Source organism: Pan troglodytes, chromosome 12 (genome assembly GCF_028858775.2).
Source record: "Pan troglodytes isolate AG18354 chromosome 12, NHGRI_mPanTro3-v2.0_pri, whole genome shotgun sequence".
In the NCBI taxonomy this organism is placed as follows: Eukaryota; Metazoa; Chordata; class Mammalia; order Primates; family Hominidae; genus Pan; species Pan troglodytes.
Genome location: NC_072410.2, coordinates 51,738,866 through 51,850,981, shown reverse-complemented (window position 1 = coordinate 51,850,981; position 112,116 = coordinate 51,738,866). Strand labels below are relative to the sequence as shown.

The window sequence follows — 112,116 nt, the reverse complement described above, 5'->3', positions numbered from 1 at the left end:
TCCCACTTCACACCTCTATATTTCTGTGTGTGTGTGTGTCTTTAATTCCTCTAGAGCCACTGGGTTAGGGTCTCCCCAGACAAGCTGGTCTCGGCACCTGGGTAGCCCAAACTTCTCTTGCTGTGTGAAAGGAAGGGCTGTTCCCTCCCCAAGCCCACAGTGGTCCTCACCCACCTTGGGGGTTTGGGCCACCTGAGAGTGCCTGCCCAGGGCCTGGGTCTCCATGAACTTCTGTGTCTCTGTCTCTGTAGGTGCTTGTTTCTGTGACTGAGGTTGGGGATTCCTAAAAAAGAAATAAGACCCCCCATCTCTTTCTGGCTTCTTTTTTATTTCTTAGAGACAAGGTCTCTCTCTCTGCCACCTAGGGTGGAGTGCAGTGGCACAATCATAGCTCACTGGAGCCTCAAACTCCTAGGCTCAAGTGATCCTCCCACCTAAGCCTCCCAAGTAGCTGGGACTACAGATGCACATCACCACACCTGCTAATTTTTTTAAATTTTTTGTGCAGATGGGGTTTCACTGTGTTGCCCAGGCTGTTCTCAAACTCCTGGCCTCAAGCCACCCTCCTGCCTTGGTAGTTCAAAGCACTGGGATTATAGGCATGAGCCACCTCATATGGCCTTCTGTCTCCTTCTTTAACAGCCAGCAGTTGGTGCATATAATTAGTCCTCAATTCTTCCTCAAAGAAAACAAGTTTGAAGCTCAGCCCAGTTGCCCCAGCCTGCACCCAAAGAAAATGTTGCTTTTCTGCTCACTGCACAGCCCCACATAGGCTCGGCCCAAAGGGGAACAGGATGGAGTCTCCCCAGGGAGTGTGGGCTGCCTCCCTGAGGGAGTGCTGGAAAGAGAGACACGTCCTCTTCGGTAGGAGATAGCTGGTGAGAGAGCGATCCTGGGAACCGTCCCCTGGATAGTTCTGTGCAGCTGACCTGAGGCCAGGGAGCCCTAGCACTGTCTTCTCCCTCATGGCCCAGAGACAGGGAAAAAAATCTGTAAGAATTAGCTCAGGGTAATTTTTTCAGTCCCCATTTACCTTCTGGGCCAGGTAACCTTATGCAATGCACAACGTGCCCAACTGTATATGGCAGAAACTTACATCCTTGCGCTTCCATAGGAAGTAAGATCTCAGACTGTAAAGAAGACTGCGACCAGGCAGGTGTCCACTTGTCCACCCTTGCTCTCTGGGGCCATCAGGGGAAGGTGGTGGTCAATGTTCCTGTGAAAAAATACTGCTTACTCCTGTCAGTGGACCCACAATTCCCTTGTTGCTCCTTCCAGAGCAGCTGCCTCTGGGCCTGATGGTGTCTACAGAGCAGTTTCAGGAAACCTGTGTCCTCCCTTTCCACTGCCTGGCACATCCCAGCCAACATGGCTGACTACCCACCTGTGCTCAGCATTGTCTCCTGGCAACTGTCCTTATTACCTAACTCCAGCTTCAATGCCTCTTCTTATTTCTCAAATCAGGAACACTTCTCAGTGATACCTATTTTCCTCCCAAACTGTGGTCTCTGACTGAGTCCCTGGTCTCCACCACAGACTTGATGACACTCTTATATATGGCTAAATATGGCGTCCTCAAACATGCATGCTAAACTAAAAACACCACTTCTAAAAATTTATCAGAAGAAATTCTGGCACAAGTGCAAAGATGTATGTTTAAGGAGGGTTATGGGAGCATTCGTTTATGGTAGTGAAAAACCTCTGAAGACTCCAGATGCCTATTAATAGGGAAATGGCTTAATACTTTATGGGTCACTCAAGCTATGCACTTCCATGCAGCTGATAAAAAGCTTTCCAAGACCTTTAAAGGGCTGGAGGTTGGGAGGGTTGGAAAACAATACGAACAGTCAGAGCCCATATAGGTTTTAAGAAAATAGAGGACTACATGCAGCTAAATGCATAGACCTGGAAAAGCCAAAGGCCAATAAGCATTTGGGTGGATGCTCAAGACCATTGGTAATTTCCAGAGACATGGAAATTAGAGCAACAAAATATCCCTTGATGCCTAGCTGACTGGCAAAAACTCGACAGTGGGAAAATACAAAGTTGACAGTGGAGGGGATGTGTGGATACACAAAACTACGTGCACATTGGTGACTGTAGACTGGAGCAGCCATTCTGGACAGCAAGCTCACAATGTTTAGGCAAGTTAGATGTTTCTAGTGACCCAGAAACTCTACTCCTGGTATAGATCCCAAAGATGTTTTCCCACAGATACTTAGGGAAACCTGTACAAAGATGTTTGTTGTGGCTTTTTTTTTTTTTTTTTTTTTGAACAGGGTTTTGCTCTGTCACCCAGGCTGGAGTGCAATGGCACCATCTTGGCTCACTGCAAGCTCCACCTCCTGGGCTCAAGTGATTCTCCTGCCTCTGCCTCCTGAGTAGCCAGGACTACAGGCACATACCACCACACCTGGCTAATTTTTGTATTTTTTGTAGAGATGGGGTTTCACCATGTTGCCTAGGCTGGTCTCAAACTCCTGAACTCAGGTGATTCACCTACTTTGGCCTCCCAAAGTACTGGGATTACAGGCATGGGCCACCATGCCCAGCCTGTTATGGCATTATTTGAGGAGGCAGGGGAGTTGTTGGAACCACCTAGATATCTAATCTTGGGAGAGCAGAGAAGTAAAATGAAGTGGTCGCACACCATGGAGAGTTATACAGCCATCTGAAGCAACAGAGATGGATCTTTAAAAATATAACATGGGGCCAGGCGCGGTGGCTCATGCCTGTAATCCTAGCACTTTGGGAGGCCAAGGCAGGCAGATCACTTGAGGTCAGGAGTTCAAGATCAGCCTGACCAACATGGTGAAACCCCGTCACTACTGAAACAAATTAGCTGGGTGTGGTGGTGCACACCTGTAGTCCCAGCTACTTGGGAGGCTGAGGTGAGAGAATTGCTTGAACCCAAGTGGCAGAGGTTGCAGTGAGCTGAGATTGCACCACTGCACTCCAGTCTGGACGACAGAGCAAGACTCCGTCAAAAAAAAAAAAAAAAAAAAAAAGGCCAAATAGGAAGAGCTGCAGTCTGTAGCTCCCAGTGTGATCAACACAGAAGATGGGTGATTTCTGCATTTCCAAGTGAGGTACTTGGTACATCTCATTGGGACTGGTTGGACAGTGGGTACAGCACTCGGAGGGCGAGCTGAAGCAGGGCGGCTCACCCAGGAAGTGCAAGGGGTCGGGGGATTTCCCTTTCCTAGCCAAGGGAAGCCATGACAAACTACCTGGAAAAAGGGGGCACTCCCAACCAAATACTGTGCTTTTCCCAAGGTCTTAGCAACTGGCAGATGAGGTGATTCTCTCCCATGCCTGGCTTGGCAGGTCCCATGCCCACGGAGTCTTGCTCACTGCTAGCATGCAGTCTGAGATCCATCTGCGAGGTGGCAGCCTGGCTGGGGGATGGGCATGCACCATTGCTGAGGCTTGAGTAGGTGAACAAAGCGGTCAGGAAGCTCAAACTTGGCGAAGACCACCGCAGCTCGACAAGGCCTACTGCTTCTAGACCCCACCTGCGTGGACAGGGCATAGCTGAACAAAAGGCAGCAGACAACTTCTGCAGACTTAAATGTCCTTGTCTGACAGCTCTGAAGAGAGCAGTGGTTCTCCCAGCATGGCGCTTGAACTCTGAGAATGGACAGACTGCCTCCTCAAGTGGGTCCCTGACCCCTGTGTAGCCTAACTGGGAGACACCTCGCAGTAGGGACCAACACGCACCTCATATAGGCAGCTGCCTCTCTAGGACAAAGCTTCCAGAGGAAGGATCAGGCAGCAATATTTGCTGTTCTGCAATATTCGCTGTTCTGGAGCCTCTGCTGGTGATACCCAGGCAAACAGCGTCTGCAGTGGAACTCCAGCAAACTCCAACAGACCTGCAGCTGAGGGACCTGACTGCTAGAAGGAAAACTAACAAACAGAAAGGAATAGCATCAACATCAACAAAAAGGTCATATACACCAAAACCCCATCTGTAGGTCACCAACATCAAAGACCAAAGATAGATAAAACAACAAAGATGGGGAGAAACCAGAGCAGAAAACCTGAAAATTCTAAAAATCAGAGTGCCTCTTCTCTAAAGAATTGCAGTTCCTTGCCAGCAACAGAGCAAAGCTGGATGGAGAATGACTTTGACAAGTTGACAGAAGGAGGCTTCAGAAGGTCTGTAATAACAAACTTTTCCGAGATAAAGGAGGATGTTCGAACCCGTCGCAAGGAAGCTAAAAACCTTGAAAAAAGATTAGACGAATGGCTAACTAGAATAAACAGTGTAGAGAAGACCTTAATAGCCTGATGGAGCTGAAAACCATGGCACAAGAACTTTGTGATGCATGCACAAGGTTCAATAGCTGATTCAATCAAGTGGAAGAAAGGATATCAGTGATTGAAGATCAAATTAATTAAATAAAGCAAGAAGTTTAGAGTAAAAAGGTAAAAAGAAACAAACAAAGCCTCCAAGAAATATGGGTCTATGTGAAAAGACCAAATCTACGTTTGATTGGTGTACCTGAAAGTGATGAGGAGAATGGAACCAAGTTGGAAAACACTCTTCAGGATATTATCCAGGAGAACATCCCCAACTTAGCAAGGCAGACCAACATTCAAATTCAGGAAATACACAGAACACCACAAAGATACTCCTCAAGAAGAGCAACCCCAAGACACATAATTGTCAGATTCACCAAGGTTGAAATGAAGGAAAAAATATTAAGGGCAGCCAGAGAGGAAGGTCGAGTTACCCAGAAAGGGAAGCCCATCAGACTAACAGCAGATCTCTCAGCAAAAACCTTACAAGCCAGAAGAGAGTGGGGGCCAATATTCAACATTATTAAAGAAAAGAATTTTTAACCCAGAATTTCATATCTAGCCAAACTAAAATTCATAAGTGAAGGAGAAATAAAATCCTTTACAGACAAGCAAATGCTGAGAGATTTTGTCACCACCAGACCTGCCTTATGAGAGCTCCTGAAGGAAGCACTAAACATGGAAAAAACAAACGGTACCAGCCACTGCAAAAACATGCCAAATTGTAAAGACCATCAATGCTAGGAAGAAACTGCGTCAACTAACAGGCAAAATAACCAGCTAACATCATAAAGACAGGATCAAATTCACACATAACAATATTGACCTTAAAAGTAAATGGGCTAAATGCCCCAGTTAAAGGACACAGACTGGCAAATTGGACAAAGAGTCAAGACCTATCAGTGTGCTGTATTCAAGAGACCCAGCTCACATGCAGAGACGTACATAGGCTCAAAATAAAGGGATGGGGGAAAATCCACCAAGCAAATGTAAAGCAAAAGCAAAAAAAAAAAAAAAAAAAAAAAAAAAAAGCAGGGGTTGCAATCCTAGTCTCTGATAAAACAGATTTTAAACCAACAGAGATCAAAAGAGACAAAGAAGGTCATTACATAATGGTAAAGGGATCAATTCAACTGGAAGAGTTAACTATCCTAAATATATATGCAGCCAATTCAGGAGCACACAGATTCATAAAGCAAGTCCTTAGAGACCTACAAAGAGACTTAGACTCCCACAAAATAATAATGGGAGACTTTAACACCCAACTGTCAATATTAGACAGATCAATGACACAGAAGGTTAACAAGGATATCCAGGACCTGAACTCAGCTCTGCACCAAGCAGACCTAATAGACATCTACAGAGCTCTCCACCCCAAATCAACAGAATATACATTTTTCTCAGCACCACATCACACTTATTATAAAATTGACCACATAATTGGCAGTAAAACACTCCTCAGCAAACGTAAAAGAACAGAAATCACAACAAACTGTTTCTCAGACCACAGTGCAATCAAATTAGAACTCAGGATTCAGAAACTCACTCAAAACTGCACAACTACTTGGAAACTGAACAACTTGTTGCAGAATGACTAATGCGTAAATAACGAAATGAAAGCAGAAATAAAGGTGTTCTTTGAAACCAATGAGAACAATGACACAACGTACCAGAATCTCTGGGACACATTTAAAGCAGTGTGTAGAGGGAAATTTATAGCACTAAATGCCCAAAAGAGAAAGCAGGAAAGTTCAAAAATCAACACCCTAGCAACACAACTAAAAGAACTAGAGAAGCAAGAGCAAACAAATTCAAAAGCTAGCAGAAGGCAAGAAATAACTAAGATCAGAGCAGAACTGAAAGAGATAGAGAGACAAAAAACCCTTAAGAAAATCAATAAATCCAGGAGCTGGTTTCTTGAAAAGATCAACAAAATTGATAGACCACTAGCAAGACTAACAAGAAAAGAGAGAAGAATCAAATAGATGCAGTAAAAAATGATAAAGGGGATATCACCACCAATCCCACAGAAATACAAACTACCATCAGAGAATACTATAAACACCTCTGTGCAAATAAACTAGGAAATCTAGAAGAAATGGATAAATTCCTGGACACATACACCCTCCCAAGACTAAACCAGGAAGAAGTTGAATCTCTGAACAGACCAATAACAGGCTCTGAAATTGAGGCAATAATTAATAGCCCACCACCCCAAAATAGTCCAGGACCAGACGGATTCACAGCCGAATTCTAACAGTGGTACAAAGAGGAGCTGGTACTATTCCTTCTGAAATTATTCCAATCAATAGAGAAAGAGGGAATCCTCCCTAACTCATTTTATGAGGCCAACATCATCCTGATACCAAAGCCTGGCAGAGACACAACAAAAAAAGAGAATTTTAGACCAATATCCCTGATGAACATCAGTGCGAAAATCCCCAAGAAAATACTGGCAAACCAAATCCAGCAGCACATCAAAAAGCTTATCCACCATGATCAAGTCAGCTTCGTCCCTGGGATGCAAGGCTGGTTCAACATATGCAAATCAATAAATGTAGCAAGGCTGGTTCAACGTATGCAAATTAATAAACATAATCCATCACATAAACAGAACCAACGACAAAAACCACTTGATTCTCTCAATAGATGCAGAAAGGCCTTTGACAAAATTCAACAGCGCTTCATGCTAAAAACTCTCAATAAACTAGATGTTGATGGAACATATCTCAAAATAATAAGAGCTATTTATGACAAACTCACAGCCAATATCATACTGAATGGGCAAAAACTGGAAGCATTCCCTTTGAAAACAGGCACAAGACAAGGATGCCCTCTCTCACCACTCCTATTCAACATAGTGTTGGAAGTTCTGGCCAGGGCAATTAGGCAAGAGAAAGAAATAAAGGGTATTCAATTAGGAGAAGAGGAAGTCAAATTGTCCCTGTTTGCAGATGACATGATTGTATATTTAGAAAACTCCATCATCTCAGCCCAAAATCTCGTTAAGCTGATAAACAACTTCACCAAAGTCTCAGGATACAAAATCAATGTGCAAAAATCACAGGCATTCCTCTACACCATTAACAGACAAACAGAGAGCCAAATCATGAGTGAACTCCCATTCACAATTGCTGCAAAGAGAATAAAATTCCTAGGAATCCAACTTACAAGGGATGTGAAGGACCTCTTCAAGGAGAACTACAAACCACAGCTCAATGAAATAAAAGAGGACACAAACAAATGAAAGAATATTCCATGCTAATGGATAGGAAGAATCAATATCATGAAAATGGCCATACTACCCAAAGTAATTCATAGATTCAATGCCATCCCCATGAAGCTACAAATGACTTTCTTCAGAGAATTGGAAAAAACTACTTTAAAGTTCTTATGGAACCAAAAAAGAGCCTGCATTGACAAGACAATCCTAAGCAAAAAGAACAAAGCTGGAGGCATCATGCTACCTGACTTTAAACTGCACTACAAGCCTACAGTAACCAAAACAGCACGGTACTGGTACCAAAACAGACATATAGACCAATGGAACAGAACAGAGCCCTTAGAAATAACACCATACATCTACAACTATTTGATCTTTGACAAAAACAAGAAATGGGGAAAGGATTCCCTATTTAATAAATGGTGCTGGGAAAACAGGTTAGCCATATGTAGAAAGCTGAAACTGGATCCCTTCCTTACACCTTACACAAAAATTAACTCAAGATGGAGTAAAGACTTAAATGTTAGACTTAAAATCATAAACACCCTAGAAGAAAACCTAGGCAATACCATTCAGGACATAGGCATGGGCAAGGACTTCATGACTAAAACACCAAAAGCAATGGCAATAAAAGCCAAAATAGACAAATGGGATCTGATTAAACTAAAGAGCTTCTGCACAGCAAAAGAAACTACCATCAGAGTGAACAGGCAACCTACAGAATGGGAGAAAATTTTTGCAATCTACCCATCTGACAAAGGGCTAATATCCAGAATCTACAAAGAACTCAAACAAATTTACAAGAAAAAAACAAACAACCCCATCAAAAAGTGGGCAAAGGACATGAACAGACACTTCTCAAAAGAAGACATCTATGCAACCAACAGACACATGAAAAAATGCTCGTCATCACTGGTCATTAGAGAAATGCAAATCAAAACCACAATGAGATACCATCTCATGCCAGTTAGAATGGCAATCATTAAAAAGTCAGGAAACAACAGATGCTGGAGAGGATGTGGAGAAATAGGAATGCTTTTATACTGTTGGTGGGAGTGTAAATTAGTTCAACCATTGTGGAAGACAGTGTGGCAATTCCTCAAGGATCTAGAACTAGAGTTACCATTTGACCCAGCGATCCCATTACTGAGTATATACCCAAAGGATTATAAATCATGCTGCTATAAAGACACATGCACACGTATGTTTATTGCAGCACTATTCAATAGCAAAGACTTGGAACCAACCCAAATGTCCATCAATGATAGACTGGATTAAGAAAATGTGGCACATATACACCACGGAATACTATGCAGCCATAAAAAAGGATGAGTTCATGTCCTTTGCAGGGACATGGATGAAGCTGGAAACCATCATTCTCAGCAAACTATCACAAGGACAGAAAACCAAACACTGCATTTTCTCACTCATAGGTGGGAATTGAACAACAAGATCACTTGGACACAGGGCGGGGAACATCACACACCAGGGCCTCTCAGGGGGTGGGGGGCTGGGGAAGGGATAGCATTAGAAGAAATACCTAATGTAAATGATGAGTTGATGGGTGCAGCAAACCAACATGGTACATGTATACCTATGTATCAAACCTGCATGTTATGCATATGTACCTAGAACTTAAAGTATAAAAAAGAAAAAAGAAGTGAAGCCTGAAGATGTGACCGAATTGCTGCAATCTCATGATAAAACTTGAATGAATGAGGAGTTGCTTCTTATGGTTGAGCAAAGAAAGTGGTTTCTTGAGATGGAATCTACTTCCAGTGAAGATGTTGTGAACATTATTTGCAATGGCAACAAAGGGTTTAGAATATTACATACACTTAGTTGATAAAGCAGCAGCAGAGTTTGAGAAAACTGATTCCAATTTTGAAAGAAGTTCTATTGTGGGTAAAATGCTGTCAAACAGCATCTCATGCTACAGAGAAATCTCTCATAAAAAAAAAGAGTCAATTGATGTGGCAAAAAAATACAATTTTATATATATATATATAGTTGCTCTTCCCTTCCTGAAAATGTCATCCAAAAGCCATTAGGTAGGGCCAAGCAAGGTAAGCATCCCCATAAGGGAGAGTGTCTGCCACGGTGAATCCGCATGGGTGTGTTGGGATCCAAGCAGGGAGACATCCAGTGTCAGCATCAGATACCTCGGCCACAGTGGGGTGAGCAGAGTCTCCTCAGTAGGGGTGGGGCACAGAGAGGCAATGCAGCCACAGGAAACTCGTTACACACCAGGAAACTGATCAAATATACATACTGAGGAAAATAGGAGACAGATTTCTCACTGTTCGAGAAGGTAGCATAAATACAGAAAAGAAGAAAACTAGAAAAAGCTCTTCCAGCCTGGGCAATATAGGAGGACTCTGTCTCTATAAAAAATGAGAAATTAACTGGGCATGGTGGTGCACACCAGTAGTCCTGGCTCCTCAGGAGGCTGAGGTGAGAGGATCACTTGAGCCCAGGATTTTGAGGCTGCAGAGAGCTATGATTGCACCACTGCACTCCAACCTGTGCAACTAGAGGACTCTACCTTAAAAATATAAATAATAAATAATAAAACTCAATAATATAAAAACAAATAACCCAATGTGAAAAAGAGCAAAGGACATGAATAGATATTTCTTTACAGAAGATATACAAATGGCCAAGAAACACATGAAAAGATAGACAACATCATTAGTCATCAGGGAAATGCAAATAAGAACCACATTGAAATACAAAGTCACATCCACTAGGATGGCTATAATTGAAAAAACAGACAAAAACAAGTGTTGCCAAGGATGTGGAACAATTGGAATTCTTATTCGTTGCTAGGGGAAAATGTAAAATGGGACAGCCACTTTGGAAGACAGTGTGGTAGGTCCTCAAAAATTTAAAGATAGAATTAGTTGTTTGACCTAGCAATTCCACTCCTAGGTATGTACCCAAGAGATATGAAAATATATGGCCACCGAAAACTTCTCCAAGAACATTCACAGCAGGATATATTCATAATAGCTAAACAGTGGAAACAACCCAAATGTCCATCAACTGACGAATAGATAAACTGTGGTATGTCCATACAATGGAATTATTCATCCATTAAAAATGAAGTACTGATTTATGCTACAATATGGATGAACCTTGAAAACATTATGGTAAGGGAAAGAAGTCAGTCACAAAAGACCATATATTCAACAATTCCATTTATATGATATGTTCAGAATAGGCAAATCTATAGAGACACAATGTAGATAGTTACCTAGGGCTGGCAGGGATGGGAGAATTGGGAGGTGAAAGCTAACAGGAATGGGATTTCTTTTGGGGATGATGAAAATGTTCTAAAATTGATTATAGGAGTGGTTGTACAACTCTGTGAATATACATATTAAAAAACATTACACAGTGTATTTTAAATAGGTGAAGTGTATGATACATGAATGATATCTCAATAAAGCTATTACCCCCAAAAAAGGACATTTGGGACAATTCACAAATTAAATAAATAATATAGTAACAAAATATAGCCCATTGAATACATTAGGAATCCATTTGTTGATATTGATCTAAACAATGCACAAAGAGCTTGATGAGGGGCAGGATATATAGATAGTCTAAAAGTTCCTCCCTGCAAAATACTTATTAAATGCAAAGGGAAAAATAACCTTACAGGGAGAAACTTAATTCTTACTCAAATGATCAAAGTTAACATCACCAGTACAGGATATATCAAAATCATGTACCATCTGATAGGACACAATGAGAAGAATTCAATATCACTTCTGTGATATTCCTGCCAAAGATGCATAGTCTGAATTGAATTGTGAGGAAACATGAGATAAATCCACACCGAGGGGCTTTCTACATAATAACTGGCCGTGAAAGTCAAAGACTGGAACTAACTGTCACAGATTGAAGGAGACTAAAGAGACGTGACAACTGACTGCAATACATCTTTACTGCATCCTTTTAATAATAAAGGACATTTGCAGAACCATTGACAAGGGGGTCTGAGGAGTCAATTGTGATAGCATTAATTTTCTAATTTTGATGATTGCATTGCGATTTCAAGGGAGAATGTCCTTGTTTGTTAGAAATACAAAATAAAGCATTATGTCAGCAACTTGAGTTCAAACAGGTAAGTGGAGGAGGGCGTTTCTTTGTAATGCTCTTGACAATTTCTCTGTAAGTTTCAGACTGTTCAAAATAAAACAAGGAACTCCAATATATACAATCTAACTAACTGGTCCATATTCTTCAAAAATATCTGTTACAAACATACACAAAAAAAGTTGATAAACTGTTTCCAGGTAAAGGAGGCTAACAAGAACTTAAAAACTAAATGCAATGGGTAATATTGAATTAAATCTGGGACCAGAAAAAAATAATAATATTATAAAGGATATTATTGGGACAATTGATGAAATTTGAATAAGATCTGAAGATTATATATCAATGTTAAGATTCCTAATTTTAATCACTGCAATGTGGCATGTAGGTGATGGCCCTCAGGAAATGCACGCGAAAGTATTTAATAGTAAAACGGCATGGTGTCTGCAACTTATCCTCAAATGCTTCCATAAAAATAATTTTATAAGAGAATGATAATGCAATTGCAGCTTAAAGACAATACTAGAGTTTTGTAATATTCTTGCAACTTTCCCATAAATTTGAAGTTGTTTTTAAAAATTTTAAATAATATTTAAAATGGAATATAAAACTCAATACCATGTACATACAATAAAAACGCACACCAAAAAAGAGAGCTTATTTTGTGAGAATATATGACAACAAAGACTAACAGTAAATACAACCCAGTGGTTTGGAGGAGGGGATTGTGAAATTCAGGGAGAAGGAGAATGTGAGTGCGTGAGTGCTCAGTCTAAAGAGATTAAACACACAATTTTTTTTTTAAACGGAGCTTCACTCTTTTCGCCCAAGCTGGAGCGCAATGGTGCGATCTCGGCTCACTGCAACCTCCGCCTCCCGGGTTCAAGCGATTCTCCAGCCTCAGCCTCCGGAGTAGCTGGGATTACAGGCGCTAGCCACCACGCCCAGCTAATTTTTGTATTTTTAGTAGAAACGGGGTTTCACCATGCTGGCCAGGCTGGTGATCTCCTGACCTCAGGTGATCGGCCCACCTCGGCCCACCTCGGCCTCCCAAAGTGCTGGGATTACAGGCATGAGCCACCGTGCCCGGCCTAAATACACTATTTTAAAAACAGACTAGGGAGGGGAGCTGCCGAAACAATCCCCAAACTTCTCACTTCACACTTCTGAGGAATGAGATGGGGTAGAAGTAGGGACAAGCATAAAGGGAGGTGTCATGTTTTATCTTTATCTTTTGGCACTGTTTGAACTTTTATTATATAAAATACAACCACATAAACAAATATGTAATTTTTTAATACAGACAAAAAAATGATGGAACATCTATATAATGTTACCAAGACAGCTGCTAGGAATGAGATAGAGCTACTTCCATTAACATGTAAGAAAACTATGACCTATTTTTTTAAGGCAATTTGCAGAGTGGCAGGGAATATAAATCATTGTTGCAAAAAACATCTAAATAGTTCACATATGCAACGTAGTAACTATAAGCCATGCTACTTCTGCAGAGAGGATTAAGGAAGGACTTGTATACACTTGTCTGATTATTTTATGAGTTTGTGTTCACTTATAATCTTTAAATTAATCTTATGTGAATATATTCTTATTAAAAAATCAAATAATATACGTATTGCTTTTATGATTTAAAATACATATTACTGTGGTTTAGAGAAGAAATTGTTTCTTAAAGGACAATTCCTATTTCTTTCTTCAGCCTCAAGAGTCAGAAGGCAAGAAATTAGTATTTTTAAATAAGGAAATGTAAACTAGTTTTCAGTAAAACATAATTTACAACAATAATGATTATGTAATCATGCCTCTATTAATACAGCAACCGTTTAAAATAATGCAAATGCGCAATAACCAGGCTGTCTGTTTCCAATTTCCTTGGACTGGATGGCGAGAATCCCACTTTCCTGGACTTTTCCACCCACATTTATGATCCCGCGCAGCGTATAACCACTACGTACCTCTCCAAACCCAACAAACTTTGCAGCCTGTGCAGACAAAGGTTTCTATGTTTCTCTCTCTATTTCTACTTGACAAACCCCTGCCTGGGGCTGTACTCGGGAGTCACCTTCACTTCCTTGCTAAGTCAGGTGAAGCCTTACCTGACTTTCTCCAGGCTGGGGAAAGAACCCCCACACCCCTCACCCACTCCCCGGCTCCCATTGCCTCTTCTTTCCTCTCCCTACGGTGCTGCCCACTTTGCGCGGTAAATTTTGCTCCAAGGGCCTGCCTCCCAGAGGCTTGGGGTGCAGGGAAAGTGCTCTAAGGGTGGGACTGATTTAGTCTGGACATTCCTGACCGGTAGCACCACGCCCATAATGACCCGAAAATAAATGCCTGCGTAAATTGCTTTGGGAAGCGCTTGGGCAATTTATTGAGAGTAGTGAAAATGTCCCCTTCCTGCTGAAACAGTAAGAATCTTGAAGAAATAATCCTCCCCAAAGGAGAAAACTATATACACGAAGATTTTAGGTTGTGTATTATTTTTATACAGAAAAACTGGACACGGAAGAATATCAAGTAATTGAACGGTTAAGTAAATTACACAGTAACATAATAGAGCATTACTCGGCCATTGAAAAGTATACTTATGAGGATCATAGCACATAGCAAATACTGAAGTGTGGCCTCAAGTAGAAAAGACTGAATACAAAACTACATGTTCACCAGGACTAACATTATGCAAAATAAAGATGCACATTAAAAAAAAAAAAAAGACTGAGTCTTTTAGGGGTAGCACGGGGATATTTTTCCTGCTTTCAATTCTATTATTGCTGTTCTAGCCATGCGAACAGTGCACAGAGGTTGGAAGTGGCGTCAAGAGGAGTCTTACCATTGTGTATATGACTGTAAAACTGAGAAAAAGAAGGTAATATCAGCCAGGGTAATATCAGCCAGCATTTCTAATGGAGGGACTTCCTGCACCTTGACCTGCCAGTCGGGGTTGTGGCCCGACAGTGGCATTCCCAGGGGGGTCTCAGAACACAACGACGGCCACAGAGTCCACCTGCACAAAAGGGCAGGGAAGGGGCCCCTCGCCCTTGACCCTTGGGCTCTGCTCCGGCCACCCTGAGCCAAAGGCTGTTTGGGTGAATGCGTGGGGTTTCTCCAGCGATCGATCCCTTTGGACTGGCTTCCCCACTAGCAACCTGCGCGTCCCCACCAGAACCAGCCGGCTGGCCGAGCGAAAGCCCGGATTCGGGAGACCTTGCGGGGAGAGCAGCTGGCCCTCGCCCACCGGGCCGCGCTTTGTCTAGGGCGCGAGTCCGCCCGTTTCCGGCCCCGCCCCTCGCCCTGGTCCCAGTCCGCCCCTCCCCCTACCCGGCTTCCGCGTCTCCGCTCCCGCGCTGCCGGCTTCCGCGGCTTCCCCCACTTCTCAGCCTGCTTCTCTCTCCCCTCTCCTTCCTTTCCTGTCCTTTCACACTCGCGCCCCAGCCCCCGTCCCATCTTCCCCAAGGACTTGCAAACTTCGCCCCTGAGGAGCGGACTCTTCGGTTCTCCGTGGAAAATCAACCAGACCCAAAACAGAGGTCCCGGGTTTGGGGATACCACGCCGCGCGCCTGAGCATCCGGGCTCCATTTCTCCAGGCGACATCTGCGGGAAGGGAGACCTAAAGGCCAAGGCTGGGGAAGAGAGGCAGGTGCCTGGAGTAGTGGACGGTGGAAATGGCGACGGCGGCCTGCACCCAGCGATCCCGAAAGTGCCCATGTATCCGTCCATCTGGGTTTTTTTTTTTTCTTAGATCATCCACTAAGGCCGGGGTTTCCGAGTGAGGCGCCCACTTCGCATCCCACAGTACCGCCAGGTGTGTTTCCCATGAGCTCTTTAAGAGAGAACCCAGGAGCTCTTTAAGAGAGAACCCAAATAATGTGTGAATACCTTCTGCAATAACTTCAAGTCAGAGGCTCAGACACACACACACACACACACACACACACACACACCCCTAAAACATATTTATTTCGTGGAAGAGCGTGTATCCCTCGGCTGTCCTTCCAGCTCTCCCTTGGTGCGTGTGCAGGACGCACAGAAGGGTGGAGTGTGGGTTGCGATTATTTTTACACAGAAGGTGTCACACTCTGGGATCTGTTCCGCAGGGAGGCCACAGGTGCCAGGAGACGCGGGAGAGACTGGCTCCTGCCAAGAACATTTCTTTGCATTGTTCAGTGCGGTTTTTTATTTTTATTTTTGACTGTTTGTTTGCCTAAGAGATGACCTCCCTTGCCAGAAAAAAAAAGTGTTGTAAAAATAAAAGGAAACGGGATTACGATGTAAAAGACGAATAGATAAACCCGGTTCCGCAGATCTGCGGCGCGCGCGCCTGGCGGCCTCGGATACATTCATTGAAGTTGCCGCGCACTCGTACCCGGGTTCACCTCGCCCCTCGCTCATTCCTCCCGACCAAGGCCCATGGTCAGAGGTGTCCTCGCCCCGCGGCCGTCAGAGGGCGCGGCCTACACTCGAATGCCGGCCGAGCCCTCCACGCGCTCGGAACTTGGGCTTCCCGGTGCAGCCTCCCCGCGATCGCAATGCCCGCTGCCTTTCCCGAGCCCAGTCCGGAACCCGCCTCTCTCGGGGACCTTGACCTCGCGCGGACCTCGTCGCCTTGCTTAGCTCTCCCTGACCTGCTTTTGAACCCGCTAATCCCGTCCCGAACTCTCGCCCCGCGGCAATCCCTCGCCCCGGCCCTGGCGCGCTAATTCCCGCTGACCCCGCCGCCCCGCCGCCTCTCTCCGCTCGCGCGGCTGTGACCAGGATAAGGGCTTCCCGCCTCTGAGTGCAGGTGTGATCTGGAGATCAGGCAACTACTGACCCCGCATTGTCCCCAGCCCGCGCTCGCACCCCCAGGACCCAAGCAAAGCGTCTCTTGCCTCAAACATTCTGCCCTTCTCTTGCTTCCTCTTGTTTCCCTAGCATAATTCATGTCTTTCTTTAAGAAACCCATCGGACCCACAAAGATCAAAATCTTCGGTAACACACCAAGCTGGCGACGCTGTGGGGAAGCAAGCACTCTCCCACGTGGCTGGCGCGCAGTGAGGGCGCAGGAAAGGTAAGCAGGAGACCCGCCGCTAGGAGCCAGCGCCAGGCGGGCGAGGCGGGCAGGCAGGAGGAACCGCGGACAGGGCGACTTGATCTCATTTTTAAAACCGGAGAGTGAGATGGGACGAGAGCTTGAGCTTCTAGGGATGGGGCTGAGATTCTGGAGAGACACCTGGTAGTCATTTCTTAATCTTTTGTGCTGCTTAGAATTTTTTCTTAGATGCATGTTTTCCTTTTAAAAGAAAAAGAAAAAAAAAGAAAAGGCAGAGCGGGGTGGCTCACACCTGTAATCTCAACAGTTTAGGAGACCAAGGAGGGAGAAGCCCTAGCGGCCAGGAGTTCCAGATCAGCCTGGGCAACATAACGAGACCCTCCTCTCTGCAAAAAAATAAAAATAAAAAATTAGGCGAGTGTGGTGGTGCCTGCCTGTTGTCCTAGCTACTCAGGAGGTTGAGGCAGGAGGATAGCTTGTGCTTAGGAGTAGAAGGTTGTAGTGAGCCGTGATCGTGTCACTGCAACCAGCATGGGCGACAGAGTGAGACCTTGTCTCTTAAAAAAAAAAAGTAAAAGTCATTATTTTAAAAGTTGATGAAATTAGTTCACACTACACACATTTACAAACACAGGTCACACACACACACAAACACCTCCAAGGCAAGGGTCTGCATGTTTGTTTGGGGTTGTTTTGTTTTGTTTTGTTTTGTAAGCAAACTGAACCCAACACAAGGCACTGTACTCCCCTTCTTGGTGTTTATTACAGGACCATGGAGGCTTAGTAAAAAGCATTTATTTAAGGGGAGTTATTTTCAGAGGCTGTTTTCTAGCCAGGAAAAAAAAAAATCGGATACTTAGACTTATCCCCTGGTATGCGCAACATGTAAACAACCAGGTAGAATGCTCCTCCCACCCCCAAAGATCAAACTCCAGGGTTCCAGCCTTGGCCCTGTATCAGTCTGACTGCCCCTGGAAGGTTGGCCATCTCCAGTGATATAGGCTACATGACCGACTATTCGAGTCTGTTTGGCTCACAGCTGTCCCCTAGTGCCTGGCATATTTTAGGAACTCAATAAACATTTGTTAGATGACAAATATTTCAAAGAATGTGCAACAGCTCCTTGAGAACTGTTTCCAGTAGATATAAATTCCTAGCAGCATCTTGGGGTAAGAGGACGGGCCCCCGAGGCTGCCACCTCTAGAGGGCCTTGGATAGTGGCCAGTGCCTTCCCACACAGGCCCAACAGTCACCCAAAACAGGCTGTCATTCAGCTCCTCACCCTTGCATTTTGAAAGTCCTCTCCCAGGGTCAAGAGATAGAGAATTCCTCTAGCCTGGTCCCACCCAGGCCAGTGGCTCCTAGAGACCCAGTCCCTAGGTAACCCCTCCTATTCACCATGGACAATAGGCCACTCAGCAGACAGGCCTTGGATGCTTGTGTTGGGACCCACCTGAGCCCAAGAGCAGAGCTTCTGGCTCACATGGTGAAGGGGAAACCAGAGAGAGGGTGACCTAGGAAGAGGTGCCAGAGATGCCTGGCTCCTGATTGCCAAGGTCAGTCTGGAACCCGCTTGCAGGTGACACAGATCACTGATCGCAAATGATTATTGCTTGAGGCAACAGGGCCCTAAACCTGAGGGTTTCCTAGCACTGGGGACATGGGAGACAGGTGGTTAGTGACCTTGAATGTACAGTGTTCTGGCTTGCACAGAAGGCATGGCAAAGACAAAAAGGACAAAAAGATGAAAAGGAGACCTACCTACTTTGTAGTGACTAGTGGCAAAGACGAAAAGAAGACCTGCCTAAGTGGTAAGTCACTGTAGGCAACCTCTCTGAGGCACAGTCAGGAAGGAAAGGTGAGCCACTGCCCTTGATGGAAACACAGAAACGAAATGCTTCAAATCCATTCTAACAATGACATTTAAATTTGTGTTTTACTGGATTTGTTTGACTTTTAACGCACCACAAATTCAAAAGGTATCAAAGGATATAAAGGCCACCCATGCTGACCTCCAGGCCCCTCCCCAAAGACAGTCCAGAGGGCAGTCCCAGTGATCCAAGCTGCACCCTGAGCTTTCCGGGAGCACCACGTGGGAAATGCCTGGGAAATGATGCCTGCCCCCTCCCGTGTCTCCCCCGTGACACACACACACACACACACACACACACACACACACAGCCTTTGCAATCTCCGTTTGCCTCTTTGCCAGAGGACTCAGATCTTTCTTGGGCTCGAGTTGCTGTTCCTTCCCTGAATTGTTCTTCCCTGGGCCTCAGGAAAGGCTGATGAATAGGCTGGGGTTCTCAGGTTGGGAAAAATGCAGGATCTGGCTTTGGGTATGAGACTGGAATGATAAACTCAGAATGCTCCCCAGGGTCTGTGCCAGGGCCGAGTTGGATGAAGACAGGGCTCCAGCCTGGGCCTCACAGCACAGTGTCCTCTGAGCCCAATGGCCACTTTTGGGAAAAAGAGGGTTGAGCCAACCTGGGAGGAGAATTGCTGTCCTCAGCCTTGGCAGCCAGTTGCATTTCTCCTGCACCCACGACCTGGGACAGGCACTAAGGTAGTCAGTGTGGAGGGCCCTGGAATCTGGGTTCACAACCCGCATGCTGGACAGTCTCCCGCTGCTCCCCTTGGGCATGGCTAACCTCCTCATTTCTTCATTCACCCTGGCAGGAGGAGGAGAGGGAGCAATTAGGGCTACAGTGTGTTCTTGGCTCTAAGCCTTAAATGATACAAGCTTAAATCTTTCCTTCAGCACCCACAGAGTGCCAGGTAAAGTGCACTGGGTTAAGTGCTCTGAATATATTAATTTACTCCTCTTAACATTTCCAGAGGTTGATACTAATATTAATCTCACTTAATGGATGAGAACACTGAAGCCTAGAGAGGTTCAGCAGCCTGTTAGCAACTAGTTAAGTGGTAGAACCAGGATCTGAACCCAACCTAGCCAAGAGCCATGACTCTGAATCATTGCTCCAGAGACTGTATTCCTATAAGGCTGCAGTCCAGGTGGCTCCTCCCCATTGGACAAAACCAGAAAGAATGCTTCCAGAAGGTGACTGATTAGCTGGGGACCCATAGCCATCCAGTGGCATTTCCCAAGCCTTGCCGGGCTCATCTAGCTGTTCCCAAGAAACCTCCCCCACTCTTCTGGTCAAGCGCTGACCTGAAGGCTGAAAACCAGTTTGGGAGTCACAGACGTGCTCACACAAAAGGTAGAAATAATCCAAATTTCCATCAATAATGAATGGATAGACAAAAAGTGAGCTAATCATACAATGAAATATTCTTCAGTCAGAAAAAGAAATGAAGTACTGATACACGCTACAACATGGATGAAATTTGAAACATTATGCTAATAAAAGAAGCTAGGCACGAAAACCACAGATGATATGATTCCATTTATATGAAGTATCCAGGATAGGAAAATCCATAGAGACAGAGAGTAGATTAGTGGTTGCTTAGGGCTGGGGGTTTGAGGAGATAGAAGGCTGGGGGATCGAGATTTCTTTTTGAGGTGATGAAAATGTTCTAAAATTGACAGTAGTGATGGTTGCACATATCTGTAAATACACGAAAAACCATTGAATTATACACTTTAAATGGGTGAATTTTATGATATGTGAATTACATCTCAATAAAGCTATTACCAAAACACAAAATCAACACAACATACACACATAGTTCTAGAACTTAAGGCCACCACCCAGTCAAGGTAGATCCAGGCTCTGCCCTGCAAGTGTCCATGTCCTTGCAGTCCAAGTTTCCTTCAGTCTCTGTAGAGGCCGCAGCTCCCCTGCAGTGAATGATACTGCCCCTCAATTCAAAAGGCCCCTCCTGGGCTGTGCCAGGAGCCTGAATCCAGCCTACCGAGAACCTCTCAGACTGGGAGAGAGCCCCCTTCACAGAGTGAAATTGGAGGGAGGGGAAAAGATTTTTGCCTTGGCAGGGCCCTTGGGGTCCCACACAAACCAGCTATATGACCTTGGTCTCAGTATCCTCTTCTGCAAATTGAGACAACTGAGCCCCCGTCCTAAATAGTCTTGTGAGTATTTCATTAAATTATGAGTCTAGCATAGCTTCCGGCACTAGCCAGTGTATTCCATGTTAGAAAACAGATGAAGGATTGAGTGAATTTGGGGGATGACATAGATAAAATCAGAGTGGTAGGAGTAAAGGGATTTAATTTGTTAAGAAAGAAGAAAAAGTTTTAGAAGATTGTCTCAAGTCTCTTGCATCTCTTTTGTTCATTCCAACTCTGCACCCAGTGGGATTGTAATTGTCCGAAATGGACAAGTGAAAGAGGGCACTCCTGGAGAAGGCAGAAAAGAAGAGGGGAAATTAAGAAGCAAGAAAAGGGAGATGGAGGAAGGAGAGAGTGTTGGTGGGGAGGTTACCAGGGAAACTGCCTCAAAGACTCAAGGGACAGGAAGGACAGAACTGCCCAGGGAAGGGGTGGCTGAGGGGAGGGAGAAAGGCTAAAGAAAAGAAGGAGAAACGGAGGCAAAGGGAGGGGGAGGTGGCCAAATCATCAGGTGAGAGGGGAGGAGGAGGAAGAGTCACAGAGAACTACTGGGGAGAAGAAGGAAGAAGCCAGCTAGTCTGGGACCAATCTGGAGACGAGAAGATTACCAAGTCAGGAGTCCAAAAGCCCCACTTCCAGAACCTGGGGACACTGGTCTCCATTGGCTGCCGACTGGGACCTCTCTCCCTATTCTGGCCCAGCCATCCTCTCCCTGCCCTTGGGCAGCCCTGGAGAATCCTGAGTCCTGTGGATGGAGAGGGCTTTTCAGATTAAGCTGGACACCTGGAGGTTGGGTCCAGTCGTGTCCTGCCTGGGTCTGTTCAACCATCCCCGAATGAACCTCCTCCCCGCAAAACTTCTCCCACCTCCCAGACTCCACCACCCCTGGCTTGCCTCCTCCCTGACCCCACCTAAAGTCCTGACCATTTCTCATTTCCTGAACCAGAGCATGCTGATCACCACTGGCCTTTGCTCCAGCAAAGTGCCAGCTTCCCCAGCCCTCAGGTGGTTCCTAACCAGGCTTCACCTGGAAGGCTTTTAAATATATGGATGGCCACTAGGAACCACTAAGGAGCCATTTGGTCTTCAGCTGAGCACCAGTCATTTTAAGTTGTCTGGGTGATTTAATATGTGGCAAGTGTTGAGAACTCCAGTTTGCCTCCTTCCTTAAGCTTCCTGACCCTGGGCCAAGGCCACAGCCAAGGCAGTACTGCCTGATATATATTTGCCTGGTTAGGTACCTAAAGGATCTCCTCAGGTCTGGCATGTTAGCAGTGGTCACTCCGGTGTGGCCTTCTTTACAGCCCAGCCTAGGCCCACAGCCTCCCTGGTGGAAGCCCTCCTGGGTAGGCCCTGGGGCTCAGCAGATCAGCAAAGTTGCCAGCACCTTGCATCGGGCCTGGCACACAGGCAGCAAATCTTGACGGGCTCTAGAGCTCCCACCACTTGGCTGGAATCCCTGCTGGGGCAGAGAAGATGGAGCAAAGGGGTGCAAAGCAGGTAAGTGCTGCCTTAGGGGGCTCCCTGCTGTGCCCTAGAGGTGTCTTAGGGGAAACTAGGTCCAGAAACCCACACTGAGGTGGCAGAGGGAAGGATTCAGCAGCAGCGGAAGCTATTGTCCTGCAGCCCAGAGCACACAAGGCCAACTGAAGACCCTGTGGGCCTAGGCCAGAGAAGGTAAACGCCAGGTTGGATAGGTGGTGGGTCCAGAGGTGGTGCAGTGGCTGGAGTCTTTGGCTTCTCACCCTGAACCAGGCAGATTCAGCACAGCAAACTTGGGTTCCCTGTTCCCCACTAAGGGGTAACCTCTCACCCATGCTCATAGAGTGCCCCTACAGCCCACGGGTCCTTCTCCTGCATAAACCCCAGAGTGCAACACTGGCATCCAGTACAGACATGCCACGGGTCATTTTGTGTTGTCTGAAATGAGCAGTGACTGAGCCTGCAGGGGCCAGTGATCCAGGAGGGGCCTACACAGTGGAATTTGAGGAGCTCTCCCACCTCTCTGGACACCCCAAGGAACTGCCTATGGTCTCACTGTTGGAGCTAACTCCTTCACTTTCAGTGCTGCTACTTTTCTCAGAAATAAATATATTTTTATTGTTTTATGAAAATAACAATACTTACTGTAAAAATACCAAAATCCAATACCATCTCATCTTAAAATGTCAATCCTTCCCTAGCAGCGGGTGGGATAGCGGGTCACTCCCAAACAGGCTGGTGCAGAGGTCAGGATCCCAGGCACTAGAGGTGGGGCACAGACAGGGGGCTGGAGAAGGAAGCAGGGTGCAGAGGCTTTCTGCCAACTCACTTATGCTCCCTGAGTGGTTTCTTTGAGGATTGTTCCTCTCTGCTCATCCCAAGCTCCCAGCTCTCTTTAGCTGCAGAAGAACTCCCATTCCTGCATGATGGCTGAGCAGAATGGCAGGCAAAGACTGGATTTTTGGGGAGGACGGCAAGTGCCGCTGAGGATTTCCCAAGGGCCTTAAGGTGGGCCCCAAAACCAGCGAGGAGAGAGGAGGGCAGGAGACCCAAAAAGAAAGTTAGTGGAGCAGAGCTGAGGAACCCAGGCTGCCTGAGCCTCTGGGGCTCTGGGTCTGAAATGGCTGGGGAGATGCGCTAGCTGAGAGAGGCAACAGGGTCGTAGAGGCAGAGGGGTCAAAGGGGAGGAAGGAAAGAAGCAGGAGGAGCCCGGGAAGGCACCCGACGCCTGCGCACCGCCGGAGAGAGGCCAGGCCCCAGGCTCAGCTAGAGGCAAGCCCACCCGAAGGAGCCAAGCTGAGCAGGACAGAGTCCAGGCCTGGAAAGCCGGCCTGGAGAGCCGGCCTGGTGCACCGGCCAGAGCACCCCGAGGGATACGAAAGAAGAAAGAATGCTGGACACAGGTTCTGAGCACCTGAACCGGATACTGAAGGCTCTGCCAGTGCTCCAGAGCGCTGGCAGTGAAGGACGGAACGGCTCTGCAGAAAGGTACTGGGTAGTGTCTGGGGGAGCCTGGCCTACGAATTCCACCCACTCACATACATCCCTTAGCTCCCCTAGCACCCAGCACAGGCCTCACATTGCCGACCCTAGAGAGGGCTGCTGCGGGTCGTGGTGTTGGGGGTAGGGGGCAGGGGAGTGTATTTATCCACAGGCACCAGGGATCCAGTTCCTAGCACCACGAAGGCTCGGGAGGTCAGTCCCTCCCGCTGAGCGGCCAAAAGGCAAGAAGGCGGGTGGTGCGGGTCTGGAGGGTGCCGGGGGAATGACCAGAACGGGCCCACGCCCCGAAAAGGCGGCAGGAATTGGAGGGTGGCGGAGGATGCTGAGCAAGGTTGAATCCAGAGAGGATGGCCTCTTTACCCGACTCCAGCGGGCTTTGGAGAAACCCCAGGGGATTCCAGTTCTAAGGGGATGTGGGAGCAGGAGTGCCCCTCCCTGCCGAAGGTCTTGCCATTCCTCCCACTGAGAATGAAGGACCTGAACCACCATTGCCCTCCCCCCACCGTCTGGCATCTCCCTTCCAACTCCCCTAGGTTCAGTTTCTCAATCATCTTACCAAAAAAGAGAGGAAGTAAAGAGTCGAAAGAAACTATCTGGGCTCCTGGGGTATTGGCGGGTTGAGATCACAGTGAGGCCGCAGGTGGAGACTGAAGGTGAAGAGGAGAGCAGCAGGCCCGGGACAGGTCCCAGCTTCGAATGAGGAATCCCTGATCCCAGTGAATTCGTGCCAGGCGGACTCACCACTCCTCCAGCTCTGCGTCCGTCTTGCACTGGGCAGGAAGTTTCCTCTAGACCCAGGCAGGGACCCAACTTACGCACGCTTTGTTCCCCAACCCACGCACATACTCTGAAGGCGCGGTACCTCACCCCTACATCCCCCAGTACACCCTCACCATGTGTCTGTACCCGGGCACATGTGGCCCAGCCTTCCTCACCAAGGACCCGGGGGACTTAGCGAGGCAAGATGTCCTCTGTCTCTAGGAAGGGGAGGACGCCGGTGGGAGCCTAGTGGCTCCTGCACAAAGCGCCTTCTTGGGGGGGAACTAGACCGCCCAGGCAGCGAGCTCAGGGAGGCTCGGGGGCCGAAGCGGCCTGGGGTTCAAGAACCTGTGTTCCAGAGGCTGGCCAGGCTCCCAGCTCGGCCTGAAAGGGGTCTGACTAGTCAGGGAAGGGCTCGGTGAGGAGACCCAGTCCTCCTCTCCACTCCTCCTCCATACACACCCCGGCGCCTCCGTACACAGAAACCCTGGTTTCCTTACTCCATCCCCGCATGCACGTGCACCGGGGCTGGCGCCCCACTACCCAGACCTGCCCAGAAGAGAAAGCCAGGATTCCTGAGGGAGGCCGAATCTCATACCTCCAAGAGAGAACGTGAGAAAGGAAGAATAAAGGGTGCAGGAGAAAGGAGAAGACTGGAACACCCAAGAGTCAACACCTAGCTGGCTTGGAGCTGGGCAGTGCTCCCTGCAAGGCTCCCCGGGGCAGACAGGGAAGAGAAAGCTGCCAGAACCTCCGGGGTCCTGGCTCCGAAGGACTCTATGGGAGGCTTCTGACCTTTCCCAGGAGTGTGCTGACACCTAGGACCTCATCCATGGGCCCTGGAAGAGGACTCCGGGACTAAGACCCGAGTTACTGGTGTGGAAAGATGCCATTTGTGAAATGAAAAATTAAAACGATGACAACAAACAAAGCCTGGCACGGTCCAGCAAGTGCTGTTTTTCCGTTTTTGTCTGCACAGAAACTGGGGGCTCATCTGCAGCAAGCAGAACCGCTAGAGCTAGGGGTAGGGGTGCAGTGTCCAGGCAAGCCGAGTGTTTGCTTATATTTCTGTTTATAATTTTTGTATACTAGATGCATCTTACTCAAGTAATAAAAATAAACTTGAGAGAGCCAGAGAGGCAAAAAACTGAAGTGCAGAGTAGAAGTGGTGGTTGGGTGAGAGACAAGACTTTTGGGGAGCTTGGCGGATGGAGAGGGAGAGGGTCTGACCTGCATGGCAGTCATTAAGGAGTTCACTGCCACTCCCAGGGCCTGGCCGGGAGGAACAGAGTGCAGAGCTCACCGCACATCATGCAACATGGATTCCTTCAGCCGAGCTCGAGCTCGGTTCCACTGGGTCACACTTTCCCCAGGACCCTCCTGAAACCTCTTTCTCACTCCTCCCTCCTACATACATATACATTCCTACAGCCCCGTGCCCCAGGCCCACAAACTCTCAGCACCTACAGGTAGTCCACGCTGCTCTCCCTCTGAACCGTGACTTAAGCCTTGGGCTCAATCCCACCTTTCCTGCCCCCCAACCCAAATCACTTTGTGGCTGCATTTCCCTTCCTTCCTTCCTTTTTTTCTTTCCTTCCTTCCTTCCTTCCCTCCTTCTTTTCTTCCTTTCTTCCCCTCTTCTTTCCTCCCTTCCCTTCTTTCCGTTAGTATTACCAGCAAGACCTCCCGACCTGCCCTTTTTACCCTCCCCTTTTCCTAGGTTCTATACCCTAAGTGGAGTAGTTGTTAATCACTCAATTAAATAATTGGTGTGTGTCCCCCGCAACCTCACCTTCTGCCGGGAACATCTGGCATCGGAAACACACAACCATTCACATGCACATTGGACACACACTATGCCACTGAAACACGCACACACTCATACACCTGCTTTCCCACTCACAGGGATAATGGAGACTGCACCAGGGACACACTCAGCCATGCTACAGCCACTTTCACGGGCATATCCACGCCAGCTCTCACAGACACCCTTAACCAGATTATTGGACAGACCAAAGCACCCTGCTCACGCCAGCAGGTCAGAAAAACGAAGGAAAGTCTGAGATTGTAGTGCTTTAGGGGAAGGGTCACAGGCCTTGTTGCTCGTGCACACATTTGCACACACACCTTCGTTCTCAATCTTTCGTCCAGGCCCCCTTCTGAGTCAAAGAAGGCCCCTTCTGGTGCGTTGAGAGAGACACTAGGCTCGGGAGAGCGCTGGCCTCTCCAGTAAATGGTGGGGATCCGCACGCCTCAAAGGGCTGCGCCCCGGGACCCCAGCTGCTCAGCTCCTCACAGCCTGACCCTGCTTCACTTCCAGCCGTGCTCACCTCCGCCCTTTACCTCTCCTCAGCCTCGGAGAAGGCGGGACCCGGGACAGCGACAGAGCACGGGGAAAGCTCCGCGGGGGAAGCAAGGAAATCCCCACCTTCTATCCCTGTCTCGTGGTGCGGTCCCCTGTGACGGCCTCAGACCTGCGGGGAACCCAGGACTTTGCCGCCTACCACGGTCTCAGCCTTATTCTCGAGCCTCTGGGCGCCTGCAACCGGCTGTCTGTCTGTGTGCGTGTTCACTCTCCCCCGGGGATGCGGGTGAGTCGGTCTGCTTGCCTCACTTTACTAGCCTCATTCGCCCACTCTTGCCTTCCTCTTCCAGGAGGGCCGGGGGAGGGGGTCCTCCGGTCTGGGTTCATGAGTGTGGGTGTGGGTATAAATCTAGGGGTTGGCGCACTGAGCCTAGGCCTGCGCCCCCGCCTCCAGCACCCCCACCGACCCCACCCCGCCAAGCGCCCGAGCAAGGCCAACCTCCTGTTCTCTGCTAGGTCTCTCCGAGGTCGCCTTCTTTGCGCACTTTGGTTATTGATCCTGCTGAACCGGCCGGAGCGCAGCGGCTGCGCTTCTCTGGGAAAGAAGGGAGTGGGGAGGTGAGTAGGCTAGGGGAACGGTGGAGGGGAGGAGAGGTTTATCAACTTTAGGAGGGGGTGTACGGCGTTCCTCAGGGCCGCCCCAGTCTCCCTCTGCCGGGCTTGGAGCAGGGCTAGACTAGGGGTGGAGTGGGACCACCGCTCCCCTCCCCCTCTCCCCCTGGCGCGGAGCCCCGGCGCAGCTGGGAGTCTTGGAAACCTGACTCCCGCCCAATCAGCAGGGAGGGGAGGAGCAGCGGCCGGGAGCGGGGCCTGAGGAGGAGGAGTCGAGCGGGGGCGCGAGGGGCGGGGAGCGGCGCTCCGGGCCAGCCTAGGCTGGCTCCGCCGTAGAGGGGTTGGCAGTGGCGGTCGGCATGGGCGATGGGGGCGCCGAGCGCGACCGGGGCCCCGCGCGCCGGGCGGAGTCTGGTGGCGGCGGTGGGCGCTGCGGAGACCGCGGCGGAGCGGAGGACTTGCGAGCTGATGGCGGTGGCCACAGCCCAACGGAGGTGGCTGGGACCTCAGCCTCCAGTCCCGCAGGCTCCAGGGAGAGTGGAGCCGACAGCGACGGGCAGCCCGGGCCCGGCGAGGCAGACCACTGCCGCCGCATACTGGTGCGAGGTAAGGGGACAGCCCGCGGCCCTGCTCCACTGGACCCTCACCCTACCCATACTGGGGCCCCCGACCTAGCTGCAGCTGATACCTCTCAATTCATATATTCATTCATTCGTCATCCAGTCATTCATTCAGCAAATATTATTTTGAGCGTCTATTGTGTGCTGGACATTAAGCTGAGTGCAAGGGACAAAGCAGCGAATGGGACCGAAGCGGTCCCCGTTTCTCCGCCTCTCGGGCCAGTCCCCTAGTTCTAGGCCCACTCGGAACGGCTACTGTGGCGGGGGCAGAAATGGAGTGCGGGATGCTGAGAGCCTGGTCTCCGTCCCGTGACCCTCAAGGCAAGTGCGGAGAAAAGCGTCACGCGCGCTCCGCGGGGACAGGACGTGGAGGGAGCAGCGTCGGCAACCGCGGGAGGAAAAGGCCCCGGCTCTGCAGGGCGGCCGGGGTGCTTCCTCGCCTCCTGCCTAGCCGCGTTTCCCGTCCCCGGCAATCGGGACCCGCACGGATTGCCCAGGGGAGACGGCGCGGGACGCGGAGGGTGGCGTGCGCGGCGCTAGCCCGCTGTGCTTCACTCTCTCGGTTCCCACTTCCTCGCGGCGCCTGGGCCCAGCCGGCTCTCGGCGCCGCCTTCCCGCGGCCTGGCCTTTCACGTCCTTCCCTTTCTCCCTTGGCCCTCGTCCTCCTCTCGTCTTTCCCGGCCATTCCTCTCAGCCGAACGCGCCTTCCCAGCACCTTCTTCCTGCAAGCTCCTCCATCTGGACTGCGACCGATTACCCAGCTCTTCCCGTCCTCCTCTCCGCGAGGCCGAGGCTCCCCAGGTCCCCAGCGCCAGCCTTTCGCAATGCCAAGGGCTCCGCTTTCCCTCGATCTGGGCCTCGCCCGGCGAGATGAGAGGAGAAAGGGGACTCCGGGGTCTTGCCCTCAGCCCGACCCCAGGCCGCGGCCAGAGCCTGAAGTCCGCTGCCTCCTCCATCCCTAAGCCCCGGGACCGGGAGACCCAGCGCCAGAAGAGGCCACTGGCGGTAATGGCTCCCCCAGGCTCCTTCCTGGGCTCCCTCCTCCCGGCTTCCTCCTGCTGCCTCTTTCCAGCCTCTTCACACGCGCCGCTCCGGAGAGCCACTGGGCCTCTGGAGGCTACCGGCCCGAGCGGATTTCTCTGGCCTCCGCCTGGGGAAGGCGAACAGGCTGGAAGCTGGCCCTGGGTCGTTCCAGCGAGGGGATTATGTTTGATCTGAGCTCGGCTACCCTCAAGCTGACTGGGACACCCTGGGCCAGTTGGGCACTACCTCTCTGCGGCTGCTGGGTGTGGGTGGCTCTGGGGACTGGAGGGTAGAGCATGCATGCAGCCCAGTGTGAGGGTGACTGATGACTGCCTTGAATACAGAGACAGGGGCCTTAGCTCTGGGAAACATTCCTGGTGCCAGATGTCACTGGGACAGTGGGTGCTCACTGCTACTCATAGTTGACTGCTTGAGTCAAGGCAGTTATACCATCAGGAATTCCAGCAGGTGTGTGGACCTGTTGGGCACCAGGGATTAAATCCGATTTTATTCTTTAGACTGTGGGATGTCTTGAGTGAAGGCATAAGCAGACCTTTTGGTTCCATTAAAAATATCTGTAGGACTGCCAGAGAAATCAGTCCTCCAATCCCACACATTCCCAGGGGAGGATCTAAAGTCACTGCCTGTGACACTCATCACCTTGAACCCCACCTATGGGTGGACATTTTCTTCCCCCCAGGACAATTGTGAGTTCTGTGCCCACCTAACATCCTCTCACTCTACTAACCCTGTATGTAGAGCAAATAAGTTTTGTGTACAGATGTCAATTAAATAGCCTTCAGAGGTAAACTCATAGGAAGTGGAATTCAAAAGTGACCCTCCACCCTGTGAGGTGGGGCCACCCAAGCTGGGAGCAATCCACAGCCAGGCAGAGATGGGCTTGCACTGGATGTGAGATAGCCTGTGTGCATCTTCAGGGGGTGTACTTTTATAAATGTATGTGCACACACAGAGGTGCCAATGCATTTGTAAAATATAATCGAAATATTAGACATAAGGCATAGAGGATATATTTACACACTTGACAGAAATGAAAAGCAAATGGGGCTTTTATAAATCCCTCTGCCCTTCCCCATTTAACGATAGGGAGGTTATTATGGGCCTGAAACGCTCAGGATGTGATTTGCCACTAATCTCTCCTAGCCAGGGTCACCTGTGTTACTGGCAGTCCCACCATGGCTCAGGGCTCTGATCAATGAAACAGGCCTGGCACTGGTGAAGGAAAGTCTGAACTAACTGCCTTGGCCCCTGAATGAACATTCCTTCCATAGGCCTTCAATACACTTTGCCCTTGACCTCAGAGAACACATCCTCCCAAAGAGCCTTTGGAAGGAAACCACTAAAAGGTAAAAGGGAGGCATTTGCCCTTGCTGTCCTATGTCAATGTTGGGTTGGGGCCTCCCCAGGACCTGTCCTTTCTTGGGGAGGCCTCACCCCTTCTGGGTCCTTTCTGCCTCCCTTTCATTCTGCACTCCTCCACCTAAGGGCATACCACAGGGGGGTGGGGGGGCAGGTTTGTTGAGGGAGTCCTTTGGCACAGGGAGTAGGAGGAGAGCTTGGGCACCAGAGTTAAGCAAAGTTGGTTTAGATTACTGACCTTACAGCCCTTTAAACCTGAACCAGTTTCTTTGTTTCTCTTTGCTTGTTTCCTTATCTTACAAAGGGACCCATAGCCCTTACCTTAAAGGACTTGCCAAGAATCAGAGGTGATGTCTATAAAATTGCAAACACCCAGTAGGATCTTCATAAACATTTGTTGACAGAAGGAAGGGTGTAGCTCTGAGGTGACCCACGAACCACTTTTGATGGGTGGGGCAGTGGACATTCGTTGTCCGAGGCCTCTCCCAAGTCACCCCTTTCCCCCTCCTTCTGGCTCTGGGCCCAGGGCCTGGGCTGTACTGGAGGTGAGCACCTAGGGGTTAAGAAGCCACTAATGGTAAAGGAAAATTAGCACCATCTTGCAGACCACACAGTGCAGCCCTCCCCAATCTCCTTGGTGGGACCCTTTTTGGGCCAGTGACTCAAGCCTCTGCGAATACAGGGTGGAGAGCCAAGGAGGCCAAACGTGGTGCGTCTCCTGCCTCAAAATGAAGACTCCTTCATGTCACACATGGGCACGGACCAGAGCTGCTGAGATGATAGGCCGGGCGCATAACAGGCACCCCGCACATCGCACCGCGGACGCAGCGATCCTCCCATTTGGACCCTAAGGCCTGAGAAGGCCGCTCCACACCTCCGCGTGCACAGTCCCTAGACCAGTGAGGGCGGGGACGGGGAAATCCTTTTGTTTTATATTGGAAACCTTACGCCAAAGGCAGGCAGGAAGCAACCAAAGAACAACAGGCCGCCTGAGCCGTGGCTCAAACAGCACAGGGCAGTGGCCGAGCACCAGGCTTTTCGGTGGAGCTGGGATCCCAGCAGGCAGAAGAGGTGGACAACTCTGACCCCAGACTCCCTACAACCCCGCGATCGATGCTCCACCTGCACGCTCAAACGCACCTGTTTCCCAAATTAATCCAGACGCGAATTTAACGACCGATTTTGATAGATCCGGGAAATTCTGTCCACCAGCGTCACCCAACACAGCAACTTTTACAGACAATGCGTGGCGTCCGTTCCTGCTCACCCAAAGCGGCCTCTCTGGGCTGACAGCCACCCCAGCGGGTCCTCAAACCCCACTCGAAACCCTCCGAACCCCTGTGTCTGGGAGCAGTAGGGTGGGATGACTGCAGGATCCCTTGAAGAAGTGACTCGCTGCAACCCCACCACCAGCAGCAAAAACGCTTTCACCCGGGAGCTGCATGGATGCGCGGATGGCTGGGGGCTGAGGGGACGCGTGAAGCCCAGGCCTCTTGCTTGGGCTGGGCGATTCCCGCCGTGAGACGGGTGGGATTGACCTTAGTGGAGTCCAGTCCTTCGGAGAATCCGCGGGCAGTCGGGACCCACGCTCCGGAAACACCCAAGTCCGAACTCGTACACACAGCACAATGGCGTGCAGCCGCCGGGGCCCTAACTCCCAGAGACGCGTCTGAAGAAGCCATACAAGGGGGCGCAGCTTCGGGGCTCTGGCTGGGAGGTTACTGCAGGGACAGACGCCTCGCCTCCAGCAGCCGGGTCCAGGCTCAGGGCCGGCCGGCCTCTGCTCGCTTTCTGCTTGGATTACCAACAGTCACTGGGCTTGGGGAGATCGGCCGGGCCGCAGGCCTAGCCCTGCTGAGCAGGCGTTTAGTAAGGACCACAGGACTTTAGTCTCAATATCTGAGTCTGTTAATAGACCTGATAACCGAGGACCAGCCCCCCAGGCAGACGTGGAAAGGTGTAAATGGTTCATGCAAGGAACTGCACTTTGAGATTTTTGTATTTGTTTTTATTTTTTGGTTTTAGCATTTGTAGAGGGTTTCTTTTTTGTTTGTTTGTTTTCTTGGAGTTGCTTTACGTTATTTTTTCCTTTTACTTGTTTTCGGCAGGAGGCCCACATTCCCATAGCGTGTCTATTCCTATGCCGGGCCCTCTCATTTGGGTCTTCTTTTGTTTCCCCCCCTTCCATAACCCTTACCCCCACAAACACACACTGAAGCAGACCGGCAACCCGAAAAATCATCTTGTAGGTGTGTCTTGTGTGCCCAGTTTTCATTTTCAGGGAACGGTTCAGGAAGATTAGACAGCTCCTTCCCTCCTCAGGCGATTTCTGTTCCCCGCCTGGTCTGGTAGACCCAGGAACCCATGGAACTGCCACCGCATCCCCTTGCCCCACACACCTGCATCTTCAGGGATGGTCCCCCAGGTAGCTTCTGGGGAGTCCGAGGGGCAAGGAGGCCAAATCCTTTGGAAGCCCGGACAAGGAGTGGGTACCTGGGGCTACAGGAAAGGGAGGAGATGGCAGTGGCATGCACCCGCAGTCAGTCAAAGCCACCGGGCTCAAGTCTTCCTCTTTTGCGCAGCACCTGTAAGGAGAGAGGGTGTCTATGCATCACGTTGGCCTGGGTGCCATTTCCCCAATTACCCCTTGGCTGCAGGCTCCCTTCTTGTTGGCTACATTTCTTTGATTTCTATTTTAATGGTGGGAGGTGGAGCATATGAATTTTGCCTATTTGCTCCTTGCTTAATATAAAATCACAAATAATGCTAGACCTGACTACCCTTGGAGAGCCAGTAGCCGGTTACCTGGCTGTGCATCTGCAGATTCTGTACCCCAGTTCAAGATACTCTGATAGAAGACACCAACGCTGCATGGGCCTGCCCACCAATCCCTGCGGCGAGACAGGTCTAGGAGGCTAGTTCATTCCTCATACCCCCAACCCAGCTCATCCGGGAAGGCAGTTGGGGGTTTCAGTGTCCTGGGTTCTCCCACTGTTGGTGGATGCTGACTGGGGACATTCAGCACTGCAGAAAGAGGTAGCAGCCCCAGGCTTGGATGTGGCCTGCAGAGCCAGGGTGAATGCACCCGGAAAGTCAGGGTGAGTGCCAGACTGGAGGAGTGTGCTATAAGGTCCTGGTGGAGGCTTGGGCTTGTAAAGGCTCAGGGCCCTCCTTGAACCATCTCCCCTGTGGCCTTAACATCTTTTATGCTTTCTTTTTTTTCTTTTCTTTTCCTTTTTTTTTTTTTTTTTAAGATAGAGTGGTTGCTCTGTTGCCCAGACTAGAGTGCAAGGGTGTAATCATAGTTCACTGTAACCTTGAACCTCTGGGCTCAAGCGATCCTCCCTCATCGACCTCCCAAAGTGCTGGATTACAGGACTGAGCTACCGCACGTTTCTTGTTCTTTAACTTATTCTACAAACATTAATGCATACTCACTGTGTGCCAGACCGATCCTGGCTGAAGCTGCTGGCACGCAGCTTCCCATAAATGTAAGCTGTTTCTGCCCAGCTCCCACAGTCAGGCCAGAAACAGCTGGGTAGAGACTTCCCCGCTAAAGTCGAGGGGGCGGGCTCCCCGAGCCCGCTTCCCTTGAAGCCAGGCAAAGACCACGTAGGAGGTGGTCACTGTGCCCACCAAATCCAGGCGATCTTCCCGGATGCTTTTAGTGCACTGTAGGCACTCAATAAATACTTCTCGAATAACTTAAACGGGACAAAATTCATCAACATGGCATAATTCTATAGGTATTAGGCGGCCAACGCCTTCTCACGGAAGAACGTGTGTTCTAATATTATCTTATTTTTTGACGTTGCAATGTCCTTCTTATATGAAACAGTGATCATGGCAGAACATAGAATAATAGTTAAAACATGAAGTTGACAACCCCATAGTTTCGGAATTTTGTTTCTGCAATCCGCAGCTTTGGGAAGCACTGAATTACAAAACCTGAAAACCCGCATATATGTGGCGGCTTAGAGGCCGGCCTAGGCTGGAGCGGAGGTCTTGGGAAGCGCTGGGCCGCTCGTAAAGTCAATGGTGAGTCTCCCGGCTTTCGGCTTTCGGCTTTCGGCTTTCGGCGGCAGCCGGGTGTGAGGTTCCACGGGCAAAGCCAGCCAGAGGGTTGACAGAAATAACTGGATAAATCTGTGCCCCTGCCCCTTCCGGCTCACACGGCTGCAGCCCACGGCTGGAGCCAAAAATAACCGCGCAGTTGACGCCACGGTTTCTTTAGCGTCTTGCTGGAGACATTGACTTTCAGAGCTCCTGTCCCGCCTTCCATTCCCCACTACTTGGCAGCCCACCGCGTCCACCCGCGGAGCTGCGGAAGCCAGGGCCGGGCAAAGGACACTCTACGAGGCACAGCCTCCGGCAGGGCCACACCTACAATGTAGACAGGTAAATAGACGATTTAAATTCAAAAAGTAATACGAGCTCGATTTTTTTAAAAACCGGAAGCAAAGAAGGATCCCAGGAACAGCCACTGTTTTCAATTCTGGGCGAGTCCTTCCAGGAGATTTTTCCACGCTCTTATAGACGAACAAATAAATAAAAGCAGAACTATATTTCATAGGCTGTTTTGCAATTTACCATTTCAAAAAAATTTAATCTGCAGTGATCATCTTCTCTGCTGAACCAGTTCTTGCTGTCCCTTGACTGTAGAATTAAGTATTCCTTTAGTTGGGGAAAGCCTAATTCCCCTAAAGACTGGAGGGACCTTGGGGTTGTTTTTCCTTAATATAAACACTGTGAAGTAAGCTCCTAAGGCAGGGGTCTTCTAGACCTTTGACTGTTTCTGTGGGATAAGTTTCTAGCAGTGTAATTACTGCTTCAAAAGATTTACACACACAATTTAAATATATTTCATTTACTGTAATAGGTAATTGTAAAATAGATAATTAATTCATCAAAACATCTTTTTTTCAGACATCAGGAGATGGGGGTCTCACTATTTTGGGTTTAAGCTGGACTCTAGTGCTCACATAGCTGGGATTACAGGTGGGAGCCACTGCACTTTTTAAAAAGTATCCGGTGAAAAACCTCTCCCATCCCTGTCCCCATCACCCACTTCCCACCTGGTTCAAGGACTTTCTAATATGTCCTTCCAGATAATGTTTATGCCTATGGAAATCAGTGCAGTTATATAACTTTTTTCTTCCAATATATCTTGGGGTGTAAATAACTTTTTGTTTGTTTTTTTTTATAGATGCATAATATTCCATTTAAGTGGACTAGGTGGATCATAATGTATATCATATAACCAGTACCCTATTTGTGGACATTTGGTTATTTTCTTATCTGTTGCTATTATATGTAATCCTGAAATAAATAAACTTGTTTCTTGGTCATTTCCACATGTGTGAGTATATCTGTCAGAGAAGTTCCTAAAAGTGAATTACTGGGTCAAATGGTATCTGTGTTTGAAATTTGCAAGATAATGCCAAATTGTTTGTCCTCCATAAGATGGAAGCAATTTACACTGCCACCAGCGATGTCTGAAAGTGGTTGTTTCTCCAAAATTTGCCAGCACAGTTCACATTTTACATCCTGATAAATATAGTCAAGTTATTCTGCAGGAGAAGTTTAGTTACTTATGCCCACCCCTTTGCCCTGTCCCCACATTGGACATTTTGTATCATTTCATCTTTGTCAATCTTCATATTCATTAGCCAGTTGTATTTCTTCTATCTATTGATTCATTTCCTTTGACCAGTTTAATTTGCAAATATACTGTTTCCTTATTGATCTGTAGAAACTCTATGTATTGCTTTCAATATGTGTTGCAACATTTTAATTTACAATTTATCCTTTGATTTTGTTTAGGATGGTCTTTTGTTTTCAGAAGTATAAAATATCTTTTTATTTTTATTATGTCATTATATTTATTTTTTAGAGACAAGGGCTCACTCTGTCACCCAGGCTGGAGTGCAGTGGCCCAACAATAGCACACTATAACCTTGAACTCCTGGCCTCAAGCAGTCCTCCCACCTCAGCCTCTGGAGTAACTGAGACTACGGGCACTCCCCACAATGCTGGCCTAGCTTTAATTTTTTATTTATTTTCTTTAATTTTTTATTTTTAATTTTTTTTAGCAGGGACAGGGTTTCACCATATTGAGGAGGCCAGTCTCAAACTCTTGGCCTCAAGCAATCCTCCCACCTGTGCCTCTCATAAAATATCTTTTAAATTACAAAAGCAATCCATACTATTTTGCTATGTCATGTAAAATTTAAAAGTTTCTAATTTCCCTTACATGATATACTTCCACTCCTAAGATTTACCTTCCAAACTTTACCTAGTAATTGAAAAATATAAATATGTAAGTTATATATTACAAAAATTGGATTTTTTTGCAATGGCTTTTTTCTTAATTAAACAAAATGTCTTAGCTTGCAAGTAGAGTAAAAGAATATTTGTGGAAATCTTTCTTTCTAGAACTCCCTCATTCTTTTTAACCACTGTATAGGATTCTGTTATGTAGATATCATATAACTTATTTAACTGGTCCTCTATTAATGGATATTTAGGTTGGTTGTACTTTTTCATTATTACAAACAATGCTGTAGTGAACATCTTTGTATCCTAATTTGAACAAATGGTTTGTTTTATTTTTAATTATTCTTATCTTTTTATCCCAGGCAACACCTCATTTATAGCATAGAATGAGTGCTCCCTTGAACAAATGGTTTTTTTAAAATCTTATTTATGAGACAATTTGGAACATGTAAAACCAGGTGGGATATTTTATTATATTAAGGAATAATTGTCAATTTTTATTGTGATAATAGTATTGTAGGTGACTTTTTTAAGAGTCCCCCCTTTTTAAGAGATACATGTTGAAATACTCATAAGTGAAATGTTATGACTTCTAGAATTTGCTAATAATTACAGCAGAATAGAAGAAATAAGATTATTCCTGAGTTTCTAATAGTTGAAATTGGGGGATAGGTATATCGGAGCTCATTGTACTGCTCTCCCTAATTTTGTAAATATTTGAAATTTGTCATAATAAACTATTTAAAGTAACTAGAATCATTTTACATATACATGGTATGAATATAATTACAGGATAAATTCCTAGAAGCAAACTTTTAAAATCCAAGGATATACATTTAAAGTTATGATAGTATTTCCAAATTTTATACCAAAACTCTTACATTGATTTATACTCTTAGCCATCTTGTATAAAAGTGTCATTTCTCTACGTCCTCCCAACTCAGGATATACTTAATTTTTTAGAGTGAAATCTTTTCAAGTGACAGAACAATCTCATTTTCTGAGCAATTTAAAATTAGTAGTTTAAATTGCTAGTGAGGTTAAGCATGTTTTTATGTAGTTATTCTTCATTTTAATATTCTCTTCTGTGAATTATTCATATATTTAGCCATTTCTCTATCGGATCACTAATTTTTTCTCATCTTTGTAAGTGCCACTTATATAGTAAGGAAACGAGCCCTTTTTCTGTGACATGTATTGCAAACAACTCCCAGGTCACTTTCTAAAAAAAAAAAAAAACAGCAACAAAAAACTTTCTTTGTGGGATTTCTTTTTTTCTAAACTGAAATTTAAACTCTAACCACATTTAATGGTTGTTCCTTTTTGGGCTTCTAGATTCTAGCTCCTAGTTAGAAAAATCTTCATCCAGCATTTAAAACATTACATATGCATACACAAACATATTAAAATGTTTGCTACCAAAAAAATTTTATTCCCTAGTCTTTTCACCAAAAGAAATAATAAAGAAAGACAAAAAATGAGTTGAATCTTTCCTCCCTGATCGGTTTCCACTCCTCAGAGGCAAGAGAAGAGTGAGATGCTTCTTTTGCCAGACTTGTTCCTATGTGGTACAAAAACACAAACACACACACAGAAAGAGTTTACTTTTACTGTTTTTTTAATATAAAAATGGGTTTATGCACACTTGCCATTTCACTTAGTACTATACAATAAACATCCATCCAGGTTATGTGTCTCATTCTTGTTAATGTCTACATATAGCCAAAGTTATTACTAGACTGTGATTTTATCGACAATTTTCCTATTGATAAACATTCAGCTTTTCCCCCTTTTCTCCCTCTTGCAAACTATGCTACAAACAGTGGGTCTGTATTTATCAACTACGCCAACGTTTCTGTGTGATAGAAAGCTCTATAAAAATGCTGGGACAAAGGAACAGTGCATTTTAAGTTTAGCTAGGCATTATTTCTCTTCAAAAACCATATATTATATCAATTTATGTTCTTATTGAGAGAGCTTGAGAGAACCTAATTCTACTCAGCCTTGCCAGTACAATTTTCCAAATCTGATAGATAAAATATGGCATCTCAAAAAACAAGGATATCTCATTGCTGTTATAACTTTCATTTTTCTGATTCCTCTAGCCCGAGTATTTTTTCATATTTATTAACCACATGCATTTCTTCTTCTCTGAATAATTTGTTCGGTTTCCCACTGGACTGCTTGACTTTACTCACTGGTTTACAGAGGCTGTGTGTATACCAGACATTAGGACTCTGTTAAGAATTCATTATGAATATTTTCTCCCCATCTGTCTCTTACCCTGCAGATGCGTTTATTTTTAGGTACTCAAATATGTCATTTATTTTCCTTTCTAGAAAGTTATTTTATATTTGTTCTTCAATTTTTAGAGCTTTTATTTACATTTAAATTTGTGTTTATTTTTGCACACAGTGTGAGATAAATAGCTTTATTCCAAATAATGAACGAATTGTTCAAAAGCTATGTCTCTAATAACCCTGTCTTTCCTCCAACTAATTCAAAATACTGTCTTCCCAACATACCAGATCCACATAGACACATGAATTTGCTTCATAACTCTTGTGCAGCATTATACCATTTTAGTTGCTGTAGATTTGTAACATATTTGCTGTGTGGTAATGCAAGTATTCACTACTACTGTTTAACTTTTTTTGTTGGCTATCCTTGCATTTTCAATGTTCCCAATAAACTTGAGAATGAATTTTCCATAAGGAATTTTTATAGCAACCACATTATATTTGTAGGTGGGGGCAGGAAGGGCCTTGCACACTTAAAAGTCAGCATATTATCGGCCAGGCATGGTGGATCATGCCTGTAATCCCAGCACTTTGGAGGCCGAGGGGTGCAGATCACTTGAGGTCAGGAGCTCGAAACCAGCCTGGCCAACATGGCGAAACCCCGTGCCTACTAAAAATACAAAAATTAGCCAGGCGCGGTGGTGGGCGCCTGTAATCCCAGCTACTCAGGAGGCTGAGGGAGGAGAATCGCTTGAACCCTGGAGGCGGAGGTTGCAGTGAGCCGAGATCACGCCGTTGCACTCCAGCCTGGGTGACAGAGTGAGACTCCGTTTCAAAAAAAAGTCAGCACATTATCAGCTTATCGTGCAAAGAGACTACCTAGTGCTAGGTAGGAAAAGAAGTGAGATAGGGCTTTGGAGGTGGGGGGGATGTCTATTGGGAGAGGTGCCAGAGGGGCACCAGAGGTCAGAAGCATAAGCTAACTACTATCAGGCCGGGGGTCACCACCTCTCCCAAGCAAAGGCTCTTGGGCAGAATTCACCCTCCCACATACCCCCAGAGCTCACTGCTCTTTGAGGAGACTTGAGGGGTAGCAAAATGCAGGACTCATTCCATTTCACCCTAATAAGTGCCTACCTGCAAGGAAGCCCTGGAATGAAAGCTGTTCCTCTTTCCTGATGCTCCTCCCAAACTCCTCCCAGAAAAGGAGCAACTCAAAAAAAGAGGACTACTTTAATAAGATAGGCTATATTTTGCTGCAGAGACAACCCCAAATTTTAGAGGCTTAACAAAACACAAATGCATTTATCACTCACAGAAGTCCAGCACAAGTGGACAGGGGCTCATCCTGATACTCAGAAACCCAGGCTGGTAAAGCTTCTTCACTCCTGCTTCCAAGACCATCACAGTAGAAAGGGTGTGGCAACACACACACACTCTCTGGTTATTGGGTTTTGTTATTTAGGGCAGGGATGGTAATATCCCCTTATCTTATTTTATTGCCTTCCCAGCACTCGTCTTTGCCTTACATATTTTTAAAATTTATTTTTTATTAGAAATAAATTGCTTGAAGGCCGGGTGCAGTGGCTCACGCCTGTAATCCCAGCACTTTGGGAGACTGAGGCGGGGGGATCACTTGAGCCTTTTGAGACCAGTCTGGCCAACATGGTGAAACCCTGCCTCTACTAAAAATACAAAAATTAGCGGGCATGGTGGTGGGTGCATGTAATCTCAACTACTCAGGAGGCGGAGGCAGGAGAATCGTTCGAACCCAGGAGGCAGAGGTTGCCGTAAACCAAGATCACGCCACTGCACTCTAGCCTGGGTGACAGAGCGAGACTCCGACTCTAAATAAATAAATAAATAAATAAATAAATAAATAACTTTACATTTATTATCTGTCTCCCTCCCCAGTACAAGGTTTACAGGAACAAATGCTTTTCTCTTTTGCTCATTTCTGTATCCCCAGGTCCTAGAATGATATTTGACACATAAGGGCTTATTAAATACTGAATGGTTGAATATATTCAGTTGTTTTAATCTACATAAATGAGATTAAACTACACATGTTATTCTGTAACTTACTTTCATACACTAATGTCTGTTCACATAGCTTATTGCCTCATTCTTTTCAATTATTACATGGTATTTTATAATACAAATGTACCACTATTTGTTCAGCCATTTCTCTTGTGGAAAATACTGAGGATGCTTTCAAATTTTTGGTGTTTTGAGCAGTGCAGCAACACGCACCATTGTTGTATATACTTTGGAGCACCTGAGCCTGTGTTTCTCTAGGACAAATACCAACGAAAATAAAATCAGGCCAGGTGCAGTGGCTCATGTCTGTAATCCCAGCATTTTGGGAGGCCGAGGTGGGTGGATCACTTGAGGTCAAGAGTTTGAGACCAGCCTGGCCAACATGGTGAAACCCTGTCTCTACTAAAAAATTACAAAAATTAGGGGGCGTGGTGATGGGCACCTGTAATCCCAGCTACTTGGGAGGCTGAGGCAGGAGAATCACTTGAACCCGGGAGGCGTAGGCTGCAGTGAGCATTGATATTGCACCACTGCACTCCAGCCTGGGCAACAGAGTGAGACTCTATCTCAAAAAAATAAATAAAATAATTGGAGCAAAAGTTATGTGCATCTTTAATCTTGATAAATGCAGCCTTAAAAGATGGACTCAATTATGGTTCTATTAATAGCGTATAGGAGTGTAGATTTCCCTACAGTGCACCATTGTTATTAATTGTCATCATTGTTTTTAATCACCTGTTAATGTGCTTTCAACCTTATGGGATATAAAGGGCTTTCCATTGTTGCTGGAACTTGTATTATATTGATTACTATAAAGCTATGCTTATCCTTTCATACGTTTATTGGCCATTTAGCTGTCTTTTTTTGTGAATGACCTAGATAAATTACTTGACCATTTATTTTATCAGGCTATTTACTTAAATTTTTTTTTTTTTTTTTTTTTTTGAGACAGAGTCTCACAGTATCGCCAGGCTGGAGTGCAATGGTGCGATCTTGGCTCACTGCAACCTCTCCCTCCCAGGTTCAAGTGATTCTCATGCCTCGGCCCCTGAGTAGCTGGGATTAGAGGCGCACACCACCACACCCAGCTAATTTTTTTATTTTTAGTAAAGAAGAGGTTTCACCATGTTGCCCAGGCTGGTCTCCAATGCCTGGCCTCAAGTGATCTGCCCACCTCGGCCTCCCAAAGTGCTGGGATTACAGGCATGAGTTACCACAACCAGCCTCTTTGACTCTTAAATGTATTTTTTTTTTCAAATCTGTTTCTTGTACTTTACCTTGATTTTGGTGCTTTTGTCATCCAAGTTTTTAGCTTTAATATAGTCAAATACATCCTTTGTGTTTCCTTTACAGCCTCCAGTTTTTTTGCTGTTTGTTTTTTGTTTTTTTTGAGACCGAGTCTTGCTCTGTCTCCCAGGCTGGAGAGCAATGGCGCAATCTCAGCTCACTGCAACTTCCCCTTCCCTGCCTCAGCCTCCCAAGTAGCTGGATTACAGGTGCCTGCCACCGCATCCAGCTAATTTTTGTATTTTTTAGTAGAGACGGAGTTTCACCACGTTGGCCAGGCTGGTCTCGAACTCCTGACCTCAGGTGATCCACCTGCCTCAGCCTCCCAAAGTGCTGGGATTACAGGCGTGAGCCACCACGCCTAGCCTACAGCCTCCAGTTTTGCAGCTTGCTTAGAAATTTCATCCCAAGCCTAGCATTCTAAAAACATCCTCCTATATTTTTTTGTAATGCCCTTATAATTTTATCATCTATGATTTGGTCTTTAATCCAGTTGAAATGTGTTGTTATTTATGGAGCGAGATAGGAATTTAACTTAATTTTATTCCAAACATACAATTTATGGTCACCAATCTGCTTAACGTGACTTATTGACTAAATCACTCTTTTCCCATCTTGAATGCCCTTTTATGATAAACTCTATGACTATGGATACATGTGTCTAATATCCCCTTATCTTGTACTTCCCATGCTATTGTTTCCCCATATGCAGTCATTTGAGTCCCATCTTCATTTGTTATATTCATATTACATTTATTTTCTTAATATTTTAGCATAATGCATTTTAAGATTAAATTTCCACTTTAGCCTCACCCTAAGCCTATAAAATTATAGGTTTAAATTTTTTTCTAGTAAACATTAAAATAAATGCCTAACTTTTTAAATGACATGCTTACTTATGTACAATTTTAAATCATCTTACAAACCATAAGTGGAATACAGAGACACTATCGTGTTTTTTCTCCTAATGGATTTGTCAATTTCTGTGACAACACATCACTCTAGCTTTGTGGCATGCTTTGGTGTCAACTTTTTATTTTGAAATAATTATAGACTCGCAAGGAGTTATAAAAATAGTACAGAGAAGTCCCATGTATCCATCACCTAGCTTCTCTGTAGATGGCATTTTACAAACCTATAGTACCTTATCAAAACCAGAAAATTGACATTAATACAACATAATTAACTAGACTACAGACCTTCCTCAGATTTCACCTGTTTTTCCTTGCACTGTTTTTTTGTTTTTTGTATATAGTTCTATGACATTTTATTACATTTATAGATCCATGTCACCACCACCACGGCCATGATACAGTACTGTGGTGTCACCACAAAGGAACTTCCTCTTACTACTCATTGATGGCCAGGTCCTTCCTCCATCCCCAAATCCTGGCAACCACTGATCTGGTCTCCACCTGTATAATTTTGTTACCTTTATATTAAATAAATGGAATCATACAGTGTATAACTTTTGGGAACCATTTTTTCCCCTCAGTATAATTTCCTGTGTAAATTGTTGTGTGTTTCAATCATTCTTCCTTTTTTTCCTGAGTAGTATCCCAGAGTACAGTTACACCACAGTTTGTTTAACCATTCACCCACTGAAGGACGTCTGATTTATTTCCATTAGGGGGCTATTACAAATAAAGCTGCTATAATCATTTGTATACAGGTTTTTGTGTGAACATAAGATTTCAGCTGGGCTGAAATGGGATTACAGCTCACGCCTGTAATCCCAACACTTTGGGAGGCCCAGGCAGGTGGATCACCTGAGGTCAGGAGTTCGAGACCAGCCTGGCCAACATGGTGAAACCCCATCTCTACTAAAAATACAATAATTAGCTGGTTGTGGTGGCAGGCGCCTGTAATCCCAGCTACTTAGGAGGCTGAGGCAGGAAAATCGCTTGAAACCAGAAGACGGAGGTTGCAGTGAGCCGAGATCGCGCCACTGCACTCCAGCCTGGGCAACAAGAGTGAAACTCTGTCTCAAAAAAAAAAAAAAAAAAAAAAAAAATCAGCCACGCATGGTGGCAGGTGCCTGTAACCCCAGCTACTCAGGAGGCTGAGACATGAGAATCGTTTAAACCTGGGAGGTGGAGGTTGCAGTGAGCTAAGATTGCACCACTGCACTCCAGCCTGGGGGATAGAGCGAGACTCTATCTCCAAATAAATAAATAAATAAATAAAACAAAAACAAATATTTCATTTCCCTAGAATAAATACCCATTTATTCTGGGCATTTATTCTGGGTTGTAGGGTAAGTATATTTTTAACTCTTTAAGAAACTGCCTGGCTAGTAGTACCATTTTCCATTCCCACCAGCAGTGTAAGAGAGATCCAGCTTCCCTGCATCCTCACCAGCTTTTCCACTCTCAGTATTTTTTCTTTTCGCTGTTCTGATAGGTGTTTCTTATTGCGGCTTTAATTTGCCTTTCCCTGATGGCCAGCAATGTTGAACATTTTTCATGTGCTTATTTGTATGGCATGTTTTAATATTTGGTGGCAAGTCTGAGGTTGCCTTTCTCATCTGGGTCATGCCTCCCTGACCCTGAGGGAGACAGCTGCACTTGGCTGCTCCCTGAGGTGGCAATCCCCCTTTTAGGTCTTGTATAAAGAGGGAGGGATGGTTTGATCTCATGTTTAGGGACTCAGGCTCAGATGCTACAGGGTGGGCTTGAGGAGGCTTATTAAGGGGAGGGTAAGACACCAGCTGTAACAGCACCCTTCCTCCTATTCATACCCCACAAAACATGTTTGATAAAATCAGTGCCTTTGAGATGGATTCACTTGGGAGTGTTGCCACAAAGTTCTGAGTCTGCTCTCACAATTGGAAATTATGGAACCTGAGCAAAGGAGGCTGATCCAGTCACAGTGGGGTCACACATATTACCCTATCTTTTTGAAATGTGAACAGAATTAGAGCTGGGGAGCTTGAGTTGTCCTAAGAGGCCTGTAGTTTCTAGAACACATCTTTTTGATAGGCTCTGCCCAGCAGCTTGGCAGGACCTGGCCTGGGATGGGGAGGGAAGCCACCTCTGAGCAGTGACACATCCTCCACCCTGGCTCACCTTTTCCCTGAGGCTGACTATGAACAGGACGGTGCTTGAGAACCTGTGAGATCTGAGCCAGGACTCTTGAGCCAGGAGCCAGAGCATACCCTGGAAGGGGAGTGTCAATTTGCACTGGCAGGACCCAGAAAGAGTCAGTCTCCTGGGGTGGGACACTTGGAGGGAGGGGCTCAGGGTAACCCTCTAGAGCCGGGATTCTCAAGGTAGGTCCCACAGTCCCTGTGGATCACAAGGAGCCTCCTGCCAGACAGCACATCCCGAATACAGCTCTTTCCATTATGTTCTCCAGGGGAGTGATGAACCCATCCAGAAGATTCCATCTTTTACTCATGACCAGGTCCTCTTCATTTCAACCTATTAATTGAATTATTAAGAATTATCAACCGAGGGCTGGGCACGGTGGCTCACGCCTGTAATCCCAGCACTTTGGGTGTCCGAGGTGGGCAGATCACGAGGTCAGGAGATTGAGACTATCCTGGCTAACATGGTGAAACCCCGTCTTTACTAAAAATACAAAAAATTAGCCAGGCGTGGTGGTGGGCGCCTGTAGTTCCAGCTACTTGGGAGGCTGAGGCAGGAGAATGGTGTGAACCCAGGAGGCAGAGCTTGCAGTGAGCTGAAATTGCGCCACGGCACTCCAGCCTGGGCAACAGAGCAAGACTCGTCTCAAAAAAAAAAAAAAAAAATAGAATTACCAACTGAGGGTAGACATAAAGTAAAATGATGGAGCCGGGCGCAGTGGTTCATGCCTGTAATCCCAGCACTTTGGGAGGTCGAGGTGGGCAGATCATGAAGTCAGGAGTTCAAGGCCAGCCTGGCCAACATAGTGAAACCCTGTCTCTACTAAAAATACAAAAATTAGCCAGGCATGGTGGCACACACCTGTAGTCCCAGTTACTCGGGAGGCTGAGGCAGGAGAATCACTTGAACCTGGGAGGCGGAGGTTGTGGTGAGCCGAGATGGTGCCACTGCACTTCAGCCTAAGTAACAGAGTGTGTCTCCACAAAAAAAAAAAAAAAAGAAAAAGAAAGACGGTGTTTCAAGAGTTTCTTGGACACTGCCAGTAGGACCTTGAGTAAATTACTTAAATTTTGTTACTCCATTTCCTCATCTGTAAAATGGGGATCATAATAGTTCCAAATTCATGGAGACATTGAGAAGGTTAAAGTGCTTAAAACAGCAGGGTGTGGTGGCTCACACCTATAATCCCAGCACTTTGGGAGGCTGAGACAAGAGGATCACTTGAGCCCAGGAGTTCAAAACCAGACTAAGTGAGACCCCATCTCATTTTTAAAAAACAAAGAAAAAAATAATTAAAAAATAAAATAAGGCCAGGCACAATGGCTCACACCTGTAATCCCAGCACTTTGGGAGGCTGAGGCGGGCAGATCACTTGAACCCAGAAGTTACAGACCAGCCTGGGCAACACGGTGAAATCCCCTATGACCCCCGTCTCTACAAAAAATACAAAAATTAGCTGGGCGTGGTGGTGTGCTCCTGTAGTCCCAGCAACTTGGGAGGCTGAAGTTGGAGGATTGATTGAACCCTAGAGGTAGAGACTGCAGTAAGCTGAGACGCACCACTGCATTACAGCCTGGGCGTGAGAGTGAGACCCTGTCTCAAAAAATAAATAAACAAAACAAAATTAAATTTAATTAAGTGCTTAGAACAGTGACTGGCCCAAAGCAAGTACTGCAGACATTTGTCAGCCTTTGTTACGGCTGGAATGTCAACAGCCACTGCCCATTCTGGCCGCGTTTCAAACTCCGACTGCGTGCGCCGCCTGGAGGGTATTGTAATTCCTGCACCTGTGGAGGGTTGCTTTCTTCCTTGGGCTTCCTCAAGGCGGCCTTGAGTTGGTAAGCTTCCCATTGCCAATGCTAAGTAATGGAAATTCCTGTTAGTTTAGCTTCGTTATCATGGACATCATTTGTAGGGAGTGATTTTGTAAATCCTACAGGATGTGATGCTGCATATTTCCACAATCTAATTTGTAATATAAAATGTTCTAATAACTAGATTTCAAGTCATCAGTATGTGTGGGTCACACATGGATCATCTCCACCCCTGTAGTTAAATGTTACTAAGTTCTTTATCAGGCATGTGTGGGGAACATGGGCTCCAAATCACTCTTCAGTGGGCTCCAAAATATTGGAGGCCCTCTGTGTGGAGGGCATTGGTCAGAGCCCAGGAGTGGCCCTGCTGTTCAGGACTAGGCACATGGGGAGTGGCAGCAGCCCCCCTCTGGAAGGCATCCAGCGGCCTGATATGGTAGCAGTTGTCCTTGGGCTCCTCCTAGGGACGTCAGCTCCCCAGACTGTCCTCTACCGCTCATCAGCTAGCCTCCTCCTCATGGACCCCAGGTCCCAGGTCTGTGGATGCATGACACTCCTTCATGCATGCATGCATGCACAGACACACACACACACACACACACACACACACACACACACACAGCTTAGGACCTGGCTCTGACCTCTCCAGTAAGCCTTACCTGATTGATCACATTCAATTCTAACCCATCATCCCCTATGTACTTGAGGACCCAGCATATTTTTCCCATCTGTTCCTTACTCTGCAAAGGCCCAGAATCCTGGCTGGGACAGAGTGAGTCCTTTCTTCCCAGACCACAATGGTAGACCTGGCAGTTGTACTGAGGCCTATTCACATACATTTAGCCACCCATTAGATACAATATCCTGCATTGGGTGGTTAAGGAATCTGGGCCCAGAGAGGGTGAGCAACTTGTCACAGGTCATGCAACCAGATCCAGGCCAGAGGAGCTCCGCGATAGATCACACCACCTTTTATTAAGATGCTTTCTGGTGATCTAACTCCCTAGCTAATGAACTAACCTGGCTCCTTTCATGGCCTCTGCAGATGCCAAGGGGACAATTCGGGAAATTGTCCTGCCTAAGGGCCTGGACCTGGACCGGCCCAAGCGGACACGTACATCCTTCACTGCCGAGCAGCTGTACCGCCTGGAGATGGAGTTCCAGCGCTGCCAGTATGTGGTGGGCCGCGAGCGCACTGAGCTGGCCCGCCAGCTGAACCTCTCCGAGACCCAGGTAAGAGACCAGGGCCAGGCCACTCCACTCTTGTCCTGGCAGCCTGGGAACTCCTGGGGATATGAGGCCCTGTGAGCTGCTACAGGGAGACCCAACTTTGGAGGCGTTCAGACAAGCATGAGGGAAAGACTTTAAGCTACAGGTAAACCAGAGTGAAAGAGCAAATAAATATAGCGCCGACCACAGACAGTCAGGAAATGCCAATGGGGGCCTTCTGGATACATCAGGCACTTTTGGATGGAATATGGAAAAAGTTCAGAGAAACTGGGGGAGAGCAGCCCTCAGGGCACAGGGAGTGGCTTGGGGGGGTGTTGGCATGTAAGAGGAGTGACAAGAAGGGATGGTGAGGGCTTGGCTGGTTGGAAATAAAGATTCTGGGGAAGATGAAACATTATAAAATTGGGCTGGGGACCTCTCACTTCTCCATTTCTGGCCCTTTCCCACCCTCCATCACCTTCCCTTCACCTCAGGGTGCCTCAGTCTCTTGTTGGAAAGGAGGGGTCTGCACACCCCCTTCACCTGGGTAGGACTGGCATTTTAACAGCAGTATGCTTAACTCAAAAGAAAAAAACTTTTGTAAATTAAGCACCTACCCTGTATGAATGGAGACCCTTCAAGCTGGTACTAGAGCTACAAAATACTACCACCACTACTACTACTAATACTTAGTACTTACATGTGCCAGGCACTAAGTGCTTTGCCTATGTTAAGTAACTAATCCCTCCCAAGAAGCAGATGATGTCATTCCCATGTTACACGTGAAAGGAAGTTATGCCCAAGGTCAGACAACTAATTAGTTCCAGAGCTGGGCTTTGGACAAGCAGTCTCTCATCTTTATGCTGCCTATAAACTGGGCAACCTTCCTTGAGATTGTCAAAGAATAACTCAGAGACCCTTCTTTCAGCCAGAGCTCTAGTAGTTTGCTCTCATATATGAGGGAGATCAATCAATACATGCATTGTAAACAACGGCCAAAACAGGATTGATAAAGTGGAGAGGAAGGGAGGAGGGGAATGCGGAAGCACTGGTCTGGAGCAGTGTGTGGTTTCCTTCCTGGGAGCGAGGCGGGAGGCTGTGCTGGAGTGAGGGCTTCCCGTCTGTGCTGTGTGGCTGCTGTCCTCCCCTGTATCCCTGCCTCAGTGAGGTCAGCTCTCCCTGTTTCCCTCAGCATAATTCCTCCAGCCCCTCAAATCCCACCAACAGAGTGCTGTGCAGCCCACCCCTGGGGAGGGGGTAGTCAGATGCGCCTGGAAGTCCTGGTCCCCTTGAGAGGTGAGCAGGTTCCTCCTGGGGTACACTGAGAGTAGGGCAGAGGAAGAGGCAAGAAGGGATGAGAGGCAGAGGAGGGGCAGGCCGGGAGGAGGGGCAGGCCGGGAGGAGGGGCAGGCCGGGGAAGGACAGCAGCTGCTGTCCTGCAGGGCCGGGTCATCTCCACCTGCACTTGTTTTTCCCCAGCTGCCACTGCAGAGCTCCCAAACAACCCTGCGGGGCCTCCCTCCAGCTGGGCTCAACAGGGGGCTGGGAAGCCGGGCCTGTGCTCAGAGAGGAGGCTGCAGTGACAGGGCCAGGCCAGAACTCCTGGGGAAGTCACCGAGGCCCGTATTCCCTACACTGAGCTGCCCTTGGAGGTCAAGCCCAAGCCCCCCTCTTCCAGGAAGCCTTCTGCAGGCACCTTGCCCTCTTCCCAAGAGACCTTTCCACATGGCGTGACCTGGAGAGAGAGAGTGTGTGTGTGTGTGTGCACATGTGTGCATGTGTACATGTGTGTGGTGTTGGATGTCCACCAGTATTTGCTTCCCTAGGACAAGAATGTATTTATAGGCCATGGCTCCTCGTCGTGCTTCTCAAGGAGCCCAGAACACAGCTGGACACATAGTAGGCCCTCAGCGAGTCCTCCGCACCGTTCTCACTCACGACCCTCCTTTCTCTGTCCCCAGTCCTAGGGTTGCCAGATAGTAAAAGTAATGGACAGCTAATGCTTATTGAGTGCTTCCCATGCACCAGGTCCTGTTCCAAGGGTGTGACATAGTCTAACTAGTTTAGTCCTCACCACAACCTTATGGGATACGTGTGAGATTTTTCTTCCAACACCAGGTGTATGGTATGTTCCAACCACCAGCAGGCAGTGCTCCAATTCTCCAGCATCACTGAGTATATTCAACAGTTCAATACTGACACTAATTCCCAGAGCTAGCACAGACCCTACAAGTTAAGGGCTCTGTCCCACAAGACAGTGCCACAGCAGACACAAGTTCCAGGAGCCACCTGTGCTTCTGAATGGACTGGCCTAAAACCGGGGGCTCCCACATCGCCCTCTGCAGGTTTGACAATTCACTAGAATGACGCACAGAACTCAGGAAACACCTCCCCTACACTTGCTGGTTTATTATAAATGACACGAGTGAGGAAGAGCCAGATGGAAGAGACACAAAGGGCAAGGTAAGGGGGAGGTGCGTGGAGCTCCCATGCCGTTTCCAGTGCCCCCATTCCCAGCGCTTCCACGTGTTCGCCAACCAGAAGTTCTCCTGGTCTCCTTGTTCAAGACTAAATCCAGGCCGGCCTGGCACAGTGGCTCACGCCTGCAATCCCAGCACTTTGGGAGGCCAAGGAGGGAGGATCGCTCAGGAGTCCAGGAGTTCAAGACCAGCCTGGGCAGCACAGGGAGACCTTATCTCTAAAAAAAGTTTTTAAAAACATTTTTTACAGTTTACACTGTAAACTGCAGGGTGTGGTGGCACACACCTGTAGTCCCAGCTACCTGGGAGGCTGAGGTGGGAGGATTGTTTGAGCCCAGGAAGTCAAGGCTACAGTGAGCCATGTTAGCTTCACTGCACTCCAGCCTGGATGACAGAGCAAGACTCTATCTCAAAAACAAACGAAAAAAGACTATAATCCAATCTCCATTCCCCTCCCCTCCCTAGAAGGAAAGAATGGGGGCGGCTGAAAGTTTCTACCCTCTAATCACAAGTATGGTCTTTCTAGAACCAGCCCCAGTCCTGAAACTACCTAGAGATCCACCCTGAATCACCTCATTAGCATACAACAGTAAGTCTTATTTATTTATTTATTTATGTTTACTGTAGAGACGGGGTCTCGCTTTGTTTCCTAGGCTGGCCTGGAAATCCTGGTCTCAAGTAATTCTCCCTCCTCGGCCTTCCAAAGTGCTGGGATTATAGGTGTGAGCCACCATGCCCAGCCAATAAGAGTATATTGTTTCCACTTTAAAAAGAAGGAAACTGAGGCATAGAAAAGTTAAATAGATAACTTGCTCAAGACTTGCAGCAGGTGCATTCATGGGTAATAGTACCCATGAAGATGGCTTTATGGGTACTATTATCCCCATTTAAGCAAACTGAGCCTCAGAGAGGTTAACCAACTTGTAGCTAGAATTCTGTGGCATTCTCAGTATGTTCACCCATACTTTTGTTCAAAAATATTATCGAATACCTACTATATAGCAGGTACTCTTCTAGGCACTTGGGCTTTGGCTTAGAACAAAACAGACCAGGCATCTGCCCTCGTGCAGCTAAGATCCACAGAGACAAAGACAAACCGCATTTCCAGGAGTGATGAGTGTTGTGAGGGAGCTCAAATGGGGTCATAGGAGAGAGACTAGAAGGAAGTGTTTTACTGGGGTGTTCAGGGAAGGCCTCTTTGAGAAGATGACATTGAGCTTAGGCCTGAGTGGCAAGGGAGAAACAGCCAGATGAGGAGCCAGAAGGAGACGTCAAGGCAGACGGTAACTATGAAGACGTGAGGGGCAGGAACTAGCATAGAATGTTCTAGAAGTATCAGAAGGCCAGAGTGGCTGGAGCTACAGGGTAATTGGGTAAGTAGGTAGGAGAGGATCATGGGATGCTTAGAGACTATGGTAATACATTGAAGAGAAAGTGACAGGAGATGATTGGCATTTTACAGAGGTTCTCTGGCTGCCACCTGGGGAAGGGACCACAGGGGAAAGGAGTGGACAGGTGTGGACAGGTAGGAACTATTGACATGGGTCCTGAACAGAGCAGTGGTGGAGGAGAGAAGCGTACTGATGTGAGAGGCACTCTAATTTAGTGCTGGAACCTGTTAGGACTTGCTCATGGATTATACGCACAGGGCAAGGGAAAGGAAGTTGTTTGGGTAGAACAACTGGGAGAATGGTGACACCATATAATGAGTTGAGAAACTGGGGGAGAAGCAAGATGGTGGGAGCATAATCAAGAATTTTGTTTTGGATCAGTTAAGTTTGAGATCCCAGCGGAGATGTCAAGAAAGCATGTCAGATTTTGGGGGGAGGGCTGGTTTTTCTCTGGTTTAAGTTATCTGAGAGTCTCTGTCAGAGCTCTTTTGGGGGAAAAGATAAGAAATTCCTTCAGGTGCCCTCAGATAATGGATGGACTCCCCAGGGATTAAAAACAGAAGCCATAGCCTTGTTGAAATTCAATAACAGGAACCATGGTGTAGCCAGGAATTGGAAGAGACTGGAAGCCAAAGGTTCTTTTGGGCCCGAGGGATTCAGCACCAGCTACTCACAGAACTTCCTCCCAGTGCTCTGCTGAGTATGTGCTCCAACTGCTCTCCAAAATATCTGCTTCTCTCTCTGTTTCTTCCTCTCCTCTCCTCTCTTTTTATCTCTTCTCTTCTCTCTTTTTTCTCTTCTCTTCCTTCTGCCAAATAGCATCTCTACCTTCTTCCCTGGATACTCAGAGGACCCAGGCATGGTCCCAATTCAGGCAGAGAAAACACAGAGCTTGCTCAGGGCCCATTTCCATGGCTAGTCTCTTCTTTAATCTAGCATGCCCAATTCAGCTGAGTTGTCTGCAGATTTAAATCTGAAACCCACTTACAGGATTGGGCAGGCAGAATGGCGAAGCCCTTTCCTTGGCTCTCCACCACTCACAGGGCTCTACAGGACAAAGGGTCCACCAGAGTAGGAACAGTGAACAAGACACAGTGCAGCTGACCTCTGTCCCGGCCTTGCCCAGACTCCATGGCTGTGCAACAGAGGCTAAGCATGGCTGCCCTGGAAAGCAGGGGCAGCCTCAGAGGAATCTCTCTCTCAAGACTATCAAAAGAATCCTCTGCCCACCTTTGTCAGCCCAAGGGTAGCATACACTGAAAGTTCTTCTCATGTCAGAGAACATGGACAGCCCCACTTAGTCCAGTTCTCCTTGGTTTTAGAAACCTTCTGATACACCTTGTCACCATGCTTTGTTTGAAAAAGAAAGTTTGGTGTTTGATTAAAGCAGCATTTCTCAAGGTATGCTCTGGAGACCAGCTGTACGTACAGCTCCCCTGGGGTAAAATACAGATGCCTGTGCCACCCTCAGCCCAGAGGTTCCCAGTCAGATTTCTAGGGAAGACCCCACAACCTATATATTTTTTGTTCCAGGTGATTTAATGCACAGTGATGTCTGAGAATCACTGGCTTATGGAAAAGTGAGCAAATCTGACCAGATGATGTGATCACCATGTTGCTTAAAAGACTTCATCAACTGCCAGCACTTTAATAAGTCTGTGATTATTAGCCCACCGAGTCATCACAACAAAACTATGAGGAAGAGTTAAGAACCCCATTTTACTGGTGGGGAAACTGAGGCTCCAAGAAGTTAAGTAACTTGACTTAAGTCATCTAGCTAGTTAAGGGAACCAGAATTGAATCAGTGGCTGTCTGACCTCTGATTCTCCACGATAGTTTGCTACTATATATTGTCTCCTCCACTATATTGTTTGCTACTTCAACCAGAACACTTACCATGTTGTAACACTTACTGCTTGCCCATGACCCACCCTGCTAGTGTCTGAGAGCCAAGAGGGTCAAAATGGAGTTTTATTTATTTTTGTTTTTTCAGCACCTGGCAATGCCTGGCTTGCATCAAATGCTTGATATTTCTGTGTTGCCTGAATGAATGACCAGAGTACCAGGGTCCAAGTAGGACATAAGAGGATGTGGCTGCAGAGGAAAGGAAGATGAGAAGCTGGCTCAGGACTCCCCTCCTGCAGCTGGGCTGGAGGACGTTCTCAGGGCCAGGAGCCCAGGAGCCAGGTGGAGAACAAACCGCCAAGTCCCAATATCCCCCCGGGATGCCCACCTAGCTTGGGTAAGAGCTGCTCCAGCCCTTCAGCATTGTCCTCAGCCTCATGCTTGATGCCTCTGCCTCAGATGGCTTCTTCCAGAACAGCACGATAGATGGTACCTTCCTAGTGCAGATTACAAAATCCAAGCCATCCTAGATACACAGATACCACTCACCTCAGATTAAATATGGGCCCATGGTCACAGAAAACAGTCTTCAAAAGATGAATGCCATTTCCAGATCAACAATGAATCTTGGAATTTGATATTGACCATGAGCCCAAAGAAGCTGGTGGATAATCTCCTGGAAAATTCCTCTGTAGTCCTGGCAGCCAAGTGGAAACCGTGCCCATCCCCTGGTGTGCAGCCATGGGTCACAGTGTGGCCCAGAAAGAGATCAGGGAGGGGGCAGTGCCATGGGTCACAGTGTGGCCCAGCAAGAGATCATGGAGGGAGGCGGGGCAGCCACCAAGCACTCACTGAGTCCCAGGGAGTCAAGATGGCAGCCTCTAGGAGGCCACACAGGACCCTGAGAAAACAGAGGAGGGAGACAGCCCAGAAGGTGCACTGGGCAGGTGAGGGGAGAGGCACAGCTCAGGAGGTGTGCTGGCCCCGCCACCCTGTGAAGTCAGCTAGGAATGGTTTCCCAGAAGTGGATAAGGACCGATCACTTTGGATTTAACCTTGAGAAGAGGATGAACCTGAGGTGGAAATGAAGGTTTCCTGGGGCAGGAGGGACACATTCAGAGGGCTCTGAGCCTGTCTGTTCTTCAGAGAGACAGAGAAACAACATTTGCAGGGCCCTGTGAACCTACCCACTAGGGCCTGAAGGGCCTGATAGGCTTGGTGGGCCTGATGGGCTTGATGGTGGGAAGTAGAGAGTTGACCCTTCTTACTCTCACCCTTGAAGTTGGCAATGCTGGGAAGCACATTAGATTCACCCACAGAGCTTTAGAAGAATACCCAGGCCTCAGCCCCATTCCCTAGAGATTCTGATTTAATATGGGTGAGGCATGAGGCCCGGGCATCATCCCAGAAAATTCCAGTGTGCGGCCAAGGTTGAGAATTCCTGACCTAGCCCGTATGTGGCCAAGAAACAAGCACCCCTGGTCCTAGCCCCTGCTCCATCTGCCTCTGACTTCTCCTCTCCTAGGGTCCAGGCTCACCTTCTCAGGAGACGCCCAAACCCAGCACCAGCCCACACCCGCCTCTCCTTGCTACACCCAGAGCTACAGGAAGATGGGATATGTGGGAGAGCACCTTGTAAATGCCTGGTCATTCCTCATCTGTCACACCCCATTACTGCCACTCCCTGAGTACGAATTGCCCTCTGTTTTTTGGGAATGAGTTAGTGCCACTCCCCCACTAGACTCTCAGCTTCCCAAGGACTGGAGTCATGACATCTGTGTCTCCTCTCCCTCTAGTTCAGAAACAGAGCTAGAAACAGAGAAAGCCAGCAATAAATAACTACTCACATTTCCTGTGGGCCAGGCGTGATGCTAAGCTCCCTAAATGGGTTTTCTTCTTTCATCTCTGCAATAGCCAAGTATTATTGTCCCCATTTTAAAGATAAGACACTGAGGCTCAGGGGATCCTGGAGGTGGCCTGGCCTCAGGTCCTAGGACTGGGAGGTGCTGGCTTGGCTGAGAGGTCAGGAAGCTTCCCAGCAGGGAGGGGGAATGCAGCAGTGTGCAGCGCTGTGGTCCATGAGGATCTGGTGAGACTCCTTCCCTCAGCAGTCAGATTCCAGAAGTGACAAATGGGAAAGGGTTTTCTTCTTTCCAGTCATTGCCTTCAGCTAGACTTGGCTGAATCTTCCTTGACCATCCCTTACTGATATCTTCTTCAAATGTCCCCTCTTCAGGGAGGCTGTATGTGCCATTCCATTAACAAAACAGTCACCCACCTCCTTCCTTTCTGCTATCCTGCCACCTTTCTCTAAAGCAGTGCCCCCCAGAGTATGGCCCTTGGGCCACTGCCAGCCCATAAACTGTTACCTGTCTATGACATGGTAAGTATAGAAATAAAGAATAGGTATTTAGAAAAGGCCTGGAGCAGTGGCTCATGCCTGTAATCCCAGCACTTTAGGAGGCCGAGGTGGGCAGATCACGAGGTCAGGAGTTCGAGACCAGCCTGGCCAACATGGTGAAACCCTGTCTCTAGCAAAAATACAAAAATTAGTTGGGTGTGATGGCACATGCCTATAATCCCAGCTACTCAGGAGGCTGAGGCAGGAGAATCACTTGAACCCCGGAGGTGGAAGTTGCAGTGAGCCGAGATCATGCCACTGCACTCCAGCCTGGGCTACACAGTGAGACTCCATCTCAAAAAAAAACAATGTATATAGCAATCTTTCCAGTAATTCATTTTAATTGTATTTTTTAAAGTATTGGTCCTCAACAAAATTGGACACTTTATAAAGTGGTCCTCACCTCAAATCATTTGAGAAACACAGCTCAAAGCCCTTGCTGCCAATTGACAGACAGGCTTGTTTGTGTTTGTTGTTCATCCTCTGCCTCCCCAACTCCACCGCCCACTCCACGTGGCAAGGATTCACTGGGCTTTGTTCACTGCTGATTCCCTGGGCCTCAATGTATATCTGATGAGTGAATGAATGGATAAATGAAGAAATCAACCTCAAGTAGATCTCATAACTTTCTGGTAACTTTTGGTTATTGAATCTGCATCCGCCAGGTGCGGTGGTGTGCACCTGTAGTCCCAGAACTTGGGAGGCTGAGGCAAGAGGATCACTTGAGGCCAGGATTTTGAGGCTGCAGTGAGCTCTCATCACACTAGTGTACTCCAGCCCAGGCAGAAAACCAACACTTTGTCTCTAAAAACAAAAATAAAGAAATAAACTCAATCCAATGTCCTTCAAAACGCCAAACTCACATCTAGTTTAAATCTCATCTTCTCCTGAAGCCTCACGCCTGCTTCCCCACTCAGAACAGCCTTGACTCACTGCTTGCCAGCAAGGTTTGAGGTTTGAGGAAAGCACATCTCACATAGGAGCATGAACACCCAGTCATCCTGCTGAAGAACTACAAAAGGACCCCTGCCCACTCTTTACCTCCTCCCAGTGCAGCCTCTGGAGGGGATTGTGATCTGTCTCAGTCACTTGCTCCCTCTTCCCCCAACAGCCATCTCCTCCAGGATCAGACGGCAGGGGGTGGCTTCAAGGAGGCAGAGATCTTTTTAAAAGACTGGACATCTTCTGGTGTGAGGAGGGGAGGCACCAAGGCCTCACTTTCTGAAGGCCTTTGCTGAAGGGCCAGTCACTCCTAGCAGGTGGTGATGTCTGGCATGGCCCAGGTGGCCCAGTCTGTCTTGGCTCTGCCTGTCTTCTTAACCTGGGCAGCCCTCTGGCTCAAGCCTTCTCCTCCACCCATCTCTTGGCAACTTCTCAAAACCATAGCAGTTGCTGGACTATTAAATCTTCCAAAAGCTGGAAGGAACCAGCAAGGTCTTCCTGACCTTTTCTTATTGGGCCCTCCCCTCCACGGTTCTCACCCTCCCTGCCGGTACACCTGCCCCAGCTCCAGGCAAGGAGCAGGGTTGGCCTCTATGTTCCCAGGGAAACAAGTCTGGGTGCTCCCATGGTGGCCTCCATGACATGGGCCTGTAGATGCTGTGGCCTGATGAGTTTCTGGACTGGGGCATGAATGCCAGTCTCTCCTTCTAGTGCCTACAAGTGATTCTTTTGGGCCCTCCCCCAACTTGCATCTGCAGGGCAGCACACCCTTCCTCCCATGAGGTTTTGTGGCCCCCAGGGGACTGAGCCTCAGCTTCCTGCCCAGTTCCCTTTCCTCATGTAGAGTAGGAAGGGGTTTGGAGCACTGGGTGTTGGGTAGTAGAGGCAGGGCCAGTTCTGCCTCCTCTCAGAAGCCCTGAAAAAGACCTCTTCCATGATTCTGGTGACTTTCTTCAGACTGTGGCACCTCTTTGTCCTCAGCTTTGAATGTGTGGCCAACAGAAGTCCCCCTCAACAACCTGCCACATCCAGTCACACTTGGTGTCACGTTGAGAAACTTGGCCTTTATAGGTGATGGGGTGGGAGGGTGCTGCTGAAAACTTCAAACCGGGCAATGGCCAGATTGGGTTAGAAAGAGCTCCCTCCAAAGGCAGCGTGGCGGCCAGCATGGAGGCAGAGACCTCACCATCCTCAGACGGGCATCTGGCCCCTCCTCTGGTCATGCCCCTCCCTACGGAATGAGGACTCTGCAAAGCCAAGGGGTCTCGCCTGCCAGAAGCCTGTGCCCACCTTTGAGACCACCCATCCCTGCCAACAAAGTGTCCGGTTTCAGAATTCCCTGCCAAATGGCCCTGAGCCACATCCGGCACCTGCCTGGGCCTCTCCAGGGTCAGTCTTCCCAAGGGCAGACCACAGACATTATTCAGCACTCCAGGCCCAAGAAGCGGCCAATGGGGGGCTATTTGCAGACTGTGAACAGGCTGGGGCAGCCACACACGTGTGGGTCAGAGCCAGGGTGGGCCATGAGCCAGAGGCTTCCATTTTTTCTCTTGCCCCAGCCCTCTAGATGTTACAGTTTAGACCTGGGGCAGAGACACCTTTAAAACACTGGTTTCTTCACCTTGGAATCACCTGGTGAGCTTTAAAAACTACTAGAGTCTGGGTCCCAGGTTCCCCCGTTCTGAGTTTATTGGTCCAAGGTGAGAAGTGAGTTAGGGGCTTAAAGCTCCCCAGGTTCTCATGGGCAGCCAGGGTTGAGAGGTGCTGCTGTAGAGACAATGCCATGGTCCAGGTCAGAGAGAACAAAGGGAGAGAGGAGGGTCTGTTCTAGGGAGCTGGGAGACAGGCTCCTGCGTGAGTGAGTGGAGGCAGCCATGATGGAAGAGGGAGCGTGGGAAGCCTCTGTTTGGAGGACAGAGCTGCACATGTGGGGTTTGGGGTGTTTTTTGAGATATCCATGGGGAGATGTCTAGCAGGCAGGTGGATACATGGCCTGGATCTCAGTTCAGAGCTCTGGGCCTGAGGTAGAGTTGGAATTACCAGCACATAAATGGTGGCTGAGGCTGTGAACTTGACTTTGAGCCAAGGGCATGTGGGCCAAGAGGAGAACATCAGTTGTACTCCCAAACTCCATTCTCTGTCTGTCGATCCATTCCTCCATCCTAGGCCAGAGTCAGTTTAGTAGTAGAGGGGCCTCCATAATTTGGGGGACCAGAGTCCCTAATCAGTTCGCCTAGAGCAGGATGGTTGTGGGGAGACCTTAACAACAATCTGCTCTTCTTTCCCTCTTGCTCCACCCTCACACCCCACCCCCACCCCCATCCACCACCTGCCCCAACCCCATGCCCTTCCTCTCCTTTCCTCCTCCCACCTGCCCCCACTTTGCTTTGCCTGTCCCATCTCCCTCCTTGACACCCCCTCCCCCACCCCAAGGTGAAGGTCTGGTTCCAGAACCGCCGCACCAAGCAGAAGAAAGACCAGAGCAGAGACCTGGAGAAGCGGGCGTCCTCCTCAGCCTCCGAGGCCTTTGCCACCTCCAACATTCTGCGGCTGCTGGAGCAGGGCCGGCTGCTCTCTGTGCCCAGGGCCCCCAGCCTCCTGGCGCTGACCCCTAGCCTGCCAGGCCTACCTGCCAGCCACAGGGGCACCTCCTTAGGTGACCCCAGGAACTCCTCCCCACGACTCAACCCGCTGTCCTCGGCCTCAGCGTCCCCCCCACTGCCGCCCCCTCTGCCAGCTGTCTGCTTTTCCTCGGCCCCGCTCCTGGATCTGCCTGCCGGTTACGAACTGGGTTCCTCGGCCTTCGAGCCATACAGCTGGCTAGAACGGAAAGTGGGCAGCGCCAGCAGCTGCAAGAAAGCTAACACTTAAGACTCCCACCCCGTGACACTGAGTCCCGAGCACAGCACCTTCCCAGTCTCCTGTGCCCCAGCGGACAGCACTGAGCAGGCCCCGGAGAGGAGGGGCTGCAGCCACACACTCCTCCCCACCTGCCCCCCAGCTCAGAGACTCGCGACCAAATGGCCTTGGTCCCGCAGCTTGTGTGCGTGAGTGCAGTGTGAGTGTGTGTGTCTCTCACTGAAATAAAAGGAAAACAATGACAAGAAGGGAAATGGTGCCCACAGCACAACTACTTACCCCTCAATCCCTTCTATCCCTCTTGTCACTGGAAGGGAAAATGGGCTTAGAGTCAGAGGGACCTCAGATGGGAGAGGGCAGAAACTGGGATTCTGGGGGTCAGGGGACTCACATGTGTGGGTCAGCAGGCACCTGATTCCCACTCAATAGAGGCCCATGGCACCAACACGAATTCTTTGGTTAAATGTTGCCCTTTACAAGCTCTCTTTCAAACATAAAAATACTTGAGAGAGGGAAACATTGTCACCTTGAAGAGGGTGAATGGTGAAAGGGGAGACCAGGTTGAGAGAGAGGGAAAGAGAGCATCAAAGCTAAACACAAGCAAGAGTCCAGATGTTTAGAGACGGCCTACCCATCACAAACTGCAACATGAAACCCTTTAAAATATCTATACACAGCCTGGCCAACGTGGGGAAACTCCATCTCTACTCAAAATACAAAAATTAGCTGGGCATGGTGGCGGGCGCCTGTAATCTCAGCCACTCAGGAGGCTGAAGCAGGAGAATCGCTTGAACCCAGGAGGTGGAGGCTGCAGTGAGCCAAGATCATGCCTCTGCATTTCAGCCTGACAACAGAGGGAGACTCTGTCTCAAAAAAAAAAAAAAAATATATATATATATATATATATATATACACACACACATATACATATTATATATATTTCATATTGCTCAAACAATATAAATTTTTTTAAAGTTAAATAAGAGTCTTGCTCAAGACTCTTTTATTTAACTTTTTATTTTGCAGCAACTATAGATTTACAGGAAGCTGCAGAGATAGGACAGAGAAGTTCCTTCCATTGGCAGGAACTCAATAGTATGAGACAGATAGGCTTCATCTTCCCTAACTATAGTACAATATCAAAACTAGGAAATTGGCATTGGTACCGTGTGTGTGCATAGTGCCATGTCATTTTATAGATTCGTGGACTCACTGCTGCAATCCAGATGCAGACCTGTTCCATCACCACAGAGATCTTCCTCATGCTGCTCCTTGATGGTCACACCCACCCCCGCCCTCCACAGGAGAGTTCTTTGAAAGGATGGGCATTAGGAACGAGAGACCTGAAATGGGTCCTCAGGAGGGAGGATGCGGGGTAAGATTTTGACTCTGTGAACAGAAATAACAAGCACAGTCTTCTCCAGTCTGCTCTGAGAAACATAGTAGCTGCTGCTTTGGTTTCAAATTGGCTGTCCTGAGTCACCTGGAGTGGGTGCTTGGGGACAGTGATCCCTAGGCAAACGTACTTCTGCCCTTCCCTCTGCTCAGTGGTATGGTTTGGGGAGGAGCTTAGAAATGCAGAAATCCTGAACCTAGAATGAGGCATGAGGGTGACTAGAAGACCTTGGGTTGGGCAGGTCCAGCTACCACCCAGGGTCCACCCTGCCTTGCCCAGAGGACCTGTACCACACTCCACTCACCAGGAGAAACCACAACTCTTAGTTTCATGACATGAAGAGAGAGTTCTTGGGAAGCAGTGGTGAGGTCTTGAGTGGAACCCAGGCCAGGCTGTGCACATAGTTTGATTTATAACTCCAGGTATTTAGTTATACAATACAGGGACCTCCATTTTACTTTCTGACCTGGGCTGGAAAGGTCAGGGCAGGCCTGCTGTATAGAAATCTGGAGGTGAATGTGAGAAGATGAGACACGGTTCTACGATCAGATGGAGAGAGACCAGCCCTCATTCTCAAGAACTCTCAATAGTATGAGACAGACAGGCTTCAGGAGACCCAGGTCTGTGGGTTGAGACACAGGCTCAGCTTTTGGGGGCTCACAGCCCAGTGGCAGGGACAAGAGAGGCCTCTCCTAAAGGGCATGACTTAGGAAAGAGGCTAGATGTGTAGTAAATCTTGGCTGCTAGAGAATCCAGAGAAGGCTTCATGTAGGAGGTGGCACTGAGGCTGACCAGGAAATAATTCTCTACAGATGTTCAAAAAGATGACAATGGAATTGTCAGGGGGCAGAAGTATCCAGGTATAGTCAGGGCAAGGAGTGCAGGGTAAGGTCAGGTTGCGAGAACAGTGAAGAAAGGGCAGCCTGCCAGAAGTTGGGTGTGGAGAGACCAGAAAGAGCTGTGGTGAGGGACAAGTGTGGGAAAGTTGACAGCACCTGATGGTCCAGGGGAGGAATTGAATTCATACAGTTTGGGGTTGGCGGGGAGGAACCGCCTAGCACAGAAGAAGGAAAAAGCCAGCCCTCCCCTCTTCCCTTCTCCCTCCACATCCTCCAGCTCTCAGGTGGCCGGGGCCCCTCCCAGACCTGCACAGCTTGGTGTGGGGAAAGCTTGGGAGCCAGAGCCCCAGGCTTCCTTGTTTACTGTCAACTTAGAGGAGGAGGAGAGGGAGGGGAGGGGGAGAGGGGAGAGGTGGCTGCAGGGGAAGGCTGAGCGGCTCTCTCCAGCTCCAGCTGGACCTGAAGTCTCAGAGCTGCCACCAGCAGTAGGCTCGGACACTGGGCTCCCAGCTGGGCACTGCTCCATGGCCATGGAGATAGACAGCAGGCCTGGGGGGCTCCCCGGCAGTGGCTGCAACCTAGGTGCAGCCCGAGAACACATGCAGGCGGTCACCCGAAACTACATCACCCACCCCCGTGTCAGTGAGTAGCCCCTCCACCGTGATGGGTGAGGTCAGGGTGGGGAGCTGGGGTGGGCTGCCAGGTTCCCGGGCCCCACTTCTTGCCTCAGAAAAGGAGGAGGACCCAAGACCTGGGGAGACCTGGAGGGCTCTCTGTCCAGCAGAGTGACGCAGTGGGGCCACCTGGACCAGAGGCCACCTCTGCAGGTGAAGGGTTGCAGGTCCCCAGCCCAGCCTTCCCCAGAAGAGAGGGCTGGGGAGTGGCTGTCATCAGCCCAATCCTGCTGTAACACCCGAAGTCCAGAGATAGCTTCCAGTTGCCCCTGAGAGTGGGGTGTGCTGTGCACCTGCTCTTGTATAAACGTGCCTGTGTGAGGAGTGTGCACCCAAGCACTCAGAGTCAGGCGGGGTGTGATTAAGTGTACTTGGAGTGGTGTGTGTGGCAGTGCAGAGTGTCAGCGCTCTCAGCCTGAGGAAATAGGTGCCCCGTGTGCGTCACATCAATGGGTGCATGTCGTGTGTGTGTTCTGAGGAGGGTGCCTGTGTGCATAAGCAGGTAGGAGCATGTGTCTAGGGGGTGCTCCCACCTTCACTTGGGGTAAGGAAATGTGTGACTGCATGCTTATGCACTCAGGGCAAAGGTGTGTGTGTGTGCACTTAGGTGTGATGTACATGTGTGCATGTGCACTCATGGAGAGAACACTTGTGTATGTGTTCTGGCAGTGTCACATATCTGAGTATGGTGAGTGTGTGTACAGCTGGGATAAGAATGCGTATCCAGGTGTGGGGCATGGAAGTGTCTACAGGTGCTGGGATGTACCCTTGTCAATTTCAGAGGGGAGGCCCTACTTGTGGCTCCTGTGCCTGTCCCGCAAGGGTGGCCCAGATGTCTGGGGCAAGGTCCAGAGGACCAAAGGGAACCCCTGCATCTCCTTGTCCAAGGTCACTCTCCCTGGCCTGGTGAATTCTCAGGCCGCCCTGCTCACTGGAGTAAACCAGCATGGCCCGCCACAGCTATGCAAAGCCAGAGGCTCACTGGAGTAAACCAGCATGGCCTGCCACAGCTATGCAGAGCCAGAGGCTCCTAACAGGGAGTGTGGTGTGAGGGGAAGTGAGCCTGATGCAGCCACCCCACCTCCCTCTGTTCCTCTGTTGCTTTCCAGGCCAGGAGAGGAGGTGGAGTGAACTCAGAGGGTAGCTGAGGGGTGAAATCAGAGTAAAGGGGCCCGGGGGCACATGGGAGGAGAGCCCTGGGGTGTGGGGCACCTCCTGAGGCCTGAGGCAGGTGCTGAGGGTGGAGCACATTCCAGCTAAGAAGAAATGGTGAGAATGGGGTGGGTCAGATTTCTCAAGCAAGGCCTGTAGGCCCTGCCCCATGGAGCTGGGGGGAGGATAGGAGGTCCAGATACTCCCTAGGCCAAAGCTAGGGTCACCAAGGCCCAGAAATATGCAGTGACTGGGCCCCCTTGGGTCCAGAGCCCAGGTCTGGAGCCCTGAGCTGGCATGTGTGACTCTTGCCAGTCTGCTGTGATGAGCCCCACTCCCTGCAGGCCGTCCCTCCTCCCTGCAGGCACCCGGGAGTTGCTGGGTGCTGAGTGTGGTGTGTGATCTGCACCTTCATGCTCTGCTTTCCTTCTTCCTGGAAAGTGCCCCCACCTCCTGATACCCAGGGACCCTATAGGTACCATCTAACCCCACACTCCTCTGGGCAGGTTGGCCCAAGCCTGGAGCCACCTCCAGCCAGCTCTTTCCCACCCAGCCCCTTATGTATAGTCAACATGCCCTGGAGGTTCTGACCCAGGCTGGAACCCAGGGATGGCTGTGCCCGCCCCCCATGTTTGCATGCTTCCCTCGATGCTGGCTCTATATGGCCTCCACCCAGGAGAATGTGTTCACACCCAACAACCCAACAGTGGACCCAGAGCAAAGGTCAGTGCAGGGGAGCCCCTCCAGGCTCTGCTCCCTGCCAGCGCCTTTACTTTTGCTGCCTATCAAGTGTCCTCACAGGATGCACCGGACCAGCCTCAGCCCAGCCCAGATGCCCTCCCACCCCCAGGGGAAGGCTGGGATTCCTTGGTGTGTCCCTTCATCCACAGTGTCTCCCAATCCCCTCCCCGCCTCACTCACTTCCTCCTCAGGCTCTGGGAGTGGGAGGGATGAGGGGGGTGGTTCTCCCTGGGGCCTGTGGACAGGCGCAGGGCTGGCAAGGGTTTGGAAATTTAGGGCTGCACCCTCAGTACACTGGAGGCAGGGCTGCTCTGTCCCTCTCCACCTGTCTCCTCCCCAGCCTGGCCTCCTACCCTGGGTCTGTAAGCACTCCCAGACAGGAGAACTCTGGGAGAAAAGCTGGGGGTGCCTAAGGGCAGGGAGGCCCCAGTGCTCGCTCGGCCACGGGTGGAGGTGAGTCCAGGTGACTTAAGAGGCATTCCCTTCCCCCGGGGAGGTGGGCTAAAGAGGCCTGAGACTTTAAGGCTGATTTCACTGCAGTGGCTGAGAGAGGATTGGCTAGAAAGGAGGAGACACTAGAAAGAGTGGAGGCAGCTGGGGAGCTGACCCTGCCAACATCTACCTTGGGAAAGAAGGGTCCCCTGTGCCTCCCGTGGAGCTAGAATGGTTCCCCAAGGGCCTTGGCTCCCGGCTGGGGAGGAGGTATCCTGGAGCTTCATCTGTTTGGGCAGAAGATGTTGGGCTTGGAGGGTGGAGGTGCCCAGCAGGAGCAAAGGTCAGGAAGGACAAACTGGCAGCCTGGTTGGAGGGATGAAGCCAGGTCAGATCCCCGAAGATCCCCCAGGAGCTTGAGTGCCAAACCACTGTCTTTGCCTCCCCACCTCGGTTTCCTCAACTGGAAGGGGAAGGAGTTACACGGAGAGAGTCCCAACAAGCAGGGTCTTGGGCTGAAGAGCCCTCAGCTTCCAGCCCCTGCCCTCCCTCCTCTAATCCCTCCAGCGGGATCAGGGAGGAGGTGCGGGACCTGCTGCCCCGGGCTTGCCCCCATCCCGGCCTCACGCATGGGCGCCTGTCTCAGCCCTCTCCCAGGACGCTGCAGGTGTGGCTGGGCCAGCGCTAATTAGTGGGCCGCGCGGGGGCCCCGCTGAGCCTTTGACAGAAAAGGCGGTAGGGAGGTGGGGGCAGGGAGGCGCTCCACCAGCCAGAAGTCCGGAGCGCAACCCAAAGTGTCAGCTAAGACAATGGAGAGGGGGTGGGCCGGGCAGCTGGAGGGAGTGTCTGCAAAGTCTCTGGAAGGCCCATGGAAGGAGCGCCCTTCGGGTCTTCTGATCCAGCCCTCTGCCTGTGGCAATGCACCCGCTTCCCTCTCCAGGGTCAAGGCGAACATCCCAGGGTTGCAGAGTGGGCCATAATCGCTGAGCGCTGCAGGATACCGTCTTGAACTGTGGTGCGTCCTGCCAGAAATTAGCCCACTTTCTGGGCCTCGTTTTGCCACTCCATGCAAGGGACACACGGAGGTAGGGGCGGCAGTGTACAAACAAAAGGACCGGCTTGCAATCAAGGACACCTCTGTTGCTCAGCCCCCATTTTGGCTGTGTCCAAACCAAACAGCCTAGAAGAAAAGATCAGGCTGGCTTAACAGGGGAGAGGCAGAGCTCTAAGACGTCTGACGGGAGAGACATCCCTCTAGGGTCCCAGTCTGTAGTACCGTGGGACAGCAGTGGGGAGAGGACCCAGTGGGCTGCAGTAGTCAGTCAAGGGCAAGGCCTTGAAGGATGTGCATAGTCCAATGCTGAACAGAAACAGCCGCGTAAGTGGATTATCTGCAATGAAGGGTCCAGGCCATGAAGCGATGTGTTCACCCAGAGCCAGGCCTGGAGGCTGTGAGAAGCCCAGGAAGGCAACTCACAGCTGAGGCTGATGTGCTAAGATGTTGAGCTTCGATATCTCACCCCGGTCACCCGAGCGGCCTAGCCAGGGAAGGCATCTGACTCCCAGAGGACCTGCAGCAAGCACTTTGCAGCTGCCTCTAAGCCCCTTCCAGCCCAGCCCCTCCTCCTGAGGGAAGGGCTGTGTGGATCCCCTAATCCTCTGTCCCCCACTCTGCTGCTGCCCCCACTCCCAGGTGGAGTTGCTGGATGTCAGGGCTAATGGGGATTCTACATGACAGGGGCTGTGAAGTGGGGGAGCAGCTGTGAAGGAAGGGAGGAAGTTGAAAGACTTGTCTCCGGAGGCGGTGGAATTAGAAATGATTCCCTGGACTTTTCTGGTCCTTGGGCCCCATCCCCTCCCACACTCCCACCTCCCTATCCAGCCCACCCACCCTGCATCTTTTCATCACTGCTTTCTTCCCCCAGCGCAGCCCTTTGGTAGGTGTGGCATGCAAGATGCCAGCTCTCCCGGGGGCTTATAAAAATGAGGGTCTCTCCTGCCTGCCCCGCATCCCTTTGCTTGCACAATCCACTAGCAATCCAGACAATCTGATCCAAACACCATGTGGGTGTGGGAGTGCCGTGGCTGTTTGGAGTTTTTTTTAATTGATGGGAAGGGTAATGCCCAAGCCTCTGTCTCCTACCCTTTCTCGTTGAGGAGTCTTCCTATGCCCAACAGCCCCTTTGCCCAGTACATCCTCTCTCTCTTCTACTCTCTGCCTTCTCAGGAAGTATGGCTGGTGCTAGGGGTGCAACCCTTTAGGCTGGTCAATGGGACTCTCATTTGGTTTGGAGGCTTGGGAAGGTCAGGAGGGGGCACACAATGGTTCTGATGTGGGAAGTATGAGAAGGAGCAGATGGGGTCAGTTAACACCTTTCATAATCCATCCACAAAGATTTCTTTTTCTTCTTTTTTTCTTTTTTCTTTTTTTTTGAGACAGGATCTTACTCTGTCACCCAGGCTGGAGTGCAATAATAGCGTGATCAGAGCTCACTGCAGCCTCAACCTCCCTGGGCTCAGGTGATCCTCCTACCTCAGCCTCCTGAGAGCTGGGACCACAGGCACGTTCCACCATGCCCAGCTAATTTTTAAATTTTTCTGTAGAGACGAGGCTTCACCATATTGCCCAGGCTGGTCTCGAACTCCTGGGCTCAAGTGATCCACCCACCTCAGCCTCCCAGGGTGCTGGGATTACAGGCGTGAGCCACTGTAGCTGTCCAAATATTTCTTGAGTGTGTACCATATTCCCAGCACTATTCCATGAAGTGGGACACAACGATGAGCACCACAGATGATGTCTTGCCCTCCTGGAGGTGACAGGTCTTACTGCACCTGAAGCGAGCCTGTGCATGCCAGCCCACTGCCCCTCTTTCTGTTCCACGAAGGCCCTGGATGAGTCCTTTCTCTCCTCTGCCAGAAGTGCCCTTTCCCCAGCTCCCTGGGGGCTGGCACCCCTTGACCCTGAAGGCTCAGCTCAAACGGCCCTTCCCATAAGATGCTTCCTCCAAGCGCACCCAGTCTGGTCTTCCCTCCCACTCTCGTTCACCCATCCTGATCTTTCCCTTAGGAGCACCCACTGCAGTTTGTAATGATGTTATTTGCTCTGTATCCTTCTTTTAGCCTGTAGGCACTTCACATTTTCATTTGTCACTTTCATTTGCCTAGCTTAGTACATAGAAGGCATCCATGCAGTAGATATGCTTGAAGAAAGGAAGCAGGGAGGGAAGGAAGAAGGCAGATCTCAGAGGAAAGGAGAGGAAGAAGTGGAGAGCCAGGCCAAACCTCGAAGTCCTCCAGCACCCAAAGGTCTGAGAGCAAGGAGCGTGAGTCTTCAGAGGAGGCTGACAGGCGGCCCCAGAGGGGAGCTTCCAAAGGACAGTGCACCCAGGCTCTGAGTGTAGCCATCGGAGGCCACTGAAGCCAGAGTGGAGAAGGCCAAGGAGAGGGTGGAAGGTGGGGAAGGAAAGCCGGCAGTGGGGGGCCATGCTTGTGAGGGGAGGAGCTGGAGAAGGACTGGGACTGAGCGAGGTTTCTTTTGTACTGGAAACATCAGAGCTTCATGGGAAGACAAGAGAGGGAGAGAGAGACACAGAGAGAGGCAAGGAGGCTCTGGTCCTTCACCCCATGGAGTCATCTCTAGGGCCTGTTTCCCGGTGCAGGGGAAGGACCCACTATGAAGGAAGCAGGGACACCTCCTTAGTGGGAATAGGAAGGAAGAAGAGGGTGGCTCAGGTGCAGGCCAGGCAGGTCTGTAAGGTAGGTTTGAAGGCAGGGAGCTGAGGGAGATCCCCTGCTCTGGCAAAGTGCAAGTTGAACTTATCTTCTCTGGCTGTCCTCGAGGCCCGGCGTTTTCCAAATGGTTGTTACACTTGGAGGATCCTTATAAAAATCTGTGCAAGAATCACCGTGCCCAGTTGATCTTCCTAGTCCAAGTCCTGGTGAAAAGAGCTTAGATCAAACAAAAAGAAGAAGCTTGACCACACATATCCAGACTGGGAAGGGGAGGGACTTTTGGTTTTTCTTTGGCATGGGGTGGCTCGGGGCCAGGCTTGCCCAAAGCAAGAGGGTAAGTGAGCCGAGAACCAGTGTGGTCCAGCAAGAAGCACAGGGTGGGTTCCCAGCCCCAGCTCTGCTACAGATGTGCTGTGTGGCCCTGGGCAAGGCTTCTCACACTTCTGGGCCCCATTTTCCTTGCCTGTGAAAGAGGGGTTGGGCCACTCCCCTCTGCATCCTGCCAGCCTGTGGCTGACCCAGGGGCCTCACAGACCCCCTGCCCACCTTGCCAAATGCCTTCATCTCAGGCGTCTCATCTCATTGGTGCATCACAAGAACCTCAGAGAAGGGCACTGGTATCCCAGGACTATGGGCAAGGGACTGTCCCAGGTCTCTCAGCCAGCCTCTAGCAGAACCAAAACTAGGCTTGCCTCCCGCAAGTCCACAGCTTCTTCTATGGGAGTTAGGAAGTATTTTTTGGCATCTAACCCAATTCCCTCTGCAAGCTGAGCTCATTTGCCATGTGTGGGTCTCTGCAGCTGCCACATCTGCAGGCATTTCCCTCCTTCCCTTGCCTTTTCACTCCCTCCCCTCCCATGCTGAGCACCCAGTGAGCCTGGGGAGTCCAGGAACCTTGTGATGAGAGCAGAGGCCCCGTCTGGTTTTTCTCACTGATGTCTGCACCCCCTACACACCACATACACACACACACACTGCTCAATCAGTGTGGGGTGAATGGAGGGAAATGCAGTCCTGGTGAGGGCAGAGGAGGGCACTTTTCGGCCACAGCCGGGGGCCAGGAGCTTTTGGAAAATGCTTGGAGTGAGAGGGTGAGGTGGGGGTTGAAGCCAGAAGGGAAGCAGCCTCAGGGATGAGAGGCCTCTATGTGGTGGGGGCGGACTCTGAGGAGGCCTCTGCCCTCTGCCTGGCCCTCCCCCAGCCTCCTGCAGGTGTCCGAGCAGCAGGGGCCCTGCGGGCAGGGGCATGACCCTTACAGCAATGGTGGCTGGCCCTGTCACAGCTAATGACCCTGACGGCCCAGGCTGGGAAGGAGGTGGGGTGTGGAGAGGAAGGGAAGGCAGAGGATGCCTCTGTGTGTGTGAGCAGGGTGTTTGGGGTGAGACCCCTACTCACCCCCGCCCCTCCCCCAGCCTACAGGACTGTGTGCAGCGTGAACGGGCCCCTGGTGGTGCTGGACCGGGTCAAGGTAAGACTCTTCTGCTGCCTCCCTGGCACTAAGGCCAAATCCCAGGGCGCCTCTCCCCTGCCCTGCAGGATTTCTTCTAAATTACCCTTTCCCTCCATGGCCCCCAGGGCCTGCTCTGTTCTCTCCATCCAGGCACCCACTCCCACTCTCCTTCCCTAGCTGTATCCCCAGCCGTCCAAGCTTTCTCCTCCCTGCCTTTTCAGTAAAAACCATAAAAACCCCATGGAGGCCCAGCCTTGGGCCTTGGGAAACCTCCTACTATCCCTAACAAGCTGTCCTGCCTCCGTTTCCCTATCAGTGGCATGGACGTACCTAACCTCCTCAGAGGAAGGCTGGACCACAGCACGGCTGTACCTAACCTCCTCGAGGGCTAGACTCTCCCCACCCTCGACTCTCACAGGATCTTCTTTTAACGGGAAAGAGGAGGAGGTGGCAAGTCAATGCCAACTAAATTTTCTAGGGATCTTGATGGCCTCCAAAGGCCTTTGGAATATCTCAGTCTCAGCAACATGGGTGGTAAGTGAAGTGGGCCCCACCAAAGGTAAGTGGGCTGTGGGCTATTTTGTAGCCCCTGGGAAACTGGCAGACACTGACAGTATCTTGAGTCCTGGGGTTGGGAATTCTTGAGCCATAAAGAGCCCTGCAAAGGTACAAGATCACTCTCTTATCCTCCCTCCACCAACCAGCCCCACTCCCTCAGCCTCCCACCCCACCTCCTAGCTGAGCAAACTGGAAGTCTCGGTGCCCCTTTGACCCCTCTTGTCCCAGACCCCACACCTGCCAGCGCCCATGTCTGTAGCTCCCTCCCACCCCACTGCTACCTTGTGATGGCGATGGCCTTGGGCTCCCAGCCTGGCACCCTCCTATCCTGTCTCCATCCTCCAGCCCTTCAGACCTGACCCTTGCATCAAATTTGCCCAGGGCTCTCCAGTGCCCTCAGCTTACAGGTCTTTTCTTTTTTTTTTTTTTTTTTTTTGAGACGGAGTCTCACTCTGTCCCCCAGGCTGGAGTGCAGTGGCGCAATCTCGGCTCACTGCAAGCTCCGCCCTCCAGGTTCACGCTATTCTCCTGCCTCAGCCTCCCGAGTAGCTGGGACTACAGGCACCCGCTACCACGCCCAACTGATTATTTGTTTTTTAGTAGAGACGGGGTTTCCCCGTGTTAGCCAGGATGGTCTCGATCTCTTGACCTGGTGATCCTCCCGCCTCGGCCTCCCAAAGTGCTGGGATTACAGGCGTGAGCCACTGTGCCCAGCTGCTTACAGGTCTTTTCTATGAGGGTGCCTGCCAGCCTTTCCACTCACTCTCATCACTCTCCCTTCCCTGTGTAGAAACCAACATCTGAAATAGTGTCTGCATGGGGCTGCCATTTGAGATCTCTGGGCACTTGCATGCCATTTTTTAAAAATGTGATCAGTAATGTATGTTTATTAACAAATTAAATTACGAGATGTCACCGCCAGTTTCACTGCTATCATTTTAAAGTAGTGATGAGCACAAATACTATTTTGAGGGACCTGCAACGACTGTAATGTGGTATGAAAATATCTGTGATTTCTGATGGTAACAAAGTCACAGGTACCGTGGAAATGCTAATTCTACCGTGGTTTGTTCCTTACATTCAGAACTAGAGGAAACACTAAATTTGCGTAAACGTTAATGAATGTAAAAATGTAACTTTCCCATTCAAGATCACAGAAGCCCTGAGTTCTCTCTGTAGACTCTGAGATAGGTTCTAGGCAAAGAACCCTTCTCACAATTAGTTGGACAAGAGGATAGAGTATGTAGAAAGGAATGACAAAGATTGGGGGCTTGTGTCTGTGCATTTGATAATAGACACACAATAATTGTACATATTCCTGGGGTACACAGTGATGTTTTGATACATATAATGCATAGTGATCAGGTCAGGGCAATTAGCATATCCATCATCTCCAGCATCCTTTCTTTGTGTTGGGAATATTAGTATCCTCTTTCTGGCTATTTGAAGATATATATATATATATAGTTGTTAACTACAGTCATCCTATTGTGGTATAGAACACTAGAACTTATTGCTCCTGGCTAGCTGTAATTTTGTGCACAGATTTTTCCCTCTGCCTCCTAGACTACACTTCCCCCTATTCCCTCCCTCTGACTCATCCCCAGGGTTGAGAGGTCACCTTCTCCTGGATGCCTCTCCCTCTTCTCTACTTTTTGTGGTTTTATTATTGGCATCCACTGAGGTATTTGGTCAAGATCTGGCCATGTATCTCCTCCCTACCCTTCCCCACACACACCGTGCCCTGCTATTGGCCATGAACTGTGTTTTGTTCATCTTCAGCTCCAGAAGCCCAACACAGCATTTTTACTGAACACGTAGGCTATAGTAGGTGCTCAGCATGTTTGCTCAAAGGAAAGATGAGTACATTAATGAGATAAATGAATGAATAAATGTTAGCATGACTAGCTATGCACCTGTCAAAACCTGAGCCAACAATATTAAATAAATCAGACCCATTCTTTGCTAACAAACAGATTCTGAGTTCATACAGACATTACCGCTTGACCCCCCAGTGTAAGGGACGCCCCAGGAGGAAGTGTGGCTGAGTAGTTAAGTGCAGCACACTGGGTTTGGATTTTAATCCCAGATCCATCCCACTCTTTTCTGCTAGCTACCTGCCAACCCTAGATCAACAGCATTAGCACCGCCCAGGAACGTGTTAGAAATACAAATTCTTGGGCTCCACCTCAGACTGACAGAATCAGAAGCTCTGGGGGTAGGGCCCAGAAGTCTGTCCTCACAAGCCTTCCAGGTGAACTGATGCTCAAGTTAGAGAACCATCGATCTCGGATTGTAAATCCCAGTTTCCTCATCTATTAAATAATAATAGGATTATTGTGAGGTTCACATCAGACAAATGTAGTATTATTCTCCCTTGAGAATAGCCAGCAATATTTCTACCTGGAATGCAGAAATGCTAATAAGCCTGATTAAACAGTTGGTGCCACCTCCTGCCCCCTCTCCACCTCCACCACACTCTCCACCAGACCTGCCATTCTCCATGGGACCCAGTGTGGCATGGAGTCGGAACCTATAAAGGTGTCCACTTTCTCCACTGTAAAATGAGGCCGATCTAGGAAACCAGAACTAGGTCCCCAGACCTGTGGTTTTGCGACTATCGGATGCATCTGTAGCTTTGGCAGAGAAAAATAATTGGGTGGTGGAGGCACCTCTCTGCATCCCTCTCCGTTGCCCCTACCCCTTTCCCTCTTCCAGGATTTGGCAAATGCTACAATTCTGTTTCTACAGCGCCACCTTCTGCCCACATTGAATCACACAGGCAATTACTCTTCCTGCTTCCGTCCTCAAATGTAAGAACATTTGAGGGAAGAATTTTGTGTAGATCAGAGGTTCTTAGCCCAGGGAATTAGGCCCTTGAAATTGTGTGCAGACCTTTGAAGGTATGCTTGAATGTGCCTGTGCATTTTTCTGGTAGGAGTTTCTACAGTTTTGTCTGATTTTTCAGGGTTCGTGACCCAGAAAAGGCTAACTCTCTGATTTGTGTAAGTTGAACAAGCATCAGAATATCAGGGGTGCAGGGGGCTTGTTAACAGGCAGATTGCTGGGCCCCACCCCAGAGCTCTGATTCAGCATGCCTGGGGTAGGAGGCCCAAGAATGTACATTTCTATCAAGTTCCTAGGTGATGCTGCTGGTATGGGGACCACAAGGAGAACCTCTGTTCTAGAGAATCTTCTGACTCCTGTAGTCTGTGATTCAAATTGGTCCCTGTTTGAGAATTGGAGTAAGCACTCACCTTAACCACCAGACTCCATCCCCAATGTCTGTGGCTGCTTTCGAAAGAGTCTGCATCAGCTCTGAAGACAATTTCCAGAGAGGAACCTCCGCACTGCCCTGGCCATTGTCAGCAGGAGGGACCTTAGAGGCAGCATTCCTGTGCACAAATCTCGACAGGCTTGCTAAGAACTTCCAGTCCTCCGTGTGTAGACAGCAGCTCCCCTGTGCCTGGCCACTTGCTGGTTGAGAGCTCAGTTGAATCTCCAGCACGGGGTTACATTGCACTGAGTCATGCCCTCTTCCTGCAGCCCTCTTAGTAACCGACAGTGAGAGTTGATGGGATCAGGCCTGCTCAGTATGCGGCTGGGAAATAGGGCCCCTTAAGATACAAGCTCCTGGACTAGCTATCCCCCACGGGAATTCTCCCAGGTACCCACTGCCATAACTGGTCATGAGATCCCACCACCACCAACAATAACGACGAACATCCAGCACACACTTAGAGCCTCGGGCTCTTCCTAAAGGTTCCAGACACTACACCCTCCATGCCTGAGTGTGAAAACCTGATGGCCCTTCCCCAGATCTGACCATAATTTCTGCCATTTAAAGTTCATTTTCTCTGATTTTGTCCTTCAGGGACACAGAACGCACCACTCTCCTCTCCACTCTCCTCTCCTGCCACCCTCCCTCTCTCACCCACATAAACCCACATGAAAATGATCACTTTTTTTTTCTTTTTGAGACGGAGTCTTGCTCTGTCGCCAGGCTGAAGTGCAATGGCACGATCTCTGCTCACTGCATCCTTCGCCTCCCGGGTTCAAGTGATTTTCCTGCCTCAGCCTCCCGAGTAGCTAGGACTACAGAAAATGATCACTTTTAAATCACTCCACCGCCTGATTTATTTGGGGCACACTCTGGCCTGTGTTCTGTACAGCAACTTTTCCCCTGAGGTTGAAACAGCCCTCCGTCACCTCCAGGGAGATGACAAACAATGAGGCAGGGCCCGTTTCGTATCGAAACACAGGTTATCAGAGTGGGAGAGGAAAACGAGCCGCGACGTGTGTTCCACGCGTTTCCCAGGCCCTCGCTGTCCGTGCTCCTGGGCTCCCTCTTGTGGTTGAGAACCCAAGACGCCTGGGTGTTCGCAGCTCCTCCCACCTCGGAGCCCTCCTCCCCGGCCGGCCTAGTGCTGAGGCCCCCACTCCGCAAGGCTGAGGGGTGGTTTGGGGAACCACAGGTCACCTTACTGGCATCCTCTTCACAGGACAAGGGAGGACTCAAGGTAGCGCTCCCTTCCGTGTGATTGTCAGGGCTGCAAACCTAGTCTCAAGTTCGACCAGCAGGGGTTCCCTGGCGGAGTGGTCCCTACTGGGTCACACCTTGCTGGGGAATTGGACCCTCCGCCCCAACCCCCAAGCCCTTAAGGTCACTAGTTTGTGGCCAGTAGATGATATAACGATAGTAATGATGATGATAATCACCGGCACTGTGCTGTAACATGTCCTAAAAATGTATTATATTTTAATTGCAAAAATAATACATGCTCCTTGTAACTTAGTGAAAAAGAGAAAAGACACGTAAAGTTAACTATCTGCCCCTAACCGCTTTATTCTCAGCCCCGAAAGACCCTGCTGTATACGCTCAAACACAGGCAAATATGTTAGAGGCTGACCTCGGGGTCAGTCCCTTGGCTCTCAAGGGACTGACAGTGGATCCACTGACAGTGTCAGCGGATACACATTTTACGCATTCTTTTGGATACTGGCATAGCAGGCGATAGTATGGATGTACTGTAACTTACTCAAGAGTCCCATTATTGATAGACATTCGTATGTTCTCAGGTTTTGCCATTACAAATAGTACAATATTGTATCCCTTTTAAACGGACGCTTTTGTGGTTATAGGATAGATTCCCAGAAGTGGAATTGCTGGTTCAAGTACTTTTTTATTCCAAATTAGATATTGACAATTTGGGGCAAGATGGCTTGCCCAGAAGGGTTGTGGTAATTCACATTTCCACCAACCAGGTATGAGAGGACCCACTTCCCCACATCCTTGCTGGCCCTGAATATGTTCTCTCTGTAGTTTTACCTATCTAATAAATGAAAACTAGTACTGTCTCGCTTTTATTTACATTTCTCTGATAACTAGGAAAGTTGAGTGTCTGTCCATATGTTTACCATTTTGATTTTGCTTCCTTCTCCGTGAAATCTTCCTACCAAGCAAGTTGTGCATACGGGAGCTCCTTGTTTATTGCTCACAGGCTATCTTTTGCAACAATAAATGAAACAAAGATTTCATCTATTGTGTCTCTGCCATACAGAAGTTTGAAATACTCATATGATCAAATATTTTTTGTTTATACCTTCTGAATTTCTTGTCTTGCTTAAAGACATTGCTCATCTGTCTTTTAATTGGATTATTCAGAAAGATAGGAAAGAAGAAAAGCTCTTCCAGTATTTTTTTAAAATTGTTTTTACTTTATATTTAAATTTTTTTACATGCCTGGAATGTATTTGGGTTTATGATGTGGTTATCTTCTAACTAGATATCCTCTTATGTTCTATATATTATTTCCCCTCTGAGAATTAACTAATATACAACATTTGTTCTATAATAGTCCTATAAAATCTGGGATCTCCTTCTGGACTTTTTTTCTTTCCTACTGATCCATTTGTCTACCTCATATCAATTTACTGCTTGACTTCAGCAGCTTTATAACAAGTTTTAATATCTGAAAAGGCAAGTCCTCTATCTCTGATCTTTTTCATAACTACTTTGGCTATTCTCAGACATTTATGTGAACTTTAAAATAATTTTATTAAATTTTAAAATAAACAATAATCCATTAGGGTTGGATCAAATTTATATACTTTTTAAAAGGATTAATGTTTTTATGCTAGTAACTAAGAACATTAAGACAATAATGCTCTTCATTGTTTAGGACTTGTTTTATGTTATTCCATAATATTTTTTTTTGTACCTTTCTTGTTATATTTATTTCTAGCTATTTTATGAGTTTTGGCCCTATTGCAGATGGGATGGTTTTCTCCGTTGCCTCTTCTAACTGGTTACTACTAAAATAGAAAAAAAAGGAGGGGGGGAATGATTTTTAAATATTTATCTTATAAACAGCCAAATTATCTTATTCATTCTAAAACCTTCTTTCTAAACCAGAACCTCTTGAGTTTTTCTAAATGTATAATATAATCTGCAAATAAAGGGAATTATGTCTCTTTTTCCGTCAGTATACTTTTACTTTACTTTTTATTTTGAAACAATTTCAATTTTATAAAAATTTGCAAAGATAAAAATAGTAGTAGGAACATCCGTGTCACCAACGGTTAATATATTATCTCATTTGCTCTATCATTTGCTCTCCATGTGTGACTGTGTGTGCATAATTTTTTCCTGATTTTTTTTTTTTTTTTTTTTGAGACGGAGTTTCACTCTTGTTGCCCAGGCTGGAGTGCAGTGGCACAATCTTGGCTCACTGCAACCTCCACCTCCCCGGTTCAAGCGATTCTTCTGCCTCAGCCTCCCGAGAAGCTGAGATTACAGGCGCCCTCTACCACGCCTGGCTAATTTTTGTATTTTTAGTAGAGACAGGGTTTCACCATTTTGACCAGGCTGGTCTCGAACTTCTGACCTCAGGTGATCTGCCCGCCTCGGTCTCCCAAAGTGCAGGGATTACAGGCATGATCCACTGCGCCCGGCCTTCCTGAATCTTTTGAGGGTACGCTAAGCTCAAGTACTTCAGTGTATATTTCCTAAGAATTAAGATATTCTTTTATATAACTACAGTAGAGCTATCAACTTCTGAAATTTATACTGATACAATACTTTAATCTACCATCCACATTCCAATTTATCAGTTTACCTGATATCGGGTAAGCTGATAAATTGGAATGTAGCATTTTTTTTTTCACTCCAGTATAGGATCCAGTCTAGGGTCAGGTATTGCATTTGTCATGTCTGTCTAGCTTCCTATAATCTGGAACATTTTCCCACAGCCCTTCTTTGACTTCCCACAGCCTTTCTTTGACATTTTTGAAGAATACAGTCACCTTCAACCACCACCTTTAAAAAAATAGAACACTCGGCCAGGCGCGGTGGCTCATGCCTGTAATCCCAGCACTTCAGGACGCCGAGGCAGGCAGGTCAGGAGTTCGAGACCAGCCTGACCAACATGGAGAAACCCCGTCTCTACTAAAAATACAAAACATTAGCTGGGTGTGGTGGCACATGCCTGTAATCCCAGATACTTGGGAGGCTGAGGTAGGAGAATCGCTTGAACCCAGGAGGCAGAGGTTGCAGTGAGCCGAGATCGCACCATTGCACTCCAGCCTGGGCAACGAGTGAAACTCTGTCTTAAAAAAAAAAAGATAAATAAAAATAAATAGAACATTCTGTTTATGTTTAATTTTCTTTTTTCTTTTTCTGGTCTTACTGTATAAACAAAAACTTCCAAAACAATGTTAGGTAACAATTATAATATAGGCATCTCTGTTACTGATTTTCATTGGAAATGAAAGTAACGTTAGCATTTTACCATGTACAAGGATGTTGATGTTGGTTTTGGTTAATAGTTTAGTGTTCAAGTAGTTGCCTTCCATTCCTGTTTTATATAGAATTGTATTAGAAACAGATGCTTGGCCAGGCACAGTAGCTCACGCCTGTAATCCCAGCACTTTGGGAGACCAAGGTGGGCAGATCACCTGAGGTCAGGAGTTGGAGACCAGCCTGGCCAACATGGTGAAACCCCGTCTCTACTAAAAATATAAAAAATCAGCCGGGCGTGATGGCGCACACCTGTAAGCCCAGCTACTTGAGAGGCTGAAGAAGGAGAATTGCTTGAACCTGGGAGGCGGAGGTTGCAGTGAGCCGAGATCTCGCCATTGCATTCCAGCCTGGGGGACGGAGTAAGACTCTGTCTCAAAAAAAAAAAAAAAAACCACACAAAAAACAGATGCTGAATTTTATCAGAAGCCTTTTGGCTTCTATTTACATAATCTTATAGGATTCTTTTTTAATCTATGTTGACAAACTCTCTATTATTATGAATTTTGTTATCAAATGTTGACAAATTCCCTAAAGTTGATTGCTCTAGTCTTGCATTCTTGGATTAAATCCTACTTGGTCATACATGTTTATTTAATGCACTGCTTGATTAGACTAATAATTTATTTCTGCATCTATATTAATAAGAAATATTGATCTATAGTTTTCCTTTTGGCTCTATCTTTAATGTATTTGGGAATTGTGGGCTTTCTATTTGGTAGTTGTTTCCTTCTAATTGTTATTCATTTTATTTTATTAGCTTAGCTAGTTCCTCCAGTACAAGGCTGAATAGAATGAGAATAGCAGGGATTCTTGCTTTGCTCCTAATTTTAAACGGAATGCTTTATGCATCGTATCATTGAATATCATATTTTCTGTAGGGTTTGTTTGTTTGTTTTTTGTCGAGACAGGGTCCCTCTCTGTCACCCAGTGCAGTGGTGCAATCTCAGCTCACTGCAACCTCTGCCTCCTGGGTTCAAGTGATTCTCCTGCCTCAGCTTCCCCAGTAGCTGGGATTACAGGCACCCACTACCACACCTGGCTAATTTTGTATTTTTAGTAGAGATGGGGTTTCACCACGTTGGCCAGGCTGGTCTCAAACTCCTGACCTCAAGCGATCTGCCCACCTCAGCCTCCTAAAATGCTGGGGTTAAAGGCGTGAGCCACTACACCCAGCCTATGTAGGGTTTTTTGAGGATATTCTTTTTGGAGTTAAGAAATTTCCCTTTTATTTCCTGTTTTCAAAGAGTACTTTTGTTCTTTTTTGTTTTGGTTTTAATCATGGATGGGTTTTTTTTTTTTTTTTTTTGACTTTTTTCAAAATGTTTTTAGATGTTGATAGTTTTTAATCTTTTAATTTGTTAATAATGTGAATTACATGAATAGATTTTCTCCTATTAGACTAGCCTTACATCCCTAAAATAATCCCAACTTGATCTTTTAAAATTTCTGTTTATGTGTATATGTTTATCTTCATTTCTTTTCTTTACTTTTTTGGCTTATAACTTGGTCTTTTTTATACATTGCTAGATTGGGTTAATATTTTGTTAGGATTTGTGCATCCATGTTCACAAGTGAGATTGCCTACAAGTTTCCCATAATTATTTTATTTTGGTATCAAGGCTATAATTGCCTCATAAAATGAGTTAAATACAGTACCTTCTCTTCCTGGCTTTGAAGAGCTTAAGTTTCAAATTATTTATTCCTTGACTGTTAGAACTCACTGGTAAAACTATCTGGGATTGCTATTTAATATCTTAAAGATTTAAGGATTATTCTGGCTTTCAATATCAGTTTCAGTTGGTTCTGGTTTGAGTTATATTTATTCATGTCATCTAATTTCTCAAACGTGTTGCATAAAATTGTTCATAGTTCCTTTCGTTATCTTTTTAATATTATCAGTTTATCTAGTTGTGACTTTATTCCAACAATTATTTATTCATGCCTTTCTTATTTCTTAATCTGCATTGCCAGCAATTTGTCTACTTTATTCAGCTTTTCAAAAAACCAATTGGCTTTGTTGGTCTTCTCTATTCTATGTTTGTTTTCTGTTTGAATAATTTCTCCTCTTATTTCCTCTACTTTCTTTGGGGTTTTAATGCTGTTCTTTTTTCTGACTTCTCACATTGCAGACTTTTAGCTTCTTCAACATTTTTCTTATCTAATATAATCATTTAAAGCTTTGAATGCATCACACATATATTGACATACAGCTTTTCACTATTACGGGAGCTAAATGTTTTCTAGTTCTGATTATAAATGCTTCTATACCTAGAATGCTTTTCTTTCCAAATGTAAGAGGTATTTCTAACTATTTTTTTGCTGTTGTTATTGATTTCTAACTTACTTTTATGGTCAGAGAATATGGCACAGCTTTATATCTTTCATAGGTAATGGCACAAAATGATGACCTCCTCATTCTTTTCCAGATAATCTGTTATTTCAGTTTTGATTGCCTCTAATGACAAGGAGTAATTCAGAAGAGTGCTTTAATTTCCCAGAATATTAGGAATTTGGGAGGAAAGTGTTGTCTTTTTACCATCAATATTTTGTTTGTTTGTTTGTTTTGGGTTTTTGTTTGGTTTGGTTTGGTTTTTCATAGAGATGGGTCTCGCTGTGTTGCCCAGGCTGATCTCAACCTCCTAGGTTCAAGTGATCCTCTCACCTCAGCCTCCCAAAGTGCTGGGATTACAGGCGTGAGCCACTGTGCCTGGCCCCATTAATTTTAGTTGGATTATGATTATGGCTTACTCCCTGGTAAATCAGCGACTTGGGAAGTGAGGTGAGGGAGCCTAGGGGATGCAATGCGTTTGCTCCAGGACTTTTTCCGGGAAGAAGGTGCAGGTATGGGGCTTAGATCTCTTGGTGCTGATGACAGCTGACGATGAGTGTCAATGGGGATGGTGTGCTCTGCTAGCCCAGCTTCCCAGGCCAAGTCTGTGACCTCCTCTAGCTGTGGGTAAAGACTGGGACTTGGTGGCTCCCAGAGCGTGCACAGACAGCAGAGCTCAGGGATTCCCTGGGGCAAAGCTCTACCTGCCCATGTGCTGCCTGTGGTCCTGGAGGAACAGCCTGATGGTTTGTTGGTTTGGTTTTTGGTTTGGTTTGGTTTGGTTTTCTGAGATAGGGTTTCACTCTGTCACCCAGGCTGACGTGGGACATGATCACGCAGTGGCATGCAGTGGCATGATCATGGCTCATTGCAAGTTCGACCTCCTGGGCTCAAGTGATCTTCCTTTCTCAGCTACCTGAGTATCTGGGACCCTGATGTGTTATAAAAATTGAAATATAACTCACATACTGTTAATTCAGTGGCTTTTAGTATATTCACAGAGTTATGCAAACATCATCATAATCAAATTCCAAAACATTGTCATCACCTCAAAAAGAAACCCCACGCCCATTAGTCCTCACTCCAGTCCTCCCTCTCCCAGCCCCTGAGCACGAACTAATCTACTTTCTGTCTTTATGGAATTGCCTATTCTGGACATTTTCTATTAATAGAACTGTGTAATATGTGGCCTGCTGTGCCTGACTTTTTTCACTTAGCATAATATTTTCAAGGTTCATTCATGTTGCGGCATCTATCAGTGCTTCTTTTTTTTAATGACTTGGCATATTTGTTTATTTCTCAATTTGTGAAAATGTCCTTAATTTGTTGATGTAGGAAACAAATTTCAACTCTGCTAGGCAAAAAAACAAATCTGCTTTGCAATGAACTTCATATAATTCAACTGCATACAGGCAACACACTATATATGGAAAAAGTTACTAACTGAATTATGGGTATTAACTACTGAAAAGAGTTAACAGTTTATTATAATTTTTTTTTCACAATCTAGGAAGCTGGCAGCCAGCAGCAGTTCTAACACAATTTCGGGTGCTATTGGGAATTCGGGAATCTTGGTGGAGCTGTTACTGTAGTGAAACTTGTTTGCAAAATACAAGCATACTTTTAATAGCACATGTGAAGGAATCTCTCTAAAATTGAACTCATTGGTTTTGTTCTCAGCAAACTCATCTGGGCCATTCAACATAGTTTTTATTGTGCCTGGTGTTGATGCCTGTTCTCTTTTTACAATACATTCATGACCATTGGATGATATCAATTTGACATACATGGCATCAGGGCCTTCATAGCCACCATAGGTTTTCTCCTTTCCATCCATTTTGTTCTTATGAAATCCTCCTTTGCTTCCCAAGGAACTTGAGAAGTTTTTCATTAGCCCCACAGCCACCATAGCCGGGTCCCCATGTACTGCCATAGCCCCATTCCAGGGCCGCCCCCTGACTCGGCTGCCTGCCCCCACGGGTTCCAGGGCAGTCCCTTCCTTTTTAATGCTGAATGATATTCTATTGTATGAATACATCATATTTTGTTTATCCATTCATCAGTTGATGGACATTGAGTTATTTTCACTTTTGGCTATTACGAATATTGCCAGACTGCTTTCCAAAGTGGCTGCACTATTTTCTATTCCTCCCAGCACTGTATGAGCATTCAAATTTCTTCACATCCTCAACACTTGTTATTATTATTATTATTATTATTTTTTGAGACAGAGTCTTTCTCTGTTGGCCAGGCTGGAGTACAGTTGCATGATCTTGGCTCACTGCAACCTCTGCCTTCCCGGCTCAAAGGATTCTCCTGCCTCAGCCTCCCAAGCAGGTGCCCGCCACCATGCCTGGCTAATTTTTGTGTTTTTGTAGAGACAGGGTTTCACCATGTTCCCCAGGCTGATCTCAAACTCCTCATGTGATCCACACGCCTCAGCCTCCCAAAGTGCTGGGATTACAGGCATGAACCACCTTGCCTGGCCTATCTTTTTTATTATAGCCATCCTAGTGTGTGTGAAGTGGCATCTATCTCATTGTGGTTTTGATTTTCGTTTCCCTAATAACTATTGATGTTGAGTATCTTATCTTGTGGCTATTGGCCATTTGTATGTCGTCTTTGTAGAAATGTTTTTTCAAATCCTTTGATCAAATCCTTTTGATTATTATGGTTTAAAAGTTCTTCTTCTTTTTTTTTTTTTTTTGGATGGAGTCTCACTCTATCATCCAGGCTGGAGTGCAGTGGTGCGATGTCGGCTCACTGCAACCTCTGCCTCCTGGGTTCAGTGATTCTCCTGCCTCATCCTTCTGAGTAACTGGGACTACAGGTGTGCACCACCATGCCTGGCAATATATATATATATATATATATATATATATATAGCATTTTCAGTAGAAACGGGGTTTCACCATGTTGCCCAGGCTGGTCTCAAACTCCTGACCTCAAGTGATCCGCCCGCCTCGGCCTCCCAAATTGCTGGGATTACAGGCATGAGCCACCACACCCAGCCTGAGTTCTGTATATATTCTGGATATTAGCCTGATTTTTAAAATCCTTGATCCCTGGAAGGACTGCGTGAGTCAATTCTAGTCCCATGCCACTGGTATCGAAGGACGCCTGAGCAGAGGGAAGCACTTTGCCAGTGTGTTTACCCCTAGTCCACAGGGGCAGAAACAGATATGCTGTCCAGGATCCCGAGGCAGCCCAGTCATTATTACATCTTTATTGAGGTTTTACAAAGTGCCAGGCACCATGCTAATGGATCTGCATATGTTATCTCATTTCCTCCCTGCAGCAGCCGTGGGAAGTAGGTGTTATTATTATCCACATTTTAAAGACGAGGAAACTAAACCTCATTACTTATGACTTACGTATTTAATGAGTTACTGAAATCGTAAAGTAACTTCCACAAGGTCAGGCAGCTACTAAGCTTCAGAGTTTCAGTTGTAACCTGGTCTTGCAACTCTGAAGTGGGTGCAACTGCCTCCCAAACAGAATTCAGACTTTCACTTCCCAGCCCCTTGAGTTCATTTCCACAAGTGTCTGGACACTAGAGGGGAGAGAACAGTTTGGGACTGGGTCAGGGAGGGCCGGAGGAGGAGAAGGGACTTTTCCTCCAGTCTCACTGTCACGTGGCTGCTCTCCCCTCCTGCCAGTTTGCCCAGTATGCAGAGATCGTCCACTTCACCCTCCCAGATGGGACTCAGAGGAGCGGGCAGGTGCTTGAGGTGGCTGGCACCAAGGCGATTGTTCAGGTGAGTGGGGTCAATGGGACATTGGCTAGTTAAATCAATGAATTAACCCATAAAGTTCCCACACTATCTACAAACTCTGAAGGCAGGAAATGGTCTATTTCCCTGAGAGCACAAAACGTGCCCAGAATGGGTAGCCCCATTCCCTCCAGCAGGCCCCTTAGTGGAGAAACTCCCTCTTGTTCCCACAGGTGTTTGAAGGGACATCAGGGATCGATGCCAGGAAGACCACTTGCGAATTTACAGGGGACATCCTACGAACTCCGGTGTCAGAGGACATGCTGGGTGAGGGACAGGGAGGGGCAGGGGTGGGGGTGCTCCTCTGCCTTCCCAGCCCAGCTTCTCTGACCAAGCCCTCAGCACTCTACACTGTTACTTCCTGTTTACTTCCTGCCTGTCTCCCTGGTGGGCTCTTTGAGGTCTGGGGTATGTCTTCTCTCTGATTCCTGACCCCAGCTCAGGGTCTGACATACAGGTGTTCAATAAATGAGGAAGGTGGGTTCAATAAACTAGAGACACAGTAGGTAGCCACCTATTTGGAGCCAGGCTGAAACGGACTGCTAAGCCTTGAATATCCCCTAATTCTCTCCCAAGACCTGGCCTGGCCCTCTCCTCTCTCTAGTCCTGGAATCCCCCATTAGAGTCATGGTCCTGGGCCAAGGCCTTGCCTGTAAAGGTTTCCAGGAGAGGAAGGAAGACTCTCACAGGACAGTCCTTGTAGCTGGCTCTCTGGGTTACCTGTGGGCTGCCGGGGAGGGGGACACAGGGCACTCCTGTGGGGAGTGGGTGGGAGCTGGTGGTGGTGTGCAGGGTAGACAGTAGTGAGGGACACAGGGCTAGCCTGAGCACCCTGCAACACTCCTCGTCCACCCTCAGGTCGGGTTTTCAATGGCTCCGGCAAGCCCATTGACAAGGGGCCAGTGGTCATGGCGGAGGACTTTCTGGATATCAATGGTGAGTGACTGGAGGTTCTGGATGGCTTCGGGACCCAGCCCTAACACCTTCCCCACTCTTGGAAGTTCTGCCCAGACTCACAAGCAGATCGGATGTGATGGGAGAGCAGCAAAGGCCTCTCTATCCCCAAATCTTCCACTGAACCCCAACACTGTCGTCAGCACTCCATGTCCATCCCCTGTAAAATGCCATCATCATTGGGCAGTGTTCCACGCCTGCCCCAAGGCCATCATGCCCCTGCCTTTGGCTTCCTGTCCACAATCCTGAGAATGGGCTGCGGTGCTCTGCCGGCTCTCGTCCATTCAAGCGGGCACCTTCCCCAGGCCTCAAACCCTATCCCATCTGTTTACTGAGGACACACTGGGAGGCCTGTGGGAGCCTGTGGCTTGCCCTAGGCCACACAGAAAGTCAGTGGCAGAGCACAGAAGACTCATCTGCTCAGACAGGAGGCTGAGTCACCCGCAGGCCCTCTGAACCCTGCACTAGTATCTGGAGGTGGTGATGAGGGCTCTGCCCTCTTGGGCCCCGAAGCCTCAGCCTGAGTTTCCACCTGCCTGCCACTTCCAAAGCACAAGGGCAGCTCTGTCCAAGGTAGCACTGGGCCTGTGGCTATTTAAATTTAAACTAATTCAAACAGAAAGAAAGTCCCATTTCAGAGTCACACGTCATGTGCTCAATAGCCATTTGTATCTAGGGCTACATCAGGCAGCACGGCCAGAGCACGTTTCTATCATCGCAGAAAGTTCTGTCAAACAGTGCTGCTCTGGAGTCTGGGGTCAGTGTCGAGGAGAGCAGGGAAGGGTTTGAACCCCTGAGCATGGCTCTGTGATCGCCCTCTCCCAGGCCAGCCCATCAACCCGCACTCCCGCATCTACCCCGAGGAGATGATTCAGACGGGCATTTCTCCTATTGACATCATGAACAGCATTGCCCGCGGCCAGAAGATCCCCATCTTCTCAGCAGCCGGGCTCCCCCACAATGAGGTGAGGCCTGCAGGGCCAGCAGGCATGGCTGGGGGAGGGACAGAGCAGAGGCTGGGGCTGCTGGACCAGTGAGGACAGCTCCTGTGCCAAGCAGGCAGGGGTTGGCAGGGCTGGGGTCGCCAGCATCGAGACTGGCAGCTGTCCCTGGGCAGCTCAGGGACTCAGGACTGCACAAGATTTCCTCCAGGTCCAATCTTCAGGCTGCCCCAAACGAGGGAGCCCATGGGGAGCTCCCAGAGTAGAAAGTCCTGCTTGGGGGAGCTCACAGCCCCTACCACCGTCCCTGCACTCATCTTTACTCACCCGCTCCTGCTTCTCTCAACCACCAACAGTGAACAGCCGCTTCCTCTCAGAGCAGCTGGTGTGACAAGGTCTCTAGATGCTCCTCCAGCCACCCAGGCATGATCACTCAAAATGGCCTGAGTGATCAGAGGGCATAAGTGCCCCCACCCTACTGTGACCCTTCCTTCCCAGCTCTGGACATGGTGTCTTGGAGGCCCACAGACTACAGGCCCAGGGCAACTCTGTGTCCAAATAGCTCCCCCAGCAGGCTGTGGAGGGGTATGGAGCTGCCCTATGCCAAGGTACCCAGACCCATAAAGAGGCAGTTGCTCTTTGGGACTGTTACTCTGTCCTGCCTCTCGTGTCAGGCACCCCCAGCCCACTAGCAGCCCACAATAACTCCCACCCCCCACCCCAAGAAAGACTGTAGCACCTGGGGCAGCCCCCTCACCTCTCTGGGCTTGGATCCCTCCCACCAAAGGCCATGAGCCAGTGGTGCTAAGTGGGGCAGGGGTCAGCTCCGACTCTGACGTCCTCCTGCCCAATCCACTCTGCCCTAGATTGCCGCTCAGATCTGCCGCCAGGCGGGGCTGGTGAAGAAGTCCAAGGCTGTGCTGGATTACCATGACGACAACTTCGCCATCGTCTTTGCAGCCATGGGGGTGAGGAGACTTAGTAGACTGGCAAGTTCTGGAGGCTGTGAGCAGGCAGCCTGTCTCCCTCAGCCCCTGGCATGACCTGATCTGATGGGGAAGCCATCAGTGTCCCGGCCAGCCAGGAGGGGTGAGGATGGGAGCAGTGACCAGGGCCATGTGTCCCTCAGGGAGTCCCAAAGGCAATCACAGTGGTAGGATGGGCCCTGGGTGGCCTGAAGGAGGGGAAGCCAGGGGATTGGGGGAAAAAAGACAGCTTCAGGAACGGGAGGCCTGGGAGGCCAGGGAGGTGGGCAGAGCAGCAGCTGGCGACAGGAGGGGCAGGGATGGCACTGAGCAGAGCTGGACTTAAAGAAGTCTCAGCCTCTCCAGGGGGATCTGACAAGGCCCTATGAGGACTGGGGCAGCAAACCCAGTGCCTGCCCTTTCCAGCCCCTGGGTCACCCCATGGCCTTGGTGCCTTCACCCCCAGCGACTGGTAGCTGGTCAGTCCACAGGCTTTCCTGAGGACACCTGGGAGGGGCCAAGCCTTGCCCTCAGGCCACAGGGCCCTACCTCCAGCCCACCCTGCTGTGTATCCAGGTGAACATGGAGACAGCCAGATTCTTCAAGTCTGACTTTGAGCAGAATGGAACCATGGGGAACGTCTGCCTCTTCCTGAACTTGGCCAATGACCCCACGTGAGCTTTCCCTGATGCCCAAACTGCCCTCAGGTGGGCAGACCCCGTCCCCTTCCAAGACCTACAGTACCAGGGCTCCAGGGCATCCCAGAACTACAGCCATACACCAGAGCTGGGAGAAAAACCCTCATTGTGTAGATAGGGAAACTGAGGCCTGGGAATGGCTAGGAAATCTCACAGGCAGAGGGAGCCAGAACATGACTCTGTCTGCTGCCTGTGCCCTCTGCTCTTCCCACAACCCATGTCCAGCCACCATTCCAACTCAGGGCTCCTCATCTCTGTGTCACGTCCACAAAGTCACCCCAAGAAGATCATTTCCCTAAACATTTATTTAGAAAAACTGCTATTATAAAAGTGTAGAAAATGGGAGTTTAAATCTGGGGGTCAGGTGGATGAAAACAATTCTAATAAACTATCCTGGGTATTTCTGGAGGGTACTCCAGAAAGCAGATAATAGAATTCTGGAGGTTTTGGTGACATCCCCAAGGGGAAGAGCCACAGCTCCAGAGCTGGGAACTGAGAGTGTCTGAAGCTGAGGTACGGTATTCAGGAGCACTCCACGTGGGAAGGGTTCATAGGGCTGGCAAGCATAGGGACGAGCACATTAGGTGTGCTTTGAGCAGTGAAAGGGAAAGTGAGAGGAGCAGTGAGAGGGACGAAACCATCCAGAGGACATGGAGTGAGGGTGCTCCAGCTGACCCAAGTGTGGGTGCCCTAGGATAAGACAGAGCTAAAGCAGGTGCCCCCAACTCATCTACAGTGTGATATGCCAGAGTCCTTCCCCTTCAGTCCACAGGGGACAAAAGCCACTCTCATCTTCATCAGGCACTCCTGGCCCTGCCTGGCTTTTCCCACCCAACTTGCCTCCTGGCCTCAGCCCCTGTCCCCTTTCCTACCTTGGACAGTAGGCGAGGTGTGTGTTGGAGTCTGCCTACTCCCAGGAACCATGGCCCTGGCCTAGGGGATGGGGGCAAGGGCTCATCTTATCCATTCCTCTGCCACTATGCACAACACCAGCTTCCCAGTTCACCTTGCGCTCAGCCCCCAGGCTATGTGGTGCATTAGCCCAGGCCTCCAGGCTCTCTAAACACCTGGCTACACCTCCAGGATCGAGCGGATCATCACCCCGCGCCTGGCGCTGACCACTGCTGAATTCCTTGCCTACCAGTGTGAGAAGCACGTGCTGGTCATACTGACGGACATGAGTTCCTATGCAGAGGCCTTGCGGGAGGTAAGCTGGCTAGCAAGGGGTGTCAGATTCCTCCCTACCCCTCCCTAAGCCTGACACCCCAGAGGGTCACCCTGCAAATAGAGGGGAGCTGGTCCACCCAAGCCTGCCCCACTCCCATGAGTTCCAGGGCTTGGTCTCAGCCTGGCCATTCCTCCCCTGCCCCCCACTCCATTTCTCACAGGGTCACTGAACCTCCCACCCACCCTTCCTAGCTTCAGCCTCTCATCCCCTTTCTTACCCCAGTGCCCATGGATATTGCAGGTCTCTGCTGCTAGAGAAGAGGTGCCTGGGCGCCGAGGGTTTCCTGGATATATGTACACAGACCTGGCCACCATCTATGAGCGGGCGGGCCGCGTGGAGGGTCGGGGAGGATCCATCACACAGATCCCCATCCTCACCATGCCCAACGACGGTAGCCTCCTCACAGCCCACTACCCTCCAGAGCTCCCACGTCCTCCCTTTTCCAACCAGATACTTAAAGGGCCCACGTTGCTTTGCACAGATGTGCAGCAGCGCTTTTCCTCCATCGAGATAGACACTGCCCTTTCCTCCACCATCCATGCCCCCCACACATCCCTATCATTCCCATGAAGGAAACAGACCCCAGGTGGCCCTGGGTGGTTGGAGACCTGGGCCCCCACCCACACTGAGGCCAGTGTGTTTTCTTGTAGATATCACCCACCCTATCCCAGACTTGACGGGCTTCATCACAGAGGGACAGATCTACGTGGACAGACAGCTTCACAACAGACAGGTACTGCCCTGTCCCTACCCACTTCCTGCTCTCAGCCCAGAGAAACACTGAGGAACAGATGTTTCACTGCCCCCAGGCATGAATTAGGAGGGGCCAGCCAAAGCGAACCCCAAACAGGAGACAGCCACAGGGAAGACTGCATGGTTCACAGACAGAAGACAGGCCTGAGCAGAATCTGATTTACCTGGCTCTGGGATCTTGAGAAGATAATTTCATCTCTTGGATCCTAGGTTTCCTCATCCATAAAATGGGAATAATCAAATATATCACCCAGATGCATTGTGGAGGATAAAAATAAGTTGGCATATAGAAAGCATCTGGCAGATAGTCAATACTATTTGCCTTCCCTTTCCAGTTATTTGCTTCGGTGGGCAGAAAACAACGGCTAACTAACACACATCCGTCCTGTGTGTAGGTTAAAGGCGACCTCTATGACGTTTTTCTCTTTGCTTGGCAGGTTTTTTTTTTTTTTTTTTTTTTTTTTGCAGCTATTAACCATTAAGCTTCAAAGTGGTTTTTGTCCACATTATCAAAAGTTTTGAAATACTGAGCCTTTTATTAACTAATGCCATGTCATCTTCCCCCTCCACTGTTCTGTCTAGGGCCACATATAAGACAGCTGATGCCCAAGCCCTAGAATTTGTGGGAGATAAGAGAGGGTGGGTGTGGCTGTTGACCCCTCGGAATGTAGGATAAGTGAGGAGCTTCTCCTGAGAACAATTTGGGGACAGGGGGAGCAAAGCTTGAGTCCTGCTGTCCATCACTCCCTTTTTCTTCTCCCTCAGATCTACCCCCCCATCAACGTGCTCCCTTCCCTGTCGCGGCTGATGAAGTCAGCCATTGGGGAAGGCATGACAAGAAAGGACCATGGAGATGTCTCCAACCAGCTGGTAAGGAGGAGAGGGTCCGGGGGCTGGTAGGTCCTCTAGTTTCCGAAGCTGAAGGCCTGAGCCCCATCTGAAGGACAAGCTTTTCTCCTGGCAAAATTCCTTTCCGAACGGGGTCCCAGTGTGGCCAGGTTGGGGGCTACTGGACTCCCGTGGTAAGCCCGCAGCGGCCACCGACGCCTTGCCCCTCCCCCAGTACGCCTGCTATGCCATCGGGAAGGACGTGCAGGCCATGAAGGCAGTAGTTGGGGAGGAGGCGCTCACCTCTGAGGACCTGCTCTACCTGGAATTCCTGCAGAAGTTTGAGAAGAACTTCATCAATCAGGGTAAGGCGCGTCGCTGGTGTGGAGCCAGTAACCTCTTCACCCTCCTTCCGCCCCACACACATTCCTAACACTCCCTCCCGCTCTGTCCCTAGGCCCCTACGAGAACCGCTCGGTGTTCGAGTCGCTGGACCTGGGCTGGAAGCTGCTGCGCATCTTCCCCAAGGAGATGCTGAAGCGCATTCCGCAGGCCGTGATCGACGAGTTCTATTCCCGCGAGGGGGCGCTGCAGGACCTCGCGCCTGACACGGCGCTCTAGCCCCGCGCGCCGTGGCACCCCAACACCGGCAGGGAACCTACCCTCGGCTCCCGGGTCTCCCCTCCCTCGCCACCCCAACCAGCGGCTTCTGCGCCGCCCTCCGCCCTCCGCTGGCTCCGAGGTGGTGGGGGCGCCGCACGCTCCATCCCTTTCCCTCGCTCTATTCCTTTTCCCGCGCTCCATGCCTCCCCCTCGACTCCCGGTGCTGCGGAAGAACCGAAGGTTGCGATGCCTTACTCTGACGGGAGCATCTGTATTTTTATGTTAAAAGCCCACAAAATAAAAATAAAAAGTAACTGAGATGAATTTACCTTCGTTGAAAACAAGATTGGCAAAAGAAAGATAAAAATGAAAGGAAAAGATAATTGTTGAAGCTGGGGGCTGGGGTTATGAGCACACGGAGTTCATTAAACTATTCTCCCTATTTAAAAAAAAAAAAAAAAAAAAAGCCCAACGCGGAGGCTGAGACTGTTGTCCCAGCTACTCTGGAGGCTGAGACGGGAGGATCGCTTGAGCTCAGGAGTTCTGGTCTGTCGTGCCCTATGCTGATATGGTGTCCACACTAAGTTGGGCATCAATATGGTGACCTCCCAGAGACGGGGGCCAGCAGGTTCCCTAAGGAGGGGTGAACAAGTCCAGGTCTGAAACCAAACAGGTCATAACTCCAGTGCTGATCAATAGCGGAACCGTTCTTGGGAATAGCCACTGCACTCCAGCCTGGGCAACATAGCGAGACTCTGTCTCTTAAAAAAAATAATAAAAATTAAATTTAAGCCCGGTGCGGTGGCTCACGCCTGTAATCCAAGCACTTTGGGAGGCCGAGGCGGGGGTCACTTGAGGTCAGGAGTTCGAGACCAGCCTGGTCAACATGGCGAAACCCTCGTCTCTACTAATACAAAAAAAATTAGTTGGGTGTGATATTGCACGCCTGTAATCCCAGCTACTAGGGAGGTTGAGAAAGGAGAATCACTTGAACGCGGGGGGCAGAGGTTGCAGTGAGCTGAGATCGCGCCACTGCACTCCAGCCTGGGCGACAGAGTAAGACTCCATCTCATATAGATAAATAAATAAATAAATAAATAAATTTTTAAAAAGCTGCATTAATGTCTTAACAGTTGACAATAGAATTTTTCTTAGGGAGATAATTATCTTCCTTAAGAAATAGCTTGGGCCAGGAGCGGTGGCTCACACCTGTAATCCCAGCACTTTGGGAGGCCGAGGCGGGCAGATCACTTGAGGTCGAGAGTTCAAGACCAGCCTGACCGATATGGAGAAACCGCGTCTCTACTAAAAATACAAAAAAAAAAAAAAAAAAAAATTAGCCGGCTGTGGTGGCACATCCCTGTAATCCCAGCTACATGAGAGGCTGAGGCAGGAGAATCGCTTGAACCTGGGAGGCAGAGGTTGCGGTGTGCCAAGATCGCACCATTGCACTCCAGCTTGGGCAATAAGAGTGAGACTCCGTCTCAAAAAAAGAAAGAAAGAAATAGCTTGATAGGTTGGGTGTGATCGTTCAAGCCTGTAATCCCAGCACTTTGGGAGGCTGAGACAGGATTGATTGCTTGAGCCCAGGAGTTAAAGACCAGCCTGGGCAACATAGTGAGACCCCTGTATCTACTAAAATAATTTTTAAAAATCACCTAGGTGGCACACACCTGTAGTCCAGCTACCCAGGAGGCTGAAGCGGGAGGATTACTTGAGCCTGGGAGGTCAGGCTGCAGTGAGCCGCGATGGCGCCACTGCACTCCAGCCTGGGCTGCAGAGTGAGACAGGGTCGCCCCCTGTCTCAGTAACAAACAAATAAACACACAAATATCTTGATAAATTTCATGTGGCACATGAGCTCAGGAGCCTTGGAAGGGACAACCAAGGCCACAAAAGATGTGTGTGACTCTAAACAGCTCTGCCTGAGAGATGCTAGGTAGAATTTGGTTTGCTCCAGACAGGAAGGGAGAAGAGTTGCTAGGGAGAGGGCCTGAAGGACATGGGGGGTATGAGTGCAGAAGACTGAAGATCCCCAGTTAAGAAATGGATGAAGAGTATTCTATAAATTAGGCTGCCTGATGTTCCTTTGAAAGCTGCCAACTTTTTTGTAATATCAATCCCTCCTCTGTCTCCCCTGCCCCATCTACAGTGAAATCATGAATGCTTCCTAGGAAGGGAAAGAAGGGTGGTTTGGGAGGATAGAACTTCAGCAAAGAGCTGAGTTTCATTTCTAGGTAAACATGTTGTAGATGACGTAAGAATTATTGGATCAAGAGCTAGGACCAAAGGAGGCCCTCCCCATTCCCATCCCAGGATAATTTACAGCCATCTTGGGGAAAGGTTTGGGTGTCCGCTGGGCAAAGAGTTGTTTTTATTTAATAACAATTTCATTGAAATACAATTCCCATACTATACAATTTATTTATAATTGTAAGAGTTAAGTTTTTGGTATAGTCACAGAGTTGTGCATCCATGGCCACAATCAATTTTAGAACACCGTCATTACCACAAAAAGAAACCCTACACTCTTAGCTTTCACCTCTCAACACCTCCCCACAATCCATTCACTCCTCAGCCCTAGGCAACTACTAACCTACTTTCTGTCCATGGATGTGTCTGTTTTATATCATATAAATGGAAACATACAATATGTGGTCTTTTGTGACTGGCTTCTTAGCAAAATATTTTCAAGGTTCATCCATGCATGCATCAGTACTTCATTTCTTTTTATTACCAAATAATATTTCACAGAATGGATATACCACCTTTTGTTTATCCAGCAGTTTATGGACATATGAGTTGTTTCCACTTTTTTGCTATTATGCATAATGCTACTATGAACATTCCTGTGAAAGTTGTTATGAGGACATGTTTTCATTTCTCTTAGGTAGATAACTAGCAGTGGAATTGCTGGGTTGGATGGTAACTCAGTTTAATGTTTTGAAGAACAGCCAGCTGCTTTCCAAAGTGGGTGCACCATTTTCCATTTCCCCAAGCAGTGGATGAGGTTTCCAATTTCTCCACATCCTCAGCAACGCTTATTATCTGTCCTTTTTATTATAGCCATATTAGTGGGTACAAAGTGGTATCTCATTGTGGTTTTGATTTTCATTTTCCTAACAATGAATGATGTTGGCTGTCTTTTCCCATGTTTATTGATCATTTGTATATCTTCTTTGGAGAAATATCTATTCACATCCTCCGCCCATTTTAAAGTTGGGTTGTCATTCTATTATTGAGTTGTAAGACTTGTTCTCATATTTGACATACCAATTCCAGTCCTTTACCAATGATTTGCAAATATTTTCTCTCATTCTGTGTGTGTGTTGTCTGTTCACTTTCTTGATGATGTCCTTTAAAGCAAAAAAAATTTAATTTTGATGATGTCTTGTTTATTTTTTCTTTTGGTGTCATATCTAAGAACCTATTGCCTAATACAAGGTCACAATGATTTATGCTTATGTTTTTTTCTAAGAGTTTTATAGTTTTTTGTTTTTGTTTTGAGATGGAGTCTCACTCTGTCACCCAGGCTGGAGTGCAGTGGCACGATCTCGGCTCACTGCAACCTCTGCCTCCCGGGTTCAAGTGATTCTCCTGTCTCAGCTACCCGAGTAGCTGGGACTACAGGCACGCACCACCACACGGGGCTAATTTTTGCACTTTTAGTAGACACGGGGTTTTGCCATGTTGGCCAGGCTGGTCTCAAACTCCTGCCCTCAAGTGATCCGCCCTCCTTGGCCTCCCAAAGTGCTGGATTACAGGTGTGAGCCACCACGCCCAGCCGAGTTTTACAGTTTTGTTTTGTTTTGTTTCGAGACGAAGTCTTGCTCTGTCGCCCAGGCTGGAGTGCAGTGGTGCCATCTCGGCTCACTGCAAGCTCCGCCTCCCAGGTTCACACCATTCTCCTGACTCAGCCTCCCAAGTAGCTGGGACTGCAGGCACCCACCACCACGCCCGACTAATTTTTTGTATTTTTAGTAGAGACGGTGTTTCACTGTGTTAGCCAGGATGGTCTGCATCACCTGACCTCGTGATCCGCCCGCCTCGGCCTCCCAAAGTGCTGGGATTACAGGCGTGAGCCACCGCGCCCGGCCGAGTTTTACGGTTTTAACTGTTATATTTAAGTCTTTCATCCATTGTAATATTTTATATTATGTGACCCAGGGTTCCAATTTCATTCTTTTGCATACGGATGTTCCAGTGTCCCATGTTTTGGAGAGACTATTCTTTCTCCCATTGAATTGTCTTAGCAAAAATCAGTTGACCATTAATGTGACAGGTTATTTCTGGACTCCAAATTTATTCCATTGATCTATATGTCCATTATTATGCTATTACTACACTTTCTTAGTTACTGTAGATTTGTAATAAGTTTTGATTGGGAAGTGGATGTGCTCCCACTTTTCCAAGATGGTTTTGGCTGTTCTGGATCCCTTGAATTTCCACATGAATTTTAGGATCAACCTGTCAGTTTCTAAAAGGAAGCCAGCCTGAATTATGAGGAGGACTGCATTAAATCTGTAGATTGATTTGGGGAGTATTGCCATCTTAGCAACATTAAATGTTCTGATCCATATCCATGGACAGGGAGTATCTTTCTATTTATTCCAGTCTTCTTTAATTTCTTTCAACTAAGTTTTGTAATTTTCAGGGAATAAGTTTTGTTCTTCTCTTAAATTTATTTCTAAGTATGTTATGCTTTTTGATGCCATTGTAAATGGGATTGTTTTCATAATTCCATTTTCAGATTGCTCATTGCTAGTGTATAGAAATACAAATGATTTTTGATATTGATCTTGTATTCTGTAATCTTGCTGACTAATTTATTACTTTGAATCATTTTTAAATGAATTCCTTAGGGTTTTCAGTATACAAGATCATGTAATCTATAGAGATAGTATTACTTTTTCCTTTTGAATCTGGATGCCTTTCATTTCATTTCCTTACCTAATTTCCCTGGCTAGAACCTCTAGCACAGTGTTAAATAGAGGTGGCAAGAGTGGACACCATTGTCTTGTTCCTGATCTTAAAGGGAAGTCATTCAGCTGTTCACCATTAAGCGTGATGTTAGCTGTGGGTTTTTCATAGATTTCCTTTATCAAGTTGAGGAAGTTCAATCTATTCCAAGTTTGTTGAGTGCTTTATAATAAGAGGTGTAGAATTTTGTCAAATGGTCTTTTTTTGGCTACTGAGATGATCGTGGTTTTTTATCCTTTATTCCATTGATATAGTGCATTATATTGATTTTCAGATATCAAACCAAACCTATATTCTTGGGATAAGTTCCCTTTGTCATGGTGCACAATCTTTCTTAATATGTTATTGGATATGATTTGCTAGTGTTTTATGGAGGATTTTTGCATCTATATACACAAGAGATATTGGTCTGTAATTTTTTTTTCTTGTGATGTCTTTGTCTGATTTTAGTAGCAGGGTAATACTAGCCTAATAGAATGAGTTGAAATTGTTCATTTTTCGTTTATATTTTGGGAAGACTTTGTGAATAATTCGTATTAATTCTTCTTTAAATGTTTGGTAAAATTCACCAAACATCTGGACTTGGACTTTTCTTTGTCGGCAGTTTTTACTACTAACTACTACTACTACTAATTGATTATCTTTAATTATTATATGTCTATTCAGATTTTCCATTTCTTCCTGAGTCCATTTTGGTAGGCTGTGTTATTATGGGATTTTTTTCCCTTGTTATCTAAGTTATCTAAATTGTTGGCAAGTAATTGTTCATAATATACCCTTGTACTCCTTTTTATTTCTGTAAAGTACATAGTAATGTCCCCCTTCATCTCTTATTTTAATAAATTTAGTCTTCTCTCTTTTTTTTGGTCAGTCTAGCTAAAGGTTTGCCAATTTTTTAAAAATAATTATTTTACTGATGCATAATAGATGTAGATAATTCCAGAGTACATGTGATAATTTAATAGATTCATATAATTTTTAAAGATCAAATCAGCGCACTTGGGACATTCATCACCTTAAATATTTGTCTTGTCTTTATGCTAGAAACACTCAAATTATCCTCTCCTGGATATTTTGAAATGTACAATAGATTGTTGTAAACCATAGTCACCCTACTGATCTATCAAACACTAGGTCTTATTTCTTCAAGTTTGCCAAATTTGTTGACCTTTTTTAAAAACCAACTTTGAGGCCAGGCATGGTGGCTCATGTCTGTAATCCCATCACTTTGGGAGGACGAGGTGGAAGGATCACTTGAGCCCAGGAGTTCAAGACCAGCCTGGGCAACATAGTGAGATCTTATTTCTACAAAAAATTAAACAAAATTAGCTGGGCATGGTGGTATGTTCCTGTAGTCCTAGCTACTGAGGAGGCTGAGGTGGGAGGATCACTTGAGCCTGGGAGGTTGAGGCTGCAGTGAGCCAAGATTGTGCCATTATACTCCAGCCTGGGTGACAGAGTGAGATCCTGTCTCAAAAAAATAAATAAATAAAAAATAAAAACCGACTTTGAGTTTAGTTAATTTTCCCTGTTATTTTCATCAATCTCAAAGCAGTCTCTAATTTTCCTTGTGGCTTCTTCTTTGACCTATTTGTTATTTAGGAGTGAATTGTTTAATTTCCATGGATTCGTGAATTTCTCAAGTTAATTTCTTACTCATTTCTAATTTCATTCCCATGTGGTCAGAGAACATTTCAATTATTTTAAACTTATCGAGTCTTGTTTTATGGTCCAGCATATTGTCTATTCTACAGAATGTTTCACGCGCACTTGAGAGGAATGTGTACTCTGCTGTTGTTGGATGAAGAGTACAACAGATGTCTTTCAGGTTTAGTTGGTTGATAGTATTGTTCAAGACTTCTACTTCCTTGTTGTACTTCTGGGTACTTATTCTATCCATTACTGAAAGTGGGATATTGACGTCTTCAATTATTATTGTTGAATTATCTATTTTTTCTTTCAATTCTGTCAGTTTTTACTTCCTATATTTTTGGACTCTGGTGTTAGGTGCTTATATGTTTATAATTGTTATATCTTTCTGATGGATTGACCCTGTTTTCATTATAAAATGTCCTCCTTTATCTCTAGTAACATGCTTTGATTGTGGGTTTTGTTTTATTTTGTTTTGATGTTCAAGTCTATTTTGTCTGACGTTAGTGTAGCCACTTCATCTTTCTTATGTTTACTGTTTGCATAATATATCTATTTCCTTTTCAACCTACCTGTGTCTTTGAATCTAAAGTGTCTTCTGGGCTGGGTGCAGTGGCTCATGCCTGTAATCTCAACACTTTTGGGGGCCAAGGTGGGAGAATCACTTGAAGCTAGTAGTTTGAGATCAGCCTGGGCAACATAGTAAGACCCTATCACTACAAAAAATATAAATAAAAAAAATAAAATGTCTCCCATAGACAGCATATAGTTGAATATTGATTTTTATCCAGTCTGACTGAGTGTTATTACTGATATGGTAGTATATACATCTGTCATTTTACTTTTCTTTTCTTTTTGTTTTATTTATTTCTGACTTCATTACTTTTCATTTTCTGTATATGTCATGTCTTTTTCATTCCTCTGTTTCTCCTTTAATCTTTCTTTTGCATTAAGTGAATATTTTATTATGTAACATTTTAATTCCTTCAATCATTTTCCATTCTATTTTTTTCAGTTGTTTTCTTAGTGGTTACTCTAGAGCTTACTATATTCATTTTAGCTTATCAGAATCTATTTCAGATTTATACTAACTTAATTCCAGTGAGATACTGAAACATTATTCTTCTATTACTCAATTCCCTTTTCTAACTTTTTGTACTATTGTTATACATAGCGCATATATAATATGCAAATAATACATTGTTATAATATTGCCTTGTATAGTTTTATGTCATTTAAAGAAGCTGAGAAGGATAGTAAATATATATTTATAGAGTATATTATATTAATCTTCTATACTATTTCTGGTTCTTGTTATTTGTTCTCACGGGTATGAGTTACCATCTGCTGTTATGTCTTTATTCCAATACAGATTTGCTCCCACCCACCTCATTTTTGTTGTTATTGTCAAATAGATTACACTTCTATACATTATAGGCCCAACAATACAATCATATATGTTGTTTTATACAATTTATTTTTAAGTCAGTTAAGAGAAGGAGAAGAAATATGCATTTATATTGTTTTTGTAATTACATAGTCATCTTTACCAGTGCTCTTTGGATTTGTTTTGTTTTTATTTTGTGAAGATTCAGATTATGGTGTGGGGTCACTTACTTCTAGTCTGAAGAACTTCCATTAGTAATTCTTGTAAGGCAGGGATGCTAGCAACAAATTTTCTGAGTTTTTGTTTGTCAGGCAATGTCTTTATTTTGCCTTTATTTTCAAAGATAGCTTTTCTGGATATAAAATTCTTGAGAGTTGTTTTTTGTTCAGCATTTTGAATATGTTACCCATTACCTTTTGGCCTCCATCGTTTCTGATGAGAATTCAGCTGTTGATCTTATTGAGGTTCCCTTGAAAGTGATTAGTTCTTTTTCTCTTGCTGCTTTGAAAACTTTGTCTCTCAGCATTTTTAGTATGATGAGCTTAGGTGTGGATATATTTGTTTAACTTACTTGGAGTTTGCTGAGCTTTCTTAAATGTGTAGATTAATCTTTTTCATCAAACTTGGCTAATTTTCAGCCATTGCTTCTTCAATTACTTTCTCTGCTCTTTTCTCTCATCTCTCCTTCTGGAATTCCCATTATGAGTATGTTGGTGTGCCTAATGGTGCCCCCCGACTTTTTTTGAGGCTCTGTTTTCCTTCATTCTTTTTTCTCTTTGTTCTTTGGATTGCATAATCTCTACTGCCTATCTTCAAGTTTGCTGATCCTTTCTTCTGCAAGTTCAAATCCACTATTGTTCCTCTCTAGTGAATTTTTTATTTCAATTATTATACTCTGCAATTCCAGAATTCATTGGATTATTTTTTAATGGTTTACCTTATCGATAGTCTCTATTTGTTGAGAAATTGTCACCATACCTTCTTCTACTTTTTTAAATCATAGTTTCCTTTAGTTCTTTAAACATAGCTTTAATGGCTGGTTTGAAGTCTTGGTCTGTTAAATCTGATATCTGGCCTCTTTCATAGGCAGTTTCTGTTGTCTGCTTTTTTCCCCCTATGTATGGGTCATGTTTATTTGTATATCTCATGGTTTTTTGTTGAAAATTAAACTTTTTAGGAAATATATTGTAGTAACTCTGAATTCTGATATCCCTTCCCCCCTCTCGGGCTTGTTTTTGTTGTTTGCTTGTTTGTTTAGGGACTTGGATAGGCTCTCGTAGTGAACTCCTTTTTTCCCTCAATGTAAATCTGATTTAAGGGGTATGACTTGTTCTTTAGGGTTCCTGTCCTGAGCAGACCTCCCCACCCCTACAATATAGTGGGCACCCAGATACCTGCCTTCCTCCAAATCTGGTCCCAAGAGGCAGACATTCCCTCTCCCACCCATTAGAACCTGTCTTTCAAATTTTTCTTTCTCCCCCAAAAGCATTATCCACTTCCTTCCAAATGGATACTCCAGGGTACTGTTCTGAAAGTCCTGTTTCCTACCCCATTACCACCACAGCCAGAACCCAGACTCACCACTGGAGGACTCCCAGTTCTCACAGCCAAGTTCCCCCACCCTGCTCCCATTCATGGGCGAGCACGCTGCCTGGCCACAGTGAAAGTGTCAGCTTCCACAGCCTAGGCCCATCTTAGGGTGTGTCCCTGCTCAAACAAATGGATCTCAGCACTCCAAGCATAATTCTTTAGTTTCACGTACCTGGCCATTTCTCTGGGGTGTACCACTCCTCCTGGAAGACAGCACAGGGCCAGGTTCCAATGTCCCCTGGGTCTTCACAGTGCCCCTAGCCCACACAGCTCTTTTCTGGGACTATCCCACTGGTTCTAATTCTTTTACCCAATAGAGGCTTTAACCTCAGGACTTTTTACTAGTCAAGCTTCAGTTGAAAGTGACAGAAGCTCAATCTAAACTAGCTTAAGCTTCAAGAGGATCCTGGGGTGGTTTAGAGAATAGATGAGGAGCATCTGGCCTTGGGCACTGGCCCTGGAGTGTACAGACAGTGCCTCTCTAGGTTCTCCCCCAACTTCTCCCTGATGGACCTGCTCCCCTCAGCCTTCCATATCCCTTGCCTGGAGCTGTAGAACCAGTTAATCTGGAGCCACACCCTTACCATCACCTTCCAAAGAAGAAATTGAACCTTTCTCTGGGCATTTTCTGCTGTCTGCCCTTCTCATGGTCCAGCTTCTGTTGTTCCACCAGGCGTTATCTGTTTGCCCAGCTGCATGGCTGTGGCCAAGGGTCTTTAGGATAACACATTCTCTCCTCCCGGGGACTCTGCTAGTTTCCTGTTTCTTCCTCCCTTACTCTATTGACCCTTCTCCCTCAAAATCACCTGCAGCCTCTTGCCTCCCTGACTGAGGCAGAAAGGCCTTAAAGTGGTTCTCAACCCTGGCTACACATGAGAATCACCTGGAGAACTTTACAAATACCAATGCCCAGGCCCCAAACCAGATGAATTAATCAGAATCTGTAGGGGTAAGACCCCTGCATTGGTGTTTGTACAGCCAGGGTTGCAAAACACTGGTATAGAGATGTAAGATACCCCAGTTCAAGATAGTGAGGATGAACTTGGAGAGGTACTGAGATGCTCTCTCCAACCCCACCACATACACAGGGTCCTGTTGTGATTATTAGAATCCTAACACCCCAGAAGCAACAATAGCCCAGGAAATCTTCAAACTGTATCCCTGAAAAGCACTGTCACTTTATCTCAACTTGAAGCCAGTTGCTAAGGCCCTACCTGGGGCAGATAGCCAGCATGATTTGCTAGTTTTGAAGGTGTTTGCCAGGTATGCTGAGTCCTGGCTACTGGGGTTGGCAGACAAGTGCGCTCTCAGAAGACAGTATCCTGGAAAGGGAGAAAGGTGATTCTGGGTGGATAATCTGTATTCTTGTCCCTCTCTACAGGTCACTGTCGTCTTAGGGGACCTTCTGTCCTTTTCTTAGGGGAAATACCTGGAACGCTGGGGTACAGAGGAGAGACCATGGTAGGGGTGGAGTGATGTAGTCAGATATGCCCAGAGTTGACCCTGGAGCCACAGGAGCCTTCTGATAAACTTGGGGTCATTCCTGTTGAGAAGGGGTGAGAATGTGGATGGCTCAGTAAGACAACACTGATTCAAGCAACAGTTATTGCTTAGCTACTCTATATTCTAAAAAGTCAAAAGGCAAACTGAGGAAAATATTGACAACAAATATAACATACATAAAGGGTCACTATGCTAATAAGTTTTACAGATCAGTAAGAAACACATTAAGGCCCTCAAAGAACCATGTGAGTAAAAGAATTCCTAGAAGACAAAACCACTGATAATTAAATGTTTAACCCTTGTTGGTAATCAAAGAGCCACATTAGAACATCATTTCCACTACCAAATTAGTGAACATTTACTTAAAATCCTAATATCTGATGCTAGCAATGGTTTGAATAGTTCTTCTTTGAGTAATAGCAGATTCACAGGTAGTGCTTCTCTGCTAGCACTGTTCTCATTGTTTGCATTCCTTCATTCCTTGTAAAGTAGGTGCTATTATCCCCATTTTGCTGCTGTAGAAACTTGTAGGGACCAGCCCCACAGGGTGGGTGGGTTTTTCTCCCCGTGTGCGGAGATGAGAGATTGTAGAAATAAAGACACAAGACAAAGAGATAAAAGAAAAGACAGCTGGGCCCGGGGGACCACTACCACCAAGAGGGCAGAGATCGGTAGTGGCCCCGAATGCCTGGCCGTGCTGTTATTTATTGGATACAAGGCAAAAGGGGCAGGGTAAGGAGTGTGAGTCATCTCCAATGATTGATAAGGTCACGTGAGTCACGTGTCCACCGGACAGGGGGCCCTTCCCTGCTTGGCAGCCGAGGTGGGTGGGGGTGGGGGCGGGGACGGGGGGAGGGAGAGAGAGAGAGAGGACAGCTTACGCCATTATTTCTGCGTATCAGAGACTTTTAGTACTTTCACTAATTTTGCTACTGCTATCTAGAAGGCAGAGCCAGATGTACAGGATGGAACATGAAAGTGAAACAGGAGTGTGACCGCTGAAGTACAGCATCACAGGGAGATGTTTAGGCCTCCAGATAACTGTGGGCGGGCCTGACTGATGTCAAGCCCTCCACAAAAGGTGGTGGAGTAAAGTCTTCTCTAAACTCCCCCTGGGAAAGGGAGACTCCCTTTCCCAGTCTGCTAAGTAGCGGGTGCTTTTCCTTTGCATTGATGCTACCGCTAGACCACGGTCCGCCAGACCGGGTCCGCCAGACCACTGTCCACTTGGTAACCGGCGTCTTCCCAGACGCTGGCATTACCGCTAGATCAAGGAGCCCTCTGGTGGCCCTGTCCGGACATAACAGAAGGCTCGCACTCTTGTCTTCTGGTCACTTCTCACTATGTCCCTCTGGTTCCTATCTCTCTATGGCCTGGTTTTTCCTAGGTTATGATTATAGAGCGAGGATTATTACAATATTGGAATAAAGAGTAATTGCTACAAACTAATGATTAACGATATTCATATATAATCACGTCTATGATCTAGATCTAGATCTAGTATAACTCTTGTTATTTTGTATATTTTATTATATTGGAACAGCTCGTGCCCTCGGTCTCTTGCCTTGGCACCTGGGTGGCTTGCCGCCCACAGAAACTAAGTCAGATAACTTGCCAAAAGCCACACTGCTGATGTGCAGCGCACCCGCTTCACTGCAGGTGGAAGTGGAAGTGAATAATAACCTTCCTGGAAGGCAGTCTGCAAGCCCATATTGACAGCTGAAAAATATTCATTCCCTTTCACCTAGTGATTCGACTCCCAGGAATCCATTCTAAGAAAACAACCAGAGTTGAGCCATTTCGTTCTTGGCAGCACATGTGAAACAATGGCACATCCATTATGACGCTGGGCTCTGGTTGCGTCATAATGTACGTTTAGTATGTGGAGTGACAATGGGCGCTAGCTCGTAATATAATGCTATTAATAAACGAAAAGAGATACAAAAAATAGTCATGATATGCATATATATTGCAATAAACCATGATTTCTGTGCGTGGTGGGATGGTAATTTTTAATTTCCACATTGAATATTTCTGTTTTCTACTTATTAGTTTGATAATCGGAAACAAAAGCCAAGTGTCTTTGTTTGTGTGTTTGATGCTGAGTTTCCTGGGCAGCAGGACTGGGAGGTTGAGTGGGGGTTTTGGCTCAGGCCGGGAGCAGAGCGGCGGGTGGGGAGCGGCAGGCGGGCAGGGTCCCCGGAGGCCCCGGGCTCTGCCCCTCCAGCTAGAGAGGCAGCCGAACCCTAGCGGCCTGGAAGGGGCCGGGAAACCGCGGCCAGCTGGCAAGGAGCGGCCCCCGGGGGCGGGGCGCCGGCGGGTGTGTGAGTAGCCCACCCGGCCCGGGTCCGAGTTCCAGCCCCGCGATGGCCTCCGCGGGCAGCACCGCTCGGCGGGCGGGCTCGGGAAGCTGGCACTCAGAAAGGGGAGAAGGGAGAGGTGCTCGGCCGCAGCCAACTCCAAGTGGCTCCATGCAGCAGGCGAACAAAGTCTCCTTGAAGGCCACCTGGACTGACGCGGAGTCCAAGCAGCCCAGGTGGATAGCGGGAGAAGGTGTCCCGGCTGCGGGGAGCGAGAACCCGGCCCAGCGCCTCCCTGGTGGGCAGGGCCTGGAGCGGGTGGGGGCGGAGGCTGCGGCCCGAGAAGCCCGCAGAGACAGGCTGGGGCTAGGGATCGCCTCCCGAGAGGTGCCTAGGCCGTGGCCCAGAGTCGCTTCCCCACTTCCCCGCCCACCAGCCAGGCGGGGGCCAGGGATCGCCTCCCGAGAGGTGCCCGGGCCGTGGCCCAGAGTCGCTTCCCCACTGCCCCGCCCTCCAGCCAGCCCCTGCCCGACCTCGCAGACCACCTCAGTGCGCAGGCGACTGCCCTCGCCACGCCGCGCCGCCCTGCCTCGTTCACCCCGCCCCGCGCTGAACCCAGCCCCAGCGAGGAGTCCGACCAGACGGCAATCGACCAGACGGCGATCGGGAGCTACTACCAGCTGTTCGCAGCGGCTGTGGGCAACGTGGAATGGCTGCGATTCTGTCTGAACCAGAGCCTCAGGGAAATCCCCACCGACGACAAGGTAAGGTCTTGAGTGTTGGGGCAAAGACCGAGGTCCCTCTCCCGCTACGCTGCTCGGAGTGGTCACCTGGAGAAGAGATATCCTTTTCTGGGTAGATCTTCCTAATTTAACTCATCTTCTGGCTGTGGAAGGACCATTTTGGGGGCAGGGAGGTTGGGTGGGCTGATGAACACACACTGGTTAATTAGCAAAAGGGTGTGAGCATTCCTGGGGACACAGGGAAGAAAGTGAAGGTAACCCCAATAAATTTATATAAATTGTGGACCCTGGGACCTCAGTCCCACTCAGCCTCCTCCTGCCTGCTCTGAACCTCACAGGGCTTCACTGCCATCCACTTCGCCGCCCAATGGGGCAAGCTTGCATGCCTGCAGGTCCTGGTAGAGGAGTACAAGTTTCCCGTGGACCTGCTGACCAACAATAGCCAGACACCCCTGCACCTCGTCATCCACAGGGACAACACCACCGTGGCCCTCCCCTGCATCTACTACCTGCTGGAGAAAGGCGCAGACCTCAATGCGTGAGTCCAGCCTGCTTCAGGAGGGAGGCTTCGGGCATGGGCATGGGCACAGCCCTACTTCCAGGCAGGCAAATCCATGCAGGACAAGCAGAGGGGTTGCTGGAGGTGACAAGGATTGGGTCCCACACAAAGCAGTCAGGAATCCACATGGTGTAATAAAGAGACTGGGCTTTAGCCGGGCATGGTGGCTCATGCCTATAATCCCAACACTTTGGAAGGCCGAGGCAGGCGGATCACCTGAGGTCAGGAGTTCAACACCAGCATGACCAACATGGAGAAACCCCATCTCTACTAAAAATACAAAATTAGCAGGGCGTGGTGGCGCATGCCTGTAATCCCAGCTATTCGGGAGGCTGAGGCAGGAGAATTGCTTGAACCCAGGAGGTGGAGGTTGCGGTGAGCTGAGATGGTGCCATTGTACTTCAGCCCGGGCAACAAGAGAGAGACTCCGTCTCAAAAAAAAAAAAAAAAAAAAGATTGGCCTTTAACAGACCTAGTCTACATCCCAGCTCTGCAACTTGCTAGCAGACAGCAGGACCTTAGGCAAGTCACTCAACCTCTATGCCCCAGTACTCTGGCTCCCAAACTTAGGTGTACATTGGAATTACCTAGGGAGCTTAAAAAATATGAACACCTGGCCGGGTGGCATGGTGGCATAGTCCCAGCTACTTGGGAGGCTGAGGCAGGAGAATCGCTTGAACCCGGGAGGTGGAGGTTGCAGTGAGCCGAGATTGCACCAATGCACTCCAGCCTGGCAATAGAGCGAGACTGTCTCAAAAAATAAAAAATAAAAAAAATTAGGCTGGCCGCAGTGGCTCACGCCTGTAATCCCAGCACTTTGGGAGGCTGGGGCGAGCGGATCACGAGGTCAGGAGATCAAGAACATCCTGGCTAACATGGTGAAACCCCGTCTCTACTAAAAATACAAAAAAGTTAACCGGGCGTAGTGGCGGGTGCCTGTTGTCCCAGCTACTTGGGAGGCTGAGGCAGGAGAATGGCGTGAACCTGGGAGGCAGAGCTTGCAGTGAGCCAAGATCGTGCCACTGCACTCCAGCCTGGGCGACAGAGCGAGACTCCGTCTAAAAAAAAAAAAAATTAAAAAATATAAACACCTGTGTTCCAATCCAAAGGCTGTGATTTAATGGGTCTGTGGTGTGACCTGGGCTTGAGAAGTCAGAAAAGATCCCCAGGTGCTTCTAACTTGCAGCTAAGTTTGGGAATCTCTGTCTCAGTGTCTTCAACTGAAACTTGGGAGAATAGCAGTACCTATCACATGGGACTACTGTGATCACTGAAAAGTGCATGGCATATAGGAGACTGCATTCATTCAAAGTATCAAGTATGCACTATGTGCTAAGCACTATGCTAGAGTCACAGAAATGGTCCCTCTCCTCATGAAGCTGACATTCTAGTAAAGGAGCAGACAGTGAATTAGCAAACAAATAAATGAACAAAATCCTGACAGAGCATGGGAAGTGGTTATGAAAAAAATAAACGGGGTGATGGTGTAGGGGGTAAAGCAGGTAGGGGGAGGATCTATTTTGGATGAAGCAATCACCTCTAAGGAGGTGACATTTAAATTGGAACCTGAAGACAGAGTGAGCCAGCCATGCAAAGAGCCAGGGAAAAGTGTTCCAGGTAGAGGTAACATCATATGCAAAGACCATGTGTTGGGAAAGAGTGGGCAAGGTCAAAGGATAAGACCAAGGAGGTTAGGCCCAGGTCATGCAGATCTTGTGGGCATATGGAATCTGGTGAGGCATAGGGAAAGGGCAGGGGGCTGGTTGGTTTAAGAGTGGATGAGGTTAGTGGTCTCTGAACCAAGCCAGCTCTCCTTCCAGCAGTTCTTAACTGTCACATACCTTCTAAAGTCAGATTTTTACTGTTCACTTAGTCCAATTCCTCCCTTTACAGTAAAGGAAATTGAGGTGCCAAAAGGGACAGACATAGCTAGGATCACCCAGTGGACTGATGGTAGAGCAGGGCTTGGAAACTGGTGTGTCCATCTATCTGATGGACAGATGCTCTTTGTCTTTCCTTTCTGCCCTTATCCCCACTGGTGGGGCCTTCCACAGTCAGACATGCAACGGCTCCACGCCCCTGCACCTGGCAGCCCGTGACGGCTTGCTGGACTGTATGAAGGTCCTGGTGCAGAGTGGCGCCAACGTCCATGCCCAAGATGCCATGGGCTACAAACCCATTGACTTCTGCAAAATATGGAACCACCGTGCCTGTGCCCGGTGAGAGTGTGAGAACCACCTGGAGCCTGCCCACCCCCTTCCCCTCCCCCAGCCTTTTCCCTAGGGCCCTCACCACAGCTGAGCCTTTAAGGGGAGGGTTGGGAAGCCAGACAGCTGGAGGATGCGCCTACTGCCCAGGATATTTTGGATGAGGCAATCACCTCATCACCTGGGCTGGGGGGTAAGTCTGCCCAGGTCCCCTGCTCTCTGGGTTGATCACTGCCCTCCTTTCCTGCCCTGGGGCCCCTGGCTCCTCAGCAGAGGGTGGTGACCAGGTCATCAAGGACTTTTGTCTTTCACCTAAAGGAAGTAGGGAGCCAGAGGGCCCCGGGCAATGGGGATGGCTCATCTTGCTCCTCTCCCTCTGGCCACTCCCCTCATCCCCATCCAAGCCCTCAGCAGCAGCCAGTCTTCCCAGCCCAGGTGGAAGCTCTGTCACTGTGGGATGACACCCCCGCCCTGACCTTGGCACCAGGTTCTTGAAGGATGCCATGTGGAAAAAGGACAAGAAGGACTTTGCCCGTGAGATGACGAAAATGAAGATGTTCAAGAGCCAGCTGACCCTCATGGAGCACAACTACCTGATTGAGTATCAAGTAAGGGGGACAGCAGGGGGGCCAGGGGACAGCTGCTATCCAGGCATGTGAGCAGAGGGGGCAGTGACCCACATATTGTGGAGGAGTGGCTAGAAGCACTCCCACCCTGAAAGAGCCACCCTTTCGCCTGTACTCCCACCGGGCACTCTGACTGAAATTCGGCTCTTTTAAATAAGCCAGTCTTTTGGTCAAAAGTCTTATCCTGTGTTAGAAAGCCAATTTAAGCAAGCTTAAATTCGCAAGTATTTCTGGGCCCCTCCTAGTGTACTGCCTCTTTCAGGATGAGAACCTTCAATGAGACCAAGGCCCTGCCTGTAACTGGGGCTCACACTCTGGTTAAAAAGATCCACCCTTCCTTCCAGCAGGCACTGGGCATTCACTCTGTGCTAGGAACCTGCTAGACCCTGAGGTCTAAAGATGAACAATATGTGGTCCCCACGCTCAAGGAGCTTAGAGTCTAGCAGAGGAGGCAGGTTACAAGCCCATCAAGGAGGAGAGGGTCCAGGAGGGTGTCAGGAGGCATGATGCTTAAGAGGAGTCTTGAAAGATGCGCAGCAGTTGGCTATATGAAGGAGGGAAGGGCTAACCAGGCATAAAGAGCAGCCGCATGGAAAGGCATAGAGGAACCTGGGAACATGATGTATGCAGAGAATGAAAACTCAGAGCAGCTGGGGATCAGATGTAAGTTGGAGGCTGACAAGATTTGGCAGGAGCCCACATCAGTGAAGGACCTTGGCTGGGGAAGAAAGGGGATTTTAAGCAGGTGTAATTACATAGGGTGCAAAACCCAGAAAACTCAGAAGATACTGGGAATCTTAAGTGAATCCTGAAGTGGGGAGGGCTTTGGGGCTGCTGACTCTGGCACACCAGGTCTGTTTCAGTTCCATTTCTCTCCAGTTCTCAGCCCTATCCTCCTCTGATGTCAGGGTCACCAGTCCTCAGAGTCACACACTGTCCAGAGGAGGCAAGGCCCATCTGTTTCCTGTAGCTCTAACCTTTTCCAGAAGCTCCTTGCATCTTCCCTCATCTCTTATGGCCTCAATTCGATCAAGTGTCCATTCTCGTTCCTTTAGCTAGAACTAAAGGAAAGCCATATGCTGACTGACTTAGGTCTGGGGCAAGGTCTGATGGAATTATGATGATTGGCTTAGCCCAATCAGAGCCTGCGCCTGGAGCTGGGTCAATCTCCAAAGCCTCTGATTGCTTAGCAACAGTCTGGGATAGTGAGACAATGGCGGTGGGGGAGGTTCTATGACAATATATGGAAGGCTCCGTGGAGGCAAGGACAGAGCTAGATTGAGTTGCTGCCACCGGGCCTGGAGAGCCAGCCAACTGTATCCTCCCTACATGACTTCTCAAGGCCCACCACTTCCAAGAAGCGTGTCCACATCAGGCCATCCAGTCCTTTCTGCTTTCTCTTTCCAGGGTCAAGGATGCAGTGTGCACTTCCCATTTGCCTTTTCCCCCATCACACCAGAGACTCTCCTATGGCAGGACATGTCTCTACTATCAGACTGTGGATTCCTTTGGAGAAGAAGGGAATTGTGTTTCTGTAAGACTTGAGGTTTTCCCTAGGGCAGGGACTGTGTCTCCCATGTCAAGTTGGAGTCTCACCTAGGGCAGAGGCTACATCTCTCCCATCAGATTGGAGATCCCCCCTTTGGGAGAGGTGCTTTGTCTCCCCACTCAGCCCAGGGGCTCCCTTATGGAAAAAGTTGTCTCCCCCATCGGAACACCGGCTCCCATAAGACAGGTGTTGCTTCCATCAGACTCAGACTTTCCCTCCCATCAGACTCAGAGTTTCCCTCATCCTTCAGACTGTGGTTTCCGAAAGCTACAGCCACAGGATCTCCTTGCACAGAAGCAGAGGGCAGCAGTCCTCCATGACTCTCTTGTGCTCTCTGTTGTTGCAGAAAGAGCACAAAGTTCTCAGAGAAGCTGCTATCAGAAAGTGGCTCCACGGCAAGCTGCACCCAGGCCACTCTCTGGTCTCCAATACCAAGCAAGCCCGGGCCACCGCCCTCTCCAAGACCCCAGAGCAACGGGAATCGCAGCGTTCCAGGAGCTTCCACCCCTCTGTAGAGGCGCGTCTGCAATGCATTCCACAGCCCACGGAGATGCCCAAGCCCATCTACAGGAAGCCCACGGTCAAGCGGCCCACGATGTGGAATGTTAGCAACAACCCCGCCAGACCCCCCACCACCCAGATCAGCCACTCGCAGGGCATCCGCCTGGGCGTGCATCCAGACCCCACTCCGGAGCACGACTTCAGCAGCTTCCTGGAGGTGAGGCCTGATGGGCACGGCGGTGCGCGGCTGCACACAGTGGACGGCCACTGGGTGGCGCCCGTGCCGCGGCTGCCTTTTGAGGTGCTGCTGCGCATGCTGTGCCCACGTGTATGGCCATACAGAATGAAGGTGCCCCAGGGCTTTTACCCCATCAGCATGAGGGAAGTGCCCAGGAAGCGGCACCTGGGTG

At 48.1% G+C, this 112,116-nt stretch overlaps 4 protein-coding genes, 1 long non-coding RNA gene and 1 pseudogene across 9 annotated transcripts in view; 4 read left to right on the top strand and 2 right to left on the bottom strand.

Moving 5' to 3' along the window:
* The first annotated feature begins 14,972 nt into the window (after window positions 1-14,972).
* Window positions 14,973-17,091, top strand: LOC134807765 (uncharacterized). The gene is made up of 4 exons (XR_010149023.1): window positions 14,973-15,281; window positions 15,388-15,450; window positions 16,583-16,695; window positions 16,928-17,091. It is a non-coding gene; the product is annotated as an uncharacterized LOC134807765 (long non-coding RNA).
* Window positions 17,092-27,628: 10,537 nt separating this feature from the next.
* On the top strand, window positions 27,629-61,052 carry VAX2 (ventral anterior homeobox 2). The gene is made up of 3 exons (XM_525781.7): window positions 27,629-27,974; window positions 48,183-48,370; window positions 59,839-61,052. The coding sequence occupies exons 1-3, from the start codon at window positions 27,728-27,730 to the stop codon at window positions 60,274-60,276; spliced, it is 873 nt and encodes a 290-aa protein (XP_525781.2). The 5' UTR covers window positions 27,629-27,727; the 3' UTR covers window positions 60,277-61,052.
* Window positions 57,375-57,487, bottom strand: LOC112208296 (small nucleolar RNA U13; annotated as a pseudogene).
* Window positions 61,053-62,920: 1,868 nt separating the features above from the next.
* Window positions 62,921-92,439, top strand: ATP6V1B1 (ATPase H+ transporting V1 subunit B1). The gene is made up of 14 exons (XM_001145161.6): window positions 62,921-63,141; window positions 70,643-70,698; window positions 85,028-85,126; window positions 85,315-85,408; window positions 86,000-86,077; window positions 86,921-87,060; window positions 87,903-88,004; window positions 88,578-88,675; window positions 89,783-89,906; window positions 90,168-90,318; window positions 90,578-90,660; window positions 91,446-91,550; window positions 91,744-91,873; window positions 91,966-92,439. The coding sequence occupies exons 1-14, from the start codon at window positions 63,024-63,026 to the stop codon at window positions 92,127-92,129; spliced, it is 1,542 nt and encodes a 513-aa protein (XP_001145161.2). The 5' UTR covers window positions 62,921-63,023; the 3' UTR covers window positions 92,130-92,439.
* Window positions 82,843-83,230, bottom strand: LOC129143200 (elongin-C-like). Its single transcript, XM_054678219.1, has one exon. It carries the CDS (start codon window positions 83,203-83,205, stop codon window positions 82,843-82,845), a length of 363 nt encoding a protein of 120 aa, XP_054534194.1. The 5' UTR covers window positions 83,206-83,230.
* Window positions 92,440-105,356: 12,917 nt separating the features above from the next.
* The window catches only part of ANKRD53 (ankyrin repeat domain 53), a 6,925-nt gene continuing 165 nt past the window's right edge, over window positions 105,357-112,116 (top strand). Inside the window, exons 1-7 of one of the 5 annotated variants that reach the window (XM_001145845.7) lie at window positions 105,500-105,757; window positions 106,039-106,285; window positions 106,603-106,802; window positions 108,878-109,042; window positions 109,518-109,638; window positions 111,064-111,190; window positions 111,552-112,116. The exon at window positions 111,552-112,116 is cut by the window's right edge and continues 165 nt beyond it. In XM_001145845.7, the coding sequence (XP_001145845.1) occupies window positions 105,588-105,757; window positions 106,039-106,285; window positions 106,603-106,802; window positions 108,878-109,042; window positions 109,518-109,638; window positions 111,064-111,190; window positions 111,552-111,553 (1,032 nt within the window). In that variant the 5' untranslated portion in view covers window positions 105,500-105,587 and the 3' untranslated portion in view covers window positions 111,554-112,116. Of the gene's footprint in view, window positions 105,758-106,038; window positions 106,286-106,602; window positions 106,803-108,823; window positions 109,043-109,517; window positions 109,639-111,063; window positions 111,283-111,551 lie in introns of those variants that run through there. The other 4 variants (XM_515534.8, XM_063789017.1, XM_009442637.5 and 1 more) reach the window with 4 other exon arrangements.

Bases quoted from the DNA above. Each gene is read 5' to 3' on its own strand.
- VAX2 (XM_525781.7), top strand. From the start codon at position 27,728: ATGGGCGATGGGGGCGCCGAGCGCGACCGGGGCCCCGCGCGCCGGGCG. The intron at 27,975-48,182 runs GTAAGGGGACAG...TGGCCTCTGCAG, and splicing joins CCGCCGCATACTGGTGCGAG to ATGCCAAGGGGACAATTCGG. The intron at 48,371-59,838 runs GTAAGAGACCAG...CCCCACCCCAAG, and splicing joins TGAACCTCTCCGAGACCCAG to GTGAAGGTCTGGTTCCAGAA.
- ATP6V1B1 (XM_001145161.6), top strand. From the start codon at position 63,024: ATGGCCATGGAGATAGACAGCAGGCCTGGGGGGCTCCCCGGCAGTGGC. The intron at 85,409-85,999 runs GTGAGGGACAGG...GTCCACCCTCAG, and splicing joins GGTGTCAGAGGACATGCTGG to GTCGGGTTTTCAATGGCTCC. The intron at 88,005-88,577 runs GTGAGGAGACTT...CTGTGTATCCAG, and splicing joins TCGTCTTTGCAGCCATGGGG to GTGAACATGGAGACAGCCAG.
- LOC129143200 (XM_054678219.1), bottom strand. From the start codon at position 83,205: ATGGATGGAAAGGAGAAAACCTATGGTGGCTATGAAGGCCCTGATGCC.